At 38.3% G+C, this 144,179-nt stretch overlaps 1 protein-coding gene across 1 annotated transcript; it reads right to left on the bottom strand.

Moving 5' to 3' along the window:
• Positions 1–32,244: 32,244 nt before the first annotated feature.
• CALCRL (calcitonin receptor like receptor) lies at positions 32,245–121,660 on the bottom strand. The gene is made up of 13 exons (XM_070956861.1): positions 121,581–121,660; positions 66,522–66,604; positions 62,156–62,324; positions 59,084–59,194; positions 56,930–57,042; positions 51,911–52,002; positions 50,392–50,518; positions 47,658–47,811; positions 40,697–40,757; positions 40,507–40,573; positions 35,921–36,139; positions 35,017–35,058; positions 32,245–32,987 (listed from the first exon to the last, which is right to left on the bottom strand). Exons 2-13 carry the CDS (start codon positions 66,570–66,572, stop codon positions 32,763–32,765), a joined length of 1,431 nt encoding a protein of 476 aa, XP_070812962.1. The 5' UTR covers positions 66,573–66,604; positions 121,581–121,660; the 3' UTR covers positions 32,245–32,762.
• Between the last annotated feature and the right edge of the window lie 22,519 nt (positions 121,661–144,179).

Genomic DNA, 144,179 nt, shown 5'->3' with positions numbered 1-144,179 from the left:
ATAAGTGAGCAAGAGTTCCACCCTTCAGCTTGTTTCCTCCTTTATCACAAACCCAGCTGATTAGAGAGGAAAGCCTGTTGCTTGGCGCCTTCCCATCCGGTGTGTTTTCAATACCTTAATGCTATTCGGCCTAAAGTTCAGACTCGTATTATACGATCTACTTTTTATAGCAATTCCCTTTTACAGTAAGTAAAGGCAGGCCAACACCGTGCCTCTTGGCAGCCTCGGGTGTTTTATAGTCTTTTAATACTGAAATCCATCATTCAGTTTCCCCAACGTTCTCTTTCCCTGTCAGTAAAGCTTTTATTGTTTTTTCCCACCTCATCCTCAGAGTGTCTTTGAATTTCTTTCAGATATATCAAATTTGTTTTTGAGTGTCTTCCTCGGATGCATGTGGTAAAGGGCATTGTTGTTGACTATAACTTTATGAGTTTGTGTTAAGACATGCACATTGTATTGTAGTTTCACTGGTTACCCACAACTCCTGAAGAATCTGCCACACAGGGGGAATACCCCACTGCTGCAGCACAACCCCTCCCCTTTCCCATCATATCTTAAAACTTTTTTACTGCTTCTTTGGCACTCCTTATGGACTCCTTATTTGTGCTATAAGTGAAGATCTGTCCTTTCCATCTGCTTTCTGATTTAAGAGACTGTCTGACACACCTCCATCTCTTAGCCCAGGGATGTCAAACTCAAGGTCCAGGGGCTGGATCTGGCCCGTGGGGGGGTTAGACCTGGCCTGCGGAGCCTCCCTGGAAACAGCAAAGGAGTGGCCCATGGTGCTTCTGCCAGTGAAAATGGAGTTCGGGAGGGCTGCATGCATCCCTCCCCAGTTCCGTTTTTGCTCTCAGAGGGTTACAGGAGGCTGTCACAGCCGAAAATGGAGCTCATGAGAACCATGTGTGGCTCTCCCGAACTCCGTTTTCACTGGCAGAGGAGGCCATTGCAGCTGAAAACAGAGCTCAGGAACTCATTTTTGCTGGCAGAATGCTTGTGAGCCCCCGGCAGTAGTGATGTCGAGCTGGCCACGCCCACTCCACCCCCCCAAGGTCAAACACAACCCTGCTGTGGCCCTTAATGAAATCTAGTTTGACACTCCATCTTAGCCCTAAGATAAGCTCTTAGATGGCATTATATTAGCTTGAAAGCCACCATGACAACATTTGTAGGAAAACACAATGATGTTTGACCTGTCACATATCATCCCAGGGTATATTTACAAACGAACCAAAATATGCAAACGAGGGAGGGTGTGGAGAATTCACACACACCATATTGTTGGGATGTGGTGCTGTGAAACTCCGGAAGTGGCAAATATGGACAGGGAGAATAAGCACTCATTGGCTGATGTTCCCAAATAGGTTGGGCTACAGTGTTTGCACTTGGCTGTTGGTTGACTTAAACTGAGTTATGATTGGCTAAAGTGTTCTCGGTGTACTTTGGTAATAAAAGAAATGAAGGCACTTGGAAGGAACATAGAGAATAATGAAAGGAAAAGATGTGATAGCAATAAAGTATGTTGGGAAAGACTTGTAGTAAGATCTTATTTAGCAGATTGATCAAACGGCAGATTATTTTTGATATTGCCTTTTCTTTTCAGATTTTATTTAGGAAGTTATACTATATACCAAATGTTTCACCCACCATTTGCTTGTAATCATGCATTAAAAAATCCACAAAATTGCGATTGTTTGAAATATTGCATAAAAAGAAAATAAGATTTTATTCCTGGAAACTTGGTCTTCTTTTTGCTTGTTTTTGTCCTACAATTATGCTGTAATTTTGTTTTAAAGTGATTTTTTTTCTATTGTCAACATTTCTGAGAACCTCAGTGTTGCAGAAGAAGATCAGCTGTATGGGATATAATATGTTTTCTGATTCAACTAAAATAAAATTCTCTTATTGGGGGAGTGGAATTTCTTTTCTTTTCTTGTTTCTTTTTTTCTTTTCACAAAGATATTTATACAGTCACAGAACTGAAGTTCAAGAAGATGGTATTATCAAGCTGAGAACTGCCTAATACTAGCCAAAGGAGAAAAACTATCTTAATCAACAAAATCTCTTCCACTTGACTAGTGTGGATCCCACACCTCACTGCAATTCTTTTGACATAGCTACTTGCTCCCAAAATGTAAATGGATTTACATTAGCTTAGATATGATTGCTTCAGTCCTGTGGTATCTGTTATGCTTAACACTACTTACGATATCAATAATGTAAATATATTAATTTATATACAATGACAATAAGTCAAGAGTAAATGAATTTGAATGGGAGTAAATGCTGGGGGGACAAGTAAGAAAGAGAAGTGTAGAAATCAGGGTAGCCAAATTTTATTACATATCTGCTTAGAAAAGGGCAGTTCCTTTTGAACACACATTTAAGGCATAAACCTATACAACTGTTTATCCATGGGGAAGGAATTAATTTAAATCTAAAAATCAGATTAACTATGGTATACAGTTTATGATAAAAGGCTGTGAGAATTAGTGAAAGAAGATGAGAAGTAATGAATTTAAGAAACATCATACTGGTTTTAATTAAGGGAGTGAGCCATCATGAGGAGACTGGGGAAGGGAAGGGAAGGGCTGCCTCCTGTGCTGGCCATGCCCACCCCCTTCACCAGGGCTTATTTTGGGGGTAGGCCTTATATTAGGCCCACCCCAAAAATCAGGCTAAGGCTTACTTTCAAGGTAGGTCATATTTTCGGGGAAACACAGTAGTGTCAAGAATAGATCTTGGGCAAGGACAAAATCGACATAGAAGAAATGGAAGGAAATGAAAGAAAAAGAATGTAAGTAGAATGACGAGGAAAAGAAAGTATAGGTATGAAAATATGAAAGAGTATTATAAGATAGTTCAATTTCCCAGCAGAGTGAATTAAAAAGTACATGTAGGGAAAGATTATATATAGAAGCTGCTTGGGATAGGGCAAAAAAGGACTACATTGCAAAATACCACAGAATTGCATTAGATATAAACTAATGGGAAGCGTGAAAAAGAATGCTTGGTGGAATGAGAAGTAAAAGAGGCCTTGGGAGGGAAATGGTACAATTTAAAACAATGATTGCTGCAAAAAAAAAAAATGAATTGAATGGTTTTGAAGGAAATAAAAAATGTTTTGGAAATTCAATTTGGTTGGGAGATTCAATGTGCAAATCATGGAAATGTTGATACTGAGCCCTAAAAAATATGAACTTAGACTCCAAACACTAATACTCTGCCTGAGCAAAGTTTTCCTAGGAACTCACATAAATAAAATTTAAGAGGCAATATGTTGAGAGTCAGGAAGATGACCTCAATGGAAATACACAGGAATCTTTACCTAAGAAAAAGGGATTAAAACATTTTTAAAGTCCAGAACAAAGAGATAACGGAAGTGGCTCAGGCAGACTCCACCCTGAGTCACTAGAATGTAAGTAAGAAGAGATCTGCAGGATTGATGTTAGCCTCACTAGATAGGCCAGACCAGGAAATCAATTCACAAGAAGGCTTTTATGGAGATTCGCTGTAATGATAGAATCTTGCAAATCAGGGGTGGTATTCACTTTGCTATCAGTTCGCAAATGTGAGCGCGCACGCACCTCCTCCATGCATGTGCAGACCCTTTTGTACATGTTCAGAGGATAAAAAAATGGGACATGATAATGTCCGGGCGAGTGGGCAGAGCCTCCTGCCGACAGCGCTACCGGATCGCGCGATCCGGATAGAACTGGCTGAATTTCACCTCTGTTGTAAACCCTACAAACAAATCATGAATTTATAAATTTATTTTAAAACTGCTAAAATTTCTTCCCCTCTCTCACCAAAGCACATTACCAAATCTACCCCTTGTGGTCCTTGAGAAACAAAATAACCATAGTTTTAAAATGCAGCCAATCCAGACCAAACAAAGATTCTTGTCCTCCCTACACCTATTAGCCAAGATCCTGCAAATCTAGCCTACCATTACCTCACACCCAACTAAGTCACTCTTTTCATTTATACCTACATATACTGGGATCCCAGTGATAACAATGACTGTATTGAACATTATGACCTTTACATTAGACATACAATTGTAATTCTTTGAATCTATGTAATGATGTAAGTTTTAGCAGTTTTTTCTAACTTGGCTCCTTATTTGTTGAACATCTATAGCAGCTTTATGACCATTAATCATTCTGGCTAGGAAGATAGGAACTGTAGCTGAATAACTTCCGAGGACCTCATAAGGCTGAACTACAATCTGCATATTTAGCTCTTTGCATTTGTCCCAATATCGCTGAAATTAGAGCAAAGAGCAACTTCCGTGCCTAGGATTTTCGTCAGAATTGTAGCACAGGCAAAACGTGTCAACCCTGAAGCTGATCTGGCTGAAGCCATTTTGAGGCTACAGTGCTGCCACACTGGAGCAAGGGAGAGGGAGAGGGAATTAGAGATAGCTGGTGTGGTATAGTCATAATAAAATACTTTCTCCTTGGACATTATCATACCTGGCCGGATGGAGGAGTGATGTCACCAGACCAGAGGACACTGCTATGATTGGGTCATGTGACTGATTGTTTGGGGTTGAGAGGGAAATTTTTAACTTTTAATTAGGTGAAAACCTCGGGATCTTTCAGAGTTGGTTTTCACCAGATATGTGCCAATCTGATATTTCCAATAAAGCTATTCTTTCAGGAATCTACCTGCCTCGGAGTTTTTGCTTGCAATGGATCTATTACTTGGAACCGTAAATGAAGAACTTTTTTTTTTGCCAGCTTCATTCTTGATCTTAATGGATGTCTAATCCATTCTTCAATTAAAAGATTTTACTGAAATGATAAGTTCAGTGTCACACATTGAACTCCACAAAGCACATCCAAGATATTGCAAAACCAGCCATGTTTGTTCTAACTCCTTATCCTGATGCCAGAATTATATTATAAAACAGAACCTCCTGATTTCTAAGAAAAAGGTTAGCCTTGTTGGAGGACCTGGGATGTGTGTGTGTGTGTGGGGGGGGCACATTTCTGGAGAAGCATCTATTTTATTTCAAGTGGAACTTGATTTCTAAAGGATAACAAACAAGTGAAGGAGGCTTTTGGAGGCTATTGCTGCTCTACAGCCTGTATTATGTGCAGGTCAGAAATTTAGTCCAGCTGCACTTGCAGAATATAATCTTTTTCTCTTGTAAACATTGTTATTTTCCCCCAGAGTAAGAAAGGTAATGCAGATTTGGACTGAGGACAAAATAATATTCCAACATTCCAGGCTTTTTAAAACACTGTAATCACACAAGTCAGCTAAATGGAAGAGGAAGGAAAAGCGGAATGAGGCTGAATTCATTTGTTCTTTTTCCGTGTGCCAATAGCTGATATATTGAATTACAAGTGTTTTATAAAGGGCCACATGTCTTTCCTGGCTGGTACATGGGTTTGGGAAATCAGTACACACTTATTTCTATGCAGTACTGAGTATGAATGTGTTCAGCCCACATTTACCCAAACTAGATAGATAATTTGTGTGCAACTCAATATTTATTGATTTTTTAAACTGAAAAGCATAAGACAAGGGACTTAGTATGTGAAGTTTATATTGGCTATATACTCTCTGCATGTTTGTGTGTATGTGTATGGTGATGTCTTCTGCAATATGTCTTAATGTGAACTGAAGCTCCTTACACAACTAGTAAAGCTGCAAGGTACAGTATGCATGAATAGAATAGAATAGAATAGAATAGAATAGAATAGAATAGAATAGAATAGAATAGAATAGAATAGAATAGAATAGAAGGGACCTTGGAGGTCTTCTAGTCCAACCCCCTGCTTAGGCAGGAAACCCTACACCACTTCAGACAAATGGTTATCCAACATCTTCTTAAAAACTTCCAGCGTTGGAGCATTCACAACTTCTGGAGGCAAGTTATATTATGATTATGATTATGATTTACTTTATTCATTAAAACATGAAACTCAGTCAACTGAACATTCAAAAATGCATCAAAAATACCATTGACTGGTGCTAATGGTTGATGATGATGATGATGATGATGATGATGATGATGATTGAGGGTTTTTTTTTTAAAAAAAAGTTATATTGACAATAGTAAAATAAAAATTACAATTACTGCCCCCAGCTAAGGACCAACAGGAAATTTCAGACTATATCATCTTAATCGAATGTGGTTTTGGAGTGCAAAAGATACATTGCAGAATGCTTTATCCAAATTGACTTAGGATGAAGGAGTCCAGCAGTTGCTGGCAGAATTCTTTTATTCCTGTCTCACATCCAGCAGCTTGCATCTTAATCAAGATTTCTTGGGAGACCCAGTAATGTTAACACTCAAGAGAGTGCTTTGTTACACCTGTTGTGACACTTATAGTTAGCTATGCCAGGTAAACATGTACACTTTCCCTTGTAAACATTAATTTCACACTGAAATTGTAAAATTTTTATACTCCATTGCATTTTCATGGAACATGATGTTGATGTTAATAGATATTCACATTTGACAGTATATAAGTTGAGCTACCAGAGCCATTCAAAATATGTAACTTCATCTGATAATTTGCCTGCTTAGCCCACCTCAAAAATAATGCTATAGAATATATAAGGCTGCTTGCCAGTAGCACAAGAGGTAACCATGGTAACCATAGTAATTTTTAGACAAATACATCTCTATCTTAACCCCTTTGCTATGCCTAGAACTGGGACTAGTTTCTTTAGAGACATAGACCTTTCTTTGCCAATTAAAATTCTGATTAAATTTGTTTTTTTGTTTTTTTGCTAATGGCTCACTTCCCAAGATTCTTCAGGGTAATTTCCATTCATTCTGAAGAAAGGACTCAATTTGGACTTCCGCTTTTATAATGCCTGAGCATAATTTCTAGTCATACCTAATTCTCAGAGAGTTACAATGAAACCGAAATGGTAGGCTTTTTACACTGCTCTCCAGAAAGATTGAAATACGGCACTTACCAAAAAGGTTCTGGTTTTCGTGGAAGCAATTTTATTTCCAATAAGTTCTTTGCTCATGTTCTGTTCCAGACACACAGGATAACTTTTTCTTTGGCCAGGTTTAATGCTGCCTCTTTTATATAATCAGGGGAATATGCAGATGTTACTAGTTAGCTAATTTTACTCAGCATGGAATATAGATGTAATAAAGTAATCTTTAGTAGGCTAGAGTAGAAGAAAAGTATTATTTTGTTAAGATAAATCTCTATTTACTCTTCTAGGGTTGCTAAATTGGTTTGACAGTTTGGGGGGCACTTTGCTTAAAATTTTATTCAAATATGTGTGGAGACAAATATGTATAACCATGTTAAGTTCATGTATGTTTACTTTTGTTTAAGTTTTCATAAATTTTCATTTCTATTATGTCTACATCAGTGGTGAGATTCAAAATTTTTTACTACCGGTTCTGTGGGCATGGCTTGTTGGGCGTGGCAGGTGAAGGATACTGTAAAATCTCCATTCCCACCCCAATTCAGGGGAAGGTTACTGCAAAATCCCCATTTCCTCCTGATCAGCTGGGACTCAGGAGGCAGAGAACAGATGGGGGCAGGGCCAGTCAGAGGTGGTATTTACCGGTTCTCTGAACTACTCAAAATTTTTGCTACCGGTTCTCCAGAACTGGTCAGAACCTGCTGAATACCTCTGGTCTACATCTGATGTACGGTTTATACGTTTTGATCTTTGATCATAAGTAAGAAACAAATAAGAAAATCAAGCCAAGCAGCCATGGACTAGGGCTGGGTGAGCTTTGAAAATGATTCAAAAATAATGCTCAGATTAACATGATTGCAGTAATTCTCTACTGCTCAGCTGCATGGGTGCTTTAAGGAGGCAAATAATAATAATAAAAAAAAACAACTGTTTTGAGTTGACTCTGGGGAAAAAAAGGAGAGGTGGTTCCTTTAAGAAGTAGTAGAGGGATGTGCCATTTGTCCATGTGACGAAGCATTGCTTCCAAATGATTTTCAAAGTATGCAGAACCTACGCTGTGGGTTTATATCTGAGGTGGCACATTCAAGATCATTCTCACTAAAGTTAAGCAATTTTAAATCTAATTTAATTCTAGAGGACTCAGAATCAGAATAGAACTGGAAGGGATCTTGGAGGTCTTCTAGTCCAGCCCCCTGCTCAAACAGGAGATCCTGTACCATTTCAGACAAGTGACTGTTCAGTCTTTTCTTTAAAAACCCCCAGTGATGAAGCACCCACAACTTCTGAAGGCAAGCTGTTCCACTTGTTTATTGTCCTCACTGTTAGGAAGTTTCTCCTTAATTCCAGGTTGCTTCTCTTCTTGATTAGTTTACATCAGGGGTGAAATGCTCCCGGTTCGGACCGGAGAGATGATCCTTCAAGGTAGAACCCCACATTTAAGCTCCAGACCTGAAGATCACTGGCTTCTTTTCATGTGCCAGCAAAGGCAGGGAGAAGCAATATACTGCATACATGGGATGGATAGTTATCTAGTGAAGTTAAGAAATAATGGAAGAACTAGAATCTGTTTAGGTGCCTCTTATACACCGAATGTAGCCCTGCCCACCCACTGGCCCCCACCCTTTGGCCTGTGCCTCGCAGCAGTTACCTCCTTGCAAGCAAACAGCAAGAAAAAACAGCTCCTTTCAGCTTCAGCACACCCTAATTAGCACAAGTTGATTGGATGGGCCTCCCGACTCTCAGCTGATTTGCTCTCAGGGCTCTACTGCTTGCTGCAAAGAGGTAAATTGCTAGAGCAGATTTTTTTTCCCCCTTGTGCTAATCAAGCTATGCTGAAAACAAAAATGAAAGTAAAGCAGGCTGTTCACTGTTTATTGCAACGAGGCAAAATTGCTCAGAAGTTGAGGCAGATTTCTTTTTCTTCTTTTCCTCACCAAAAAAAGGTAGGTGCAAACAATGGGAAATTTAGGGCAAAAGAGGAGAGATCAAGATTTTAAAACACAAAAGAAAAAAAGGAGAAAGAAAAAGGCAAAAATAAAAATGGGAAGGGAGAAAAAGAAAAAGAAATGAAAGAGAAAGATGTTATACATATTTAGAATAGTAGTAAGAAATAGATGGGAAATCATGATTGTAAAAATGAAATGAATAATAATTGGAATATTTGTCTTTGTATTTTTGAAATCTAGACAATGATACATTTTTCTTTTTTTCTTTTTTTTAGAAATATGAATAAGTATAAACTGTAACAATTGAAATACCTTTAATGGTATATGGTGGTGAAAGTAAAAAGGATTAAGTTGTAGCTTGGATAATAGCTAGAACATTTTTAAATTTAATTAGGTAAATTGTAATGATTGAAATATTTTTAATTATATATTGTGATGAAAGTAGAAATGATTAAGTTGTGATTTGGAGGATTATATGGGCTATTTGGGTTATTGGGAGAGTTTAAGATGTGAAAATGAGTACCATAAGGGGAAAGCTCTATTTAACTAGGGAATTGTAATAATTGAGATTCTATTAATTGTATATTGTGTTGAAAGCAGAAATGGTTAAGTTGTGGTTGGAGGAATATATGGGGAAAATTATTTGGTTTATTATTATTGGTAAATATAATTAATTGATTTGTAAGAAATTGTGTTGCATGGAAATAATTGGAATATTCATGTTCATATTGATTAATATACAAAAAAGATAGTTTTATAACTAATTGATTTATATTAAAATGTTGAAATTTATTAAACAACTGTAATATTACATAATTAACCAATGTGAGGATGGATATAAAAATAGATGACAATGGGAAGGGGTATAATATAGAATAGAAGAGAAAAATTGAATTTGATTAAGATTAGAGATGAGGATGAAGGGTAATATTGGTTTTTTAAAAAAATAGATGAGGAATAAATATGGCAAAAAGGAAATATAGAAATTGTAAATTTAATTGAACTGACTAAACACTGTTTAAATTTGTGAACCTGCCAAATACTCTGTTCAAAGAAAATAAGTTGTATGTTTGTATGTGTGTTCGTCTAAAAAAAATTTTTTTTTTTATAAAACAAAACAAAACAAAACAAAAAAGGTAAGTGTGTCTTATACTCCAGTGAGTCTTGTACTCCGAAAAATATGGTATATTTTTCCACCATGAAAACAAATGCAAATGAGCCTCTCCTTTCCTGATTGTATAATGTTACGATAAAAACCTGAAAAGGTCCCAAATATTTAAAAAATGGACTAGAGGGCAGGAATAGAAGTGTCCTTATCCCCTCCCCTACACACAGCAGTCTTTCCAACTTGTGGAAGCAGATACAATTATAGCAGAACTTGCATTAATTGATAGCTCCTGGGTGCTATAAATACCATGCCTTCCATTTAAGGAACAAACCTGTCAAATCCTCAGACAAGGGAAGCCTAACATCTGAGGGACGAAGAGTATGCATGTAGTGAGATAGTCTATTGATGGAATGTATAGCCCGCTAGATCTCAACCATTTTCAGTATATTTGTTGATGATGACCAAACTTAGAATGAGCTAATTTTTTTTCCAATTTTTGCAACAAAATTGTAGCTTAGCAAATTAGTTTCATGGTAAAAATGTTAAAAAATTTCAGGCTTAAGACATTTCTTGACATTGAGAACAGTTAACCTGTGAAATGGCTCTTTTTCAGAAGTTGTCGGTGCTCCAACACTGGAGGCTTTCAAGAAGAAACTGGACAGCCACTTGTCTGAAGTGGTATAGGGTCTCCTGCTTGAGCAAGTGGTTGGACTAGAAGACCTCCAAGGTCCCTTCCAACTCTATTATCCTGTTATTCTACCTTCTATAAAGAACATGAGTATGATGCAATTTCACTGCACATTTTTCATGACATTATCTGTTGGCTTTCTTTCTAATTCACAGCAGATGGTCCTCAAAAGCAGACTGATTTGTTCCTGCTGAAATTCCCATATTATAGGAGGGACCCAGAAACTTGAGCACTAGAATCACATAGAGCTCTGAGTCCAACCCGCCCCCCCCCCAAAAAAAAAACCTGAATGGGCACGTAATTTGATGCCCACACTGCTTCTGTTTCTTGATGCCCACACTGCTTCCTTCTTCTGTTCCCAGTCTATAGTCAACAGATTTTATGGAATTCAAGCCTAAAAGTTTTAACATGCTGTTGGAATTATGGGGGAAACTTATCAAACAACAATATAGCTAAGAACTCCTTAAGCCAAAAATATACAAGAAAGAAGCTTCTACTTTGGTATTTGGGCCAAAGTTAGTAAGAAACTGGTACTGTACAGTACAGTAGGAGAAAATCTCCTAAGCCACTCTAATGGACTCCTAGTTGAATATACTTATTATGTTATATCAACTAATGTGGCTTATGTCCTTTTGACATACATACACACACAGAACAGAACAAAATAGCAGAAATGGAAGGGATCTTGGAGGTCTTCTAGTCCAACCCTCTGCTCAGGAAGGAGACTCTATACCAGTGATGGTGAACCTATGGCACGGGTGCCACAGGTGGCACACGGAGCCATATCTGTGGGAACGCGAGCGTTGCCCTACCTCAGTCCAGCACGTATGTGCACGCTGGCCAGCTGATTTTCGGGCCTTCTGGGCCCACTGGAAGTCAGGAAATGGGCTGTTTCAGGATTCTGGAGGGCCTCCGGGGGAGTGGGGAAGGCTGTTTTCACCCTCCCCAGGCTCCTAGAAAGGCTCTGGAGCCTGGGGAGGGCAAACCTTGCCATCACGTGCCAAAAGCGGGGGGAGAGCGGGAGGTGCCACGTGCTCATGTGGGGGGGATGGGGCGCATTGAATTATGGGTGTGGACACGGGCGTGCACAATCCCCCCCACTACCCCTGCTTTTGGCACATGACGGCAAAAAGGTTAGCCATCACTGCTCTATACCATTTCAGAAAATGGTTGTCCAATCTTTTCTTTAAAACCTCCAGTTTTGGAGCATTCAAAACTGCAGTCTGTATGCAGTTATGTGTGTGGCAGAAGACAGTTCAGCTCTATCTTTCAGAGTTCTTATTAGCTTTTGTCTCTTGAAAGAATATCTTCTATGTCTGCTGAGATTAATTTAAAAAAAAAAAGCCTGAGTAAGTCAATTCCCTTTGGTGCTAAAGAATTAAACCTTTCTTACATCTCAACAATACTTTTTTTTAAAAAGAAAAGAAGCAGCTTATTTTCAGGAGATAATAACAAAGACAACAATATGGGCACATGGTGCAAGATTGCACAATGGAAATCAAATATAGTGGTATTTCAGAGTGTTAAATCTCCCCTTCATTCAGAAAATTTTTTTCCTAAATGTACCAATTAAATAAAAAAGAATTTACAGTTCATAAAATAAAAATATACAAGAAAAAAAGTATAATTGAATATTTTTATATTATTAATCTCATTTTTTCCCTTCAGATCTGAGGGAAAAGCAGATTCTAGTTTTAATAAGGAAAGTTGAAGTAGACTGATTTCTTGGAACCGGTAACTACAGCAGAATGAAATATTGGCTAATAGACCTGCTCTTCAATAATTCCTCTCCAGACAAGGAGGGGACAAGTGTTTCAGGCAGCTGCTCCTCAGGAGAAGACTACAAGACAGTGGTCTTCAGAAGGTTTAGAGATCTGGGAGAAGTCTCTAGCATTGTGCAAAGTGGAAGAGGATGAGAACCAGAAGCAAAGTGGATGGGTTCAGTTACTGCAGAAATAGGGGCACAGTGGGAAGCCGAGAAGAACAAGGTTGGGGAATATCTGCCTGCGTGGTTTCTAAGGATCACGACCAACTAGATGGTAGATAATCAATCAACATATACATAACTTTAAAAATAAACAAACATGCCTATGTTAGGGATGCATGCTCAAAAGCATTTTGTTGAAAAAGGCACATGATCCAAAAGGTTGTAGACCAGTGGCCTACAGGATTTGAACATCTCCTCAGGGGCTTCTTCGGGGTGAGCAAAAGGCCAAGATGGCAGGCAGGACTATATAATCAAAACCTGCTTCTTCACACATGTGTCCAATTGTTGGGGGTGTCTGAGATTTTTTTGAATCTGATTTTCTGAGGCAGGAGTCAGGTAACGTTGCTGCACCTGCTAGTAGCTTTAATAATTCTGTCCAGTTCAGCCACTCTCCTCAATGACTGACCTGAATCTTTGGCAACTGGATAAGAAAAGGGCGTGTATCATATTCAAAATGGTTTCTATAAAAATGCCAACCCTTCCCTGTTATAAATACCTGATATCCTGTTCCATTATGAAAAAGGGTGTAGGGCTGTAATTATTCAACAAAAGAAATCTGATTGTTTATTTGATCTTTTGCCCTAGCTTGGACCGCATTGTTTCAGATCAGTCTGTTTGGTTGCTCATGGAAACTGTGTTGTCATTCAAAAATACCATTCCAGTGGTGACCTTAGTATTCTTTGATGCTGCTACATATGTCTAATAGATGGGGCTTATATAATGTGGTAAAAGTTGTGCTCAGGGCACAAAGCCAAGTCCAGCTGTGTGCAGCACAGCAAGAGATCTGCATCATCTTTAAAATTGCAGAAATCATCAATTTCGGAGACAGTTTCAAAAGGCAGGACTGTTGAACAGCTGTTAGAGCATTGGGCCCTCAAGCTGGACCAAAGCCAACCTTAATATGCCCCAGACAGACACACTTACCTGTTTTCCATGTGTCCAGGAATCAGACAAATATACCAGAATTAAGTATTAAGTATCTGGAGGTGCAGCTAACTAACAATCTGAATTGGTCTCTCCACACGTCATCCTTAGGGAAGTGTGCAAACCAGTGCATTTCCTGCATCGGATGAGGAGAGCACACCTTTCTCCTTCTGTCCTGGCCACTTTTTACAGAGGCACGATTGAAAATGTTTTAACATACTGCATCACTGTTTGGTTTCGTGGCTGAAGCGCGTCATAGAGAAAGTCCATTCAGAGAGTGGTAAGGACAGCCGAGAAGATTATAGGAAGCTCAATTCCCATTATTCAGGATACTGCTTATAAGCACTATCTATGTGCTTAGAGCTCAAAGCATTGTTAGAGATCCCACTTTATGGTCTGTTTCTGTTGTTCCCCTTTGGGAGGAGGTTTTAAGTATTTCTATCAGGACTACCAGACTCTGTAACAGCTTCATTCCCTATGCCATCTGTCTGGTAAATTCGCAAGGTTCATTTTTCTTGCCATGTGCATGTGTATCCGAATTAGGTTGTGTTGTTTCTCTGTCATATAATATATGTGGGTATATGCATCATTTTTTATTTATTTGTTTGTTTTTTGATTTGTCATGTTTATGTAGTGTATATTGGAGGTGATGACTTTTGAGAGCTATATGCAACAAAATTTCATTTTAATGTATGACGATTAGTGTACATTTAAAGTAAATAAAGTTATTCTAAATCTAAGACTTGAGAACCCAACTGGTGGGAATAGAGGAAAGAAAGGAAGAAAGGTTCAGTTAGACAAATTCACACACACACACACACACACACACACACACACACATAAAAACACATATGAAATAGGGGAGAGAGTCATGTCTTCTGGAATTATGTAATCAGTGTGATTAAAAAAAGTAATATTTGGGACTCACCCAACTTTGAAATAAAAAAAAAATCATCATCATATACAGTACTTATAATATAATGTGAATAATATTCTGGGAAAGAATTCTTTAAATTCTTTTATTTTTCTCCAGCATGGAGCCAGAAGGAAGATATACCTAACATTTTCCCTAACAGTTCTCTTTTAATTTAATGAAGGATAATTTGCTTTCAAATTTATTTCAAGAGAAAAAGAGACTTTTGACCATTTTTTTTTTTGAGTAGAAAGACCCTCAGTTTTAGTTTTACCTCAGGCACAAAAGAAGCTGGATGATCTTGGGTCAGTCACTTTCATTTAAGTGATAAATTTGCATAGGGAATGAAATAGACTGGAGGGTGCAATGCGTACATCTACAAAACACTTTAATGTGACAGTCTTCCCTTTGGGATGGTGAATATTTCTTTGGAATGGGGGAAGAACACACCAAACAGCAAAAATCTGACAAGAGTCAGAGACAGAGTACATTCTTAAAATCAAACCTTTGAAATTCACTTCTCCTTGGAGGTCCTAAATTCACTTAGGCCAGGAGCTATCCATGAATCATTCTAAATTTGATGTGGTTTTTTCTCAGTTTGTTTGCCTTGCTAAATCAGAGAATGTGAACTCCACCAGTAGTCTTTTTTTTTCCCTGTAAGCATTTCAGTACAATATTGCATGGCTTAGAAGAAAGATCTCATCAATGACACTCTTCTAAAAATGTATCTTTCTCTAAACTTTACCCCTGCAAATTCTAAAGACCCATTATAGAGTTTGCAGATCTTTTTTTTTTTTTTTTTTGCTAATTAGAAGGCATGACCTCATAAAATAGTATTTAGTGAGTTCTCGGAAATTAAATGGACACATTGAGAACAGCATGCAGCTGGTGTGATAAACTTATCTAAAAGAGTTATCGTAAGTGCAGATCCTCAAGTAGAGTTCCTCATGCCTTAACTTGGTCAGTGTCTGACCATTTCTTTGTTTTCACTGCCTCCTGGTTTTCCTGCTGTGTTTTGTTGATTGTTCCTCTCATTCTCTACTCTGCAAAGCTTTCTTCAGTTGTAATTGAGAAACCTGGATTTGTTCTCTCTTCAGAGTGTTTCCATATCCATCTATCCATTCTTCCAGCTCTTTGATACTTGTGTATTCATAAGAATAACAAAGGACAATGAATTGGGTGAAGATCAGCATCATTCAAAGGGTCCGCCATATCTCATTTCCACCTCCTTTCAGGGGCATCTTTTGTTAACTCATCACACTCACTAAGCATTTTCCTGTTTCTGTTTCCTTATGTAAGGATTCTTCTGAAACCTAGTCTAAGCATGAATCTCCATTGTCTAAGTATGCAGTAATATCAGTTTCGAATATCTGTTTTTGTAGATGGTAATTTATTTCAACCAAGAATTTTTTTTTTAAAAAAAATACTCATAGGGTTGTTTAAACCTTGAAACCTCACTACACTGCATGTAGAGCTGCTACCTTCTCATTCTCCTACTGATCTCCTCCCAGAGCCAATGGGACAACTTTTAGTAATACAAAACATGTATTGTATTGTTTTGTATTATATTCCATTATATTCCAAGCTTCTGAAACAGCAAACAAAGAAGTGGAGGATGGGCCAAGGAAACATACTGTGAAATTTTTATTTATTAACATTTCTAGGGGTGATTTCATAAACCATTCTTCCAAGGCAGTGTAGATATGAAATAATAAATTAACAGAGTTGGAAGGGACCTTGTAGGTCTTCTAGTCTAACCCCTTGCCCAAGCAGGGGACCCTACACCATTTGTGGAGCTGCTGGAATTGGGGTATTGGAAGAAGTTTCAATGGGCAACCACTGTATGAGGTTGCAAATAGAAACTTCTTCCAATTTGTATGAGGACTAGCTGTGATAGCATCAAGCAACTTTTCCTCTTTGAAGACTGTGCACATGCTCCATAGGCTTGTGAGATAGGAAGGAGGGGCTAGGCTTGCAAATACATTTCAGCTAATCCAGAAATAAATTAGCCCAGTTTGAGTCCATGTTTGGATGCCTGGCAATGCTTTCAGATTACTGCAGAATCCTCATATGGCATTGCCTTAAGATGACATGTGAGAAGGATTGGCCTATTAGCTGCTGAGAAGTACAGAAACCTGGAACTCTGGTAACCACAATATAATCAACATCAACCTGAAATTTCATTGGGTATGAAGATTGGATCTGTAAAGAGGACTTCCCTTTGGTGAAAATTCAAGGACTTGCACAAACCCAGTTCAACTGCATTGTACTTCCTTCCGATGATTCAGAAAATCAGTGTGGGCAGCAGAGAACTTAATGTACTCATATAATAATAAAGAAAATCAGAGACTTTTCTTCACAGCAATTTAAAGCCCCTCATGGTAGTGATGTGTCACTAGTATGGACCAATTTTACATCACCATAAATATGATGTTTTAAATTGTTAGGGCAGAGAAGCTGGTGGAGAGAGCTCTATGACTAAAGCCTATCAATGTTTAATCAGATGTGGGCCCTCTTGTACTCCAGTTGCTCTTATTCTTAGTCATTATATTGAGGAATGCAGCAGGAATAATTGTGGAATGTAGCTGGCAATTCTGGAAGCTGTAGCCCTAACATCTCTGGAAGAGACCAGCTGGGGAAGACTTTTGTAGAGAAGATCTGGCTGGATTAAGCTCCCAGCCACATCTCCACTTTGTGCATTCTGCATTTCTTTGTTTCAACTAGATGGGTATTAGGTTTACCACTATTTGCCAGTCTCTTGGCTTCATCTAGCACCTTGCAGACTGTGGTACTGTTTATAAGACTTTCCTCTGGGGCTTACTGCATTAACAACATTGCAGTGTTTTATTCACACTTTTTAAACCCTGCTAATCTCTCTTGTTGCGATGTCGTGATGTGCTAGAGTTAGAGGGATTCAATTATCTGCAAAACTGTACTACTACTTTTCCAAAGGAATTTATTTTGCTGCTAGAAATATGTAAACTAAAAGGAATTGTATCATGCTGCTGTTTGTGAACTGTGATTGTTAAAAAATAAATAAAATAATTGGAAGGCATTAGTTCATGAAGGTTTTTTTTTTAAGTATTGTTTTGTAGATGAATATGTAGATAAATATTTAAGGAATATTAATTTGGGCTGGCCATAGCTAAGAAATGAAAATACACATTTATACATGACAATTTGGGAGTGTGGGGAAAGAAGCAAGGAACACGTATGTGCTTTGCCAGTGATATAAGACTGGAAGAGAAACTAGTTAAGGAGTTGTAAGAAACTGTAACACATTTTTATGGAGTGTCCCAGGCTGCAAAAGTTTGAATGTAAAGAATGTAACTACTTAGCGCTGAGAAAAAATTCTAGAACATAGAACAGAACACACACTGGAGACAAAAGATAGATGACTTGCATCAACCTGGCTGTGACAAATCACTGCAGATTTGAATAGTCCTGTTTCTGGGGCAAAAATATTGTAATATTAGGGTTAGGTTTAGATATTAGGGATAAATATTGTTGTACTGCAAAGAAACAACTTGAATTGAGAATTGAAATTGGACCAATATGTTTTGCTGATTGAGACGGAGAAGCCAGATGTGCCTTCCCTCAACCCAATTCAAATCCATTAAAGTAAATCCAGACAAAGACTGTTCTACTTTGAAACACTCAACAGATCATTTCCCGTACCCTGTACAGAATATTTAAGACAACTGTTTATTTGCTTTTTGTACAAGCTACTGAAAAACTACTTTTTGAAGCAGCTGCTCCATCCTACTTAATGACTGAGCTGGCCTGCAATCAGGCTTCAATGTATCTCAGTCAACTTGACACACAGTCTTGGAGGAAGCCAAAACACTCCACCCATGCAGTACAGGGAGTAGCCATAATTTCTAAATGATTCTGGAAGTCAGAAAATGTTATCAGGGATTATCTTTTTCAAAAGATAATATGCTATAAGGATATGGTAATTCATTTTTTTAAAAATGGAAAAAGAGCCTACAATGCAATAAAAGGCCATTTTCACTGCTTTTTAAAAATCACCAAAATATCATAAACAATTTTGAGGACCCGGAAAGCTATGTCTGTGGTTCAGCAACATCTTCTAATTATTAAACAACAAAAACTACCCATCATGGAAACATTGTCATTAAGCTCCACTGATGTCATTGAGATGCATCCTTCTCCTTAGGATAGCCACATTTGTGTTGCAGATGTTAACACGAAGAAAGAATGTATACATATCATGTTAAACTTACATGATAGACACCCCAAAGAGTCAGGTGACATGGGAATGATGTAGATAGTTGGCAGGGCTTAGGGTTTATACAAGTAAGGCATACTCCTTTTTGAGTAAGACTATAGAAGTGCAATAGCCACTTATGTCATTTGTGGCAATGGAAATATAAGCTTTTCCAAATTGAAACAAATATTAAGGAAGCCTTTTCAGATTTGGGATTAGCCATTCCACACATATGGGACTAAATTAATAAGCAGAGAATTTTCAGCTTTAAATTTAGCTTATGGCACAATCCAACTGGTTAGCCTCAGATAAATCTCACTTCTCAGCCTTGCTGAGAATTGAAATAAGGATTTTAATTTTAATTGATCTGTAATTGCTTTGGTACATGCCATGCTATTACTTATTTGCCTGTAGTTGTATTTCATATGATATAATAATGTTTTTAATCTTATGTCTCTTATGCTTATGTATGACATTTTATAAATGTGCTAATATGCTGTCAACAATTTAAATGCTTAGAATATATATGCCTTTAGCAGAGGATGCCGATTTAAAGATGTGTAATTTTTTTCCTCTTCTGCTGCAGTTTATTAGAATAATAGTTATAGCCTTGACATATGCCCTACATTGGAGCTGCTATATTACATTTCAAGCAGTGGTGAAATCTACTTACCTTCGCTACCAGTTCGGGTGTGCTCCCATGCGGGAGCGCATGCTATGCGTGCATGCGCCTCTTCTGCGCATACACAGATGGTTAAAAAATGGGACGTAATGACGTCTCAGTGGGTGGGTGGAGCCTCTGGAGGGATTTCACCGCTGATTTCAAGGAATGTGTCTGCAGGGTCTTCCTAATTCGAATAATACCAGATCTTTTAACCTTATCAGTTGTAAAGCAATTATTTCTGTATTTAAGATCTTCTGCTAGTGTATAACCATCCTTAACCAATGGTCTACTGTATATAAGAGCTAAGTGAGTTAGAGTCTCTTGTCTTGGCTTATCTAGGTGCAAGAAAACAAGCACTGTCTGTAGCTGCAAGCTTTAGAAAATAAGACTGTTGATCTCTCCAGCTATTGATGCTTAACTCAGTGAGTTTTAATAAAGGAGATATTTTAGCTCAGGGTTGAAATGATGGGCCCTTGGCATTCTCTGAGCTTCTTTGTTTTCTTGCAGATGTTTCATTACCCAAACTAGGTAACATCACTAGTGCTGTTGATCTTACCCACTTTGGGTAATGAAAGCAACCAAGCTCAGACACCGCCAAGTACCCCTCATGGGTGAGTTTTCCATGACAGTCTCTGTTTCAGATCTATAACATGAACACTGGTAGGAATATAAACAGTTGCTTTATTGTCAGGCCAGTAATCTAGTTTATACCTCTTTTCTGTCTAATTCAATATTAACTGTACTGACTAGTAACATCACTACAAGGTTTCAGATAAAAGATTTTCCCAGTCTTCCTTGGAAATGCCAAGACTGAATCTGAGATCTTTGGCAAACGAGTACCTGTTCTATTCTGTACAATCATAACAACAGTACAACTCACAAGATTGTTGTGAAGTTTTCTGAGAAATAGTGTGCACATGGGCCCTGTAGAAGTTCTTAAAAAAAATAATTATTTTACCAATTTGCAGTGTTTGCTTTCTCCTATAAAATAGGCCACTGAGATTATATACCAATTTGATTTCATAAAAAAGAAATTGATTTATTAGTATGAAATACATTCCAAATTATCTTGTTCCATTTATTTATTTATTTATTTATTTTTTAAAAAAATACAGGAATGCTTCCAAATAGGAATCGTACAACATATATCTTAATGTCTTAATATCTCATACAATTTTTCAGAATACTGTGACTCAGAATGAGCAAAGACACATTAGTCAGGCTATGTGCAAATGCCAAAACTAGTAACAGCTTCTTGTTCGCTTTTGCTCTGTTTTGTTTTTTGTTTTTTCTTTTTAAGTAGAGAGGGAAAACTAGAACCTCAGTTGAAGTTCACAATTTTATTTTTTCTGGCATTGTCAAATACTGTCCTGGGGATATGACAAGTCAAAGAGTGGAGTTTCTTTGAAAATACACGTCAATAACAAAAGGTTAAAGTAGCTCTCTAGCAAGAAAACAAATGTCACAACCATTTAAAAATAAACTATTTTTAAAAATGACTTTGTATGTAACTCAGCTAATTATGCACTTAAAATGTATATTCATCCTCATCTGATAAACAGCTTGTTTAAATAGTTTTCATGATTTTTTTTCCTTTCAGCATTAGGTCCAATACTACAAATTATAAAGCTTTTGGGGGCGGGGGGCGGGGAGAGTTTGGCTGTTGTTAAATATGATGGAAGCCATGAATTTCTCAAAGGACTGGAGGCTTATGCAGCTGCCTTACTTACTTCTCTCTCTGTGTGTCCACTCTTTCATTTTAGAATAAGCTCTCTGCTGCAGGTCTGAGGGTTCCCATATCTCAATTATCTGTCAAAAGGAAGGTGCCCTGGAGTAACTCTTCCATGCAGCATTAAAAAAAAAAAATTGGAAAACTGAGGGAGGGTATATAGACAAACTACAGCAGCAACCTTGGGCAGCTCGTGATGCCAAAGTAAGTTCACAATATATCATCTGAAGAACATGAAAAGAAATTCAAAATCAACTGAACAATAACCTGTAAAAACAAGTACTTTTTGTAGGAGAAGAAAACTCAAACAAACATAAATCACACATACACACATACCAGAGGTAGTATTCAGCAGGTTCTGATCAGTTCTGGAGAACTGGTAGTGGAAATTTTGAGTAGTTTGGAGAACCGGTAAATACCACTCTGACTGGCCCCACTCCCATCTATTCTCTGCCTCCTATGTCCCAGCTGATTGGGAGGAAATGTGAATTTTGCAGTAACCTTCCCCTGGAGTGGGGTGGGAATTGAGATTTTACAGTATCCTTCCCCTGTCATGCCCACCAAGCTATGTCACGCCCACAGAACCGGTAGTAAACATTTTTTGAATCCCCCTACTGACACATACACAAACCTGCAGATTTTGGCACATATGTAACACAAGAGAAAACCTCGGAGGGAAAGAATTTCTTATGGAAACTGAATAAGATTACCATGTGATTTAGCCCATTTGATGATATCTGAAAGTTTCATTTCTGCTGGACCTCCTAGGTTTTCTGTGAAGTTGATGATGGCTGCAGCTGGTGTTCTTTCAGATTTCAGCTAAAGCAGTAATTATAACATGATTTATTTCAATGGGGTTTCTTCTTCCACTGTAGAAATATGATTGTCATCCACCATGAATGTATTAGCTATTTCAGACAATGATTCAAGAATCATATTATTCCCACAGTCTCTAGTTATGGTAGTGGCCAAAATTGTGGAAACCTTTTGGGAAAAGTACCTTTTTGAGGTTTGATGGCTAATAATACCACTTTTTTTTGCAGTAGTACCATAAAATTATATATCAATTATATATTAATTTAATCAAGAATGTAATGTAACCTTTGTTTTAGAGATAAAAGTGATTTTTTTGTGGAATTCTAGTTTTTAGGCCAAATTCCTGCAGTCTGCACTGAATAGTCCTTGCACTCAACTTCACATTGCATTGCGCCATTTCATCTTGTATATACCCAGATGATTTTCTTCTGTCCTGTAGGCACAGTCTCTTAATTCTTCTATCATCACTTGTTCTGCACTTTTTCCTGTCTTTACCAGTGTGGTTTTATAGTGATTGAGTCTCCTTATACCCAGTGGTGGGATTCAGCCAGTTCGCACCACTTTGGGAGAACCGGTTGTTAACTTTCTGAGCAGTTTGGTGAACTGGTTGTTGGAAGAAATCATTAGGGCAGAGAACCAGTTGTTAAATTATTTGAATCCCACCACTGCTTATACCTCTTCAAAAACTTAGAAATGCCACCTTTGGTTAAGTTTCCACAAATTTTTCTTCTAATTTCTTTATAACTGTAGCCTTGTTCATTTAATATTATTATTTTACATTGCTTTCTAGGCAACCAGTCACCTCTTTGCATCATTACTTTAATTTTATTACGTTTTACAAGCTCACTAAATGAAAGAACACAAAAAAACCCAACCAACTTGATAGCGATCACGTAACACACTGACAAATGTCCTCCTCTCAGCTTCAATACATGACATCGATAACTGAATCCTACTGTGATCTGACTGGCTCATGCCAGAACAAGATGACACCTGATTGGCTCTCTAAACACTCATGCTCATTGGCTCAATCAGATGAAGGAAAGCTACCTGATATCAACCTAAGCAAGTTGTGCTTCCTTTTTTTGGTTATTTGGCTATAACTTTTCATAGAATAGAGATAATTGAACAAACTTTATTGCATTACATTCTTGATTAAATTATCTTTCCATTGATAATTTTATGGTACTACTCCAAAAAAAGTGGTGCTATTAGCCATCAAACCTCAAAAATATACTTTTCCCAAAAGGTTTCCACAATTTTGGCCACTACTGTAATGTGATGTTTCTTTCCAGTTTTCTGAGGATGATCTTGCCCTCCAACACATTTGGAAACAGTTCTTTTTGTTTTTGGTTGTAAATACAAGAATAAGCAGATTTTTTATTATCAGTGAATAACATCATCCAGTGAATAGCAAATAAATCAAGTCTAAAGACTTTGGCATATAAAGATGCTATCAGATTAATTATGAAGGAGTAGACATTTGACATTTTAACATTTCATTGGCATCAAAACATGAACACAAACTTTTATTGACCTTGTCATAAAGAAGTATCAAAATTATAATTTTATGGAGTGACCAGGGCAGTTTTGTCTAGTTAATAGTTCTTAAGTGCTACAGAGAATAGAAGTTATTTCTGCTCTGTCAAATTTTTCCCACATTTCCCACCAGAACTTTTGCCAGTACTTGGAACAAAAACCATACAATTGTTTCCAACATAGTCAAAGAACAATAGTTGCAATAAGGAAAGATGCTACAGATTTGTCTTCCTGTGAGGCTTAGAATAAAGTAGCCTGACTACCAGAAAGAACAATGCCTGGGAAATGTAAAGGGTGTACCTAAAATTTTGAGTGAAACTAGCTTAGCAATTTCCTCTCTGCAGGGAAGCCTAGGAGATGTAATTTTACGGGGAAAACAGAACAGAATTTCCAACAGAGAAGTTAGTTTGTCTGCCTGCCTGCCAGGGGTGGGTTCTACTTACTTTTACTACCGATTCGTAACGGGGCCACACGTTCTTCTGCGCAAGCGCAGAAGCGTTTTGATGACGTCGGGGTCGGTGGGCAGAGCCTCCCACCAGTTTTACTACTGGTTCCATAGAACTGGTGTGAACCAGGGGCAACCCACCACTGCTACCTACTTACCAACTGTCAAGTATTTGCAAGCCATTGGCACATGTGTCATATAGACACCAGTGGAGGCAGAGAGTGTCTCCACCCCTATGTGGAAAGGAGGGGCTTACCCTGAGTATAAAACCCCCTCCAACCTTTTCCACCTTGCGCTCTCTCTCTCTCTCTCCATCTCTCTCTTTTCATGTTTGTTCCTCATGAGACTTGATCTCTGTTGTACATAATTAATACGATTTATCATATGAATAAATACATTTAAGACATTTATTTATGCATCTGCCTCTGAACTCTTCTATGCTCCTGGGTGTTTCTACAATCCCAACTCCACACCTACCTACCTATCTATCTAAAAAACAAAAAAAGGGGTTAAACTGGGAGTCTTTGTGGAGCAACGAAGCCTCAGAGAGCATCAAGGACTCCACTGTTCAAAGGATCTAGAACATTTATTTTGGTGATGTTCTTCAGTTCCATCACCTTTAAAATTTCTAGAAAGCATGCCATTTGTTCTTCAAATTAACTCTGTGTTATCCCTCTTCTGTGTTTTTAAAGCCCTGTTGTGACTATCTAGAAATGGCCGAATTGCAGTGGATAACAATTCTAACCACAGCAGTCAATGGTGAGGAGTGCTGGAAATAGCAGTGAAGCTGAAGAGCCACAATGTTACTTTAAGTTAGCAAGTATCATGTTAGCTTAGGAAGGCTTCTTGGCAGAATAGAAGGGAGGAAAGAATGATGGCTTCTTTTTTGCATTTTTGGCATAATTGTGTACATATACACAGTGTGGCTTAATGGAGAGTTGAGAAGTTTGCTTCTCATTACTCAGAGGAAAATGCAATTATTTCCATCATGGCTTCCAAAATACCATCAATATATAATAAACATTTTTGTAATATTGATACAGCTATCCTATGTCTTAGGAAGAAGCACTACCTGGCTGATCTTGACTAACTGTGGATAATTAGTAATTGAACAGACCACCAGAGAACCCTAAGGCTGTAGGATACAATGGGAAATGGAATAAAGTCTGGAAGAAGGCACTTTTGCCACAAATCTATATGATTGTATCCATATCCAACTAGTCACCAGATATTGAATTAGAATCAAATCAAATTTGACTGTATATTTTTAGTTGGTGCATAACAAATGGGGGTCACAAACCAATACAATGTTAAAAAGTAGTCTTACATGATCAATTACTACAACCAAACACAGGTTAAAACTAAGATACTTGCTGCTGCCCCCCTACAGTTTAAGATGCCTTGATGAACAAAGCAACCATCAAGATACTACAAGGGATTCAAGGGGAATATCTTAAAGAATGTTCTATAACTGTGATGCCACCACCAAAAAGACAGCCTTAGGATCACATTCTTTCCCACATCTAAAGCAGCGGTGAAATTGAGCCGGTTCTATCTGACTCAGGCGAACTGGTAGCGCTGGCGGCAGGAGGCTCTGCCCACCTTCCCGGACTTCATCACGTCCGTTTTTGCCCCTCTGCGCGTGTGCAGAAGGCTCTGCGCTTGCATGGAGGCGCGTGCAAGCATAGCAAGCGAGCGCACATGCTCACATTTGTGAATCGGTAGCGAAGGTAGGTAAATTTCACCCCTGATCTAAAGGGAGGTCTTAGAGCAGAACTTTGGTAAAAGATCTTAAGAATTAGCTTGGTGGGTATTAGAGGTGGTGATTTTCCGGAACCTTATGCTATCCTTTTATTTGGAATTTAAATATTAGAACACTTTTCACTGGTTCAAAAAATCTGGGCATTGTAGATGTAGGTATAGCTATGTAACTGTAACTTAGTTTTAATTCAAAGGGCTAGACAGCACTCCAATTCTAAAAAGGTACTCTGGAGACCACAAGCATGTCTGCAATTCTTTTTTCCCAAATAACGTACCATCAATTTAGCTTCTGTAACTATTCTTTTTAAAAAAACAACTTGGTAGTACCAGGAACTTCTATACCAGAAGAATTGCATTCTTGGGGAGAGCTGATGACTAATAAAATAACTCTTCCATGCAACACCATACATGTAGCTGTTTTATATCACAGAAGAGCATTGCACTAAAATATATACAATGCCCTGTCATCTTCAACACACACATTTATACACACATTTGCATGTTATTTAAGCAGCTCTACTTGGAAGTAACACTATTTAAGAAAAAGCAAAGTATTAGTTTAACGTTTCCAGAACATTTCTTTCATGTTTTGACAGTAGATGATTCACAATCCAATTGATACAGCATTCTAGTATAAACCTTATAAAAATATATCATCTGCTTTTGCTTGGCTACAGACTCTTGTTTCTAAGCCTGAAATTAAACATTCAAGTATAAAAATTAAAGGCAAAGCATGTAGGTGGGTTAAGAACAAGGCTTTCTTCACTTCAAACTTCCACAAGTGTAAATTTGCTTCCAGAAGAGATGCTATTAATGTTACTGCTTGCCTTGAATCAGCCATGTTTTGTCTCTCTTTGGAAATTGGGACTTTCTGGATTTCTGGATGGTATTGAGGGTTAAATCCGTGGTGGGATTCAGCCAGTTCGCACCACTTTGGGAGAACCGGTTGTTAACTTTCTGAGCAGTTTGGCAAACTGGTTGTTGGAAGAAATCATTAGGACAGAGAACTGGTTGTTAAATTACTTGAATCCCACCACTGGATTAAATTCTTTACAACCAAAATCATAATTCCAATCCCAAACCTAGTTTTTAGTACAGAAAAAAAATATGCATGTGAATATTAATCATAAGCTATCTATTACTGTTTCTTCTTTGGCTGCTTTGTATTTTACTTGCATCTTGGTCTTCTCTAATGTAATTCAGAGAAATTGGTCTCTTGGTCAGTAGTAATATCAGGCTGGTTTCTCAGTATAAATTCTGATTCGAAAAACAATGGGCAAAAGCATAGGAAATCTTAATTTTTTTTTCATTGTTACATCCATTTAGAACACTGGACTATTCAACTTGATGTATTTTCAGATAGCAATAGAGCTTAGACTATACTGCTGTGAAGCAGTATAGACATACCACTTCACAGTGCTTTTACAGTCCTCTCTAAACGGTTTTACAGAGTCAGCATATTGCCCCCAACAATATGGCTCCTCATTTTACCCACCTCGGAAGGGTGGAAGGCTGAGTCAACCTTGAGCCTAGTGAGATTCGATCTGCCAAACTGCTGGCAGCCAGTGATCAGCAGAAGTAGCCTGCAGTACTGCACTCTAAACTACTGTGCCACTGTGGCTCTTAGGTCTCGTTTGTATGCATGTTTCATGTCCCTAACAGCTAATATCTGAAGGATGACCAAGCCAATTTCAATTATATCAAGATTTCTTTATCGAGGAAACGTTAAATCTGTTTTTGCTGTTCAATATATTTGTATTAGTTTGTTTTCTTTATATTCTACCTTCATTACTTTTTATAAACAACTCAAAGTGGCAAACATAATGCTCCTTCTTCTTCCTGTTTTCCCCAACAACCACCCTGTGAAGTGAGTTGGGCTGAGAGAGAGCAATTGGCCTACGATCAGACAGCTGGCTTTCAAGACTAAGGCCAGACTTGCACTCAGTTTCCCAGTTTCTAGCCTGTTGCCTTAACCACTAGACCTTCTCTCTCATATTGTCTCATTGAAGGCTAGAAAGTAATACTGTACTTTTTTCAATGCTACTAGCTCACAGAAACAGAGAAAAGTTCTCCTTCCTGGATCAAAACTATGTCCAAATGTCAGTTTTCTTATTCATATTGATGTGCTGGTAAGATTATATGATGCCATGTTTACTCTTTAAAAGTTTACTCTTGTAAACTTTTGTATTGTTTTTCATTTTCTAGTTTGTTTCTCTTTCTAAATATTAAATTCATTGGCTTCACTCTATTTCTTCTGTTTGTGGAAGAAATTAGGATTCAGGGAAAAAACACAATGGAAGATGCTGAATTTACTTCTTGCAAATCTGAATTATTAAGGGTAGATGTGGAGAGCAGAGTTCTTCCTCTTCTTAATCTATGGTACCATCTCTTTTAAAAAGTTCTGCACAAATCTGGATGTGGCTTATATTGTTTTTAAAAAAATCATTAAAAAACAAACAAACTTAGATATTTGATATCATCAGTTCTCAGAAAGAAAATTAAAGAAGAAAATCCACTACAAATATCAAGCTCTTGTGAAAATCCACTTACTAGTTACTTTAATGTCTGCTTTGCAACAGCCAATTGAATAGCCAAGGGATACTTTCTATTCATTAGCATTTTCTCCTTTCCATAATTTAGAACAACAGAATTGTACTTTACTCCTGGCATTATCATACTGTGGCAAAAGAAACAACAAATTACATCCTCATGCCAAAAACAGCACACCACTGTGAACTGCCAAAAAGGCTGACTTATCCAAGCACTTGGTTGTATTTTACATTTAAAAAAGATCATTGATCAAAAATTGATTTTCACAAAGAAACTGAATCATTTTTATCAGATTTTCCCTATTTTTACTTCAAGAAGCTGGAAACACATTAAACAGAGACTCAAAACTTTTCAGGCTCAGTCACCTAATTCAATTAGCTAGAGTAGATGGATTTTCACTATAAAATTTAAGTAACCACTGATAGAAAAAAGGACATGGCTGTTTGAAACTAAAAAAAAAAACAAAAATGTTCATTCATTTGAAGTAAAATCATGCAATATTAAGAAGTATTTTTATTAGATACTAAAAGTAAAATAAGTTCTGCCTCATTCTCTTGCATGTTTTCAATGTCAAATTTTTAAAAGAACTTTCAACTGTAGTCTGAAATGCCATTGTTTCAAGAGCTGTCTTTTATAGTAATAGATATAAAATAATAAACCATTCATTGTATTTATTATTTGCATCAAGTGCACAACAGCTACTTATGCTAGGTTCAAATAATTTAAGGTTTGGTTTATTCAAATTCTTCTTTGTCCAGCATCCTCTGGTGGCACATATGCTTGAATAAGCTATCTTAGAGGGAACATTTTCACCATCTTTTTATCCATTCAAATGTAATGCTTTCAAACTTATGACAGTACAGCAGTAAAGTATTAAGGTTTGGGGCAAGAAACATTTGATGGATCAGTTTCCATTGTCTTCTATGAAATAAATATTTCAGCTGCATGCATTGGTGTTCCAAATTATCTTCTCAAAGCAGTGCCTTACTCATTAATTAAAAAAATAAAATAAAGTCTTAGTAAGTGGATTTAGCTGTGGTAAGTCTGTTATGAATTGTCTTCAGATTTATGCCAACCAAAATGAAACTACACATTGTAATCTGTATGAAAGATGATATCCTAAAACAGGGGTGTCAAATTGGCGGTCCATGGGCCGGATGTGTCATGGGCAGGCGATGCCCAACCCAGCTCCAAAGGGAAAAAAACATCATGAAACGTCACAAGACACCGTGATGCCGTGGGTTTGACACCTGTGTCCTAGAAGATTACAACTTCTCAGAAGTCATCTTCTTCTACTCCATAGAGATGAAGTTACCATACCCATGACCAAAAAAAAAAAAAACGAAAAAAAGAAAAAAAGAAAAAAAAAACTGGAACATGAGCACTTGGCTTTCCATGATGGAACACTTAAAACAGACAGAAGAAGCATGTATTAGAATCAAAACATTACGTTTAGTTGTGTAGTTTGGATCCAGATGTGATTCCAGATGTCAGCACATTGGACTTACTTTACGCAAATAACATTAGAAGTCCAAATCCATTTTTTGAAAATATGATTTCTCTGATCTGCATTCTGTTATGGAGTTTTGCTTCATTTGTCTCGTTTACATTACCTGTTACATTCTTCTTAGCCTTGGGCTGAAGATGTGGAACAAACTTTCAGGGGAAGCTGTTTGCTGTTGTTGTTGGATTCCATTCCGTTTTGTTTCTGAGATGCAGCACATAATTATCCACTTAGTTTTGGTTAACTTAACAATATTTTTTCCCCAAAAAGATCTTTTCTTAAGAAAATAATTTTTGTAGCTTTTTTTTTTTTTTTTTGTTAAATAATCATAGTCTGGACACAATCTTGATTGCAGTTGTGTTTTTCCAAACAAAGAGATGTGCCTGAAAATTTAAGGACCTTAAATGTATGCCCTCATCAGCAATTATAATACCCAAATAAATACAGTCCACTGCCCATGCAATGAAAAAGTAAAATATAAGCATTTACCAACTGTCACCTAAATTTGCCCCTAGGATTATTGATAATAAAGTCATTGTTCTTTTTCAGTTGGCTTTATATATGTTTTAGAACATGCCCCAAGAGCCTGATTCACCCATATGGTTAAACAAGGACTGTTTAATGGCTAGGTCAACAGAGGAAGCTAATTTGAAATGGAATCAGCTACATTATAGTCTTAGTTGGAAGTAAACCCAGATAGTTCTGAAGGCATCTCAAATTATAACTGAACAGCGGCTGCCTGGTTGCGAAATGACAACTAGTGTGTATCTCTGAGAAAAGAGGAGATCCACACGCTTCACAATATTTGGAGGGAGATTCTGCTGAAGATGAAGCTGCATTGGACATTTTGTTCATTTATTTCAGGCATCGGAAGAACTTCAGTATGTGCACGCATGATCAACAGCAGCAACTTGTCAATTCTTGTGCTTTCAAATTAAATTACAGTCAAGATATTTTTATGAGTTTTGAAAGGTTTATTTCACCTAACATCGTGTGCTTCTGCATCTTTATTTTGTTATTCAATATACAAGATTTATCTTCCTTTAAAAAAAAAAAAAGAATGTTTCACAAAGGCACAGCATAAAGTTCTTACCAAACTTCCTTGAAAGACATTTATCTTATTCATATTTTGCACAGTTCTGGATCAGTTAAAAATACAGTAACAGTGGTAAATCACTTCTGAGCGTATGTAAAGGCAGAAGAATAAAACCCAGTAACCCTGGGCAACACAAAGTTAAACCAGTTCTCGTGTGCAAACCAGAAGAGGATTCACTTCAGAAGGCTACAGCTACAACCTTGCAAACAACTAAGATAGCCTCAAATCCCACTGACTTCCTTGTGGCTTCCATGTTTGCGGGTAAGAGAAGAGGACACTTTGTTAATGTAAAGTGCTAACTGTAGCCTCTTAAGGATTCTCTACAAGATCCAATAGGATGGCCTCATTGGCCATTTCATCTGTTTTCTACAAATGAACAAAGTGAGGCAAGCCCACACACAAATGAACAGTGAGGCAAGCACACACACACACACACACACACACACACACACACACACACACACACGGACTCCCACTGGAAATCTGCCAGTACAACAACCATCTTTTGCTAATTTCACTTTGTCAGCTCCTCCTGAACTGGCTTTGGAGAGTTCCCCAATGATCCAGAGTAGATTTGGAGACTATACACAGGGCTGTAAAAGGGAAAAATAATTTGCCCTTCTTTCCCTTCCCTCCAGTCATCAATGGATGGAAAGAACTGCACTTTTCTCATTAGCTCTTAAAAAAAAAAATTGAGGTCTAAACAACCCTACTTGTGCTTGGCCAACATCTGTATGTTTGAAGTCAAAAGATTATCTGTTTTAGGTGTCTGAATTGGGGTATCTAGTATGATTAGATCATCATCATTTGGTCTTTGCTCACCCCAGTAGGAACAACCCATTTCTAGCTAGGATGTTGAGTGAGAATGTCTCTGCATCTGTGAAGGTTATAGAGGGATACGATCAATGTTGTTTATAAGTGTTCCACATTCTGGCTGTGGGGATTATGGAGCCCCTGTGGGTATGCTACATCTCTTACTAGACACCATCTTCTAATAACAATTTCTCTCATCCAAGATTCCCACTCAGGAAAAATAAATAAATTAGGGTATGAGCCTCATCATTCCTCTCTGCTCTCTAAAAGGCTAAGCTATTGCACTGTTCTTATTAAAGCATCTGCCCAATCAGAGAAGCCTATTTGCAAATTACTGTACTTTTTTTAGAAAAAAAACCTTGGCACCTAATTTCTTTACTGAATACAAATCAACCACCAACACTACCATAATTGTTTACAGGAACTGAAGGGAAGAGGCATATTTGAAAATGTTGGCCCGCATATGTCTAGTAAATTTGAATCCACTTTATTTAGAATATTGCAGATTGGTTTGTATCCATCTTTGTCAGACATAGAAGTTGCAGTGTCAATCCAAAAAATGCTTTGCATTTAGTGATTTTTTTTTCCTTCAAGATTTAGACTGTGTGTGTTGGTTGCACTTAAGACAACAGAATATGATAAATACCGTATATACAAGTTTTGAAGCAACAAAATGGCTGCAAAATGACAACCCAGTCAAGATACAAACTGCTGAAAAAAAAAATACAGAACTTTCTTTGATTCCCTTCATACAAAATAAATTGCCCAATTTGTCTACACAGTAGAAGTTGAAGAGGCAAAGTTTATCTATCTCCAGATATATTCATATGCAGAAAACATATATACAAGTACAGATCTAACTAGGGCATGATTGATCCCATTAAAATCTCAACCAGCATCTTTCTGAATGTTTTAAATCCAGAGGTTGAAGCTTAACATTCCAATGATTGGGTGTCACCAGCTCCCGTATACCAGCATTCACATGCGAAGATATGCTAATGCATGTGGACACAATAAACAAATTGAAATTCATTGCATTCTTCAAGAACAGCCATTTCCCCCCAAAATCATTGTTGCTCAGGGAACCATCGATTTGAAATAACATATTGGTGAGAACTGTCAGTCTTCTTTAATCATCCATATAGCTTTTCAGGTTTATAAGCAACATTTTCCATCTCATTAAAGCTTTTTCCATTTAAATGTTCACTGGGGCAGTCATGGTTAAAACTGAAGCTTTGGCCATCAGTGAAGGAGGAAGAAGCTGTATAAGAAGCTGACCGGAGACCATCTGAGTGGGCAAAACTATGTTCAAACTGGATCCTGTACTGATTCCAGTGCCTCCGTAGGACAGACTGGACCTATTTTAGAAAAAAAATAAAAAAATAATAACTGATAGAAGTTAAAGGGGAAAAAAACTGGAACTTGTTTTCTTTCTCTTCTACTCTGGATCAACAATTCCATATTGTTGGTCAAGATTCAAGTCTATTGAGCTTTTTTCCCCTTTCCAGTGACACAAAAGGAAGAACACAGTACTGAGCAACTAAGATATAAAAGACAAGAAAAGATATATCAAAAAGTCAAGGTATAAGGGGAAAAACATATACAATAGCCTTGCATTTTTAGATGGTTCATTTGGTCACTTGAATAATTTAATGCTGTACAAATTGTGGAGTAAGCTTTCTTTAATAGCATTAATAACTATTAAATGCTGAGTTATATTTATATTTCCACTTTCCATTTCCACCGCACTGAAACCTGAATTTTGGAATGGGGGTTACTCTCCTTAAGAACTTTATGGCCCCAAATGTATCCCAAATACCATTAATTGAATTTCAATTCATCCCAGTTCTGTAATAACCAAAAGAGCCTTTGATTTAGGTGCTTAAAGACACAGAAATGTGCATGCAATGACTATCATTTCGAATAAAAGGAAAATGTTATAAAATATTTTCCAAAATAGTGGCTGTGTTAACCTGTTACAAGAACAGCAAAGAATCTTCAGGCAGCACAAAAAGATTAAAAAGATGGAACTTGATCACTTCTAACACTTATAATTGCTATAATTAGCCTTGAAATTGTTGGCCTTCAAGGAAGAATCTCTGGTTGAAAGACTGTTTGAGAATCCACATGTATCTCTCTGAATAACTATAAAGATGGAGAGATTACATATGAATGTAATAAATTTTCTGTAACACTACTGATCAATTTTAGATGCTCGGCAGCATTTGAGACAATGTATTTTTGTTGGCTTAATCCTGCAGGATTTTTGAGTTGACAAATCTGATTTATATTTCCATCAAGCTGGTGGAAAAACTGTTTCCTGAATAGAGTTCACCTTGGTTAAAAATATGTTGGCTAATACAAATGAAGCCACATAAGGCCTAAATTTGTTTACCCATTTCTTTGGAAGGATGTTCTGTTTTACAATAGTTTCCGTTCATACAATGTGGTAAGCCACCTGTGCAACAGGAAGTTTGATTTACTAGAGGCCTTGATGAAATGTGAATGGAATTCATCACCTCTAAGAACAGCTGATAGCAGAAGAGAGAAACTGCAAATCTGCTCTGTTAAAGATTTAAGAGATGTTAAAGGGAATCTTGTGGCTCAAAATCATCAGGTCCTGAGCAGGTTTTCCCATTCATGATAATTATTTGGGGAACAACAATTTTCTGTCACGAATCGTAAAGATTTATACTTTGAAAACTAATCAACACGTTAGAAGGGTCTTGTAGTTTGAGACCATCAAAATATGACTGAAAAATCAGCCATGTGTACCAGTAGGTTTCACAGATAATTTTGGCTTAAATTTATTGATTTATTTTGTTTTTACTTGCAGGAAATTTATTTATTATATTTGGTGCTTATATTGCAAGGAAGATGTTGGTGCAAGGAAGACATTGTTTTCCTTTTCAGCTACAGACAAGAAATTATTCCTGACAGAAAGTTCAGTGTGACTCATTGAAAGGTATAGTGCAGGGATGTCAAACTGGCGTCCCATGGGCCAGATGTGTCACACACAGGCCATGCCTATCCCAGCTCTGCAAATGGGAAAAAAGTCACGAAACATCATGTGACGGCAACGTGATGTGGCGAGTTTGACATCGGTGGTATAGTGCATTCTCTTTGAGCATTTTATGTGTGAAAATGACTAAAGCAGCAGTGGGGGCGGGGGAGAGAAAGATGGTTAATAGCCAATGGAAGACAATCTTCTTAAAATTCCATGAAAGATGCAGGATGATTTAAGCTTGATCTGGAACCATCCTAAAAGCTTTTTCTTTACTACTATTAGCTCTAGTTACTTTTAGAACCTCGAGCACAGCTAGGTTTCAAACCAGCAATCCAACTCATTCATAATATATATATATATATAAAAATGAATTACTGTACCTCTCCATTAAAAAAGCAGAAAATTGTTGCCACCAGCAAACCCTGCAGAGTAAAACAAGAAATGATTACTTGCCTTACATATGTTTGTATTTGAAAAATGAATGATATTATAACCCAAACCAGGCATACTCTCTGAAGTCATTCCATGGCTATGCTTTTATCAGATCCCTGAACTGCATCTCATGCCATTCCAGAGGAACCTTAATTATCAAAAATACTTTGCAGAAAGAGTGACAGGCAGCTGGAAGCCAGCGGGGTTTACAGGTCACAAATAACATTTGATTTAATCTTCATTGATCCATCCTACAATAGTTAGACCAATTTAAATAGGACTGAAACAAAGGGATTCTAAAATATCTCCCCAAAAATGATACCTTTCATACACTATAGTTCTCTGCTGGCTGCAGCTTTGATGTCATTTGCTCTAATCTGAAAATTGTTCTTCTCTTCCTAATCATGATTTCACTTGGCTTTACATTGGATTTTATGGTTATTCCGTAGCCAAATGTTACTGACTTTACATTGGATCATGTGGCTATCCCATAGCCAAATGTTACTGGCTAAGAAAACAGATCTTAGAAGTAGGTCTGCCAGAGCAGTTAACTACAAAGTTGAGAAGGAACTCATGCATGATTGTAAAAGGCCAGGCTACAAAAAACACTTTTACTCCCTTTCATATCTTTAGAAAGGCAATCGTGAAGGCAAAAAATGCAAAGGACTCGTTCCCTTTCTCTCATTCTTGCATTGTCATTCAGTTCTCAATATGAGAAATCTGAGAAAAATACTGTACTAAAATATGTATTCAGGACTGCCAACTGCTGCTTGAATAAGAAATCAGTTAATTTACTCATTATGTACAGGTTCCAAGCACTATAAATTCCCAACACTTCTGAACCCTTGATACCTGATAGTGCATCAAGATATGCGTCACATAGTTGAAAATCTCTATAGCAACACGACCTTGGGGCTGCCATGGGACTAGCACAAATTCAATGCCGAGTAGGGGCACCAGTATGAGGGTGGCTCTAACTGCCTTCATGTAGAGATTGGATTCCGCCTGATGGGTGACTTTTAACTTTGTGATTAGAACACGGACAATGTTCAACAGGAAAAAGAGATTCACCTGCAAGGGAAAGAAGAGCGTTCTGTGAATGTTTATGATTTCCTTTTACAGATCATATGTTGCACCTTCAAATTGAATCTCCGAAAGTATCTGAGTTGTGGTGGGAAGATTTGTGGTTGAAATGATAGGGATAGGAGGTCCAAATTCGTTGTGATAAAAAAAAATCTTTAAAAATGCAAGTGTTTAAAATAGCATGTTACAATGTATTTGGCATTAACCGTACTATATGATTTAAAGACCCTTTCATTTCAAAAGAGGATAAATGATTGTTTGCATTGTTTTATTATATTGTTCCAAGATAGCGATAATTAGTAAATGGTTTGGTCACTTTGTATCAGTAAATAATTACCGCATTACTATTAATCTTCTCATCGTTCCTATCACCCATCTCCTCCCACTTATGATTGTATGACTGTAACCTTGTTGCTGGTATTCTTAAGATTTATATTGACTGTTTCCCTATGATTATCATTAAGTGTTGTACCTTATGATTCTTGACGAATGTATATTTTCTTTTATGTACACTGAGAGCGTATGCACCAAGACAAATTCCTTGTGTGTCCCAATCATACTTGGCCAATAAAGAATTCTATTCTATTCTATTCTATTCTATTCTATTCTATTCTATTCTATTCTATTCTATTCTATTCTATTCTATTCTAATGAAAATTCATGAAGCAGCTCTGAAATATCTCTGGGTAGACCAAGCCAATCCTGTCAAAAACTATTTTTTCTGATATTAACAGGCGACTTTATTAGATTATTCTTAGTACTATTAATACATTTTATATTCTTAGTACTATTAATACATTTTAATCATGAAATAACGTTAGCTTGAAGAAAGACATAAATTAAAAGTTTTCTACATCATACATAGAATAATTACAGCACAGATGTAAATCTTCAATATTTTCAAGGAAACTGGTCAAACATTTTGGAATTGTTTTGGATCTTCTCATATGTTGTGCTGTTTCCTCTATTTTTCCTGTTCCTCCTGCTTTTAAATGCTGTATTAATATGATGTTAGTAATTGTCCTGATTATTTAAAGCACAGGGGTTTAGTATTATGTAAATGTATCAAACTTGACATTTGGATTTTTTGTTTTTGTTATTATGTTGCTGGAGTTATTGTTCTTTCCTTTTTTTTTGTATTTAAAGAAGAAAATCAGAGGAAAATATCCACACACACATACAAGTAGCCCTCAACTTACAACAGTTCGTTTAGTGATCATTCAAATTCATAACAGCACTGAAAAAAAGTGACTTATGACTGTTTTTTCTCGGTTACGACCGTTGCTGCATCCCCATGGTCACGTGATCAAAATTTGGACACTTGGCAACTGTCTCATAGTTATGATAGTTCCCCATTGATTTTGTCTGTCAAGATGGTTGCAAAGGAGGATCACATGAAGTATCGGTCATCAGAAATTTATATAAGGGCAGCTATTGAGCACAGTGATACCTTTGCTCCCCCCAGTGATGATGGACAGTTCTTCAGCTCCTTTTGGTCCTACATCAAAATCTGTACAAAATCTGTATCTTCCATATAAGTGATGTAAGGATCTATTTTGAGAAACATGCTCCTTCTTGACATTTTATAATTAGAATTCCCCTCTGTCCCCTCCAAATATGGAATAGTCTCAAGAGACATGAATTTCATCAGAATTTGAGCCTTTTGACTCACTGCTGTAGCATGAAACTATTTTAAGAATAAGCTCCAGGAAAATAGAATAAGAAACCTATGCCTCCCAAAGAAAAGCATTTCCAGTTCTCTAAGTTAGGCTGAAGGCGGCTCCTACTGTGTAGTGGTACCTGAATTCTTTTCTCTTAGGAGACAATACGGCAATAGAATCGTCTCCTATTGTTTCTTAGGAGACAATAGGACACAATTCTGGTGTTTGCATAAATGTATGAAAAGCTTAATCTCACTTGAGAATATGACTATGCACACAGTCCCGTCTTTTCTTCTCTCCAGCCTCCACACATTCGGTGGAGGAGGACAGTTTTATTTGTGTTGACATTAATGTGACTACAGCTTTCTGTGCAAGAATAAAATAAGGAGGCTGGTTTGTTCTGATAACTAACTGCATCAAGCCAATGCAAATACAGTCACCCCCACTTCCAGATTCAGTGGAGGCTGCAGAGAAGCTGGGGTAGGATTAAGTGCATGGTCCTGGTCTCTCCTGGGCTCTCTCCTGATTTGAGCCAGGAAGTAGACTGTTAAAAGACCATAACAGCAACAGCGAATGTCAATGTGATCACCATTCATTTCTGTAAGTAATGGTCACCAAGCTATGACCAATCATTTAATCACTCAAACTCCAATTCCTTTGATATTTGCCAGGTTCTCTACCAATCATCAGTTAAGAGGGACATTATTGTAATCCATTGCTTTCTTTGGAAATAAAGTTGTCTTGTCAGGAAAAAAAAAATAGAGGGAAACTGCGATTGTAGAAAGCATCCTGTGGAGGAAATGGCAAGGTACAAGTTGTCTAATTTGGTTCCTGATGAATGAGGACTTTGAGACTAGCTACTACTGGAATAGATATAATTCCCCCTCTAAACTAGCCATTTCATAAGAACCCTCATTACAGAAAAACCCCAATGATGAAAGCGAAACAGAAACATTGGTCTACTAGTATAAACTTTTACACTGATTCTTAGCCTGCAATCTTGGAACAAATTCCATTAAATATAATGGAATTTACATTGCATGTGTTACCACTCTTTTGAAAGCAGATCTGTCAATGCTTGATGTCCTTTCATGATATTCATTGCCCTTTTGCATACCTTTTCCAATCATCATTATCTTCTTTTAACGAACCCATAATCCCTTCCGGGGTAGAATCTGAGCAACTGAATGGAGCTAGCATAGTGTTTACTGGCCAGATGCCCTTCCTGTCATCAATGCAGAGTTTTCTTCAGCAGATATATTCTCATTGTGCCCAGAGAGAAAAATATCTGCCTCTACCTAAGATCAAACTCACAGCCACCTGATTGTGAGGCAAAATTTCCACCTCTAGGCACCACATCTTTTCCAGTACTGTAATATAACTGTTCAGTGGGTGACCAGAATCAGAGGAAGTATTCAAGAATATAGCTGTATCAATTTATATATGCAACTTACCGCTACTCATTTATGATAATTTCTTGGATGCTTTTATACTGCAGGAAGCCAAAATGACATCTAATATTCAGTATTAAAAACCAGTGATTATGCAATAAGTGGTTTTAGTTTCAGCCTCTTTCCTAATGCACACAAGCAACAGCTGAGGCCAGGATCTGATTAGGAAAGTGCTTGTTTCCCAAACATGTGAAGGGTATAAGTCTCAAAAGGCACTTGGATGACTATCCTGACTTCAGGCAAACTTTTTCAGAAGACAAACAGTTGCTGGAAAGGAGAACTCCTTGTTCAAGCTTATGAGAAAATTGTTGATGGGACTTTGGCACACTTCTTGTGAATGCCACTCCTCAACAAGTTCCAGCCAAGACCTTTGCTGCTAGTATCTGCAGTGTCTAGTGCATGAGCCAAGATCACTTTTTTCCATTTCTCCAAAGTTTTCTTTTTCATCAGAGATCTTTTTTTTAAAAAAACATTTCATCTTCTATGGCTTCGGCAGCTATTTAGAAGGTTATGGTGTTACAATGGCTAAGGTTGGTAGTGCTGCTCCTACTGTTTTACATTACTGTGTTCCCTATCATTCTGCAAACTGTTTCCTGCTTTGAAAAGACATGAAGCTATTCTCTCAGGCTCCCTTCACTGGGGATGAAAAGTGGAAAAGCTAGGGAGGCTGCAGATTACCAGAGAGATATTTTTCTACAATGGAAGTTGTAGCTGAAGTTGAAGGCACCCCCAAAACAAGAGCTTCCCCCCACGCCCCAATCACTTTGTTTTTATAAGCAAGGCTGGGGAGAAAAAAACTGAACATCTGTTGAGCATGAATATAAATGGTAATCATAGAACTCCTAAGCATGACAGTGCTGCTATTGCATAACTAAATCAGCCTGCCAGGAGGCGAGGGAGACTGGTGGAAACCGCCCTGCTCAGCAGGTACATTGTTAGGCTTGCTGGAGCAAGTTATCTTGTTCCATGCTAATGTCAATCTGTCCCAGGGGCCCAATAGTACAGACACGCAATTCTTTGGATTCCAACCAGTGAAACAGACTATCACAGCACTGACATCAAACACTGACACATTTCACAACTTCACCTCAAATGTAGGTGACCACGTTCGATGTACTTCTTGTTTAGCTTACGCCCATTTAAATAAAAGATTAACAGTCCTTACAGACTGAGAAAACATAAAACCAAGGATGTTCTTTAAAAAGAAAAGAAAAGAAAAGAGATTGTCTTTAAAAGTTCATACCAAAAGAGCAACGCAAATAGGACCATGGACGATGTACAGCAGATGAGTCTCTGAACTGATCCAGCAGCTGCAGAATATTAAAACAAAAACAAAAAAAAAGTTAAAGAATAATAATTTTGTCCTCTTTCTTGTAAGAGATTTTTTTTTTTTAAAAAAAATAGAAACTCTTTCAAAGACAGAAGTGACTTACTTGTCATCGAAATATAAGCTTCTGGCTACAGCATGTATGCAGGAAGGTATCAATGGGAAGCCTGTGAAATCAAATGATGGTTTATTACTGAGACATCTCAACTTCGGGAGTGCAGAAGCAAGAGGTGATATGGCCTTTGCCAGGATTCTCACAAGGACCAGTAGGAAATATCACCCTTCCCTCCCAGCAGATGGAAGAGAAGGCACTTGGAGATAGAGGTTTCAACTGACTGGCAGTAGAAGGCAGCGTGATGGAAGAATAACCCATCTGCAAGGGAAGAACTCTCAGATAGCAATAGCAATAGCCCTTAGATTTATATACCACTTCATAGTGCTTTTACAGCCCTCTCTAAGCAGTTTACAGAGTCAGCATATTGCCCCCATCAATCTGGGTCCTCTTTTTACCGACCTCGGAAGGATGGAAGGCTGAGTCAACCTTGAGCCGGTGAGATTTGAACTGCCGAACTGCAGCCAGCAGTCAGCTAAAGTAACCTGCAGTGCTGAACTCTAACCACTGTGCCACTTCGGCTCTTAGATCCTCAGAACAGTCTTTTTAATGCCTTAGTCTTGTACTTCTTCCTCTATCTCAGGGGTGTCAAACTTGTGACATCATGGTGGCGTCATGTGACATATTGCAACTTTGCCCCCCTTTGCTAAAACAGGTGTGGTGTGGCCAGTGCGTGATGCATCCAGCCTGTGGGTCATGAGTTTCACAACCCAGCTCTATCTCCTATTGCCTAGGCCCTAGTTCTCCTTCTCTTATGGGATTAATTGCTTTTGACTAAAAAATACTCATGTAAAATATAATAAAATAAACATACAATCTAGTATTGCATCTGTAGTCACTCAACCACCCTTTTCAAATATATTAACCATTATGTATCTTCAGTACAGTAGCATTGACTGGCTTCCTTCATACTGGATACCTAGCTATTGGCATATCCATGGAGAGCAACAGTCCGTGTAACCAAATTTGAGCAACAACTGAAGGAACAGTTTTCAGTAGGAAAATTTTAAAAAGTGTGTAGATTTTCACACTTTCAATACATCAAAAACAAATCAAGAAAAAAAAAGTAGGGAGTGAGGGAGGTTCTCTTAATCTTTAAGGACAGCAAGGTCCCCTGGATGACATTAGCATATTGCTGTTGTGTCTCGTCCTCCACTAGTCCCAAGGATCACAGCACAGCACCATAATCACATACATTGCATTCATTCTGAGATTCAGATGCAAACCTTAGTGGGATAGTATATACTTTGGAAGCAGAAGATCTCAAGCTCAGTCCTTCATATCTGAGGTTAGAAGGTTTAGGGATTGGGAAATTTTCAACCAAAACTCATACATGGCTGCAGATTCTTATGTTCCTATTCCATTGTTACCAGTGGGACAAAGGTGGAAAACTGCCATTCTTGGAAATGCTTCCTTTGAACCATATTGTCAGATATGGTACCAAAACAGGGTCATTACTGTGAGACTGGTGCCCATTTCAACAGGTACTGAAAGTGATCTAGAAAAAGAACCAACTAACAATACAGGCTATATGTCTATGGAGATTTTCAGTCATCCAGGTCATAGTTGTCGCAAAAGTGCTTTGTCAAGAGGCAACTGGACTTTCTGGTTTTTCTTTGAAGACATTTTGCTTCTCATCCAGAGCTAAAGAAGCTTCTTGAATGACAAGCGAAACATCTTCAAAGAAAAACCAGAAAGTCCAGTTGCCTCTTGAAAAAGCACCTTTGGGGCAATACAGGCTGTAGTGTATCAAAACATACGTTACAATAAATCTGCTAATCTTTAAGGGGTTATATAGTTTTTTGTGGGTTTTGTTTTTCACTGGCTCTTCTGAATTTTGGGCATTTCCTTATCAGTTATTTCTACAGTAGCATCTTCTGGCTACTGTACAGTATGGATATAATAGAAATAAAGGGAAGATAAGACTACTTTTCTACACTTTCAATATAAGATCAATGTTGTTTAGTATACAATTTGATTTTTAAACAGTGAATTGGCCATGGAGCATTCAGAAGCTTATTGCCTAATCATACTTTTCCATTTATGCCAGGCCATCCTGAAGGCTGAAAACTGATATATATAATCAGACCAAACTTTATTTATTCCATCAATTTATATAGCTGTCCATCTCTGTGAGTCTGGATGGTGGACAATGATAAAAGCAAAACAAATACATATGCAAAAATACATAGCAGTCAGGAGACAGGTCCTGTCACATACTTAGGGTCACAGGCCTGAGCACAGAGCCAGGTTTTTAGGGACTTATGAAAGTACAGCAAGATCGGGGCCAACCTAATCTCCAGGGGAAAAATGTGTCAAAAGCTGAGTGCAATGGCAGAAAATGCTCATTTTCTGAATCCTGTGAGCCTGCGTTTCTTAGCTGACAGGACCCATGGCATGCCATCCAGATGGAGAGATGGGACATATAGAAACAACTGGAAAAGATGGTCCTCTAAGTAACCTGGCAGCACACAGGAAACCAATGCAGCTCACAGAGTAATGGTGTTAAATGCATGAAACAATCTGGGCCATCAACCGTATTATGCACCAAGTGAAACTTTTGAATGTTCTTCAAAGGCAGCCCCATGTAAAGCTCATTGCAGTATCCCTGATGGGAAGCCATGATGACATGACAAACCCATGCGTAGGCCTCATCTTCAAGCAGGAACTGTGAGTTCAGGAGGATCTCCAGATTGTGCACCAGGTCTGAGGTGATGCCACCTCATTCAAAACCAAATATGAAAGATTTCCAGTACCAGGAGGTCCAAACACCCAAAGCTTCTCAGTCTTGCTTGAGTTGAACCAAAATTTATTCCACCCCATCCAGGCCTCTACAGCCTCTGGAGGATATCTATGACATCACTCAAAAGGCCTGGGAGACATATATGCTGAGTATCATCAGCATACTGGTGATATAATCCCCAATCTTTGCATGACCTCACTGAAAGTTTAACATGTAGATGCTAAATAGGAAAGAAGAGAGAACTGAGTCTTGCAATACTCCACATTGTAGAGGGTGTGCACTAGATCTTGCCCCCCCCCAACAACAACTATTGAAACCAGCTCTGGAGGAAGGAGATGTTGCACAACACAAAGCCACCTCAGTACCTCCCCCTTCTTTCCCTACTGAAAGAAGTCCAGGCAATCCATTTTTTTGAGAGTCCTCTGAAGCTGCAGTGTGATTGTCTTTTCTAGAACCTTCTTTTAAAAAAAGGGAAGATTGGAGAATGGATGAAAATGATACAGTTGGGTCAGGTGATGGACACTTGAGGAGGCAGTCACCATGACCTTTTTAAAGCTGGTGGGTCTATCCCCTCCCTCAAGAAGGAATTAACCACCCCACAACTCCTATCACAAGTCCTACCCCAGGTGTCTTAACCAACTGTATCATGGGTATGCACAGATCTATCACAATATCATCTTTTTTTTGCTATTGTCCAAGCATGGTTATCCAGAGCTCTTCATACATGGACAATTTCCATTTTTGTTTTTTAAAAAAATACAATTTAACATCACATCAGCATTGTAACCATTTGACTTTGTTCCATGAGCCTGATTAGAAATTGTTTGCTTGGAAAGGGCCTTTGTCGAGAAAGCTAAAAAGCTATTTCTGTTTAGGAAATGAAAGGCTGTTGTTTGTTAAGCTTCCAATGCTCCTGCAACTAATTCTAACATTTAACAAACCTCAGTTGGCTAAATAAGCTTGTTTTAGTCCCGTTGCCATTAAGATATAATTTTAGCCAGATGTTAAAGCCCATTGCACCTTTAATCCATTCATAAGCACACGAACTTTCCAGGTTTTCAGAGGGAGGCCACTAAATTCATGCAGCCAGGCAAACATTCTAAGTGCTTCATTGGAACCCAGCCCATGAAAGTTGACCACAAGCATCTTTTCCCTTACCATCACACTTGTTTTCATCAGAAGAGAAAGCAAGAAAGCACAAGTGGCTTGACACCAAGTTTTGCTACTCAACTGATGTGGCAAGGGAATTTTGAGCATTGCATCAGTAAAACATCTCAACTTTTGATGCAATACTGGCAGTAGAGAAATTCCCATAGAAGAAGTAGACATATATACATACTTCAGGCTGAATGTCAGCCAGTTTACTCTGACTCAGGTCAGCCGAAATTACAGTCAGGCGGATTCAAAACCATTCTTTGTGCCTGCTCCTCTTTGTTTGATCATCTTTTATATTCCTATTGTAATTATGTATATTTTAACCATGCATATTTTAATTACGCTCCATATCTGTTAGTTGCCCTTTTGGATGAAAAAGTGGGTAGGAATCAACTCAGCCAGTAAATAATTAAAATATCCACAAGAATATTTTGGAGTACAGTTTTAAATTCAGATTTTTGATTATTTTCCAACTCTGACTGGCTTCATCAATCTAATCTCATGGTGAAAGTAGATTCCTGTGTATACAGGAGCTTATTACCTGACTCTTCAAGTCTCTTGGCTAACCTTGTGATACAACAGCATCATGAGACTAGAAGTGCAAAGTGGTGAAAACAGCAGGTATGGTTTCTTGGCGGCAGCCACAGTTGCTCTCAAAATGCTGTCAAAATCTCGTTGAATTAAAGCAGCAACTGACAGAAATATGTTGTGTGGAATTCTCCACTGCAAATAGTTACTGAAGAATATTCTGGGAGATGATGTCCACACATTTGGAGGAGACCTAATTTGGGCGAAGGCTAATTTTCTGCTTAAGTATATTTGTTTTGTTTTATCATAAAAGGTAAAATACAAAACAGCAAAACAAACAAGAGAAGGCTAATTTTCTAAAGAAATTTCTCTCCTGATTGCTGTTCCTACAGATATGTCTTCTATATATACATTAACATGAAATGAAAATAATCAAGAAATTTTAAGAACTGGTTTGGAATTATATAAATCTGCATTTGGATACTTTTGCAATAGCAGAAATATCTGTAAATTTAACACACACACACACACACACACACACACACACACGGTTGATTTGTTTATAATTTATTGTAGCACAGTTACCACTAATTAATAAAATGAGTCGACACCCATAGAGAATTAGAATCAACCTTAGCAATAAATATGCTTTAATATAGAACAATTTATTTTTATAATACTGGCATTTGAAGCTATAAATCCAACTCGATTAAAGTCTTGATTCATCTAATTAAAGTGACATTAAAATGTCTCTGTACATGGATCTCCATAAATTAAAGCTCTCAGTTAGATCCACATTTAATGGATTGTTAATAGTTCTTAAAATAAGTATGTGTTATGAAAGAATAAAAATTGATCCCAGAGGCTACATAGCATCCAACACCCTTGATTTAAACAATAGGCTCAAATCTAAATTACTCTTTTTAAAAGAATAAGTTTGATTTACTAGAGGCCTTGATGAAATGTGAATGGAATTCATCACCTCTAAGAACAGCTGATAGCAGAAGAGAAAGACTGCAAATCTGCTCTGTTAAAGATTTAAGAGATGTTGAAGGGAATCTTGTGGCTCAAAATCATCAGGTCCTGAGCAGGGTTTCCCATTCATGATAATTATTTGGGGAACAACAATTTTCTGTCACGAATCGTAAAGATTTATACTTTGAAAACTAATCAACACGTTGTAAGGGTCTTGTAGTTTGAGACCATCAAAATATGACTGAAAAATCAGCCATGTGTACCAGTAGGTTTCACTGATAATTCTGGCTTATTGATTTATTTTGTTTTTACTTGCAAGAAATTTATTTAATAAAAGCTTATGGTCATAATAACCCTGCACAAGGTAGGCCTGTATTTATTAGCATAATTTTGCCCAAAACAAAGACGATTCTTAGTAGGTTCCAATATCAGGAAAAAAACCAGAGTCCTCTCCAAACCCCAAAAATTATTTCTAGTCTTTCTCTCCCTCACAGGAGACCAGGAGAGGATAGGACTATGAAGTATTGAAGCTTATTCTGTTCCCTCACGATGCCACAAGTGCAGAGATCACTTCTTACGTGAACCTAAATAATTCCTTTCCTATTATTTGCATATCATTTTGGCTAAAGCTAGAAATCATTCCTAAATGCCTATAATATTTGATGATTAATCACCATATCTACTTTTCTAAAGAAGTGTTTTCAGTTGGAAAGAGGTTTTACGTGATTGTGAGAGGAGCAAGACACAGCATAGACTAGAATATATAACATGTTCAGAGTCTAAGATGCAAAACTGAACTTGAAATAAGCATCTTTAGTCAGCCAAAGAAGTGATGGACCCCAGATGCACTAGCAACAAATAAACAATTGCAAACAACAATTGTGGGCTTTGGGGCAGGAGGTGCGCTTAGATCACGGCGTGATGCAAGACATCCAGGGCGAGAAAGGGTTCCTCCCTTTTGGAATTCAATGAGAGAATAAAGCAAATGAACGCCTATTGACCCATTAAAGGGGGGGAAAAAAGCTTAGGTTTTTCAAGAGGTATGGCTTTTTACTCTGCAAACAAAAGAGGTCAAAAGAACTCCTGGAAAAATAAATGGTGGGCTTATCCCCCACTGTAGAAATGGGTAATATATTTTTTTTCAACAATTAATGTTGCCTGTATAAACACTCCTAAGATGGGAAACAATGAATAATCATGCCCTCATGCCCTTTCCTAATAGAAGACTACTTTTTCTAAATCAAAGAAGTCATTTCCTGCCCAACACTTTCCCCATTTAGCTAAGATAAGATTTGTAAGTCAGTAATATACACTTAAAAGCCACGAATGATATATTTCCAGTGTGGGGAGTGGTATCTAATGTAAAATGATATTTAGCATCTGTTGAGGTCACTCAGGTCACTGTGAATAAAGTAACGGAGGTTACAAATTGCTGCTGGCTTTCCTTTGGATGATATTAAAATTCCCCTTGAATTAAAATTACAGTATGAGTGGGCCCAGAAAGTGATATTAATATACTTAGGAAGGGGGAGGGGAAGAAGAAAAATAGCTTACCCCATCCAAGGAGATAATACCAAAGTAAATGCTGCTTTTCTGCAAATACAGCCACCACAATCAGAGTGTGCAAGTAAATGCCTTCGCAGAGCATCCAGAAGTAATTGCAAACCATTAAGTAAAAGTGAATGAATTGTGCCACTTTGCATCCAACCTATGGGAGAAAAGACCAATATGATTATAAATATTCTTGTAATATGCAAGGGATAAAACCAATTCAATTTGTATTGGGCTAACAACAATGGAAACACAAAGAGACAACAAAGATAACCCTCTCTGATTCAAAATGCTATGTTGAGATCACACACCTTTTGGAGAAGAATTTGGAAGATCTTAGAATCTCAAAAAAAAAAAAAAAAACACCTCAATTTCTCGTCTGCCCATAGGAATAAGAATGTGGAGGACATTAATTTCCAAGATCTTGGATTCTAGATAATTAGAACTTGATTTGCATCAGCGAGTAACAATACCTGGCTGATCTTATCTGGGCTTGGGAGCAGGGTCTCCTTGTATCTGGATAGGAGAGTTACCAGGGATATCAAGATACCAAAACATATCCTGGAAAAAGACAGTGAATAATCATCGTATCTTTTGCCTATATCCCCTGCATGCTCAGGTCCCTAGGAATCAAGCTTAATTTGAAGGAGGCCTGTTTCTTCATGGCTCTACTGTTTTTCTGGCATTGCTTTGTACCGCTTTTATTACTAAATTTTGTTATATCACTAATCTTATCCTTGGGACTATAGGAAGCTTCTACCATGAAAGACCTCTGGTTTATCTAGCTCAGTATTATCTACCTAGGAGAGGCTGAGCAACAATTCTCCACAATTAAGAATTCAATAAAAAGTGGATCCCAAGGATTCTCAGAGCCTTACTTTTTTCTTTACTTTTCTTTACTTTATCTAAAGAGATAGGCAATTACATAAATTGAATGAAAAGATCAATCTCGAATTGTGTTCAAACAGTCTCTCTGATGAAGTAGCTAGTCAAAAGTTTTTTTAAAAAAAACAATAATCAAAAATTCAGTGTAACAGAACTGTAAAACTCTCCATAATTTTCTATTTCTATATCTGCATAAATAAACTAGTTAAAAGTACCTGAAAAAAGTGGATCTGGAATTTGTTAAAAAGCAAAGAGCCACAGCAAATTATTCATTTAGTTTATTGTCAATGTTAAAGTGGATGATGAAAATAAGGCCATCCATGAGACCTGTCTGCAAACAGGTTTATTACTTGTTTACCAGGTACAAAAATAAGATATTCTTGAAAAGAGTTTATTCCATGAATGCATTCTCTGCAGTCCTCAAACCTTAGACCCTTATTGTACAAATTATTATAATTATAATTATACTTAACATTATTTCTTCAATTCAATTCAGTTTGGGAGCAGTAAAAACTGTATAGTTCAAGTCCTAACCAAGAACCTAAGAGCTGTTAAGGTAACGTCTGAATACATAGGCAGTTCCATGTAAGGTGGTTTTTTGCAAAATCAGAATATTCAGGTCTGATAACTTCAAAATTTCCATGTATTTCATTATTTTTCCTAGTTGTTTCTCTTCAATTCGTGCATCACCTGGTATCATCATCATCATCATCATCATCATCATCATCATCATCTCTTATAATTTAAAAGTTTAATTTAATTTATTATTAAATATAATTTATTAATTTAATTAAAACATTTAATTTATTAAACTTTTGTGCAAGAATAAACAATAGACCTATTTCTGTCAATCACTTTTAGAAACAGAAAGCCACTTGAATCCTTCAAGCTACCTGTGAAAAAACACAGAAATAACTCTGGCATTGTGAATAGAAATGTTCCAATCTCCACTTCTGGAATGGAGACTGCTTCATTCAAACTACTATAATAAGATGCTTATTTCCTTATGTTGAGTAGGTGCCACTAGGCAACTACTTCCATCCAGAAATTAATAAGGCAGGGATGTTCATGGATACAGTTAACAAAAATTTCTACCACTCTAATCAATGGGATTAAGAATAGTTCAGTGGTTAAAGACACCTGGCTACAAAACAGAAGAGTGTGAGTTCTAGTCCTGCCTTAAGACATGGAGCCAACTGGTGACTTTAGCCAGTCTTGGTCTTTCTCTCTCTCAGCACGAGGAAGAAAACATGAACAAACCATTTCTGAAAAATATTGCCGAAAAATATAGCATGGACATATCTAGTTGAAAGGACCCAAAAGAAAAAGAAAGAGAGATAGAAGGCTATTGTATCAAGAGGGTTTTTTTCCATAAATATATAACACACAATAATCAGGATTATTCCTATAAACACAGCTCCTTTCATATTATTTCACTGATTATTATAATTGCTTAATTAGATGAAGCTATGCATATTTACATAGAATGTTAGTAGATCATGTTGCCAGGTATTTTATGAAGCAGCAAAAATACTAATGTGGTAGACCAGTGTTGGTGAACATTTTTGGCACCAAGTGCCGAAACAGGAGCGTGCACGCACATGCGTGCCGGAAACCGGAAGAGCAGCTGCCTGGTGCACATGTGCATGCCAGGAAAATGATCTTCCAGTTCCTGGCACGTGCATACGTACCAGCCACCTGGTCTTCCAGTTTCTGGCACGCATTCGTGCGCGAAGACCAGCTGGCTGTGTGCCGGAACCTGGAAGAGCAATGGGCGACGTCTCATGTGCCCGGAGAGATGGCTCTGCGTGCCACTTGCCATAGGTTCACCATCATGGTGGTAGACACTTACTGGGTTATCTGCAGCCACTGCTTGATTGTTGGCAGCTCCTGATAGAATAATAATTGTTACAATAGAGTTGCAAACAAAAGAGAAAAAGAGATTCTTATGCAACGTGATCCTTTGGCAACTGAGGCTCCTGAAAGAAAATGAGCAAGAGAAAGTTAAGTTAGAGAGACAGAAATTTCTTTCCTTTGCACAGAACAGTTTCTTGTTAGCAGTTTAATTGCTAACTGGAAAGTTGCTTTGTAGTTCAAGAGCATTTGATCCTCTGAAAGAGCCCACGATAACCCAACTGACCCTCTGAATGGAACACATTTACTTGCAGTCAGTGCTCCAAGTCTTGTGTGATAAAATATTCTACAAATGTTCATTCTACACTGTGAGTGAAAGATTGGCCATAGTCAGAGGTGGGCTGCTGCCAGTTCGGACCGGTTCAGGTGAACAGGTAGTTGTGACCATCCGCCTGGGCGCTATCCCATCCTATATTGCCGTGATTTTGAAGCCACACGCATGCATTTTCGGTGCTGGGTAAACTGGTTGTTACATTATGTGACGCCCATCTCTGGCCATAGTACCTTAATTACTCCAGGAAGCCATTAATTTGGGAGAGTTGTCCTCATTAGAAAATTAGGGTGATCAGTATCAAGACAAAAGAAAATATCAAGCTATATTCTGAAGTTGCTTTAGTATCCTGATTTATTTTGGACCTGATCACCATTGATTTCTGGTTTGACTAGAACAAAAACAGAGGTTCTTTACCCAAAAAGAAGGAATGATTTAGTGGTATTCATGTTAAAAAATAAGTACATATTTGTCTAAACATGATTGATGTGCATTAAAGAAACAATTGCAAGTATATAAACAGCATTCATTTAAAAAAAAAATAATTAAGGCAGAAGATGAATTCTAGATGTAAGCCAAAGTTCCTAAAACAATTTACTTGGATGAGATAGAAGAGCATTACACTGAAGTATTTCAACATTTGGAATTTGGAATAGTAATACATTGTTTATATAATATAAAGAACAAAACAGAGGTCAGAGTGACTTGTGACACAGTGATATTTCTTATTGGTTAATTAGTCCTTCTCCTGATTTCTGGCATCTTGAAGGTCGTTTACTACAGCAGTTTAAATCAACTGCCACTAACAGTCAGTCATGCATATGGGCTAAACATAAATTCATATTTGGACTTACAACTTGCCAGAAAAATTGACATATAAACTATATTGTACTTGCAGATTTGGTCTCTATATACCCATCCCAGTTAACAGTGGCTTCATATGTCTCTCCAATATCAAAAATTCCATAAATTCAGGCATAGACTTTGGAGTCATACGATCCCAACAGTTTTCTATCAGGTAACTTCAATAATTTAATATTAGGATAATATGAATACAACTTAACAAATCCAGCTGTGAATCAGTACTCAGAATGCTAGAAGTAATATATTATTAATTACATACAGATAATGACTACTGTATAAGCTATATGGGTGAATGCAATCTATAAATGAAAATTATACTTACTTAAAATAGAAGAATATGCCAAGGGAAATAAGAAGTGAAACAATTGAAAGGCTATGGCCAATTATAGAGATATAGTACAGATTCAGAGCTGTCTGTAATAAAATGTAGAAAGAAGAATGACCATTTAAATACAGCTTATTAAGCATTAGCCCAAACATTATTTCAAAATAATTGCTGGAGAACAAGAGTATCAAATCTAATATCTGAGAAACATTTCAACATATCTTGGTGTGGGCTAGAGCTGGTGACAACAATTTCTGAAATTGTGCTGCTATTCTAGATAGAGGCTAGTCTGATTATCTTCCAAAATCCATCTCCCTTCTTTTTCTTTAAGGATGATCGAGTTGGCAGGACATTTTCACCGGTGGCCTCTCATTCTTAAGTTCCTCTGCTAAGAATTTCTGTGGAGTTTTAAACAGGAACTCTAGTTTCTTCTGATTTTCTGATCGCTGGGGCTTTTAAAAAAAACTATTTTAAAAACTACTTCCTTTTGCTACTCTTTTTAAGAAAATATGATTCTGTTTTTTATTTTATGTATTTCATTGTGGGAATATGGACAAAATGAGAATCTGAAAACAATATCTGAGCTTGGAGCCATCCTGCTCAAAATGTTCTACCAAGTTGGCTGTGAACTGACAGAAAAAAATTCGAGTACCCGAAGCATTTTGTTCTACCCTAAAAACGAAGCACATTTTCTTTTACTTCAATCTTGAAACTTCTCTTTATTATACTGTATAATATTTTGGGAGATTTTGTCCTGATAGGTAGCATGAATTATCAGAAAGAACATTATCAAATGATAAACTATATCAGATCTTAATTTAATTCTTTAAAATATTAATGAGCTGATTTTTTAAAACAATTATCCTACCTTGCTTATTTGTAGTGCAGTCTCTCTGAAAACAATGAGCATTGTCTATGCTCAATAAACTTCAAGCATTGTTTTGTTAAACACGACAGCAATACTAACATGATCTCCCATGCTGCAGCTTAATAATATTTTACTTATTTTTTCTTCTACATTTTATTGACTGTACTAATTCATTCCATGTCATCCCTATTTCTTTTTACAAGTAAGCATATGTTCTGAGTATATACTGTACTAAGTATATACATACATATTGAGCTCATTTTCTAAATACTTCCAAAATGTTTTTATGAAAGCCATGTGTATTGTGGTATGGTTGTAAACAGCATAAGAAGGAAAATTTATACACTAAAGATGACATGGCAAATACGAATTTTCCACCGTGTTTTCAGGAGGAGGGGAAATAAATAAATGCTAGCACAAATGTAAATAAGGAAATCCGATACACATGGAAAACAACAGAAAATATTTCTGAAATAAATAGATGAACAGCAAGCTTGGCTTGATTTCTCTTATCTCTATCAAATATTAACACACCATTATGGTTATTGCTCCACATATTTTACTCTCACAACAACTCCTCTCTGGGGTAAACTATGCTGAGAAGGACTGACCCAAAGACTCCCAATGAATCTCTGTGGTTGATTTTGATGAAAGCAAGGATTTTCCCACTCCTGGTCCATCACTTTCACAACTATACCACACAAGCTAGTGTGAAAATAACAATAGAAGGTGTGTATATGTGTGTGTGTGTGAGTGAGTGAGTGAGAGAGAGAGAGAGAGAGAGAGAGAGAGAGAGAGAGAGAGAGAGAGAGAGAGAAGGGGGGAGAAAGAGAGAGAGAGAAGAGAGGGGCGGAAGAGAGAGAGAAAGGGAATGGGGAGGAAGAGAGGATTTAAAGACAGACCAGTATCTGTAGGAGTTAAAACCCTGTTGTAGAGTAATAAAAGTATAGAAGCAATAGTAATAGTATACTTGTAGTATACTTGTAATAGAAATAGTAAAATATAGCATAGAAGTACAGGTGAGTATAGAATATAGCAGTGATGGCGAACCTTTTCGGCATCAAGTGTCGAAAAGGGAGTGCAGGTGTCTGGGCCACAACCCAAAGAAGAGCTGCCCAGGGTGCATGTGCGCACCTGAAAATGAACTTCTGGTTTCAGCTATTGAACTTCCGGTTTCAGCCAGCTACTCTTCTGGGTTTCTGGCGCGCATGCACATGTGACAATCAGCTGGCCGGTGCCATGCTCATGCAGGAAAACTGAAGACCAGCTCTTTTAGTTTCCAGCACTGCTGCATGCAAAAAGGCCAGCTGATCATCACACGCGCATGTGTGCCAGAAATCCGGAAGAGGAATGGGCGACGCCATACGTTCCAGGTGACATGGCTCTGTGTGCCACTTCGGGTGCACATGCCATAGGTTCGCCATCACGGGAATATAGTATAATAATAGTAGTAGACTATCGTATGTAGAACAGTGTGTAATATAGATTTTAATGGAAATAGAGACAATAGACATAAAAAGAAATCACTAATACATGTTTGCAGGTTTCACTTTTGTATCTTGGATATTTCTTTCAAAATAAAATTTTTCCCCAGCTCTTATAGGGAGATACAAAAATCCAACTGTATAGGGTCCAGTGCTTTGCAGATCTTTTGACCTTGAGTCAATCAAATTGAGTATAATTTTAAAAACACCCATGACAGATTCAAAGGCCATGGAGGTAGCAGCCAAAAGAGCCTTGATAGTACAGGGGTTTAGTGCACCCTGTTATTAACACAGCTGCCTGCAATTACTGCTGGTTCGAATCTCTCCAAGGCTCAAGGTTGACTCAGCCTTCCATCCTTTCTAAGGTAGGTGAAATGAGGACCCAGTTTGTGGGGGCAATAAGCTGACTTTGTATAAAATATACAAAAGAATGAAGGCTATTGCTTAACGCATTGTAAGCCGCCCTGAGTCTCCGGAGAAGGGTGGCATATAAATCAAATTAAAAAAAAAAAATCTGGTCATTACAGCCCTGAATAATCCACACATAGAGAGAAGTGACAGATAATGTAGCCTTGTTTGCTCTTAAAATGATTCCAGGTTGGGTGACACTTCTGGAGGTCAGTAGAATTGGCTGCCCAGCAGAGCAGAATTTGAATAGAGGATCAGATTTCAAACCAGGCTGCATGACTGCTGAACCTCTGCATAGATCTGCTGTCTGCCTTTGATTCTGCTGCTTAGTAGAACTTGAAAACACTACAGGATTAATTGGCCAGAATCAAAATATAGCCATGGGATGGGTAGCAAAGTGCCTGGGGGAGGGGGTCACACAAGATGTGTATTGCTTGTCCTAAATGGAAACAGTATTATTTCCGCTGTTGCTCCTGGTATTGTTGCTCCATTTTTTGCTTTTATAGAACAGGTTCTCAGATTTCTTGAACATTATTAGCCCTTCACAAACGAAGCTATTCCCCCCTCCTTCTCTGGAATGAAGTCTCTAGGGTCAGTCAAGGTCTGTATTAACCGGCCTTATAAAATTTGTAAACCAACTGCACTGTAATTCAATAGCAACTTCCTGGGATTTAAGCTGTTAGGAATCTGAACATGCTTCTCAAGCTTCAAACAAATTTTGACCAGCCATGCTGTACTAAGGGCAGCTTGGCAAGTAGGCTGTCAATGGGGATTCAGAACAGCTTATTGTTAGGATTTTATATTTGATCATTGCCCGCTGTATTTATTTTCTTACCTTCTATCCTTTTTTACATAAATTTTCACAAATTGCAGCAAATCCATGACACTAGCTCTATTCTCACAGTTCATCCAGAATGAATGGATATCCGGACAAGAGAGATGGAAACACATTCAACTGAGTGTCTAGCAAACTATACATATTAACAAGTATTCACACCTCCCTGTGATTGGATAAACTTGTTTTGTTTGTTTTTACCATTTCCTACAATTGTTGTGTGTGGTCAGTCCTGATCCTAACATAAAATCTCAGTACATTGAGTTTTTTTAAATCATGGAGAAAGTAACGGTATGGCCCTCATTAGAGAAAAGACATTGGTCTTTTAGCAAGAAACAGAAAAAAAAAGTCAGAAGTTACTTTTTTTTTTTATTTTACGCTTTTCTTTCTAGAATTTTTATTGTTTGCACCTTTATCTCTTTTCTCTTTCCCAGCTGTTTCTCTCTTTGAACAGTTATTTTTCTTAGTTTTTATCTTTATGTTTTATAGAAAAATTAATAAACTTATATTAAAAAAGAAAAATAATTCTTCATGTTTGTTCTTTCATTAAAAAAACTGCTAAAATATCTATCTGTAATGGTCTTTCCTTCCAGCTATTTATGATCTTGATAAAGGACAATATTTCTAGCTCAGAATTGAAATGAGGGGGGGGTCCTTGGTGCTCTCTGAGCTTGCTTGTTTTTTTGCAGACATTTCATTACCCAAACTAGGTAACACCGTCAGTGCAGTGACTAGCACTGGGTAATGAAAAGTTTGCAAGAAAACAAGCAAGCTCAGAGAGCACCAAGGACACCTCCCCCCATTTATGATCTCCCTGCTTATTTGTGAAACCAATTCTATAGCACATGACATTCTGCCTGATTGGAAGTGGTAAAAAAATACATAGATATAAACACTTAAAATGCTAACACATCCTACACATGTCTATTGAGAAATAGGTCCTGCTTGTGAAGAAAACTATATATGAAACTTTGACTTTGGTTTTGTTGATCAAAAAGATTTGGTGTTATAGGGATGGATAGTTATATAGTAATTTGTAAAAGCAAAAAGTGGAGATTGGAGTATGTTTATCTTGTACTGTGCTAAGAAGAGTTGGAAGTCAATACCCCTCTTCTTTTTCTCTTTCCCCTTGTATCTCACCCTCCTCTTTCCCTGCTCCCCTTCCTTCCCTTAATTTCCTATTTTTTCTTCTCTTCTTTATATTTTATATAATAAAATAAAGCCTTAATAAACATTAAGAGAAATAGGCCCTGCTTAATTCAATGCACCGTCTTCCAAGGCAACTTATTCTAGGATGGCAATCTAAATTAATTAACCTTACTGAAATATAATACAGTGGCAAGCGAGAAGAAGTTAACATAGTGGACATTTCACAGTTGTTAGGTTTTTAAAATCCTTTATTCTTCTGAGAATGCAATTACCTGCAATTTATAATATATTTGATGAGTGCAAAGGCTATAGTTTGTCCAAATTCTGTTACTCTCAGGGTGCACAAACCAGTGTCCATTTTCTTCACAGATCTTATAAACTTTTTCTTTCAGAGAAAAATTAAGGAGAAAAAAGTGAATTATAATTTATGCATTCCAAAAGAGTTAACATTTCAAAAAATGTAACAGCAAAAAGCATTGAAATACATATATACAGTACATATGCTCCCATCAACTTTATTCCCTTTTGGTGTAAGCAACTTTATGCAGAGCATATAAAAGGAGCAATAAATAGTAAGGCAATTACATCTGAAGAACAAAATATGGAAAAGACAAGACTGCTTAAACTAATTTAAGCCACTATAATTTACTCCTATGTCCTATGTCACAATTTTTTCCCTATATATTAATTACCAAATCCATATTCTTCCTTCAATGTACAGTATTAATGTTCACTGAAAATCATCTACCTAAAAATGTACAAATTCTTAACCAATGCTTCCCTAATATCTTCCCAAACATTTTTCATATGTGTGTGTACATAAATAACCAAGAGGATATTATACTGTATATTTTTGTATCACTCTCTGCTCAACTATTAACCATTTGCAAAGATTTCATTTATTTTTATACATTCTTTACTTCCATCATATAGTGGTCTTACTATATTCAGGAAGTCCATATTCTTACAAAACATTCCATAACTCACTTTATCATAAACTTTCTCTAAGTCAATAAACATTTTCTCAGTTTTCATCAGTTTCAGTGATCTGTTAAACAGCAAAAATCTAATCTAGCCAACCAATTGGCAGAAAGCCTTACTAAATTCTTCAGTTTTTCTTGTTATCTCTTTCTGAATCCTTTCAATCAAAATTCTATGAAAGAGATTCTCAGAAATGCTTAACAAATTAACCCTTCTTTAGTATTTTATCTTACACTTGCTGTCTAATCCACAACTTGATGATTAGGATTTTCTAGGTAGTGATGTCAAATTGATTAGGGTCTTGTATTTCCTGGGTCTTCTTCCTCCCCCACCTCTTATTAAAACACTGGAAGAATGATAGCTGTTCTCTAGTTTTCAGACATTTGCTCTACACTCCACTTGAGTCAGCAGTTCAGAGATCACATCAACCCTGGGGTGAGCCCCAGCACTTGAATTCATTCAATGCAACCAGGTGTTTTCTCAACATATCCTTGCCTATTTTAATCTGCACTCCTCTTCCATCCTCTAAATCAGGGGTGGACAAATGTGGCCCTTTTACGACCTGTGGACTTCAACTCCCAGAATTCCTGAGACAGCCAAGCTGGCTCAGGAATTCTGGTAGTTGAAGTCCACAGGTCGTAAAAGGGCCATATTTGCCCACCTCTGCCCTAAATCCATAAATCACCAAGAACTGTTCTTTAACTTTGTAGCAATAAAATATGCATTTAAACAGGTTTAAATGTACATAATTAAATGATGGATTATAATCAATGCAACTTCTTAAATGAAATAGAAGCTCTCCTTAATAGCAAAATAAGTTTCATTAATTGCTTGAAATACCCTGCTTAAATGTCTGACTTCGTAATTTAGCTCTGAGCTTAGATGAAGTGAGACCACAAGCAGCAAGTTGCAAATCTATCTATGGATACTTGTTCTGTACATGCAAATGCCAAAATATTTCAAGAGATTTGGAACAGTTTGATTTTCCTAATTATTTGAGACATCTTTGATCAAATGTCTGTCTGGAACATAAATCTGGTGGTACTTCAAAATACAAAGAAGACAAAATCTCAAATCCATAATGTTGTTCTTGCATACATAACGTATGACCTATCAGGCTGGGCAGTCTAGTAGCCAAGTGTGAAAACAATCCTGGAGTCTGATTAAATTCCTATCTTTGCTTCCTGCCTGGAACTATTCTTTCCAGAACTTCACAAACATTTAATGGGCCACAGTATAATTTCTGTAGGCCTTGTTTGTGACACATGATACCAAGTGCATTTGAAATAATAAGAATCCTGTACTAGAAAGAGCTTGCTTTCAAATTATTTAAAGATTTGTCATAAAGTTGAATTTGCATAATTCTACCCAAATTCATAGCACTCAGAAAATATTTTTACTGGGTCTCTCAAGTAGACATACAGTACTGAAGTCTTAATCCTTACCTGAAGGGTCAAAGTCCTGAAAGTAGTCTGGACAGTTTTGATCCACAGTTTGTCCTGCCGGAGTACTATCCCAGCATAACCAACCATCCCATGTTCTGTTGCAATGTGGACCTACAAAGTGAAGAGGCATCGTTTGAAGCATTTTGTTCTAATTTACCAGGGCTGGGTACATTTTTTTTCTGTACACACACACACAAAATCCTTTCTTTGCAAGGAAGCAAACCTTTGGATCCAATCCAAATTCCTTATGATTGACATATGTAGTATTTGCTTCCAAAGAGGCTTCCATACCAGCCTTGGTTATATAACTCCTTCCTACCAAGAGAAAAAACACCATCCATTATTCTTGCGTTGGGTTCTTTCTTACAACTTGTTGGATGTTTACATCTTTCTAAACTTTGCCATTTTGAGTTCTAAAACTGTCACCTAAATCTTGGCTAATAAAAATACTGCGCTTGAGCAGAAAACAACAGAAAGGTTTAACAATGTTGTTCACCATCATGCTCTTTTATCCTGTAACTGTTATGCTACAATTTTGCAAGCACCTTGCCTGGAAACACAACTGTTTTCCTGTAAATTTCCCCAAACAAAATAAACCAACTGAAACAGGGGAAGGGAAGCAAATCCGTCTCACCCTGACAACCTCTGAATACTTCCTTTGCATGCTGAAATCAGTGTTTCACCTTCTGAACTTGTGCAGGTTTCTTAGCTGCAGATATCACTAGGACATCTATCACTTTAATCTTGAGAGGGGAGAGGGAAGCTTTTAAATATTTTTGTCTGAAACCTGGCAGATTCCACCTGGTTTGTATTTGTATTTGTATTTATTAGATTTATATACCGCCCTTCTCCCGAAGAACTCAGGGCGGGGAACAGCCAAATAAAACACATAACAATATATAAAATTTAAAAAAACAATTTAAAACATACTAAATGAATTTGGCCCTTATGTATTAAAACACCCCCTTTTTTAAAAACGAATTAAAATTAGCAATTAAAAGAGTTAGGCCAGCCCAGCTTGTTGGAATAAAAAAGTCTTGAGGACATGGAGGAAAGTGCGTACATCCGGAATCCTCCGTATCTCTGGGGGGAGTTTGTTCCAAAGGGCAGGTGCCCCCACAGAGAAGTCTCTCCCCCTGGGGGCCGCCAGATGACACTGTTTGACCGACGGCACCCTGAGGAGCCCCTCTCTTTGGGAGCGTACTGGCTAGTGGGAGGCTATCGGTGGCAGAAGGTGGTCTTGTAAATACCCAGGTCCTAAGCCATGGAGCGCTCTAAAGGTGGTAACCAATACCTTGAAGCGCACCCAGAAGACCACTGGAAGCCAGTGCAGCTCACGCAGGAGAGGTGTTACATGGGAGCATCACATTGCTCCCATAACCACCCGCGCAGCTGCATTCTGGACCAGTTGAAGCCTCCGGGTGCTCTTCAAGGGGAGCCCCATGTAGAGAGCATTACAGTAGTCCAGGCGAGAAGTGATGAGGGCATGAGTGACCGTGCATAAGGAGTCCCGATCCAGAAAGGGACACAACTGGCGAATCAGACGGACCTGATAAAAAGTCCCCCTGGCCACAGCCGTCAGATGTGCTTCCAGAGACAGCCGTGTATCCAGGACAGCCTGGTTACCAGAAATAGCATGAAAAACCAGCTGGGTGATATGGGGCCAGTCCCAGTTTCTCAGCCCAACTTATTTCATAGGATTGTTGTTAAGGGGACAATAGGAGGAGGAAGGAGTATTAGATGTGTTGGCTGCCTTGAGTTATTTATAAACATAGAATAAACAAACACACAAACAAACAAACCCCATACATTTCCGCCAATTCTGTAAAAAAAAAGAAAAAGGTAACAGGTATTTGTGGATCTCTAGTAATGATCCATTGCATGGAAATCCCATTTCTAAATGAATCCCATTTCTGAGACTGGAAGGCTTCTGAACTGGTCCAAGCAAATCACCCTGCTTTCAAAACCACCAAATTAGGGTCAGAATGTTTCCTCTTTTTTTTTTTTTTAATTCTTTGCAGAAAAAATTCTGTGCAGTATATTTCTTTTGCTTCTCTAGTGCCCTAGGATTTATACTGATGGTATTTTTGAACTTTATTCTGGGGAGGTGATAGAAAGAGCTGCGGCTGCCCATTGTTGCTATGATTGCTTGCATACCTCTCCGTCTGCTTAAGGCCTCCCTTGCTGCCTGCCTTAAATGTTGTGAAATGAGTTTGTTTAGGATGTTTCTCTTGGAATTTAGGAAGTATGAGAAGGGAAGCTACTGCTATTAGTTTATTCTGACACACTCGCCTTCATCTCTTACCCGTTTTGTAAAAAAAAGAAAGAAAGAAAGAAACCTTAATGCAAATCTCCTGATTTTTACTAAAGAGTCCTCCTCCCCATTTTTAAAAGCCTTTCTTTTGCTAAAACAATGAGAACGGTTTAAAACTATTCAAGGTTTGTTGTACATTAATAATTTGACTTCTGCAGTGTAAATAAAGCTGCTCTTTATTACTATGCTGAATAAGATTTTCATTCAACTTACCTGTTTTCATAACAGATAAGTTACAATTATTTATCACTGCCTATCAAATCAATGTGTGCCTTTAACTACAGTATCTCAGCAGCAAAATATTTTTCAACAAACATCTCTATTCATTAATTTATCTGTAATGTATTGATTCCTTTTCACAATCCAAAGCCAGAGTTACATGCAAAAGATAAACCAACAAACCAAATAGTTGTTGCAGTTATTATCACATTCAAAATAAACTCAAGATTCAATTAAATTAAACAGTGTTAAATAAGAATACCCTGGAGTGCCTTACTGAAAATTTTTATTGGAACATTTGAGTTCCCAGTGCTTTCTGTAAACAACTTTAAATGATCAAATCTGTTTCTTTAGACAGGAAAAAACCAGAATCGAAAGCTGTTATACTTTCAAGTATTAAATTATTTCCAAGGGGGATGCAATAAGCACAGTATTAGGTAAAAAACATTTTTAAATTATATTTGCCTGAATTAACAGATGGAATGCTTTAGTTAGGGAAAATAACGTAAGATCAAAATATATTGATATACATTGTTTACCCTCATATTCTTCAGTAGTTTGCATAATTTTCTGATAACATTCAAATTGTGCTGTCATGATTTTATTATTCGTTACACCTAGTATTGTTTGATGGTCTGTATGGTTCTTAGTTCCCATTTCACTGGACCAATTTCCTTCTTTTTCATCTGGAACAGCTATGACAAAAGCCTGGACAGATAATGAGAAAAACTAGATTGTCACAGTTGCCAAAATAACTGCAAACATTGTACAGAGTGTTAATTGAATTGGATGAATTAATGCAATCCATTTTGAAGAATGTAATACGGTGCACACCAAGTAATTGGGCAGAAGAGCATTAAAGAGATTCACAATTTTTAATACACATTATTTTGTGAATCTATTACCTTGATGCTCCCTAAAAAACAAATTCCTCTGAATATCTCTTTAAAGCAGGGGTGAAATGTAAAATTTGTTACTACCAGTTCTGTGGCCATGGCTTGGTGGTGGTGGTAATGTGACTGGGTGGGCATGGGCAACTTTTTTTTTTTTTTTAAAAAAACTTTTCAAAGCATTTTTTCTGCAAATGCAAAAAAATGCTTTGAAAAGCCTCTGCCAATCAGGCAACACAGCTGGGATCGTCAGAGGCTTTTCAAAACATTTTTTTACCACCTCTTCCGCTGAAGAGGTTGCAGAAAAAAATGCTTTAAAAGCCTCTCTGATGATCCCAGCTGAGTTGCCTGATTGTCAGATAGGTTTTTTAAAAAATATCTGACGATCAGGCAACTCAGCTGGGATCGTCAGAGAGGCTTTTAAAAAAATGCTTTGAAAAGCCTCTGACGATCCCAGCTGTGTTGCCTGATCAGCAGAGGCTTTTCAAAGCATTTCTTTTACCACCTCTTCCCCTGAAGAGGTTGCAGAAAAAAATGCTTTAAAAGCCTCTCTGATGATCCCAGCTGAGCCGCGCGATCATCAGAGGCTTTTTTTTACTTTTAAAAACATTTTTTTGGCGGAAGAAATTGTAGAAAAAATGCTTTTAAAAGTAAAAAAAAAAAGCCTCTGATGATCGTGCGGCTCAGCTGGGCATGGTGGGGGGCAGGGATTTTTGCTACCGGTTCTCCGAACCACCCGCCGCCATCATGATCCGGTCCGAACCGGGAGCATTTCACCCCTGCTTTAAAGGTATAGTCTCAATCTCTCCCTCACCCTCTCTCTTTCTCTCTCAACAAAAATATCTCCATGTATAACTGTCCAAAATGTGTTGAGTTTCAGGCACCTCAGCCTAATTTTGTAAATGACTTAAATTAGTTATGTGAGAATGGAGCCTGCTTTCATGTTGCTTCAAAAGCCTCTTTCTCCAAACTGTGCAATTTTGAGAAGGCAGCTCTTGAAAGATCATGAGAAAGGAGGCTGCTTGGCATGAAGTGGTGTCAGTAAGAAGGTCACACTTCACATACTCTGGATCCTTACCACCATGGCATTTTACACTACTTACCCGGAACTCTGTCCACTTATTGACCCACGAGACTGCTTAATGACTGCATCCAGGACTGCTGAAATCATTGATTATTGAAATGGTCATGTGACATCTTGCTTAATGACTGCTTCACTCAGCAACCAATATTCCACTTCACTCAACAACCAATATTCCAGTCCCAATTGTTAAGTCGAGGATTACAGTACCTCTATGATTGATATGTACACTCTTTTGTAGCATATTTAATAATTACAACCTTTTGTAATAAATTTGTTCTTTTCACTTCTGTGTTCCACTTGACCTGTAAATCATCCTGCTGACACCACTGCTGCTTTAAGATCCCCTGTGCACAAATATTCTGATATTGTTATTTTGCCATTTAGAGTGGTTTTCTGTTACCTCTACAAAAGCCTGACAAGTTTCAGAAAGGTGATTATGATACCTTTTCACAAACTATAAAACTCCAGTACTTGTCTTGGCTAACATTCTGACTGGAGAAGTGTCCCAATGAACAATGGATATCTTGACTTTGACTGTCTGTAGCAGGGGAATGTAGGCATTATTTTGGATTTTGCAAATTTAACATAAATCTTATTATTTATCAATATAGCTTTAGTAAAAGTATTGAGATTTATATTATTTGTACGTGTCTGCTTATCGTAGCTCTGACACCTGGAGTTGTAGTCTCCAAGTAAGAATCCTAAATTCCTTTCAGTTGAGACAGCTGAAAGGAAAAACTGCTGTTATTTCCTGCAAAGGTTTTTCTATTGCATTTGTTTCCATCTTTTCTTCTGCCAGCCAAACAAACTGCTACTGGTTGTAAAAAAAAAAAAAAAAAACCTGGGGAGTTGAAAAGCCACAGATTGTCCAGCATATGTGGTCATATGATTGTGATTTTTACAAGCTTCCCTGCTGGCTTCTGAAAAGCAAAGTCAACGAGGAAACTGGCAGAAAGTCAGAAGTTATGATTATGTCAGGTCCTCACTTAATTATCCACAGGATTCTTGCTTAACAATGGTAACTGGGGATTGCTGGAAATGCTATTGCTAAATGGTGTGGTCACATGATGTCATGCTTTATAACCACATTGCTTAATGATAGAAATTCCAGTCTCAATTGCCATTATTAAGTGAGGACTACCTGTACTGGCAGAATTCAGAAATCATAAGCCATAGTATGATTTATTTGTTTTTAGTTTAGCATGAAATATCAAAGCAGCCACTGTGGTTTGTAACCCATAATTAATGGCACAGTATGTTATGGAAACCCAGTCAACTGGATATTATTTAATAAAACATGGTTAAAACATGGAATAGCATGATGCCTATATAATGAGGCATTTGGAATGCAAGACAAGCAAGTGGAAGCATGCATGTCATCAACATCATCATAACATAATGTTGTGTCTCAAATGTCATGTAATGTAATTGGGACCTTGGAATGATAACATTATTGCATATGTGCTCTCAGGAACAACTCCAAGAACAATGCTTGTTAATGTTACAGACATTGTTGATTTATACTATGTCTCATTAAATTAGAATTCTACAGATATGCTAAGCTACAACCCTCAAAATTCTCATCCAGAAGTCTTTGAGTGCTATCCCATCTGGAAGGCACCAGGTTGAGAAAGGCTGATGACAAGTAGATCTTCAAAATTGATTTCTTTCAAACAGAAGTCTTCCTCAAGAAGCCAAAACTGAGACTATCCACACAAAGGACATGTGCTACACAACATAATTTGTGCTGTGCTTGATATTCTGATCATAACCACTGGGTGCAATGGTGGCACAGTGGTTAGAATGCAGTATTGCAGGCTAACTCACTGCTCACTGCCAGGAGTTTGATCCTCTTGGGCTCAAGATTGACTCAGGCTTCCATCCTTCTGAGGTTAATAAAATGAGGACGCAGATTTTTTAAATTGCTTTTATTATGCATTTTCCTTTGTTATACACAATGTTTCCATTTTTGCAATGGCAGTGTACTGTCTGTATCAAATGTCTTTTAAATACACATAATTTTATACAAACCATAATTATAACCATTTTTCTCGTAATACATACAATGTAATCTTCCCTACTAATCACCCAATACAATTTAATCTATAATCAAGTATAATCCAGTGCTTATGATATTATTGCTTATATGCATAATTACTTTTATTTTATTGATCGTCCTTAATTATTAATTCTGCTTCTATTTTCTAACCAAATAGGTCCCAAGTTAAATAGTACTCTGTTTTTTTTTTTTTAAAAAAAAAGGAGGACTCAGATTTTTGGGGATAATATGCTGACTCTGTAAACCATTTAGAGAGGGCTGTAAAAAACTGTGAAGCGGTATGTAAATCTAAGTGCTATCGCTATTGCAAACTTGGGTCTCTCCAATTACCTCCTGCTAGATTTGTAGTTAAGGCGGTTGACCAAAGGATCCATTATATTGAACAAACAAATTACCCTGCAAAGATAATGTATATACCTGAATGTTGATACTTTGTACTTTACAGATATGTATTTTATTACTGTATTTTTCTTGCATCTATTTTACCCTGGAATTATCCCATATTTTATTTTTGTTTTACATTTGATATCATCATATTTGCAATAGCACTTAGACTTATATACTGCTTCACAGTGCTTTACAGCCCTCTCTAAGTGGTTTACAGAGTCAGCATATTGGCCCCAACAATCTGAATCCTCAGATTTTACCGACCTCAGAAGGTGGGAAGGCTGAGTCAACCTGGAGCCTGGTGAGGATCAAAGAGAATCAAATCACTAATTCTAATCACTGCACCACCACTAATCAATCAATCAATAAACACTCTATCCAGCTACCTAGCTAACAGCAAACAAAATTTAAGAGCAACTTCCATTCATGTATACACACTATTATATAAACATCTGCAGATGTGCATGTAGAGGGAACAGACTCACCAATGTCAGAGCTAAGAGAGGCAACAGATGTACAGTCCAACCAGCTTCCATCACTAAATGTAGCTTTACAATTCAGCAAAAAACTGTAGACGAAAAAAACAAAACAAGCTATAAACATCTTAAAGTGTTACGGTTATGATCCTAAACTCATTCATTGGGGAAATATCCCATTGAACATAATCTGGTTTACCCCTCAGTAGTCATCTATAAGATTACTGTATGACTCAGCTCTCAGTGGGAGGGCTGAAGTTTGCACTTAACTTTCCCAGTTCAGCCAGTAAAACATAAAAGCATCCAATGTTGGCCGAGTTCCCAAGTGTTTATTAAACAGAATTAAAATAACAGTAGCAAACTGCAGAAGACACGTCATTTTGTCTTAACCCTCAGGGAAAACAAATCAACTGAAAAAGACTGGCCAATTTGTCTGTGTTGTTTCCTTTTGTTTGGGAAGCTTGGGAAAAAATGGAAATAAGAAAGATGGGTCAATAAAGGGGAGGTCTCAATGCTCCTGTAATATGGCCTCTAAAATCATAATGTCAGAATATTCCAATATGGCAACTCAGCTCTAGTTTTGGTCATCATTTCTCACACTCCCACCAATGTTAGCTATGGGAATTTGCAGGCGTTTGTAGCCACATTAAATTTACTTCAATTACTGTAACGGGTAAAAGGCACATATAGAAAGGGTAGGGGGAAAAAAGTCAGAAGAGAACAATTTTTGAAACTGCTACATAATGTATCCGCTGGGAGTGTTTCTTATTTTTTTCTTTTATTCATAATAAACAGCATGAAATAAGAAAGCAGTTCAGGGAAATTCTATCAATAGATGCCTAATTTCCTTTACATTTCTTTTAAAGCCTAGGAAACAAGGATAATCCAACCCAATATAACATCTTGATCAGTGGTGGGTTGCTCCCGGTTCGCAAGAACTGGTAGTAAAAAATTTTTAGTAGTTTGGAGAACCGGAGAACCGGTAATAACATTGGCTGGCCACACCCCCGAACCGGTCCCCAGCCCGGTCGCCGCTCGCTTACCCCACCTACCTCATCAGAGCCTTTTTTTTACTTTTAAAAGCATTTTTTCTACAAATTTTCTCTTTGGCTGAAAAAATGCTTTTAAAAGTTTTTAAAAAAGCCTCTGATGATCGCGCGGCTCAGCTGGGATCTCAGAGGCTTTTAAAAGCATTTTTTCTACAACCTCTTCAGCTAAAGAGGTTGTAGGGAAAAAAATGCCTTTAAAAGCTTCTGGCGATCCCAGCTGACTTGCCTGATTGTCAGAGGCTTCCAAATACATTTTTTTTCTGCAACCTCTTAAGGTTGTAGAAAAAAATGCTTTTAAAAGTAAAAAAAAAAAAGTTGGCCACGCCCACCCAGTCACATTACACCCACAAGCCACGCTCACAAAATAAGCCACGCCCACAGAACCAGTAGTAAAACAATTTAGAATCCATCCCTGATCTGGATTCATATTTTGTTAGTATTTTGTTCTACTTCCAACTATCTACTGTAGAGGCAACTATTGTAAACACAGCTCTTTTATAGATGAAGAAATTTGCACTTAGGAATTGTTCTTTAGAGAATTAAATTCATTGTTCACATTCATTAATCTTATAGGTCAAAAACAATTAACACAATAATTAAATATAATTAACAATAAAAAAAGGAAAAACAGTGACACAGTCTCTATCAATTAAGTGATAGTGACAATAGCCTCCATTTAATTGGATAACAAGTTGTTATTCTCCATCACAAAAAATATTGATGTCCTCATTCATTCTTCTACCTTTAATATATTATCTACAGCAGGAGTCTCCAGCATATGCTGGCTGAGGAATTCTGGGAGTTAAAGTCCACAAGTCATAAAGTTGCCAAGATTGGAGACCCCTGGTCTACAGTATTTCTTCTCATTCAAGTCTCCCATGTTTGTCTTTACAGTCTATATAATGCATCTTCATAAAAATCACTTTTACCCCCTCTTCCTTTCCTCTTTATTCTTCCCCAGTATGCTACAATATTACCATGTCCCATACTCAACCATTCATAACGAATATGATCTCCAGCAATGTTGATTTTCCCCATTCATTTGAACAGAATTTTCTCCTCTGCTACCTGTCACTTTGATATTTTCTCTTTTAACATCAGACTTAAAATGGCTTGATCTGACTCAGCACATTATACATTCTATCTTTTATGGTTAAAATTTTAAATGAATATGAAATTGCATGAACAAACCTTTGCTTTGTTTATCTCAGGTACTGGAAAAACTAATTTATTTATTTTTGTATTAAACAGATTTACATAGATGCCTCTGTACCAAAGGAACTTGGGGTGGCAAAGATAAAAGATACAAATACAAACAAATTATAACAAAAACAGTGATGATAGAGCTATTCTCCTGTGTTCTTTTTTTTTTGTATCTCAGAACTATTTGACTGATCCTTGAAAGGATACCAGTCAGAATAGAACACTTAGTAAGATTCATCAAGGCACTTCCTTCCTTCCTTTGATCACTCAAAATAGGAAGAAATATTACCAACAACGATATGGTGCTTGTATTAGCACAATACTCATAATTTTATATGCCACATTGGTAACTGGTAATATAAAAATATCCCTGCACTGTGGAAACCTAAATACCTACATATATTTAACTCATGTAGCATTTTCTCATGTATTCGATTAATCTTCAGATTTTTTTTGCCAACAGTCATCACCTGCATGAGATTTATGTCAATAAACAAACAGTTGGATACTCTTTCTTTCTTTCTTTCTTTCTTTTCTCAAACAGACAAGATAATTCATAACAGAATAGAGATGATGTAATTTTGGTATGATTTGGTAAACGTCCTATGCATGATTACTTAATCTTAATAGCAATAACACTTAGACTTATATACCACTTCACAGTGCCTTTACAGCCCTCTCTAAGCAGTTTACAGAGTCAGCATATTGCCCCCAACAATCTGGGTCCTCATTTTTACCGACCTCGGAAGGATGGAAGGCTGAGTCAACCTTGAACCTGGTGAGATTCAAACTGCCATATTGTAGGCAGCCAGCAGTCAGCAGAAGTAGCCTGCAGTACTGCACTCTAACCACTGCGCCACCACAGCTCTATAAATAGAATTTATAGAGTAAATTCTAGTAGTAAGTAGTAAATAAAATTTACTACCCAATAAATGTGCAACAATATCAATTTTATTGTCTGTCTAATGTCCTTAACTAACTATTACAAAACTCTGACCTTTTAATAAATGAATTTATATTACTCTAAAACCAATTACACACCTATTATATAATCATGACAAGAAGCTTGACTGATGCTTAGGGGCAAATGTTAATTGTAAAATACTTGGGTATTTCTTTGATGCAAATTGGTTTTTTTTTTTCAAAGTTAGCGAATTGCTATGCTACTCAAAACATCAGAAAACACTTCATAATCTCCATTTCATTCCATTTAAATGTACTTTGAAATCTTATAAATGTTCAATAGGGTTTTCTTTAACTTTGCTGATCTTTGTTGAGTTCTCAGAAATCTTAGCAACTCACAACAATAAAACCAATAAATAAAACAATCATAGCAAAAACAGAGAAACAATAAAACAAAAAACCCTGCACTTCAATTATCCTCTTTGAGATGCCCACCACAGTCTTAGCTGCTCTCCTTTCATAACATCTGCCTATACAATCCTATTCCAGCATTATTCACAATCCTGTTGAGAATTTTCCACTTCACTGAAGAACCTGCTGTGCTTTGTTAGCTGACTATCTGAAAATACAATCTTAGATGTGCTCACAGTGGTTAAAATGCAAATAGCAGAACTCTGGAGTAAAAGAGTAAATAATCCCACTTCCTCTTCAGTTCAGACTCTGAAAGGTGGATATGAACAACATGGGATATAATAGTACGATGCCCTGCTACCAACTGGTGATAATGTAACTTATCACCTATCCCAGTGCTGGCGAACCTTTTTGGTACAGAGTGCCGAAATGGGAGCATGCATGTGTGTGCCGGAAACTGAAAGAGCAGCCGCCCTGAGCACATGCGCGTGCTGGGAAGATGATCTTCTGGTTTCCGGCCTGCGTGCATGCGCACCTGCCACCTGGTCTTCCAGTTTCTGGCATACATGCACATGTGAAGACCAGCTGGCTGGTACACAGGCATGCACCAGAAACCAGAATGGACGTTGGTCTTACCTGATACGTCCGTTCTCGAGTAGTAAGAAACGCCAGTCAGGCTGGGTAATCGGCTCCTTTATCCAGCGATGACCGGGTCTGCACTAATTTGAATAGCTCCGCCCTCTTCTCCAGTGTTTCGGCGAGGGCCATGGCGCAGACCGTCGTGTCTTCCTGAAATGATAGAGAATTAATATCCAAACCCCCCTCCCATCCATTCCGGAGGGCCGGACCAGGGGCGGGGCTGACTGGCGTTTCTTACTACTCGAGAACGGACGTATCAGGTAAGACCAACGTCCATTCTCCGAGGTGAAGAAACGCCAGTCAGGCTGGGGACATACCAAAGCTAGGTGTCACCAGGGAGGGAACTCCGGCCCGCCGGCTTCTATGAACGAAGCACCTCCTGCAGGACCCGGCGACCAAAGGCAGCGTCCGCAGAGGCGAAGGAGTCCACCCGGTAATGTCGAATGAATGGAGAGATCGACGTCCACGTTGCCGCCCGGCAAACCTCCTCCAGAGGAGCTTGGGTGGCCCAAGCCGCCGACGTGGCGGCGCTCCTAGTTGAGTGGGCCGTGATGCGAGGCGGAACTGGGAGATGTTGCTGTTGATATGCTGTGGCGATAGTGGCCCTGATCCAACGCCCTATGGAGACACTGGAGACTCTGGCACCGATGGAAGCAGGTTGAAAAGATACGAAGAGGGCCTCCGTTCTACGGAGAGGGGCCGTTCGAGAGATGTAAATCTTTAATGCTCTACGAACGTCGAGGAGATGCCAAGATCTTTCCAATCGATGCCCCGGCCGAGGGCAAAAATCCGGTAGTACGAGCTCTTGAGCTCGGTGGAATCTAGAGTTGATTTTGGGTAGGAATGCCGGATCAAGGCGGAGGACCACCCTGTCAGTATGAAAAATGCAGAGGTCGCTGCGGATTGATAGGGATGCCAGCTCGGAGATTCGGCGTGCTGAGGTGATGGCAACGAGGAAGGCCACCTTGAATGACAAAAAGCGGAGGGACACTTGTCGGAGGGGCTCGAACGGAGACAGAGTTAAGGCATTCAGAACCTTGTTGAGGTTCCATGTAGGGTAGCGATGAATAGGGGGAGGACGGAGGTTGACCGCCCCCCGAAGGAAGATGCGAATGTGAGGGTGACGAGCGATGGAATCCGGAGAATTGCAGGATAGAATAGAAGCGATGGCTGCCACTTGACGTCACAGTGTATTTGGAGTCAAGCCGGAATCAAACCCGTCTTGAAGAAAGCAAAGGACTTGCAGAACAGAAGCTGAAAGTGGATCAATGGAGGAGCGTCTGCACCACTTAGAAAATGATTGCCACGTAGCTTCATAAATACGTGAAGTAGACGGTCGTCGAGCCGCCTGCATCGTGGAAATCACTCTGGTAGGGATCCTGGCTTCCCCTAAGAGGAACCGCTCAGCCTCCAGGCGGTTAGATGGAGCCAAGCGGGGTCTGGATGATGTAGAGCCCCTTGAGTGAGAAATATCCTGGAGTCCGGAATGCACCAGTGAGGTGCTATGGACAGCGACAGAAGATCCGCATACCAAGGTCTGCGGGGCCAGTGTGGTGCAATTAGGATGAGTTCCGCTCTTTCGTCCAACATTTTCCGGAGAACCCGGGGGATGAGAGGTAGAGGAGGGAAGGCATATAGGAGTCCTGTTGGCCACGGGGTGCGGAGAGCATCCGTGGCCTCGGCCTGGGGATCCGGAAAGCGAGAGAAGAACCTTGGGAGCTTGTTGTTCTGGCTCGAGGCAAAGAGGTCTACTATTGGGAGGCCGAAGCGGTCCGTGATGTCGTGGAAGAGAGGGAGAGGAAGGCTCCACTCCCCGTGATCCAATCGAGAGCGGCTGAGGGCATCCGCTTGGAGGTTGGTTGTCCCTGATATGTGATCCGCCTTCAGTGAGGTGAGATGCGTCTCGGCCCACCGACCAAGGAGGACCGTTTCTGCTAGCAGGGCCCTGGAATGAGTGCCCCCCATTTTGTTTATATGAGCCTTCGTGGCCATGTTGTCGGTTAGAACAAGGACGTCCTTGCCCTCCACAAGAGATTGGAACCGAAGGAGAGCTAGTCGAACCGCACGCAGTTCTAGATAATTGATGTTGTTGCGGCGTTCTAGCCGGGACCACTGACCCTGGGCCATATGCTGAAGGAGATGGGCCCCCCAACCTGTCAAGCTGGCGTCCGTTGTGAGGATCAGGCGAGGAGGTTCTCTGAAAAATGAGCCTTTGGAGATAGCGTCCGAAGTCCACCATCTGAGGGAAGAGATGACTAATCGAGGCAGGCGAATACAGGACCGTGAAGAGGCTTGACCCGCTCGTTGATGGGGAAGGAGAAGCCACTGGAGCTCCCTACTATGTAACCGGGCCCATGGGACAATCCCAAAGGTGGAGACCATCTTACCAAGCAGGCCGGATAACTTTAGGAGGGACGCTGATTTCTGTGAAATGCACAGATCGGCCGAGGCTTTAAGACTGGCCTGACGGTCGGGAGAAAGGAATACCTGGGAGGAAAGGGTGTCAATAGAAGCCCCAAGATGGTCAATACGAGTAGAAGGGGAGAGATGGCTCTTAGCCCAATTCACAGAAAAACCATGACTTTGCAAGAGGTTTAGGACAGTAGAAAGGTCAGCGTGTGCAGAGGAGATAGAGGAGGACATAACTAAAATGTCATCCAAATAAAATTGTAAACGAATGGGGAGAGAACGAATATGGCCAACTAGGGAGGCCATAATCTTAGTAAAGACCCTAGGGGCTGAAGACAGACCAAAGGGTAGGGCCCGGTACTGGTAATGGAAACCCATGTAGTGGAAACGGAGAAATTGGCGGTGAGAAGGGTGAATAAGAATATGGAGGTAGGCCTCTGTGAGGTCTATGGAGGAAAGAAAGTCACCAGGTCTAAGGCATTCTAGAATGGAAAACAACGTGTGCATCTTGAACCGGCGGTAAGTTATGTACCGGTTCAAGGCTTTGAGATCTAAAATGGCTCGCCAGCCTCCCGATGCCTTCTTTACAATGAAGAGGCGGGAGTAAAAACCCCGTCCCCGCTGGTTAGGGGGAACGGGTTGGATTGCCCTGATAGATAAGAGATGGGATATAGCAGAGGAAACCAAGGCCTGTTTAACTGGATCCTTGGAGAGGGGACAGGAAAGAAAGAGTGAGGGAGGAGGAGAAGAAAATTCTAACAGAAGGCCTGAATTTATAGAAGACAAAACCCAAGCGTCAGAAATGGAAGACCGCCATTGGTCATAAAAAAGGGAAAGGCGGCCCCCAATTGGAGGATCTCCCTTGAATCTATCTGCCTCTCCGGGAGGACCGACCCCGACCCCCCCGAAAGGATCGTCTAGGTGGGAACCGACCCCCCGTTCTGACCTGACTGTCGGGCTGGGATGATCTTGGCAGGAACGGACGCTGGAAGCGGGACTGGAATGAGGAATCCGATGCCCGAAAGGACTGGAGGCGAGGATAAGGTGAGTAGCGGGAGTCGGAACGTCGATGTTGGGAAGGGAGGAACTTGCGTCGATCCCGAGTCTCGACCAGGAGAGGTTCCAAAGACGGTCCAAAGAGATTTCCGGGTGAGTAAGGGGAAGATGCTAGCTGCCACTTACAGCGCATGTCCGCCTGCCAGTTCCTAAGCCATAAAAGGCGGCGGGAAGTGACCGAGGAACTCAGGGCCTTTGCTGCAAAACGGGTAGCGTTGAGGGTTGCGTCAGCCGAGTATTCTAGGGCAGCTGTGATTTTGTTGATGTCTTGTTGAACCCTGGAATCGGAGTGAGGTAAGTGGTCCCGGAGTTGTTTGATCCAGAGGAGTGCGGCCCTGTTGAAGAATGAGGCCGCAGAGGATGATTTAATAGACCAGGCAGCTGCGAGATGGCCCTTGATCAGCGTCTTTTCTGCACGCTTGTCCTCAGGGCGAAGAACATCCTCTGGTGTTCCTGTAGGATGTGATGGGTTGGCCAAAGCCACGATTGGAGCGTCGACAGTGGGAGGCTGAAGGAGGTCAGACATTGCAGGAGCAGCGTTGTAGAGGCGCTTGTCCAGATTGTTAGGGCTTGGACCGGCCCCAGGCAAGGACCATTGACGACGAAGAACATCCAGAAACAGCTTTGGTGCTGGAATGGTTTCAGGGGCCACAGTCGGCTCAGCAAACAAGGCTGAGGCAGGATCAGCAGAGGAAGAAGAGGACTCTGGAAGGGGAACCTCGCCAAGTCGGGTGGTAGCAATGGCCTTAAATAGGAGAGAGCGGAACATCTGAGGGCGGAAAAGGCCTATGAAGGGGGACTTATCTGGGCTCAGACCCTCATCCTCAGATAGAGCGGAGTCAGGGGCGTCCTCGGGCTCGGAGACAGCTGCTTCTTCCGCGGCCAGCTCTAAATCATCCTGATCCATGTCCGAAGAAGGATCAGCTTCAGGAAGATGGCGAAGGTCTCCTGTGGATTGGAGGACTGGAGCTGAGTTAGGAGACTGAAGGCCTGCCTGTTGGAGGCATTGGGTAAAGCCCTGGCGCATAGCCCTGATGAGGAGGGCTTCAAATGCCTCTGGGAGAGGAGGGATTGGATCCTGATGAATTGAAGGAGCTGCAGGAGCAGGCAATTGGGAGGATTGCAGAGGGGAGGGTGAAGGAACAGAGCCAGCCTCTGTCTGGAAAAGAGGCTCCTTGCCCGGTGGAAGGGCAGGTTCCAAGGGGGCTGGGCGATCAGGGGAAAGGCTTCTGACACTACGGGCTTCGTCTTGGACTGCCAGCCCTGCCAGCCCTGCAGATGAGGCCTGCCCTGCCAGCCCTGAGGATGAGGCCTGTGGAGGGAGGCGATCAGGTGAAGTGGGCCTTGTTCTGGAGGAAGCCCTATTAAAGGCCTTCTCCATGGCCTTGTGGCGCCGCTGCTCCTCTCTGGAAGACGCTGGCGTGGCCTGGGATGAAGAGGTCTTACTGGCCTTATGAGACCTTGATGGCATGGCCAGGCTTGAAGGCCCTTCTAGGGGATCGGAGGAGGGCTTACGAGAGCGATTGCGGCCTCTTTGCTTGTCAGCCATAGCCAGAATTAAGTTATGCCCCTTTAAAATGGCCGCCGTTCCAAGCGCGCCAAAAATAAACGGCCCAGAAACTTACAGACGGAAGGCTCTGCTCCGAAGTTTATTCTCTGCAGCGTTCAGGCAAGCAATTAAGCAGAATCGCTAGCTCGAGGCTATTACTGCGATGTTTTTCAGGGAGCTTGCCGATCGTAAACAAAAGGCGGCTGCTGGGCTAATCGCCTTTGAAATGCAGCGCCGAGTAAAGGAGGCAGGAATTTACCGCTAATGAGGGAATCTGTCAGCCGACAGATTCCAAGCCGGAGCCCCGGCTAGCGGCAATTCAGGAAGCCTCCGACCAGGAAGAAGTTGATTAAATTTAGCCAGATACCAATTAGATGAAGTTAAGTTGAAATTAGGTGGAATTCAGTAGAAATAGCAAGCGAGAGCTGAAGACACGACTATCCAGTCAAGGACCGAGTCGAAACACTGGAGAAGAGGGCGGAGCTATTCAAATTAGTGCAGACCCGGTCATCGCTGGATAAAGGAGCCGATTACCCAGCCTGACTGGCGTTTCTTCACCTCGGAGAAGCATCATCTTCTCAGCGTGTGCATGCGCACCAAGTGGCTGCTCTTCCGGTTTCCAGCGCTACCGCACATGTGAAGACCAGTTGGCCAGTGCACTGTAACCTGGAAGAGCAACAGGTGATGGCTTGTGTGCCCAGAGAGATGGCTCTGTGTGCCACTTCCGACACGCGTGCCATAGGTTCACCATCATGGACCTATCTTATGGAAATATCTTACATCTGTAATATAATTTAGATGGAGGTGTGCAAAGCAGGGGCGGGTTTCAAAACCTGTCGCTACTGGCTCGCTTGTGGACACACGCACATGCATAATGCTTCTGCACATGTGCAGAAGCATCCAGGTGAATGAGCGGAGTCTTCCACCACCGCTGCTACTGGTTCGCCTGATCTGGGGTGAGCTGATAGCAACCCACCACTGGTGCAAAGGCCCTCTTGTCAACAGCTCTACAAGTTACACATCACTCCTGACTGGGGAGGAGAAAGTATTAAGGAGAGGTAAGAGGGATGGGAAGAACATCCAGGCATAATAGTTTTAGTTGTAGTTCAGTAAGCACACAATAAAATCATTATTTTGCAAGGTGCACAAAGTCTCAGTAGGTTTCTGGATGCAATTCAAGCTTCTGGTTACTACCTTCATGGCACAAACTTGAATTGCTTGCACGACGGCCTATTTCTGATTGTTTCAGCTGTCTCAGATCCAATGGGATGGGCATATTTGGAGTCCCTTCTGCTAAATATGTTATCTGGCAGGATTCAGTTGTGTGCCTCCTTTGTCATGGCGTCTGCCCTTTTGAATAGCATACTGCTTGAGATGGTGATGGCCCTGTCTTTTGTTTTGGTTTTAACCCTATGTTAGCCACTCAGAATTGCAATTTGTGAGCTGGTAGCCACACAAGTCCACTAAATAAATATCTCAAATGCTTCAACTACAAGGAAAAGAGAGTTCTTCTGAAAAAAGGGGCTCTTCAGTGTTCAGCCAACAACTGTCTAGACTTTGTAGCCAGTAAATAAAACTGCTACTTATTTGCATATTATAAAGTTCTGAGTGTAAAGTGTTTGTGTAGGTATATATATACACACACACACACGCATTTTACACATGCAACCAATAAATCTTTCACAAAGTAATACTATACTGACGTCATTTATTAGCATGCTAAATGGATTCTATGACACCAATTCCTACAGTGAGACTTTGTTCGAGGTGATAATGCATCAAAGTTAAAAGCTGCCTCCAGCTGATGAGAATACTTCCAAAATACTAGGGGATGAGGAAATGCAGTAAAAGTAGGGAAGCACTGTAGAAATAGTATTACAAGTAGGACAATGGTGAAACAGCTGGCATAGGCAGAGATGATGGACAGCACAGTAGAACAATTCTCTACTCTCTGGTTGGCCATCAAAGGATCCAAACCATATGCTTTTGGGTCTGAGTATAGTTTGTTATGTCCAAAGTAGGAATTCTTTCTAACTAAGATTTATCTGACTAAAGCATAACAGCCAAATGCGGTTAGCTGGAAATTAATAACAGCAGTCTCCTATTAGAACTTATAATGTGAGTGAATCATACAATTTGAATTTGCAATTTGACAATTCAATAGAATTCAAACTTGTGATTCAAAGCCTTGCAAATTGCAGTTTGTATAATAAAACCAAAGATTCAACTCACTAAGAGAATATCCATGCATATTCAAAAGAACAACTGTCTTTGCATCTATTTGAAGTTATTATTTGAAGTTATTTAATGACTCCTTGTGATGCAGAATCACCTTTGGATTAGGTCAATATCCAGTCTCCATAACGAGTATCTATATTCCAAGTTTCATTCTGTAGTAATCAACCAAGAATTTCCAGCTTTTGGAGAGCAGACAGCAATACTTGGTCTTTGGATAGTATGGCAAGAATCAAATTCCAAAAAGTAGGAAGGGCCAGACCAAAATTGTGTGTGTGTGTGTGTGTGTGTGTGTGTGTGCGTGCGTGCGTGCGTGAGAGAGAGAGAGAGAGAGAGAGAGAAGGAGAGAGAGAGAGAGAGAAGGAGAGGGAGGGAGGGAGGGAGGGGGAGAGAGGGAGAAGGGGGGGGGAGAGAGGGAGGGAGGGAGGGGGGAGAGGGAGAAAGGGGGGGAGAGAGGGAGGGAGGGAGGGGGAGAGAAAGAGGGAGGGGGGGGGAGAGAGAGAGGGAGGGAGAGAGAGGAGGGAGGGAGGGAGAGAGAGAGAGAGAGGGAGTCCTATCTTTGAGTCATTTTTTACTTCTGGTGATTGCCTGGACCAGTGTTTACAGTTTTGTGGCAAGATTTTGGAACTGGTTTGCCATTATCTTCTTCCTAGATCTGAGAGGGAGTGACTAGCCATCTGGCTTCATGCCTAAGGCAGAACTAGAATTCAGAGTTTAATATGTTTTTTAATTGTTTTTAAATTTTATATTATATTTGTTTTATTTATGGCTACTCACCGCCTGAGTTCTTTGGGAGTAGGGCGGTATATAAATCTAATAAAAGATCAAAGATAAAGAGAGTCTCCCAGTTTCTAGCCATGTTTCTCAAACATTACATCAAACTGGCTCCCTCATTATATTTGCTTAACTATATTTAAATAATTATTTTTAAACATTTTCAGTTTAATATAATTAAAGTTTACTTAAAAACATTTTTGCTTATTTTTGTTTTTCTGCCGCATAAAAAATTTGGTTGCAATTTTGAAGGATTCAATTTAATTCTGGGCCCTCAAGATTGTGCAACTTTGTGCTGAAATGTGAGACACCCAATAAAGACACTTGGTGTCTGAAATACTGTATGACCTGCTCTCAAGTAAAAAAGGTTTATGCATGTGTCATAATATTTGATTAAAAAATGTTCTGGTGTACATATTCAAGCATATAATGGTATATAGTAAAAATCACTGGACATTGTCTTCTTTTCTAAAGAGTTCTGGGTTTTTTCTAGTTCTCCTCACTGAGTAATTTTTATTTTTTTATAAATAAACAGGGTCATCTTAGCTTAAACATGGGCTTTCTTTTTTTTCTTTGTCTTAGTTCACACATAAGAAATGAGTTAATGTGTACTTCAAATTAGAACCAGAACTTCACAGAAAGAAAACTATCCTGTTACACATTACAGCTCTTAAACTGTGAATTCATGTAGGATGTTGTGTTCCATTTAAAAAAGAAGGCAAAACCATTTTAGTTGTGCTAACCTTTTCAGTGAACTATTATCAACTCATGGCTGTGTTTTTTCCTGTTTTAAAAACATGTCCTCAATAGACAGTTAAAATAACTTTCTTTCCTGCATAACCTGGTGCCAAATACTTTTTTTCCCAACCTATTTAAAACAAAGACTGGTTAAAAAAGAAATGCAATGTCATGTCTGAGTGATTTCAAACAGTACAAAAGCACATTTCCCAAATATTCACTTTTCCTAATAGCAACACATATGCATTACTAGGCAGAATTACTCTGTGAATGAAAAAGAAAAGTCAATTTGCAAAGAAAGTTACTGTCATCAGATCATCTCATTAAAAGAGTTCAGAGGTTTAAAGGATAGTAGTTAAAACTGTCTGCCGGTATAACTAACACATTAATTCCACTGAATAAAACACTCTCCGGTTTTGTTGATAAAGAAAGTAGATGGTTTAAACATAGCTTCTTTTTCAGAAACACAATTAAAATTTATATGTAAACATCATGGGGAGTTTTATACTTTGGCGTGTTTTATGGCAGTGGTCTTAACAGTTCTGCTTCTTCTCTTAAACATATAGTTATAAGTTTTGAGCCATGCAATCAATCTTGCTCTAAAATTGCAAATGATAGAGAACATGTAACTTGCTCTACTTGGATTTTGTTTCCATGAATCTATTAAACTGTCTGGATCCAGAAAATCTAGCACAAAATAAAAGTGCTGTTTAGTTACTTACAGTAACTTTCTTTTGAAGGGAATTAACTGTAATAGTCACTGGCTTCAAAATGGTGGGTGCATAGACTGAATATACCCCAATTAAGAATCAATGATGCATTGTTGCAATGATGCATTGCAACAATGCATCAATGCATCATTGTTGCAATGTGCTCACCAATTTGAAGACAGTGGCTTTCATTGTGGATGCCATTGACTTGAGTGCAATAAACTCAGATCACACATCTTGTCACACATCAGCTCAGTCCCTACCTGTACTCATTGTACACATATGATTGTGTGTCTTCTGACCCATCTAATGTGATTATCAAATATGTGGATGATACCATAGTACTGGGTCTTATTACAGAGATGACAAATTAGCCTACAGGAAAGAGGTCCAGAAGTCAACCACATGGTGCTCAGGAAACAACTTGCACCTAAACATCAGCAAGACCAAGGAGATGGTGCTAGACTTCCGGAAGAAGAGAGAAGAACTTGCCCCAGTTTACATCAAGGGGAGCTGTGTGGAGAGGGTTTCCTCTTTCAAATTCCTGGGAGTCCATCTTAGTGAATATCTCACCTGGAAAAATAATACGATCGAGGTGGTCCAGAAGGCTCAACAGAGACTCCTAAGGATTTTGTGGAAAGACAAGGTGGAACAATGACCTCCTTCTACCGGCCTAGGATAGCTTCCTCACATATTGCATTATGGTATGGTATGCTGGCTTGACAGCCATGGATAGAATGACATTACAAAGGGTGATGAGAATAGCACAAAATATCATGGGCTGTCCCCTGACCTCACTAGATGAAATCATTAGGACCCAATGTCTTAGCAGGGTGAGGAAAATCCTCAGGGATGATTCACACCCTGGTCAGCACTTTTTTACTCTCCTACCATCATGCAGGAGATATAGAAGCATAGCCAGTCGAGCGAACAGGGTGAAAAATAGCTTCTATCCGTGGGCTGTCAGACTTCTGAATGCAATATAACACCATAACTACTTAGCATGATAGACTTGCAGGGCTAGCACAATGTGCAATATGTCTATACTGGTATGGTATGGTATGGTATGGTATGGTATGGTATGGTATGGTATGGTATAATATGGTATAATATAATATAATATAATATAATGTAATGTAATGTAATGTAATGTAATGTAATGTAATGTAATGTAATGTAATGTAATATAATATAATATAATATAATATAATATAATATAATATAATATAATATAATATAATATAATATAATAATATAATATAATATAATATAATATAATATAATATAATATAATATAATAATATTGTTAGGGTGTGTGTAAAAAGTATTTGTTGCTTGTGCAACGAGCAGAGCAGAAACACACAGGGAAGGAGATAAACGTGCAGCTCGTGTGAGAAAAATACTTCATATACAAGATAATAAGCAGTCTCGGTGTAGGTAAAACAGTCCAAGGTCATAAACAGTAATATCAGTCCAGTAAGTATCTTCCCTTACCAAAGCAAACAGACTTTAGTAACTCTCGGTATACAGTACCATATAACAATCCAGTCTAACACCAATCAGCAGAAAGACGCAGGAAGCAACAGGAACAGGAACAATCAGGAACAAAGAACGCTTCTCTGCGCTGCTTATTTATTCACTGTAGCCTAATTACAGGGTTCAGCAAACCCTGATTACGTGGCTCAGTTGTTTCTTAAAGAAACAGATATATTGCCTGACCAACAAGTTAGGAGTAAGCTACAAGCTGAACCTAACATTCTCCCCATTGGGCAGGACAATATACACAATAGATACAGAAACAAAAATACACATCCAAATCATACATTGTACAGTGGTATCAGTTACATTTCAGATTCTTAATCCAAATCTTTCACAACAATTGGTGTGTTTAATGGCACCTTGCGCTTTGGTAAAATTATCGGCAATATTGTCCTCTGATGCGCAATATTCCAATGTAATCATGTTATCCTTAACACATTGCCGAACATTCAGATAACGTATATCAGTGTATTTAGTCCTTGTCTTTACAGCAAGATTCGTTGCCATTTTAATGGCTGCCTGGTTATCTTCATAAACCGTAATAGGATAGTCCATTTTGAATCCAATATCTTCCATCAACTGTTTATAATAAATCAGTTCAGTACATGTAAGTGATAGACAAGAAAACTCCGCTTCCATGGTAGACAAACTGATGTGTTTCTGGCGAATTGATCTCCATCCAATCAGGCAGTTATCCAACATGATTGCTATTCCAGACGTAGATTTTCTGGCAAAACTGGCATCAGCATATGCCTTTAACACCATATTGGCATTTGGTTCTAAATACATAGCAAAATGTAACGTTCTTTTAAGATATCTAAGAATACGTTTTGCAGCTTGCCAATGCCTCTCAGTAGGCTCTGAACTATATTGTGCTAGTTGATTAACCCTAAAAGCTATATCAGGCCGTGTCCAGTTACTCAAATACGACAAACTGCCTATTAATGATTGATACAGTTCTTTACTGAACTGTGGACTCTGCAAACTATCCTGCTGGAATTCTTGTGTCATAGGAGTCTTGGCAGGTTTACATAATTCCATCCCATATTTTTTCAACAATTTGCAGATTTTATTAGATTGTGAAATTTTAAATCCTCTAGATGTTTTCAGGATATCCAGCCCTAGATAATGCCGTATATGTCCTAGATTTCTAAGTTTAAATTTTGTTTGCAACTGACCGATAATCTCTCTGGCCTCAGCGTCAGTTCTGGTAATTATGGCAATGTCATCTGTAAAGAGTAACAAGAATGAAACACATCCATCCTGTTCTTTTTTAAACAAACATTTATCTGCTACGCCCTCATAGAACCCAATGTTATGTAATTCCTGCACTATACATTGGTTCCACTCGTAACCTGATTGCCTTAAACCATATAGGCTTTTTTGTAGCCTCCAACACTCAGTGCTATCCTGTGTATCATAACCAGGAGGTTTCTTCATATATATTGTATGCCTCAACGGAGCGTTCAAGTAAGCTGTCTCGACATCTATATGAGTAATAGAGCATTTATTTCTAGCTGCCCAAACCAGCATCGTTCTCAAAGTGCTCGCTTGTAAACTTGGAGCAAAAACCTCATCATAGTCTCGCAACAAGCCGAGCTTTATGGATTACTAACCCATCTACACTTTTCTTTACCTTGTAGACCCACCTACAGCCTATAAATTTCTCATTTGGTGGTATTCTTACAACTTCATAGACACCAAGCCTCTTCAATGAATCGATTTCTCTATCCATTGCCTCTTGCCAGGCTTTTTGCTCCTTTTCTGGATATAATTTTATATCATGATAACTGGATGGTTCGATATCTACTTGGCAAACCACTGTGGCTTTATAGCGATCTGGTGGATGCCGGTCCCTGGAAGATCGTCTAGGCATAACAGGACTAACATCAGGTATATTGGGTTCATCCTCCCCTAACCCTGATTCCTGTTCCTGTTCTTCAACCTTAATAGATGGTTTATCATCCATCTCAGATGAACTATCATCAGGAATATGGTCTACCTTAACATCCACATCTGTAAAATCATAGTCTGCTTTTTCTAACCTGTCCCAGCCTTCATGTTCTAGGAATTTAGCACTAGCGCTACACAAAACTTTTGTTGTTCCTTTTTCCCAGAACCTATAGGACCTATGGTTAGCCTCATAGCCAACAAAAATCATTTTCTTTGCTCTCTGTTGGTCCTTCCTTCTCTGACTAACCGGTATATGCACCCAGGCTGGTGCACCAAAAGTATGTATATAACTTAAATCAGGCTTCCTCCCCTGCCATAAAGTAAAAGGAATTTTTCCTGTAGAGGAGTGCACCACATTATTTAAAATATGATTGGCACATAGTATTGCTTCTCCCCACAATTTATCAGGTAAACAAGCATCAGCCAGCATAGTCCTAGTCATAGCTTGTAGGGTCTGACCTCTTCGTTCTATATATGCATTATGTTCCGGCCGAAAAGGGGCAGAACGTTTATGCTGTATCCCAGCATCCTTCAAAAACTTAGCCAACTGATGTGTGTATGTGTGATGTTCGCTATCTTTTTGGCATCTTCTTCGTCAGCAGTATTCAATGCAGTTATGTCCGGTGGATTATTAACCATGTCCCACAGTCCTTCTTTTCGCAAAAGTAGACAGCATTTTGTGGACCAGGTAACATAGTTTGTACCATCCAACCGGGTTATGGTAGAATAACTTGTACCTTGCTCAAAAGCCATCATCTTGACTACTACACCCACTGCCTGCACTTCTCACTTCCGCAAAAACAAATTAAAGAGCCCTGGAACGTTCTGGGCCCATAACCAATGTTAGGGTGTGTGTAAAAAGTATTTGTTGCTTGTGCAACGAGCAGAGCAGAAACACACAGGGAAGGAGATAAACGTGCAGCTCGTGTGAGAAAAATACTTTATATACAAGATAATAAGCAGTCTCGGTGTAGGTAAAACAGTCCAAGGTCATAAACAGTAATATCAGTCCAGTAAGTATCTTCCCTTACCAAAGCAAACAGACTTTAGTAACTCTCGGTATACAGTACCATATAACAATCCAGTCTAACACCAATCAGCAGAAAGACGCAGGAAGCAACAGGAACAGGAACAATCAGGAACAAAGAACGCTTCTCTGCGCTGCTTATTTATTCACTGTAGCCTAATTACAGGGTTCAGCAAACCCTGATTACGTGGCTCAGTTGTTTCTTAAAGAAACAGATATATTGCCTGACCAACAAGTTAGGAGTAAGCTACAAGCTGAACCTAACTAATATAATATAATATAATATAATATAATATAATATAATATAATATAATATAATATAATATAATATAATATAATATAATATAATATAATATAATATAATATAATAATATAATATAATATAATATAATATAATATAATATAATATAATATAATATAATAATATAATATAATATAATATAATATAATATAATATAATATAATATAATATAATAATATAATATAATATAATATACTATAATATACTATAATATACTATAATATACTATAATATAATATAATGTTATGCACATATATGTATAAAGGATTATGTATCTGTTAGTATGATCTATTGGGTTAGGGGTATTTTTTTCTTCTTTCACTTATGAGTCATTGAGATGTATTTTGTGTTTTGGGGGGGCTGCACTAAGGGAGGCTCATCCTATCTCATTATACACATGTTGTGTATTGACAATAAAGGTTTGAATTGAATTCTTAATAATATGATAGATTAATTTACCTGAAAATAAAATCATTACACAGACAATCATAATGAAGAATACAACTCAGGAGGACACAAAAAATGCAAAAGTAGAAAAAGTGATCTATGTTCTTATAGGAACTTGTAACTAAATGTACCAATTTTAAATGTGATTCAATTCAATTTCTGGAGAAGTCAACAAACATTTTTGCAAACGACAAGACAGACCTGACACTTTATCAAATTATAAGAGGTTAATGTGCCTATCCAGCAGAAGCTGAGTCACTGTAATACAGATTTCAAAGCAAGAGGATGCATTCAAGATGGAAATCAATCACTGACCTCAAAGTTTTTACAAAGCTTTAAAATGCCTTTCCCATTCAGAGAAATTAGGTTTTTATTTTAATGGCAATAATTTTAATGTGAAAAACTGTAAAATCTCAAGCAATTCTAAATCAACTGAAATATACATATACACACAGATGGGCATGCTTGCACGAACACAAATACATGCCAAGATCTGCAAAAGCAAAGAATCTGGCACAACCAAAAGAATATTGTAAGGCAACGGTAAAAATCAAGTGTGAGAGCAAAGTTATAAATGTGATTAGGAATCCAGAAGAAACTGAGCTAAAACTTTGATGCTTTTATCTTTGGTTAGCAAGATTTAACAACTTGATTGTCATATAAGCTTAAGTGGGGAGAAATGATTAAATATTATCATGTAGTATTTATCTTAATTGTACTCAAAACACAATCACTGGCTTGTAAGTAATGAAATTAATGCTGTGTCCTCATAAATTACTCACATGGATTGGAGTCACTAATAAAAAATAGCAACCCTGATCTAACTCAGACTCTCTCTCTCCATCTCTGGGAGAGGGGGCATGGGATAACACAACCTTTAATCAGCTTTCTCCAAAAGGTCATTGTGGGCAAGAATATCTTCATCTTTTGTTCACAAATGGCAGAGTAGCTTCAAGGGCTTGTCTATACTGTATATCTGGGATGAGTTGATCTCCGATGGCTGTTTGCCTATCATTTGAAGTCTACTGGCAATGTCTTCTTGAGAATGTTGCATTTATCAATGATTTATTATCTGACAAGCCCAAGGCTGGATCTGCAGAACAATTTTCCTCATCTGATATGATTGATGCTGAATTGCATAAATCTTTGTTGCTAGTTTGAAAATGACCAGGGTACCTAGGCTTTTGATGGACTGGCACTCTTCCACTTGCTGTTGCTGTTTGGTGATAGGATCTAGTATTGTGCAGTTTTTAAGTTGTTTATGATTTAAAATGCATGTTGTCAGAGACGTTAGCTTAATTAATCTATTCTAATCCATATTGACTGGAAATCTGTGCACACAGCTGAAAAGAATGGTTTTTCTTGACTCTTTTGTTATTGCAGTTACAACTGTTTAAACATACAGAGTCTTTCTTTAGCTACTGCCTAGTTTAGCAAACATTTTCAGTTACAACAGTGATGCAAAAGTAACTTTGAAGACATTTGCAACCTCTGCAGGTCTGTAAGCAGAGGAAAGTTGAACTTAACAGTATCAACATAGTTGTGGTTTCACTTTGTGATTGCTTTGCTTGATGACTAAGTTGCTGGTCCAAATTGTGACAATTAAACAATGCCTAACTGCAGGCGTCTTATCTTTCTACCAGAGTCAGAAGTCGGAGGTGAAAAATGAATTCCAGCAAAAAATAAATAATTACCACAAAGAGCTTAGGTAGACTTATAAATTTTCCTATTTCCATTACCCTTCAAAATGGCACCATCAATAGCCTTAATTTTAATATCCTAGTATTGCAAAAAAAAAAAAAAAGTATATAATTTTAAAAAGGGCTAATGAATCAAGGTGGCAAACTTACAACTAATTGTAACTTTTAACATTGAGAAGTGTTTTTACATTAAAAATAAGTTTCTTTACAGATACATTAGCATAATTGAAGCTAATGACAAGACTCTGTTGTATTGTTAGGTCCCATAACTTACCAGACTGCTATAAAGTTATTGAAAACACAGATCTCTATTTTAATTATTTGTATTTATTTATGAACTAAAATTACCCTCCCCCTCAACTTCTTTAATCTTCAAGGTTAACCTTTAACCTTAAGCTGCCTATTTAATAGCAGGATAAATAGAGAAGACTAGAGTCAAAAAGTATCAATATATAATCGCTTCACACAAACCTCCTTCATTTGGGAGAAAATTTGAATATATCTCCTTTAGCCAGCAAGGAAAAGAACAATGGGGCAATGAACAGATGTAGGAACTTGTAGCAAAAACTTGCGTGCGTGCACAGATGAGTTTTCTTCACACGTAAGACTGCCAGTTTCATTTGTTCTTTGAAAAGCGGACAAAAGACTGTAATGAATTTGGGTCAAGCTCATATACTTAAGGTGTGGTTGTGGGAAAGTCTGAAGCATCTAAGACTTGGCACCTAAAGTCCAATTAGCATTCCCCTAATGTATAAACAGACTACCTCCTCCCATATCCTTTCAAAGTTACTCCACCCTGTCATTCTACCTGACTTGTGCAAAGCAATAATATTGAAGTAAGCTAAAAATGAACAATTGTACATATTCCATTAGAACAGAATGGGAAATCTTTGAAATTTAGCAAAGGCGTTTGTGAGAGGAAATTAAACTAAAAATAAAAAGCATTGTGCACTAAAAAAATATATGGTTAGGAGCAAGCAGTTCAAAACAGTGTGTAGCTATGCTATAATCCAAGAATTACTGAAGGGGTCCATTTGTCACCTGCTTCCTCCCACCCACCCCTACTACACACACAAGAAATTTTATTTTTGGCACAAAGAAGACGGACTTAGACTAAACAATACAATAAGATGAAAAGAACTGTGGATATAGCACTTAGAATCTTTTATCTTAGAGAAGATGTATTGTAGTTTCACAGCAATAAACTTTATGTCCATGCACCAGCCAATAATATTTATAAATATTATATTATTTATTACTACAAGATGCAATAATTCTACCAAGTTAGAATCAATTCATCCTTAAATGTCGTAATTCTAAGAGCCACTGGTTGGTTGAATTTCAGAATTCACGAGGGTATCCCAGAATGGATGATCTGACTGGACAAGATCATTTGCTGAAAGTGAACAAAATGAATGAAATGAAGATCACATTGGAAAATAATATCAAGTGCCTCCTATACAAAATCCAAATGTAACAGAGTTCAGGGTACATCTTTGAGGTTTTCTTTAACATAAATCTCTTGAGTTATAGAGAAAACAAAATACAAAACAGATGATCAATTAAGATCTTAGTCTCATTGAACAGCAGTGAATTTGTTTCACTATTTTTAAATTTTAAATATTTAATATAGTTCTAAGCTGCGTTAACAGGAATGCAATGTCAATACTGATCACTTGTTCAGCAGGTGTTCAAAGTTATCATGGCACGGAACAAACTCTACAACCAGTTCACTGCAGCCATTGCAGTATCCCAAGAGTCACATGATCACTATTTGATCATGCAGCATACATATGCATTTACAAACATTGCAGCATCCCATGATCATCGTAGGCCACCTTCACAGTCAGCTTCTAACAAACAAAGTCATGGAGAAGCTGGCAGGAGGTTGTAAATGGGGGTCGTGTGATGTTGCCCTTAACAACTGTAACCAGAACTGATGAACTGACATTGTAATTTGGGCATGATCATGTGATATTTCACTTTACAACCCTGTTGCTTAGTGATGGAGTTGCCAATCCCAACTGCAGTCAGTAAGTAAGTGGGGACTACCTGTATTGCAAGAAATATTTGATCGATCAGTTATTAACCATCATGGTAAAAATACTGAAGGCAAAAGCAATAGGTATATATTTATGCAAAGGTGATAAAACAATCAAGCTTGCTACTGTAATGTTTTAGAAATATTGCTAAGAGCTTACAGTTATTCCATGCTTGGGCTTTATAAGTTGCTGCACATATGGAGCTAGACTAGGATATGGGTGCAATGACTAGGTACTATTTGATAATAAGGGACATAATAATAATTTAGATGACAATCAAAGTTTGAATTACAAAAAGTGAACCCCATCTTTCTAAGGCTATACATGGTAATTTAAGTTATAGCTAGCGGTTTTGACTTGTACCTGACTTATGTGGCAAACGAGTTCCTTAAAGAGAATCTTATTAAGCTGTTCCATTAACAATCGCTCAGATTCGGGAAGGGCTGGCCTCTGACTGGGTATGTCCGGATGGATGACTGAGGCAGGTCTTGAGAGTGTTATCTGGGGGGAGTTCGATCCTGTGGCTCCTGAGGACATGGACAGGGTCCTGGGACAGCTGAACGCAACCACATGTTTATTGGACCCGTGCCCCTCCTGGTTGGTACTGGCTTCCCGGGAGGTGACACGAGGCTGGCTCCAGAAGATTGTTAACGCTTCTTTGAGTGAGGGGGTCCTGCCGGCCGCTTTGAAAGAAGCGGTTGTGAGGCCCCTCCTCAAGAAGCCCTCTCTGGATCCGGCTGTTTTGGCTAACTATTGTCCAGTCTCCAACCTTCACTTTGTTGCGAAGGTTTTTGAGAGTGTGGTAGAGCAACAGCTTCCCCGGTACCTGGATGAAGCTGTCTATCTAGACCCGCTCCAGTCCGGCTTCCGGCCTGGGCACAGCACGGAAACGGCATTGGTCGCGTTGGTGGATGATCTCTGGAGGGCTCAGGATAGGGGTTGCTCCTCTATCCTGGTCCTGTTAGACCTCTCAGCAGCTTTTGATACCATCGACCATGGTATCATGTTGCACCGGTTGGCGGGGTTGGGGGTGGGGGGCACCGTTCTGCGGTGGTTCTCCTCCTACCTCTCTGACCGGTCGCAATCTGTGTTGACAGGGGGGCAGCGGTCGACCCCGAGGCACCTTGCTTGTGGGGTGCCACAGGAGTCGGTCCTCTCGCCCCTTCTGTTCAACATTTATGTAAAGCCGCTGGGTGAGATCATCCGTGGCTTCGGGGTGGAGTTCCATCAGTATGCTGATGACACCCAGCTGTACATCTCCACCCCAGGCCACCCCAACGATGCCCTTGAAGTGATGTCCCAGTGCCTGGAGGCTGTGCAGGCCTGGATGGGGAGAAACAGGCTCCGACTCAACCCCTCCAAGACCGAGTGGCTGTGGCTCCCGGCGTCCCGATATAGCCAGCTGACGCCATCGCTGGCTATTGGGGGCGAATCACTCGCCCCCACGGAGAGGGCTCATAACTTGGGCGTCCTCCTGGACGCATGGCTGTCTTTAGAAGATCATTTGACGGCCGTGGCCAGGAGGGCTTTTTATCAGGTTCACCTGATACGCCAGTTGCGCCCCTTTCTAGATCGGGACTCCCTACGCACAGTCACTCAGGCACTCGTCACTTCCCACCTGGACTACTGCAATGCTCTCTACATAGGGCTCCCCCTGGGGTGCACCCGGAGGCTCCAGCTGGTCCAGAACGCGGCTGCGCGGGGGATTATGGGGGCGACGAGGCGCTCCCATGTGACACCTCTCCTGCGCGAGCTGCACTGGCTCCCGGTGGTCTTCCGGGTGCGCTTCAAGGTGTTGGTGACCACCTTTAAAGCGCTCCATGGCTTAGGGCCGGGGTACTTACGAGACCACCTTCTGCCACCAATAGCCTCCCACCGGCCAGTACGTTCGCACAGAGTAGGCCTCCTCAGGGTGCCGTCCGCCAGACAATGTCGGCTGGCAACTCCCAGGGGGAGAGCCTTCTCTGTGGTGGCGCCCACCCTCTGGAACAACCTCCCCCCAGAGATACGTACAATAACAGACCTCCGGATTTTTCGTCGGGCCCTGAAAACCCATTTATTTCAACTAGCTGGGCTGGCTTGAGTTAAATTTTAAATTGATTTTAAATTGGGTTGTTTTAATTTACGGCCAAAATATTTAATTATTTTAAACTGCTTTTAAATTTTGTATGTTCTGTTTTTTACTTTGGCTGTTCACCGCCCTGAGTCCTATTTGGAGAAGGGCGGTATAGAAATAGGAACAAAAAAAAAACAAGAGAGATAGTACATTAAACTGAATTCAAAATAAAGCTTTGCAATATCTAAGGAACTATGAGGTTATGAGTTAATTAGACAGTTCCTTACTAATATTTCAATTTCCAAGACCTAAGGTCTCTGGACATAAGATTTATATCTGTTTCCAAATCTACACTCATAACTCATTATTTAAGAATCTCTCTAGTTTCCTTATATTTCATTAATGGTAAAAACTCTGATGAAAGACCACATTCTGTCTGATGACACTTTCTTCCAGTCTGACTGATATTTGTCAAGGACTGTTATGGGTGTCAAGCCTACTGGGCAAAAGTTTAGCTTCACCACCACTGAAAATCAAACTTAATTTTCCATTTTAGGCAGTTCTACCTCTCTTCAGAAGTTTGCATGAAGGACCTCTCTAGAAATCAGCAGTGCTGCTTTCAAAAAATGTTGAATAACCTGACTCCAACAAAGTAGAGTTGGAATAACTCTATGTACGTGAAATTCACAGACGAACTGTGCCAAATACTTGGCTGCAAAGAATTTGATAGCAGCCAAATTACAAGAATTAGTACTTTTATTCCATTCTGTACAAGTCAGAGTATTGTATATCTACAGTATACTAATTTCAAATCTGGGCAACAACATGTAAGCAGGAACTGGACAAATTACAATGCATCCAGAAAAATGTTAAGACAGCTAAGCTTTGAGAGAAAAAGAAAGTAAGGGAAAAGACAATTTGGTGTGCTTGTATATCCGATAGCTAGCCTTCAGAACATGGGAGAGTCATTCTCTATTGATCCAGAAAGCAGAACTAAAACAAATGCTTGGAAAATGCAGGAAATAATTTTGGCTACTTGTTAGCAGGAGATCACTAAATTCAAGAATTCAAGAATGGGACCAACCAACCAACCACACTCAAAGTTTAGTCCTTAATGAAATGACTGCAAAGAAATACTATTTTCCATTCCCTTCCCCACCATCCTGTCAAGACCTATTCTTCCACACCCCATCCCACCATTCAGTCACAACTGATGATGCTTCTTGGATGAGAAGTGAAACTTCTTCATCCTTAAGGAAAAAAACCCAGCCCAGTTGTCTTTTGAAAAAGACAACTTCAGTCAAACAACCATGTTTGGGAGGAACACCAACATGGATGGAGGTAATTGGTAGTAAGCCTTTCTTACAAAAGTACTGACTTTGGTAGATACCCAAACATACTACAATGCAATACTGGAGCTGCCTGTCATGCGAATGAAATGTCTAGTTAATGAAATGTCACAATGGACAAAAAAGTGAATCAGAAACTCATTGAAACTTTATAGGAATGTAGGTTTATACAACTAAGATATCAACGAGAACAGTGAATGGGGATTCATTTGCAGGGTCTGAAATGACATTTTTTAACACTGCCGCAAAGTCATATTGTAAATATGCCCTACTACATACTGTAGATACACTCATTTATTAAGCCTATTTTCATTTGTCTCTGCCCATCTCACGAGATCCAAACAAGGGGCCCTACTCCGGGCCCCTTCTATGAAACACTGACATCTAGTAGGATCTAGGAGATGTGCCTTCTTGGTGCTTGCTGTCTGGAACAACATACTCCCAATTTTTGGATTGCCCTAACCCTGTTGGTTTTCCATAAGGCCTCCCCCCCCCCCAGGCATTGGATCAGGTTGCTGGATGTAGTGGTTGGAAACTGAATTACTGTTGGTTGGCCTTGGTTATGTCATATTTTTCCTTGGTTTTTTTTTTTTAACCTTGTTGGTTTATGTTTTTGGTTTGACATCACAATTTTAAAGATGGTTAGCATATATGGTAAATAAAACAATTGAATAAAGGCATATCCAAATCAATATCCTCACAGATAGCAAAAAAATGCTTCACTTAGCAATAAACTGACATGGCTTGAGGAATTAGATTAACCAGTGAGTGCCTATGCTGTATGTATGTGTGTGTGTTTTCTAGCTTTGGGAAGCAAGTTAGATTAATTATTTCATTTTACACCTCCCACCCCTTGTGATTTAAATTACATTGACTGAAATCCTTCCTTCCTAAAATGTAATTATAGGGCTGGGTTTAATTAGAAAAAATAGAGTTAGGTTCTTGCGCAGTCATAATGCTCTCTGATTTGGTTTACGCAAGCCATTTCTCTAGATTTAATTCACAGGACTGTTATCAGGAGGAAATAATCCCATTTAATCTTCCATCAGTTTATGACAATCAGAAACAATGCTTTGTCCTGGCTGATGCTATACGAGGGCATGGAATGGACAAGGACGATAGAAATAATTATTTTGCTAGACTTGAGAAAAAACCTATTGTCCTACAAAACAGGTCTTTAAGCCGATCCTACTTTTCCTCTTCTAACTGAGAAATAGAGAAACAGAACTTTTCTGGAAATTTTTAAATGGGAGAGGTACAGGAAATGACATTTCTGTTTCAAGTCAAATACGTTTATCACAGTCAAAGACCAGGGACCAGAACCAGTTAAGAACACTCAAGGAATAACCCAGTTAAAAACTCTAGAATAAAATAATAAATAATATTTTATCTGTTATTTATTATTTTATTCTAGAGTTTTTAACTGGGTATTCCTTGAGTGTTCTTAACTGGTTCTGGTCTCTGGTCTTTGACTGTAATAATCTTACCTGACTTGATATTTCTGTTGCCTAAGAAAGACAAGTGAGAAAAGCTAATAAGCTTCCTTGTAAAAGGTGAAGCAGTAAAAGGGAAAGACGATTGAAGAAAGACAATTGCACAGATTTTGTTGAATAGTGTTTAGTTTTGAATTAAAAATGATGATAAAAGTACTGACATCCTTGAACAATACATTTTACTGCAGAAAGCAAGGCTATGTAGTCACCCTAAAACAGAGGTCTTCAAACTTGGCAGCTTTAAGACTTATGGACTTCAACTCCCAGAATTTTCCAGCCAGCTATACTATGCTGGCTGGAGAATTCTGGGAGTTGAAGTCCACAAGTCCTAAAGCTGTCAAGTTTGAAGACCTCTGCCCTAAAAGCTATTACTGCATCCTTCCATGGCAACAATATCTAAGAATTAACTGTGATACAGTATTTAATTCTGAAGGAAGAGTCCAACTCTCCCTTCTGTTACAAACATACCAGTTTTTTTCCTGCTAATGCTACTTACTGTACACAGTAAGACTATTGTTAGATTCAGAGCCTCTCCAATGGGGACAGAAGGAAAATGTTTTGCTACTGGGTGAAAAGCATGGGTGAGTTTTTCATTCTATTTATTTGCTGAATTACAAATCTAAGTGGATAAGTTTGGGTAAAAATTATGCATTTTTGAGTGACTTCATTATTTATTTATTTATCTGACTTGGTCGTTATCCTGCCTTTATTGTTTTTTAAGTAACTCAAGGCAGTGGACATATGTAATATTTTTCTTCCAATTTTCCCTACAACAACAACCCTTTGAGGTAAGTAGTCAAAGGTGGGACTAGAACTCATGCTCTCTTCCACATCTTCTCTACTATGTATAAGGCTCTTATGATATGAACCAATTAAAATCTGAAAAGTTTGGATATTTACCGATACAGATCATTCATGAGCGGGATGGCTGAAATGAAGACGGATGAGTTAATTTCTATTTTGAAAACATTAGAAATATTTAGAACCAAATTAAGTTTTATTAAGTACCTGAGAATCACAAACCTCTTGAATTTAATTAAAGTTGAGTTTTGGCAAGAATGTTATGCAATATCCTGTAACAATGATGACAATAGAAGTTTTTTTTGCAGTTACTGTTGTTCAGAGTTGGTAGGTTGTAATAGCTGTAAATCTTGTAAATAGATTAATAAAGTAACAAACATCAATCTTCTCAAATGAAAATTGAGCAAGATCAAGATTAGATTCTGCCATTTGGGAAATGAAGTTATAACCTTAAGTCATGGATCTTTCTTCTTCCCACCCCACTTCTCTCAAGGGCAAACAACTATGTTTATTGCACATTGTCTTAACACTTGCTAAACTAGCCACTTAGGTGAAAGTCATCAGATTTCCAGTGTTGAAAAAAATGGCATTAATACCAGACCAACAATCAAGTAAATAAACAATACCCCAATCAAGGGATTACAAATTCAGAAAACAATTCAACAGTATATACAGTATATACTTGACTAGGTATAACAGCCTAGTTAAAGATCTACCAAGAAGAAAACAACCCTCCCGCTAGCACTGATAGAGCAAGTGTATATAAACAGAAAGCAAATCCTACTCTCTCTAGATTTGACGATGTTACCTAGTTGGATGATGAAACTTCTTTAAGAAAACAACCAAGCTCAGAGAACACCAAGGATCCACAATGTTGAAAAAAGTGAGTTTTACCTATTAGCCCAATTAGCTTCAACAGAAAGGGGGCATTATATTTTTTCTACCTTAGGCAGCAAACGTCTGAGACCTAGAGCAATCCTCAGGAGGATGGCAACAAGTGTGGGTGAAGTCCTGCATAGATAATCTGAATTATTAGTTCAGTTATATCTGGGGATTCCCCATCAACTGTTTAGAGGAAAGAGATGATACCAGGTACCCCTCCCCTTCCATCTTTCAAACAGAAGATACTATTGTGTAAAGAAATCTGGGATTGTTGTATTGGTGAAAATAAGTTCAAATGTTCGTCCTCATGCTGGCTGAGAATTTGGGGAATCATTAATCATTAATGATTAATCATTAATCCAACCATCTCCACATCATTACATAAGGAAAGCCTCAACTAGTTCCTATTTCAAGGACCACAAGCATTAAAATGCAGTACGAATTTCCTCATTTTTCACTCATTCATTTATATCCTATATCACTAGTTCTCAACCTGTGGTCTGTGGATCCGGGAGGCCACAATATCATCACAGGGGGTCCACGAAGGCTTGAAGAAATGTTATGATTTAAATCTGGAGTTAAGTCTTGGGTGTCTGTGACCCTGGACCATGGCCCAAAAGGTATTTAAAGGGGGTACATGGTGAAGAAAAAGTTGAGAACCACCATCTTATATTTACTCTAGGAATTTAAGGATACACACAGAATAATTAGAATTCTCATTCTCATTTTAGTTTCATAATAACTCAGTGTAGTAGGTTAGGCTGAAAGATAGCATTGGGCTCATAGCCATTTAGTGGAGTTTCTCATCCTATGTTGTAATCCAGTGGCACATTGCAATACAACTGAGTTAAATAAGCAGCTCCATATGAACTGGGAAAGAGTATTATATCTTTCCCTCTCTGTGTAGTTTATTTACAAATAGGAATGTTTGGGGAATTCCTCTCTATCATATTCTGACAAAAAAAGAGAGGAATTTAGTACTTCCCAGACTCGAATATCAGAAGGCTTTTTCCAAATTTTGCAGTAACTTTTAAAAAACACACACATAAATTCACAATTTATGGATAAAATAGTTTTGAAATTATAAAATGGAATGCGATATTTCTTATTCCATCAGAATGTGGAATTGGGACAAAATGGATTTATGAATGAATACATACAAAACAAAGTCCGGAAATGAACATTTGTTCTCTCTGTTTGGATTCCCATTAAAGAAATAATATAGATGAAGATACAGGAAATTTGCACAGATCTTTCCAGGACCAATGAATGGAAATCACCGCATAAGCAAAAGCTGTTTATGCCATTTCTGGCATGGTCTTTCCTGAATGGATGCTAACTTCTACAAAGTGAATTCTGTTCACTGCTTTGGCTTGAAGTATGGTGGTATATGCTTCAGTGGATCATACATGTTGGTATAAAATAAATTTATGCTGGATTTCTTTTCTGTTCCTAGACAAAGATAGATCTTCCAAAAGTAATATTTAGAACAAAATTTTCCTGCTAGGTTTAGCAGATTTGGTTTAGCTGAATCTTAGTTTTCCCTCCAGTTTCACTTGACTTTCTTATCCAGATCTTACTTCCAACCCTGTGCTCAGCTCTTCTAAAATAAATAATCTAGAACATGTAGTCAGTTCAGCAGTTAACAGGACAGGAAGAAACTAATATGCCTAGTAATTAAATGAATAGTTCCATATGGAATTTTTAAACTGGCATTTGATATTAAATCATTAGTAGGGTCTACATATTTCACGGGTTTCTATAATCAGAGTTGTCAGGCTGAACCATTCAGATACAGCAGTCCTCAATTTACAGCCATTTGTTTAGCAAACATTTTAAGTTATAATGAAAAAAGTGTAAAAAGTGACTTACGACTAGCACTGATTGTCATTGCAGCATCCTCATAGTCACGTGATCATGATTTGGGTGCTTGCCAACTGTTATGCATTTATGATGGTTGCAACATCCTGCGCTCATGTGATTTGTGTCCTACCCAGCTTACTTTTGGCAAACAAAGTCAAGGAAGCTGGCAGGGAAAGTTGCAAGTCAACTTTGTGATGTCTCGCTTATTGATTACACTGCTTAAGGATGAATTTTCCAGTCCCTATTGTAGTTGTAAGATTATTTGTATAACCTTCCTATTTTCTGATACTCTCCCTCGGATCAGGCTTGTATAATTTTCAAACAAGAATTAAACAGGGTGACTAGATCCAAGTGGGAAGAGGCCTTCTGTTCAATTAATAAAAATAAACCCAGAGTTCTCACTCAAGACACAAGTGACCAGGCTCAAATTATCTTGCTTTGGACACATTATGTGAATACTTAGCTTTCTGAAGAAAGTTCTAAATTTGGGAAAGGTAGGAGAAAAGACAAGAGGGTGACTAGCATCAAGGAAGGTGGACTCATTCAGTCACTATGGTAATTCTGAGAGATCAGGTTAGGGACAGATCCTCTTGGAGGAAATATATTATATATGGTTGTTAAGATTGATATAAACTTGATGATACATAATCAACAGAATCATGGGGAAAGAGATGGAGCAGATACGGAAATTCTTTGCCTTGACCAACTGTTTTAAGCACAGTATTCTGGTCTCTTTTGAATGTCGATTTCACATTAAACAAGACAAATTGCTTGTGTATCCAATCACACTTGGACTTAGAATAAAGTATTCTATTCTATTCTATTCTATTCTATTCTATTCTATTCTATTCTACTCTACTCTACTCTACTCTACTCTACTCTACTCTACTCTACTCAGATCTAAATTCAAAACATCAGTCGGGCAAAAGCTCACTAGATGACTTCAGTAGTAACCAGCTGAAATACATTGTCTACAATTCCTAGAGGAAAGGCAGGGAATAAGTGCAATGTGTTTATGTTATAAATACTTTATAAATGTTTTAACCATAATATAGGTTTTAACCTATAATAACCACCTTAACCAAGTTTATTTGGTCATATCTATATCCTGCCTGCTTTTTTCTGCAGATCAACAGCAAGTCATAGCACTTTTTTCTTTTCTGTTCTAGGATCCAAACTGAGTTGGTCATCAAGACCAGAGGTTTAGTCTTCTGAGCTTTTGGATTCATGTTGGAGCCCATCCTCTGGGAACTTTTCTCTACCAGAATATGTGCTTTGCACTATTCTATGTGTAGTATTTATATGATACTACACCTGGTTGCATATGACTTTTTATTTTGTTGATTGGGGTGTTGATGGGGAGCTATTTTCTGTTCTAGTTTGAATTACTGTGAAGTGGGATAATTGGGAAACAAACTGAAGGCATTGATTCTGACATAATTATTTGTAATAAAATTTATTCCCTATATTTTGTTGTTGTAAGGAATAATGTAAAGAGACAGCAGTGTCCGGAATATAGGAAAGGCGAAAGGACAGTGGATATTAAAAAGAGCTAATCACCTCTAGGGAGCTAAATTAAAAACCTTAAGACCATCTAAAAAGAAATATCAATAGCAGGTAATCCTCGACTTACAACGGTTTGTTTAGTGACTGTTCAAAGTTACAACAGTGCTGAAAAAAGTGACTTGACTGTTTTTCACACTTATGATTATGACCAGTAGTATTACCTTCGTTACCAGTTTGGAATCGGGAGCGTGCGCGCACTTGCTTCGCTCGTGAACCGGGGCGAACCAGTAGAAACCCATCACTGATTATGACCATTGCACATCCCCATGGTCACATTATCAAAATTCAGACACTTGGCAACTGGTTCATATTTATGACGGTTGCAATGTCCCAGGGTCACATGATTCTTCTGACAAAAAAAGTCAATAGGGAGGTCAGATTCACTTAACAACCGTGTTACTAATTTAACAACTGCAGTGATTCATTTAACAAATGTGGCGAGAAAGGTCATAAAATGGGGTAAAACTCACTTAACAAATGTCCCACTTAGCAACAGGAATGTTGAGCTCAATTGTGGTTGTAAGTTGAGGACTATCTGTAACGGAAGAGCAAGGTTTCAAAGTAACTCACTTAAAAATGTATCAATTTATATCTTCCATCTGCTTTAAACTTTTGAAAAAGTAGAAACATAGAAATTGTATTTGGTAATGTAAAGTTCATATTTATCTTTGAGAAAGCTATGCTAGTTCAATTTCTCAGAACAAATATGCCAAGACTGAATTAATAATAAATAATTCAATTCAAATAATGAAAAACCTGCCTCAGGCTTTTTATCTCTACTTCCAACTTCTTTTTCACACACAGCATTTGTAACTTTAATTTTAGTTTATGTGTATTTATGCATATTATATACAAACTGTATTTTACCTTTCCCTTCTGAGATTATTTAATGGAGCTTCTGATAAAAAATAATGAAATATCTATTTTTAAAAAATAATCATAAACAGCTAGTTCTTCCTTGATTTCCAGATGGGTTTGAACACAGCTCGCTATGTTGCTCAAATTGGGTTGTTCTGAATCCAAAACTACGATATAGGAATTTGTTTTTCTTGGGAATTAATGCTAACTATGGTCAGCCCAGCAACCTGGTTAAGACAATTAGAAGCCGTAAGGAAAAAGCTTATGAGACCAAGGAAGAAATATGAACGGTAAATAAGGAAGCCTATCACTCATGCCTAATCTTTTAGAACAGAGGTGGGTAATTTATGACCTTTCTAAGCTTTAGCATAATTTTAAAAGTCCTGGGCAATGTATTTATTCTGAACTTTTGTGACAAGTTATCTATCCCAAGGAAAAAAGAGAAGAGCATGTTTGAAAGAGAAAATGAGAATGTCAGAGAAGGAGAATACTGATACCAATAGAAGACAATAGAGCCAAGGACCCCACAAAGGAATACTGATTCTCCAGTTTAGTTTTTGCTCTGGCTTAAACACCACTATCTTTATTATATCTTTATCACTATCTTTATCTTTATAGATTAACCTGGAAGGAATCTAATATGAAAGTGGTTGCTGTTTTAATACAATGATACAGTGGTGGGATTCAAAGTTTTTACTACCGGTTCTGTGGGCGTGGCTTGGTGGGCATGGCCTGGGAAGGATACTGTAAAATCTCCATTCCCTCCCCACTCCAGGGCGGGAAAGTTACTGCAAAATCCCCATTTCCTCCCAATCAGCTGGGAGTCGGGAGGCAGAGAATAGATGGGGGCGGGGCCAGTCAGAGGTGGTATTTACCGGTTCTCCGAACTACTCAAAATTTCCTCTACCGGTTCTCCAGAACTGGTCAGAACCTGCTGATACAGTATTGGGTTCATCTCTACAACTTGCCATGTAAGGAGATATTGGACTGCAGTAAACAGGTAGTCCTCAACGTACAACAGTTCATTTAGTGACCATTCAAAGTTACAATGCCACTGAAAAAAGTGACTTATGACCACTTTTCACACTTATGACCATTGTAGTATCCCCATGGTCACGTGATTTACATTTGGATGTTTGACAACTAACTCACACTATGACAGCTGCAGTGTCCTGGGGTCACGTGATTCCCTTTTGCAACCTTCTGACAAGCAAAATCAATGGAGAAACCAGATTCGTTTAAGAACCGTATTACTAATTTAATAAGTGCAGTGATTCACTTAACAAATGTGGCAAGAAAAGTTGTAAAATGGGGCAAAACTCATTTAACAAATTTTTCACTTAACAACATAAATTTTGGGCTCTATTGTGGTCATAAGTTGAGGACTATCTATACTAGGAAAAGTAGAATAATCATACATTTTGGTGGGGGAGGAGGAAGTAACCAAAAGGAAAGAGATGTTTTTTGGAAAAATCTTAATTAAAAATCATGGAACAAATTCAAAACAGTCCAAGTGACATAGGAACAAATGGGATATTGTTGCAAGCCTCCTTTATCTTTCATCCTAGGGCTACAAAAATAAATGGGATGGCAATCCAAGTTGAGTACATCATCAATGGATTGGGTGGGGTGGAGTGGGAACCAAGGGTAGTTTTCTTTTGAAATCAAATTTCCCAGAGCAAATAATGAAAGCAAACAGTTAAGCATACTTTTGAAGGCTGAGGTATCGGCCGATCAACCACTCATAGAAGCAAGCAGAGACCATAACAGCAATGCATTCACTTCATTGCTTGAGGTAACAGCAAAAACAGACTTCTCTACCTGAAAAGACTAACCAGTAAACAAAGCAACGTAATTTCTGCATCACCACCAACCCAAAAGCTCAACAGCATAGCTATCTGTAGATATGCATACTGAACATGTCCTCCATATTGTACTCATTTGCATTTGATCACTTGCCAGAAAAAGAAATATAGAAAAAATAGAAAAGAATATTTAGTTAGTTGCAGATTATTTCAGAGAATGTTATTCCAAACTTGGTAAACTAGCTGAGTAACTTATCCAGCAGCTTCTAGAAGGCAGAAACATGTATACGACGAATTGTACCATAAGGGGCTTAAACAAATTAATACACTCTAAATGTATTATAGTGTAAATGTAACTAATCATAGATTTCAAACATCTGCCCAACTATCTTTTAACTAGTTAAGCCTTTCCCTTAGCTCATGCACTCTTTTTTCCTCCAGAATTATGCATTTTAACAATCACTACTTTAAACAGAGCAGCTATGGAATATACCCTTTAAAGTAAATATGCTTAAAATAATCATAGTCTGGATTAATAGCAGCATGCTGAATTTGGAAAATCTGTGGTTAAATCAAATGCAATTTTTGGTGTGCCAAAGAGAAGAGTGAAACGGTATCTTCCTGATTGTCCAGCCTGATTATTTTACCAGGTTGCTGAAGGTACAACAATTGTAAAATACTCACACTATTGTCAGTTCTCTAGCAAAATTATGTCTCGAAGATGTACATTTTGGAGATCAGAAAACTCTTAACAGGTTTATTTGTGCAGTCTTTATTGTAAAATATTGGTTCTTCCTAAACAAATTTATCCTAAAACATTGATTTTCTCTAAACAAATGACAACTATACACTTAATTGTCCTTCGTTGTGTTTGTTGATGTGCACTTCACTGTATGGAAAAGATTAGTCATCTTATCAAATGGGTCTGAGAAAGGAAAAGGAAACTGGCTGTTCTGTTGATGGGGGGAAAGCCCAGGAGTGAAGAAAATGCAAAGATGTTTCCTTCCAAATGTGCAGATTGTGTGGAAAATGAAACTGGAGGTCAGGGTGAGACAGGCTGGAGAGAGGCAAAGGACAGGCATTCAAAATGATTCAGTAAGCCTGTTCCGTTCAGGTAAATTAGCTGCTGCGTTAAGAAGCTGTTCCAACTTCCTACTGGTGATTGGGATGGGAATCTCATTAGAATGGCCTTTCTGTTAAGAATTTTTTTTTTTTTTTTGCACAATAAAAATCAGCAAGCTATAAATAATCCAAGACAAAGAGTAAGAGTACAGCTTCTGCCTTTTTCCAGGACATTTTTGTAGCTGTTTCCATTTCTGGCCTAAAGAAAGGAAATATGGAAAAATATAATAAAATTAAGTAAGAGTAACGCACAACCTATTTCCACTTCTCTGCTTAGGGACACAGAAGGTAAGAAGCAGCTAGGTTTTTGTAAGAGCTGAGCCTGTTTTCCAATTACAGAAAGTATTTTAGGTTTTGGTAGTTCTCAAGGCTTTCAAGGGAGATGCCCAGTATCCATTAATTCAGAAAGGCTGAAGGAATTAACCTGGAATATACTTTCTATATTTTTTATTTAATTATTAAATGTATAGATGCATACACATGCCTCATTTCTTTGCATTGCAGTGGGAACTCAATGTGGGTGTGATGCGAAGCATTGCAAGTGCATCTTTGTTGCAGTGAATTATGGCTTCTAATCTAGCCATATTATGCTGCCAAAACTAGTTGAGGGAGTTAAATGTCTAGAGTTCCATTAATTTACTGCTAAATCCTGGTACAAAGCCCAAAAGTATTCGCCATATAAAAGACATTTTATTAATCCAATACCGAACATATAAGAAACTAGCAAATTCTAAAAGTTTTCTACAAATGGTTAACAACCGATTTGACTCATCAAAGAAATCTGTGAGACTATTACATGAGCTATTGATTGCTTGGGAAAATGTTCAGTTATGATGGACATGCGGAATACACTGCGCACTGTAAGAACAACAAGCAGTAGTATCTAAGATAAATACATAGGTTTCAGCTAGTCGTGTTTCCTCCTAAATATAGCCCAGATTGCTGCTTACTTAATATGTGCTAATCATAATTCAATGGAGTCCTAACACCAATTTTTTCAGTAGTCTAGGAATGATGGGAGCCGCTGTCCAACATTTGGAATGCAAAATCTTGCCCACTTCTAACAAAAGCATGAGCACATGTTATGATAGGCATTCCCTGGATTATTTCTTGCCTTTTCGAGCAACAAAAATAGACAAGATTGATTATGTTAAGATCTTTTTTAGACTATGTCCACTCTTGTACTTTCTCCCATTTCTCTCTCTCTCTCTCTCTCTCTCTCTCTCTCTCTCTCTCACACACACACACACACACACACACACACACACACACACACACACACACACAGAGAGAGAGAGAGAGAGAGAGAGAGAGAGAGAGAGAGAGAGAGAGAGAGAAAGTGGGAGAGGGAGAGGGAGAGGGAGAGAGCACTACACAGTTTTGCAGCTGACAACATGGTTTGCCAAAACACCATAGATTACAGAAACAAGCAGCAATTATACAATACTGCAGCCTGAGATTTCCCCTCCCATAGGTTCTCAGCCAGGATAATTTATTGCTGAGAATTCTGGGAACAGGAGTTTACACATCTGGATGGCACCAAGATTGGGAAAAGTTGTAATATTGTATGTCCTCGGATTACTCAATGACTAAATGGTAGCTTTTCAAAGAAATATGCTGAAATTATCATTCCAATGAGCCATTTACAATTCCCAGACTATAATTTATGACCTCACATATCTAGCCACTTGTGAGGGCTTATGAATAATAACCAGAACGTGAAATTTCTGAAGTATTGAAGAATATTTTCTATTTCTGAAGTACTGAAGCTTATTTTTTCAGTAAGATAATAAAGTATGATCTGGGTTAGGAATACATTGTACTGTGTGATGTTTTGAAACAGATCAGTGATCAAGCTAGTTGAGTAAACTAGATAAGCTATTAAAGTAGCTCTTCAAGGTTTCAAATAGTGAATTTTTCTGCTCCAAACTGGATATGTTGGGAATAAAATATAACTACTCTGTTCCTTCCTGATTACATCAATTTGCATCATTTGGAAAGCAGAAGTGGATCAAAATCAATGTCTCATTTCAGTTGCCTGTAAACAGACATTAGAATGTTGGATCTATTCTAGTCGTGCCAAAGGTGCTTTTTCAAGAGGCAAGTGGACTTTCTAGGGTTTTTTTTTTCTTTGAAGATGTTTCGCTTCTCATCTAAGAAGCTTCTGGAAGCTTCTTCGGAAGAAGCTTCTTGGATGAGAAGCGAAATGTTTTCAAAGAAAAAAAAAACACAGAAAGTCCACTTGCCTCTTGAAAAAGCACCTTTGGGATAACCATGACCTGGATGACTGAGAATCTTCATAAATCTATTGTAGTGTTTTCCCCAACTTGTTAGTTGTCTATGGTTAGACTACGTATCATATGGGGAAGTTCAACTCAGGGGTGAAATGTAAAATTTGTTACTACTGGTTCTATGGGCGTGGCTTGGTGGGGGGGTAATGTGACTGGGTGGGCGTGGCCAACTTTTTTTTTTTTTAACTTTTCAAAGCATTATTTCTAATGCTTTGAAAAGCCTCTGCCTATCAGGCAACTCAGCTGGGATCGTCAGAGAGGTTTTTAAAAAAACGCTTTGAAAAGCCTCTCTGACGATCAGGCAACTCGACTGGGATTGTCAGAGACTTTTCAAAGCATTTTTTTAACCACCTCTTTGGCCAAGAGGTTGCAGAAAAAAATGCTTTGAAAAGCCTCTGACGATCCCCAGCTGAGCTGCACGATCATCAGAAGCTTTTTTTTTTTACTGTTAAAAGCATTTTTTCTTCAGAAGAGGCTGTAGAAAAAATGCTTTTAAAAGTAAAAAAAAAAAGCCTCTGATGATCGTGCGGCTCAGCTGGGCATTGTGGAGGGCGCGGGGGGCGCAGGGATTTTTGCTACCGGTTCTCCGAACCACCCACTGCCATCGCTACCAGATCGGGCGATCCGGTCTAAACCGGGAGCATTTCACCCGTTTCAACTGTGTTGAAACCCACTCCCAGTACCATGATTTTTCTTTTAAAAATTAAAAGAATAAGAAATTAGAATAAAAAGGTTTTGACACCTCTTGTAACAACCATCAAGCAATTAAAACAAAGCATGATGCAGCCAAAATGATTTGAAAAAGAACCCCATCTACTGACTCAATGACTTCCAGAAAAAAAACCTTTAAATAAAATATTCTGTGTTTAAAACCTTGATGTGGCACACAGGGGGCACGCAGTGCCCTCTCTGATGGCACATGAGCCGTTACCCCAGTTCAGCTCCACCACACATGCGTGTGCGCCTCCCGCTGGCCAGTTGGTCTTTGGGTCTCTGCTGTGCATGCGCGGGGGGCGAATCCAGGGGGCACGTGTGCATGTGGGGGGTGCATGCAGGGGGCACTCACACATGCATGTGGGCTTGGCGCATGCACGGGAACCGTGTGTGCATTGCATTTTGGGGGTTTGGCACTCAGTCCGGAAAAGGCTAGCCATCACTGATTTAAAACATTGAGTGCCATATTCAAACACCAGTTTGATTTTAAGATAACAAGATTTCATTTGGCCAAAAATCTCTGAATACAGGTAGTCTTTGACTTACGACTAGAATTGAGCTTTTGTTAAGTGAATCACTTGTTAAGTGAATCACTGCAGTTGTTAAATTAGTAACATGGCTGTTAAGTGAATTTGGTTTTTGTCAGAAGGTCGCAAAAGGGGATAACATGACCCTGGGACGCTACAACTGTTATAAATGTGAGTCAGTTGTCAAGCATCTGAATGTAAATACATGGGGATGCTGCAGTGGTCATACATAAGGCCAGTGGTGGGATTCAGCCAGTTCGCACCACTTCGGGAGAACCAGTTATTAACTTTCTGAGCAGTTTGGTGAACTGGTTGTTGGAAGAAATCATTAGGGCAGAAAACCAGTCTGTCTCTATAGACAGACTGTTTAAAAGATGTCATGGACCAATTTTTTTCCAGACAAGACTGAGACTGATTTGAAAGTGGATTTTAAAATGGCAGGTTATATGAATGATAGAGAAAATGTACTACTCAGGACATATAAAAGAAAGCAGCTAATGTCTTGATAATTTAAAGACATATACAAATAAGAAACCAATAGAGTGACCTGGATAATTTTCCTATATTGGATTTACAAAAAAAAGGCTTGTTAAAAGCTTGGCAGAATTTTGTGAGATGGGACATAGAAAAAAATGGCAAGAAATTAAGTTGTAGGACATTATTTGAAGGGACTAAAGTTTAAGACCGTTAAAACTTTTTAAAAAAGGAATATAAAGTTGGTTTATTTCTTCAAGGTTAACATAAATATGTTGTCATCTAAATTGACATTTGCTAATATCAGAACCGAAATGTTGAGGTGTTAAGGATCTGTTTATAGATAAGAGATGGGATATGGAAAGAAAAGATCATTTGTTGTATTTCAGGAGGTGATAAATTACTAAAGTTGCTTAAACTTATGAAGGAAAAAAATCATTTCTTTATATATTTATTTCCTTTTTACTATCTTTACTATATTCTTATTTTTTCTTTCTTTTCTATTTTATTCTATTTTATTTTCATGCACCTTCATGTATAATGATTACTTGAAACAGCAGACCAGCAGTGGTCTGAAGGCCACCGTTGTGTATCACTGCCAGACAAGGTACGCATCATGAGAGAAACATTTCAGGTGACATTAAATATTCAGTGTAATAATATAAATGTTTTAAAATATATATTTATCCCCCAGTTCCTCACATGAAAAAAAATACATGATTCAATATGTATTTCAGAGGTGTACCGGAGAATGTCAGCTACATCAAAAGGGCAGATGCTCCTTGGCAATTGAAAACATAACCCTTTTTAACATGCATCGCTCACATTGCCTACATGTCAAAAGGGACAGGATTCAATTTCTCAGCCACTGCCAGCATTTTGGTTTTGTTGACATACAGACACACACACATCCCACATATCCATGGCTACCTTAATTGATCCTGATTTTAATCTGAGCATAATGGCACATAGAGTCATGTGATAGTGAGATTGGTGGCATAAAAATGTAATTAATGAATAAATAAGTATAAAAGAAAATAAATAAATACATAAAAATGGAATGGAATGGAATATTGGGAAATAAGTGCACCCAACAATACTTTGTTGAGTAGGTGTCTTAATCTAAGATTCTTAGAGCTACAGCTTTCTCCTCTTTTTCATCCCAACTGTGATATTATTTAGGTTATTGAGGAAGCTCTATCAGGAGCAATAACTCATACCAGTATTTTGAATTACAGGATTGTGATACCTTCCTAACCGGGAGGCCTGTAATCCTTTCCCAGATCCAAAAGAATCAGCGTGTGCTATACAATCACTGACCAGCGCTGTACCCAGTTAAAATTTAGAGGCACAGTGTGTAACTTTAAATATTACAGAGTGAATAGCAAACGTATTCGGCTACAACTTTGTGAAGCAGCCTCAGATAGGAACCTAGCAACAACTAGCTTTTTCTAAGAAACATAGACTAAAATAATATATGCATTAAAAAAGTTAAAATAGCTTACTTAACTATATATTGATCCTTTAACATTTTCTTTACCCTTTTTCTTTCTCTGCTTGACATTGTGAAGATAATCACTTTCCTTGCTTGCTCTGTTCCTTATGAGATTCCTGAAGCTCAAACAGAATTCCAGATCAGGGATTTGTTTGACTAGAGGGGGTTTCATACATTTCCAGCATCCTATGAGCTGCCCCCTCCACACTGTTCTTCTATATCTCATAGTTGTCTTCTTCAACATTCTTTCTTTCAGTCTACTCCACATAGGCTTTCACAGCCCTGAAAGGCAGCACCAATACTAGCCTTCTCAACTTCTAACTTCTCAACTTCGGCAAAGACCCAATGTTGCATGTGGTTCTGAAGCCTGTGTAAAATAATGCTCCTGCTTTTTAAGCATTAAAAATAAGGATATTCAGTTTGAAAATCGGATTGTTTCTCTCCGTGTTGTCTGTCTTTTGTTGACACAGCTTAATCAGCTGCTCTTATCTTCAACACATTATCTGAGAAACTTCACTAGTTCTTTGGGTTGTTTTCCCATGCACAGAGAAGAACCCATTTTGTGGTTGGTTAAAATAAGTTTTTGAGTTGGGAGAAGTTTCACGTCAAGGACTTTAACTGAAAAATGAGGCTCAAATGGAGAGCTTCAAACTGATGAAGTATCAAAATCAGTTTAGAACATCAGCTATGCTTTCACAAGAGTCAGGTATCCCCCCCCCTTCTGACCTCCCCATCCACCCATAGCAGAAGCTTGCCAAACATGCACCAAAGACAAATTCCTAGTGCGTCCAATCACACTTGGCCAATAAAGAATTCTATCTATTGAGAATGCAGTTATGCTACTACCCATATAGCTGTTTTGAGATGTAGTTTTCCATGTGTTGTAATAGGACTCCAGGAGAAACTTTGGGTGCCAGCAAATTCATGTCCATAGCTGTGTCATTAAGCAAAACTGTTCTACAGGTATGGATCAAGTTCTATCTTTCCAGAAAACATGAAAACAGATCACGTATATTTGTTTTGTATTGTGTACAGATATTTATTTGCATATGACCAAAGGAAAATATTGCAATAAAAGCAAAGTGGTATGTCTCCTTATGGTATATTTTATTTCACTTTATCTTGTGTTTCTGAATCTGTACACAGATTTATAATAATATTCATTGGAGAATGAAAAGACACTGCAAAATGAGTGGCATATGCAATATATTTAATAAGTAAATAAAAGGAAAATGAATTTTCTAATGCACTTAACAGAATAACAGAGTTGGAGGAGCTTTGTTTCATATAAAGCTCACCATTAGAAGAAATAAAAAATGAGACTTTTCATCTGTACCCCACCTCATTCCCTCTTCCACAATTATTTTGGAAGGCTCTCCAACCCCGCCTCCCAGAACACCTATTTAGAAGACACAGAAAGCTGTAGTAGGAAAGGAAAATCAACAAAAATGCCAACCTGGTCCCTTAATTCTGTGACTATCAGATTGCAAAACTTGATTCAACCTACTGTAGCAAAACAATCAAACTGTCCTAAGAAATGGCCATTCATTTACTTGCTTCAAGTTCATGGACCACATGATCAGTTAAAGATATAATAAATATATGAAGCTGACAGGGGTAATTTAATTCTTTTTTTAAGGCTGAGAATCAAGCTGAATAATTAAAGTAATTAATTGTATGATATAGTACTCAGCAAGGGTCAGGGAATTCTAGATTTTAGTTTTGTGAAGCTTAGATTCCATAAGTCAACCTCGCAACTTCTTATAAGGATAATTATGTTGCTCAGGGAGATTATCCCACAGAAGAGTAGGATATCAAATTGAGAAAATCACAGAGTTCAGAAAGAAAGAAAGAAACCTTAAGAATTTTAATAAATTATTTTTTTTTTTTATTTTTTTAATTTGATTTATATGCCGCCCTTCTCCGGAGACTCAGGGCGGCTTACAGTGCGTTAAGCAATAGCCTTCATACTTTTGTATATTTATACAAAGTCAGCTTATTGCCCCCACAAACTGGGTCCTCATTTAACCTACCTTAGAAAGGATGGAAGGCTGAGTCAACCTTGAGCCTTGGAGAGATTCGAACCAGCAGTAAATTGCAGGCAGCTGTGTTAATAACAGGGTGCTTTAAACCACTGTAGTACCAAGGCTCTTTTTCCCACTTTCTACTTTACCAAGCTTGTTCTAAAATTGATAGCTGCCAATGGTACATCAAAAGACAAAGACCTATCATTTTTCCCTTTGACTTTGGGCAGAGGAAAGTAAGCCTGACTTTTAAAAGGCATATGACTCATATAAACTTGCAAATTTCTGTAAGAAGTACAGTTAAGTCAATTTGTCAGTATTATACCAAATTACATCAAAGGATTTGTGAGGACTGTAAAATTTTGCATCATTGGAGAAGTTAGAACAAATGGTATAATCTTTTCAGAAGCATTTGTATAATGTGGAAATGAACTTGGGAGACAGAACAATGAGACCCAATCAAAGAAATAGCTTAGTCTGCAATAGGAATATGGAGTCTTCAAAAAAAAAATTGGAGTATGATTCATATTTTATTACAGAAAATTTTGAAAATGAAGATAAAAGATGAGACCAGAATTTTTCCTTTGGGGCTTAATGGGAAAAGACCTGGAGAAAAAAAATGGAACTTTGCTACTATATATGTTGAGAGCAGCAAGACTATTCTATGCACAAAAAATGGAAGGACACTTCGATTTCCACCATGGACAAATGGTTGCAGAAGTTGATGGAGTTGGCTGAAATGGCAAAACTGACTTATTTTGATTAAAGAAAAAAATATAAGTACTTTTGTTTTCACATGGAGACTGCTTCTGAACTTTGTGCTTGAAGTGGAAAAGAATGAAACTTTGATTTTGGGTTTTACCGATTAGATTGATAGTTCCTTATAGAAATGGCTTGTTTATATGATTATGAAAAAACAAAAAGTTTTGATTTATGTTAATGCCTTATTTTACTGCACAGAGAGAGTTGGAAATCAATGCTTCTTTTTCTTTTTTCTTCCTTCCTCAGTTCTCTTCCCCCTCTTCCTCCCTACTGCATTTCTATTTACTTTTGTATTTTATATCTTATTTTATCTTATAACTCAATAAAAATGTTAAACTTAAGGAATGTGGAGTCTTCCTAGTTTTGGGGCTATGAAGGGGACTTGATTTAATAAACCATGCCTCTCTCAGATTTTCTGCCTTTCTTTTTTATGTAGCAATAGCAATAGTACCTAGACTTATGTACTGCTTCATTGTGCTTTTACAGCCCTCTCTAAGCAGTTTACAGAGTCAGCATATTGCCCCCAACAATCTGGGTCCTCATTTTACCCACCTCGGAAGGATGGAAGGCTGAGTCAACCTTAAGCAGGTCAGGATCGAACTCCTGGAGTAAGCAGTGAGTTAGCAGGCAGTACTGCATTCTAACCACTGCACCCCCACGGTATCACAGTATCTGGTATGAAAGAAAAAGAATATTTAAAGTAACAGTAAATTGTGGTTGAAGTCTTACTTTACTATCATGGCATGTTCCAAATGCAATGACAACTGTAAATCTTTCATAAAATTGGATTCACACACTTTGTAAATCATAATTATGTTAATCGAAGTGTGCCTAGGAAGCCCTTTCATACATCCTACTAATCATGTTTATTAATCACAATAGCTGAAGCCTAAACCAATTCTACCATGGTATAATTAAGGACAATGTTTGGATCTAATAATATATGGCATCCTGAGCTGAGAAGAGAGATGCTCAGCTTTTGCACATTTCTTGCCTTACCAAACAGAGATGTGTATGTGGCTGTGTTTGGATTGCATAATTACTTAACATTTTTCCTTTAGCAGCATTTAAGCAAGAGTATATCAGCCATATTAATAACCATTCAGTTGTTAGTGATTTTGAAATATACCCGAAAATTAACAGAAAATAGTTTTAAAAGTTTGCCTGGCCACATTTTTAAATGCCTGCCAGAATGACTAATTCTCTACCTTTGGTGCAGAGGAAATGGAACAAAATAAAAGAGGAACAGGATGGACGTACAGAGGAAAGAAAGGAAACAGGAATGTTTTATGTAGCCTGAGGTTACAACTTCTGGATGTGTCCATTGATTAATTATATTCACTGCGTCCTTCCAGTACAGGAACCGGCTGGTTAGAAATTCTAATAATAATATAATATCAGCGTACCATAAATTGCCAAGCCATTTCACAACTTATAGGCTAGATTTCAGCAGCACTTGGTTGTGTTCAAAATTTAGTCACACACTGTATGTATTCTTTTTTTTTAAAAAAAATGTACTGAAAGTTTTACAAAGAACATAAAAACTAATGCAAATGAATAAAAAGCAGAAAAGAGAGAAAAGAAAAACAAAGAAAAAAGACAAACTTGCAGAGAAAAAAAAAGAAATAACAAGCAGAAGCATCCAATTTTCTTTGCAGCAAATATAAGTAGAATTCAGTTATCTCTTATTCTAGGATTACAGTTTAGTCTTTCTAAACCACAAATCAAAGATACTGTATTTTTCAGTGTATAAGACACACCTTTTTTCCCCCAAAAAAGAGGGTGAAAATCTGGGTGTGTCTTATACTCCGAATGTAGCCCCACCCAGCCTTGCAAAAGGAGATTTCAGAGGCTGAAAGAAGCCTCTGAAAGAAGCTTCAGAAAAAAAGCCTCTGAAAGGCTTTTATCTAAAATAATATGGCAAGCAACAGAAGAAGAATCAGTAAAGGTTCTAACCAAACTATGCTAACAAATCTGGAGAATGACACAATAACGAACAGATCGGAAGAGGTTAATCTGTATACCAATACCAAAGAAAGGAGACTGAACAGAGTACAGATAGTCCTTCAGAAAAAAAGCCTCCAAACAGAGCTTCAAAAAAAAAAAAAAGCCTTTTTTTCTGAAGCTCTGTTTCGGAGGCTTTCAGAGGCAGGGAAAAAAGTTTTTTCTGAAACAGAGTTTCAGAAGTTTCAGAGGCAGAAAAAAAAGCAAGGCACAAAGCTCACAACCAACGAACCTGTTGCTAAAATTCACCTCTGGGAACAGCTGATTGGGGGTATTCCGGGAGGCCGATCCATCCCCAATCAGCTTTCTTCTTATTTTCCTCCCAAAAAACTAAGGTGCGTCTTATACTCTGGTGGGTCTTACACTCCGGAAAATATAGTATATTGCATAGGTTCTATCTGACTGGCAGTTTTTATTCCTAGGAAATGGAGAAATGTTAATTATATTTATGGACAGAATTCATGCATAGTGAGGGATATAGCCTATGCCTGAATTTGTTTTCTATAAATTAAAGAAAGATTTTCCCAAATAAATGTGTATCCAGTCATTTGCTTAATGGACCAAACTCTTCAATTTGTAATCATTACATTCATACAAGCTGTTATGTAGATTTTGTTTATAAGAATATGCTTACCTTCCTCTCCCAATAAGCAGTAGGATTTATCATCTCTTCCACTTTAGGCACAATTGAGCTGTTATGTCTATACAGGTGAATTTCCTTCATCACTTCACATAACAATTAAAATTCAAGGTAGAAAACCTACTTCTACTGCTTAACTTTATAGATTAGTTCATCACTGAGCCCCTAAGATAGTTTCGACACACGTGCATGAGGAAACATACACCCACACCCATTTATTGAAAGCAAATAGATTTGCCCTTTAAAAAAAATGATTACTTCAGATATACATTTTACCATGTGTAATGGTCCTGTACAGTAAGTGTGCTAAATCATATTGGATAAATATAATCATAACAATGTAGAAAATATTTAAAATGCAAATACTAATGGAACCTGAAGTCTTTCTTCTAAGTATTGTCGAAAAATTGACAGAAAACCAGTTTGGGATGTTATTTCTTTACATGGTGACTGCCGCAAGGGCTGTTTATGCTAAGTAATTAACCACATTGATTACAGGCAATGGATTAGATACGTTTATAAGAGATTAGATGCTCATAGTGGACTTTCTGCATGTTAAATACAGTAACAGATGGTTAACAGAGGTTTTTGAAGATTAGTTTAGTTACCTGTTTCAGTCTTATTTTTGGGGTTACCTGTTGACTGCTTTTTTTATACAGTGAACAGATGGTGGGTCGATTTGACTGATAAATAGATTTCCACATCAATGACACCTTTTCTACACATCACAGTATTTTTATTAAATATGGATGGAAAATTTTATAATTACTTGTAGATCTCTTATGTAAGGAAAAGAAAACATACCAGATATTTCCGATATATTTTTCAACCAGGGTGGACATTTCATATTTAATATCAGTGTTAACGATTAGATTTGTCATTTGTTAGTATTTTGTACACATTGTTTTTTGTTTTTCTTGGTAGTGTTGTTTTTTCTTTGTTTTTTCCCTACTCTTTTATTTTAACTTTGGAAATAAAAAGTATTTTTTTTAAAAAAAACTTACATTATACATCATAAGTCTTCCTGCAAACCTTTTTATAATACCCATAATGCACAATTATTTATTTACTGGCAAGGCCTTTGCTTCCTACTGCCAATTGATATTCTCATGACCCATCTGAACTGATGCATGTCAGCAATATCATTTTTATAAAGGAGCATTCTATTGCAGCATTGTTTTATAAGGCAAACAAACATTTAAATGAGCCTTACTCCATTGCTCGGTCCATCCCCAATCCAGTCCGCATGCATTGAAGGTAACTGTAAGTCCATGTACCCGATTGGATGCCAACCAATTTGAGTAGATGAATACAAACTGCAATTGTGCCTAATTTATTTTAATTTAAGTTGTAGCCAATATAACTGCTGTCTATGAGAAACTACCCCAGAAACCACAAAGTTGATAAAGCCAAAAGGGAACAGAGAAAGAGGGAAAACCTGGCAATAAAAATGTTTCTAAAAGAAAGAGTTATATAGTAGATGTATTTTTTTTCAATAAATTTTATCTTCAAAACCTTTTAAGTTGCTAAAATGCAGTCCCCAGAGTGACACCTACTGGAGTCTATGGATAAAAAGAATAGGAGATGTGAATTTTCATTCATAGGATCTCAAACTAAGCAAAAAGCTGTTCGCTCAGCAATATTCTCTACTCATTAGAGAAGTTTTCTGTGGAATTTTAAAAGTTATCTTTATTTAACTGACTATAGATTCCAATAGTTGAATTATAATAATAACTTTTATTTGCCATCTCAGACCAAAATACAGATATAATTGCAAAAGAATGTGGGGAAAGTAACATCATACACAGTTGGCTACCAGAAGCCTTGGCTGAGAGGAATTACACCGTTCTCCTCTAATAGTTACAGCTCTTAAAATTTTTTTTTAGAAACCTGAAAAGTAATGTGTTGAATTGAAATCAAACAGATGGAAATCCCAAACATTTTCTCGTATTAACTTCAATGAATTTTCAGCGGATACAATCTGGATCCACTCCATTATCATTCTATGAAAAATAAATGGAAATAAAAGCTTAAATATGAAGGGAAGTTTAGTTTGCTGTTGAGAACTAGTGGATGTGTGTGCGTGTGCATGCCTGTAACTTTGTTACATAAAACAAAGGAATTTAGTAGGCATAATCTATATACTTCATCTTAACCAGATAATGAGGACATTATCTGACTCTGTCCTTCTCTATGGTCTAGCTCCTTATTATACAACAGATTAAACATAGCGTTAACTATTTGCTTAACTTCTTCCTCTCTCAAAGCTTCAATAAACAAATGATTTAATCCAGGATACTTCTATTAATAATAATCTGATGACTCCAAAGAAAACTATTCCGGGATGACATTTCCAGTAACTAATTTGCAGGTCAAAAAATGTTTTATTTTCAAAACTTTGTTTCGCAACTCTAGTAGTAGCAGTAGCATAAGCAGTATTATTCCTATTAGATGTATTCTCATCCTTTCATTCAGAGTGTTTGCAGTTATTTAATGTATACGTTTGTTTAAAATGAAATTTGTTGTGTTCTGAATTTTACAAAATCATGATAATTTCATGTTTATTCTTAAATTTTAATAGTTTGAGCTAGATCTGTGAGTTTTATATTACAGAGAAAAATATTTATCTTTAGATGTATGTGTGTATATATCGTAGTATATTTAAGTGAAAGCAAAAGATAATGTAGTAAATGCAGTATCCTATATGCCCACATAAAATTACTTGTGTATTATATAATAAAACTGCCCCTTTTCTTTAGAGAAACATACAGAAACAACATCCCAAGCTTTTCTGATTTCCATTTCAGCACATCCAATCAAGAAAAAAGATTTACTGAATGCATAAAAGATAGGCGTGTATATCTAAATACTTATACAAAACATCTCAACGAAAGACAGACTTAGACAGGAAGATTTAGTCCACAGGTGAAAATATTTTCACTTACATACATCTCTTTCTTTTTTTATAATCATTCCAATAAGGTTGCTTATCTTATATTATATTAAACTCAATACACAATTTGGCAACTTGTATTAGAATAATCAAGAGCATTAATTCTTATGAAGGAAGAGTGCTGGTGGTTATCATCCTCGTGATAAATTATTTTTTAATTTTTGTCAATCATTCCCAAAACTTATTCCACAATTACATCTCTCTCATTTACAGAGACAAAATAGCATAAAATGTATATTTCATTCTACATAGTCAAAAAAGAATCGTACATAGTCAAAATATATTATAAAGCAGCAACATCAATCTATGGGTAGAGATCATTTCCAATTGTAAATCATTTTATTTAAAAAACAAATCATTGCTGTATGATTCATGAGAATGCATGTCTCATATCAGGAAGAAAAAAAATATTATTTGTAAAATCAATTATATGAAGGAAGAATCTTCTACAGTTCAGAAGGAATAGAAGGAAGAAAAAAAACACCCACATACACTGCTATGCCATAAAGGAGGTTTTTTTCCCCCTTCTAAACTAGGATAAGATATGGAGGAATCCAGATTTTTTTTCCTCCAATGTATGTAATGTATGCAACTGCATATTATTCCACATCTAAAATGAATGTCAATAAATGGTTGAGAACCAAGTGAGAACATCAAATATGAGGCAATATAAGTGGCACGGTACCATGCCTGAGACCAAGTCAACTTCTATCAGAATTTCACTACTAACTCTGAGTCTTATCCATCCACGGTGCAATATTGATTAAATTACCAGCTAGCTGCAAAGACTGCAATTAGACAATATACTGTATGTCAAAAGTCTAGAGTCTTGCAATATGGTATAAATGTCAAGCATTATTTAATTTAGAAGTCAAGTGCTATCAGCTCCAAGCTGTTGTTTGTTTTAAGTCTATAAACGTTACCTTCTAACAACCCTATTTTTTCCAGGTTAACAATTTAACTAACTAAATGTCCCCATTTATCTGTATTTACTTCTTTTGTTCATGTTTATGTTCATACCTATACTTCTTATCTTGTATATGTTTGACAAACAAATTAATTAAATTAAGCCCATACATTTATAAAGTACACACTATAAATTTATGTTGTTAAATGCAAAGAGCTTGTAAGTTTTCATAGAGTGATATTTTTGAGGTGATCAGACAGTTCAGATATTTGGATGGTTTACCCTTGTTTTTAACAGACAAGGTAATTCCCCCACTTACCTCTCTCCCCCATTTCATGCCCATATTTATGGCTATGTCTAGATGAATAGGGATGATTTGCATTTAAGATGTCAGTAAATTATACTGTGCGTACTGCATACAAAACTGATGGTACATTTTACTGACAATTGCTGAAATCCACATGGAACCGTGAATAACAATAACTATGCATCAACTGTAAATTATGACATAAATTTAAGAGCTACAGAACAACCACCCAAAAAAAAAACCCCAACAAAACAAAAACCCTCCAATCCTTCTCTATACAAAGAAAGGGAACAGTAATTTTCCCAAAATGGCTGAGGAACTCAACGAAACAACTGCAAATTGAATATTGTATTTCCTTCCAAAGAATGGTTTTAACATTCTAACCACCTTAGATTTAACAAGTCCCTTCCAATTCAGGCCAAAAATCCATTCACATGTTCTAGTTCTATAAAATATGATCAGCAATAGATCTACTAATTTATTTTTATTGACTTAATCAAAGAAGCTTATTTTTTAGTCTATGTTCTAAAGTGCTCTTACTGAAAATACTTCCAAATAAAACAAACTGACTAAACTGAGAAATTTCAAATAATATTGTTGAGTTTCCTTATTCTGGTAGATGGACCTTTTTGTTTTTTAATCATCTGCTGAAGATGCCCTCCACTCATCTCAAGTGCTTTTGCACAAGTGACTATAACTCTCATTTGAACTCTTTTTTACTTTCTGTTCTTTGGCTTTCCTATTTGCTGTCTTTTCCATGAGTTGCTAAGAAGCATCTTTGAGACCTTCCTGTGGCATGCAAGAATTGCTCTCATGAAAGGTTGTTCATTGTGGGAAACAGGATGTTGTGTAAGATGGGCTTTTGATGTGATCCAACATCAAAAAACTTGTCTTCTTCTGTTAAGGAAGAATGGAATGGAATGGAACGGAATGGAATAAAAAACAGAATAGGGCTCCTAGCCCTTTAAATGCCTGGGCAGAATTTCAGTGGAAGACAGCTATTTTTTCCTGCAATACCTTTTTACAAACTATTGCAATTGTTCTATTGTTACTAGAACTATATATTTACATCATCAAGAAATTTAAGTAAAAGGTGACTTATGATTTAAGTCTAATTAATTACCTCATCTTTTCAGCCTTTCTCATTTAATCCTCATTTGTGAGGTAAAATAATATTAATTTCCCTCTCAAGAGTACTGTCATTATGCGAGAATATACCCCAAATTCTCAAAGTACCTAAAAAATGCTTGCTTGAAAATTAACTTGTACCAAACAATTCTTTTTTCCCCAGATAAACATACATTTACTGAAAAGGTACAAATCTTAAACCATTTTTTAACCTGACGCCCTCCAGAGAGAATTGGGAATACAAGTACCACAATATTCAGAATTCTACACCTGACATATCTGGAATGGACCAGGAATTACAAAGGCAATCTTAAATCATATTTAATTTCACTGCTGTCTTAAGAGACTGTATATCCTATAGGCAAAAAAGCCAGTCTCTTTAAAGCACAAAATTCTGTTTTTCAGACACCACTTATTTGTATAGGGTTCCTTGATATACCTTCCATTGGTTTCCAGATTTGGAAGCTGTGCTCCAAGCATTTAAGAAAGCTTTCAAAAGGACAAAATAAAAGGGAATTGTTTTCTTGAGTCACATCCCACAACCACACTAATCAGGAACTACATTCAGATTTATTGTAATGTTGGCATTTTCTTTCAGCAACCTGTATTCATATTTTGGCATGTTCACTGTGGACAGTTTTGCACTTACTTTTTTATATACTGAAAATCAAACACCCAAAAGCTGAATGTCGTGGTGCTAGAATTCAGTGTGGGGAGTGGGGAAGGAATATTGGATGGATAGATGGATGGATGGATGGATGGACAGACAGACAGACAGACAAGATTGTTCTGGGACAACCTATTATGTCATACTCATTCATATTTTCATAACTGCCAAGTTTTAAAACAAAAGATACAAGAAAAAAGCAACACCATATATCAACCTCCAACTCAGAAGGCTTAATGATGAACTATCACCACCTTCCAACTTCACCATATTAATCATATTTAATCAAAAACAGATTCAGTGTGAAATTTGTAGCACATTTAAATAATTTAGGATTAAACTATGTAGCTTAAAAACTTAATCGTTTATACACATCTAAACCGCCAAATCGCCATAGACATAAATCTAAAATTAACTCTTCATCATATTCCTCTGAAATCAATGGACAGTTTTACTTCAAAGCATTAAAAACCAAATCAATCCTCAGGTTCCTGTTTAAAACATAAGACTATTGCCTGATTCTGTGCAAGAATAAAATACAACAGCCATTGGATGGTATTACCTTCACTGCGAATAGCCAAAAGCGCACCCAAAAGTTGGCAAGCTTTTACATTTCCCATAATTCATCTTCAGGGAAGTTATTAAGAACAGTCAGGGATAAGTAACATGCCTCCAGGCTAAAATTTAGGTCTGAAACTTTAATTCGTTAATTGAGAAGCCACAGAATTAATTAAGCCCTGCTCTTTGAGGAATAGCTTAAAAAAAATGGGCACACTTTTTGTGTCACTCTGACGGGTCCAAATAAAGTCAATGTTAGATTTTGTTATTCATGAGTTCCTATTTGACTCTCACTGTACATCCTATGCTGGTTTATTTACTCCCAGAAATAAATCTCCCTGCGACAACTACAGCTAAAAAGGTGTTTCTCACACGAGTGTACAATCGCGCCGTTTTGAGGAAGGAGCGTCCCCCAAACACCAAGTCTGATTTGTCCGACTTCAGATGAAGCTGTTAACTTTAATGCACTGTTTTACATTTTGTTCTCTCTGTGTCACACACACACTCACACACAAACAAAACTTCCCATCTCCCTTTGGGACCGGAGGGACGAGCCGCGCTGCTGAAACTCTCACGCCGAAATGAATCCACTGAAAGGCCGGAGGGGTAGGAGGTCACGATAAAGACCGCACAGCTTGCTCCTTCTCGTTCCCTTCTCCCGTCCGCTTGTCGTGTGTGTGTGTGTGTGGGGGGGTGTTTTAGAAAGAGATGCTTACAGAACTTGGTCCAGGATCCGATTCAGAAGATCCTTTCTCTCACACATGCTTCCAAATTTGTTAGGTTTCCAGATTCGGGCAGCCGAAGCACGAGCACGCGTGGCTCAAAGAAACGCAATCCACGATTTATCTTAGTTTTGGATCGGGCTTCTAAGCCGCACCGGACAGCGCCCGTTTATATTCGCCTGGCAATTCATTTATTGAGCAGCGCTGGGGAAAAAGGGGCGCTCCCCCCGCCTCCCTCCCCCGCCCCTTCCACAAAGCGAATTAGATGGTCCGAGAAATGTCCTCCCCTGCCTTTTATGAATCTTATTCCCCGAAAGCAACTGTAGAAGGGTTACGTTTCTCTCTTTCCGCCTCCCCTATAATGTTTCACACCATCTCTTCCCACCCACCCAGCCACCCCTTTTTTTTTACTCACCAAAAGCTGTGCTTTCCTTCCCGGGCTTAATATCAGGAATCAAAATGAGTTTGGGTTTTCCCGGTTTGGGTAGAAAGAATTCCCACCACAATCACCACCACCCCAAAAAATGAGGTATATATACATATATATATATATAAAGATGTTTAAAAAAGAAAAAAAAACCCGAGAAAGGAGTTGAAACGGTTAAAAAAAAAGAAGAGCCGCGATCCTGCTAGTTGCTCCTTACAGGTCGAGGTTACAATCCAATCAGCGGAGATCTTCGAAAGGAGCCCGAAGCGGACGACGGCCGGCTTCTGCCGCCAGGAGCGCTCAGAAGCCTTGTGAGGTTGTAACTTATCGGCAGCCGAAGGGGAAACATCCCCGCTTCCTGTTACATCAGGAGGAGACCCCGCCCGTGTCGAGTATTACATTTCTTGCTTTCTCAAATAACGCGCGCGCTCGGGCCGGGCGAGCTTTCGCTCTCCTTTCCAAAGGCAAAAAGCCACGCGGTTCTTTGCCTGGGCTGGGAGCCTGCCTGCCCTTCTGTTTTTTCACCTTGGAACAACTAGGCATCGATTCCCATTAACCCTTGCTGTGTGACCCTGTCAGTAGAGGTTGATAGGAGTCGAAGTGGCAAGAAGCTGGTTGCAGGGCGTTTGGGACGACCCTCCTCCCCTCCCCAAAAAAAGCAGAAACGTGAGGCTTTCCCCTTGGCAAGGGGAGGTGGGTTGAAGCGGCCTAGGGAAGGTACATGTTTCCACTTAGGTGTAGAAAGCCTGGTGTTGGATCTCAAACCTACCTGTCCCCTTGATGGCTTGAATTGTTAAGGTAAAGGGTTACAGCAGTGCTTGGTTGGTTTGGACTATCTAAACTTCCAACAGCTCGTTCAAAGTTTATATAGTCCAAACTAACCAAGCTCGAAAAAGCTCCCAATGACCGACCCAAATTTGAGTCCAAACTATCCCCATCTCTATTCTACAGTAGTAGCCAGTAGTAGTTCAAAAGTATTTTTGAGGTTTGATGGCTAATAATACCATTTTTTTTTCGAGTTTCAAGATAATCATATTCCACTGCTGGAATGGCCTGGGAATAGACTAGACACGTGATGGCAAACCTATGGCACACATGCCACAGGTAGCACGCGGAACCATATCAGTGGGCATGTGCGCACCAGCCAGCTGATTTTTGGGCCTTCTGGGCCCACGGAAGTTGGGAAATAGGCTGATTCCAGCCTCTGGAGAGCCGGGGGGGGCCGTTTTCACCCGACCCAGACTCCTAGAAAGTCTCTGGAGCCTGGGGAGAGCGAAAAATGGGCCTACCAGGCCTACCGTGCCATCACGTGCCAAAAGCGGGGGAAGCGGAGGGGTCACACACACATGCGCGGGGGGGTTGGGTGCATAGAATTATGGGTGTGGGCACACATGTGCGACCCCCCTGCACCTCCCCCCACTTTTGGCACACGATGGCAAAAAGGTTAGCCATCACTGGCCTAGACCTTAACCCAAATGAAAATCTATGGAGCCGAATAAAGAAACTTGTTAGTCAGAAGCGACCCAGTTAATAGAATTAATAAAACCCAGTTAATAGAAGCAATCATTCAATCTTGGTTTTACATTATAACAGCTGCAGAACTATATATTTGTATATCTCGTTTTCCCTACATGTTTCACTTTTCTTCTTTATACTGTAACTGCTATTCTAATAGCAAATCCTTCATAAAAGTTATTGCATTACATTCGTGATTAAATTATCTTTCCATTGATATATACTTTTATAATACTACACCAAAAAAAAAGTGGTATTATTAGCTAGGTTTAGAAAATACACTTTTCCCAAAAGGTTTCCACAATTTTGGCCACTACTGTAGAGTGTTGGAGATTCCAATCATAGAAGTTTTGAAAACTATGACTTATCACTTTGTTGCTTGTGTGTATACAGAGAGCTTATGAACCAGAGACAAATTTCTTGTGCGTCCAATCATACTTGGCCAATGAAGAATATTCTATACTCTACCCCAAACTTTCCTGCAGAGGAAGAAAGAGAAGCTACAGGAACCCTGAAACTCAACGGCCTAAGTCCTGTGTTGTATGTTGACTTCATTCCTGTTAGATGAAACCTGCAATTCATAAATCCCATCAATAAATACAAAAGTAAAAACACACTTGGTTGACCTTAAGTAAAGGTCCTTTTGCTTCTTCAGCCTTAACCTACTTCACATGATTGTTGTGAGCAAATATAAGATGGTAGAAATGGTGGACACAAAAGAAATAATTTGTAGCTCCTCAGAGGAAGGTTGGGAAAACTTCCCTGCATATTCCTCCAAATGTAACGATGATAAATGAGGAAGAATAGATAGAAGCAGGTTTCCTGTAACTCAGCTGCAGTATATGTAGTTCTCAATTTAAGCAACAATTTGTTTAATGACCAAAGTTAGAACGGCATTGAAAAAAAGTGACTTATGACCGTTTTTCACTTATGACTGTTGCCGCATCCCCATGATCATGTGATCAAAATTTGGATGCTTGGCAACTGACTCATATTTATGATGGTTGCAGTGTCCCAGGAGTTTTTGCAACCTCCTGACAAGCAAAGTCAACGGGGAAGCCAGATTCACTTAACAATGTTACTAATTTAATAACTGCAGTGATTCTCCTAACACCTGTGGCAAGAAAGGCCATAAAATGGGGGCAAAATTCACTTGTCTCACTTAACATAAATTTTGGGATCAACTGTAGTCATACGTTGAGGACTATCTGTATTCCCCTGGCCCAACATTCAGTTTAAACACACTTGCCTATGATCATGTGAGACTGCCTTCCCTTCTCATTACAGCCAGGTAATCCACTGATACCTCCGGTTCTTCAGTTCAGGCTTGACCTTCAACAGTTCTCCACTGTTATATTACCTGCTGAAGAACTGGGAGGAAGAGTAAATGAAATGACAAGGATTCACCCCACCACCCCCATAGCAGCTGGAAAATATAATTTGGGTGTCATCTTGTCATCTTGACAAGGGGATATGAAAGGCATCAGTTCTGCCTATTCATCTGAACAGCTTCCTTAGTTACAGCTAAAAGCGTAAGTCAGTTGAATTCGTGCAATAAAACAGGATTGTTTTATAACATTGTCATATAATTGGTGATAGGAAGGAAAGGAAGAAAGGAAGGGAATATTTAAACCTTTGACCCCAGAACTGAGTTTACGTACAATGTAATGAATATAATAAAGTAGATTATTTCTTCTGTGGAGAAGAGTTTTATAATTATGTCCTTTTATCTTTCAAATCTCACGTTTTATCATAACTTCAACTAAAATCAGAATCCGGGTTTTGGATCATTCTTTCATCCTTCAAAGTGATCGTGTAGTGGGAATATAAATTGCCAAATTTAAATGGAAATGAATTTCAGATATTTTATTGTCCAGCACCAAATATGAATGTGCATGACATAGGTGGAGCTAATGTACACATATACAAATTATATATACATTAACATGCCTACTAAACATTACACGTTTCATTGCCTGCCAGAATAAATATTTACAATTAAATTAGCAAACTACGGATTTTGGGTTTCTCAGAGGCTTTAATATATGTTTTAAATGATTGCCCTATCAAGCATTTACTTGGAAGTAACCCCATATGAATAAAACTGATGTGAGTAATTTTCCAAGTAAATCTGATTAAACATGCTATTTCCCAGATAAAGAGGCATTGAATTAGGCCATCACTCTGTCAAATATACATCTCCCAAGAGTCATTATGGTGTAACAGTCAAGGTGTTGGACTTTAAAAGCAGGCAGATCCAGGTCTTAATCTGTCCTCAATTGTGTAAGCACCCCAAGATACACTCCCCCCCCCCCGCAAATCAGTTGTTGGTATCAGAAATATGAGAGGAGAGACAGCTCTATTATTCATTGTCTTGAGTTCTTGGAATAAAAGTAGACTGTAAATTAATATTTTCTGTTAGATAGCACATGAGAACCAATTTTGTGCACAGGCTCCAGAGACTGTGACTTCTAATCCAACCTTAAGTACAAAGCCAGCTGAGTGACCTTGGGCCAGTCTTTCTGTCTCAGCCCTAGGAAGGAGGCAAGGACTAATCACTTCCAAAATCCTGCTGAGAAAACTTCAGACTAGTCCAGGCTGTCTCCAGGAGTCAATACTGACTGAAGGCACCTCCCCAATCCCCAAAATGACACATATTTTTACAAAGTGGAGTGTGTGGAGAGAGAAAAACAATATAGTTAGGACTATACTTTTTCTTTTAAAGAAAGTATTCTTAAAACTGGTACTTCCATGAAAGAAAAGAGAAGTAAGTTTAATTAGGCAGCAATAAGGTGGTCCTGTCCTTAAGATCACAAATGGGGCCAGAATCTCAGTTGTTGACCAAAGCAGTAATTAAGTGAGATATCATACGATTGCTTCACTCAATGACTACAATCTTGGCACTTCCAGTTGTGGTTGTTAAGCAATCTCGAAGGAAGGAAGGAAGCTTATTGACCTGCATATTGCTGAGTTATAATATGCGTTTATCTGCTGGCTAACTCTTATCTTTCATCGACATACCAACAACATCAGGTTACTTACTACTTCAGAGTTATATGTTTTTGATTATCTTTTTAATGAAATAAACTGCTTAAATATAAGCTATACAGGGTAGAATTTCTTGAAGATATAATTCCAGAACATCTGAAAGACAGAAATTGGTGACTCACTTGAACTTTGCAGGTGTTTTTTATTATACAATCTGTGGTTTTGTGTTTTACAAAATTAAGGAGTCAGATGGAAAGAAGAAGAAATGTGTATATGTATCAATATTTGTACACTGCCCAAAGTCCCTTTGTGATGGAAATGGGAGGTTTTATAATATGATAAATAAATAAAATAAATGAAAAAACCTGTTCTCCAACTCTCTTTCACCTAATTTTCTCTCCTAAGAAAGTCCACACCTAAAGTTGATCTGAAATTTGATTTTGATCTTTGGCAATCCAGATGCTCAGTCTCCAAGCTAAGTAGTTATTTGACTTCAAGATATTTGAAACCCTACCTATATCACAAGATGAAATAAGAAGAGGAAAAAACACTGGCAGTTTAGCTTTTTTCCTTATCAAAATATAGCAAAGATTACTTAATCTTCAATTTCTTTTTTTGTATGGAATACGCTATATTATATTTCCAGATGGTTATCTATAGACCACAATTTATATATGCCTACATAAACTCTACTGTAGTGTAGAGAACCAAGAGCTGTGAGTGCATAGTTACACAGAGAGAAATTTCATAATCAGCTATACACATGCACTCAGCCCCCCAAAATGGAAATATAGTAGCTTGAATTATGGTAAAATGATCACTGTAGCTTAAAGTTCACAAGACTTTATATGCTATGTAATGCTGCCATCTAACGTCTAAACATTGGCCTGTCTGCAATATTAATTTATCAATGGTGTTTCTATTGCCATGGTAGGGTGTTTATTCTGAGCAATATTGGTTGGATATAAATATATAGAAGTAGGACTTAATAGAAAGACATAACACAAACCTTTCCCTGCAGAATGTGAGGGCTAAAATAGGAAAGGAATATGAGCTAGCTGTTAGAAATCTTTCCATACTGAGGATATTCAAAATGGAGTTGAGAATGTGTTTGTATGAATGTAGAGCTGCGCAAAGCTTTGAGGAAGTGTATGGAGATTCTCAGTCATCTGGATCATGGTTATCCCAAAGGTGCTTTTTCAAAAGGCAACTGGTCTTCGTTTTTCCTTGAAGATGTTTTGCTTCTCATCCAAAAAACTTCTTCAATTCTGAAGTTCTGAAGCTTCTTGGATGAGAAGTGAAACGTCTTAAAAAAAAACACCAAAGTCCAATTGCCTTTTGAAAAAGCAGATTTGAGGATGTGTTTCACTTCATTAAAGATTGAAGTAAAGGATCTCAACAGTACAACAGCCCCCCCCCCATTTTTAAAGATAAATGGGGAATGCTTTTAGTTGACTTTGTGAGCCTATGTAGCTCCTGGGCAATAATGGGTTATGAACGTGTATTCAGCATATTTAACAACTTGTTAAAGGACCAGTCCACTCTACCTAAGAACGTTATCCTGATTTTTTTTTATAAGCAACTGAGAGACACCACATAACTCTTTCCAAATTCTGAAGAGCATTAACTCTAGCATGCTTCAATGTTATCCCCACAGCAATTTAGAAGGGCCAATACAATAAAGTTCCCCATGAGTTGACTGTGCCCCTGTGAACAAGGAGCTGTTGAAACCACAGTTCATGCCCTGTTATACTGTACCCTCTATAAGGACTCAAGAGCCTATTCCTATAACTCCTTACATGGTAAAATACTTGGAAAATGTTGATCTTTTAAATGTACAGTTGTGTTTCTCAGTATAATTCAGTCTCCTTGAATCATGGGTGGGTTCTACTTACCTTTACTATTGGGAGCATGTGCGTGCATGCTTCTGCGCACGCTTCTGTGCATGTGCAGATCACCTATGATGACATTTGGGTTGGTGGGCAGAGCCTCCTGCCAGTTTTACTACCAGTTCTTCCAAACTGGTCCGAACCGGGGACAACCCACCACTGCCTTGAATGTGGTAAAATGTTATATTACCTGAAAAATTAGGCAGATGATTGATTGTTCACCAATGAGCCCACCAAGTGTAATAATTTACCTTGTTTTTTTAATTGATTTTATTTTTAATGTGTTTCTGTTTGCAACTATAGTCGGTGATCATAATAAAAACATCATTCCTGGGCATGTGCGTTTATAGTATTTATAGTTTTTTGCTGGTAGATTTTGGTGATTTCCTGTTCCTGCTCTTTTGAAATCATATTTAGTGGATAGTTCTCTATCTATTTTCGAAGACTTTTAGACTGCCCTCCATTTGTTTCTCATTGGAATGTAATGTACTTCAATAATTTCTAATCTTCTGCACTACTGAAGAGTTTTATCCTGCCTAGTGCTTTTCTAAGAATCTTGGAATTGACTCTGAATTATGTGTCATCTAGTCATTTCCTAGCAATCACATAGATTTTCTGCACAATGACACACATCCCTAACTTGTTCTTTCAAGTCTCCCAACAGTGTACTCATTGCCACTGTAACTGAGTCCATCCACCCTGCTGCTGGATTTCCTCTTCTTCTCTTTCTTTCCTCCTTTCTCAGCATTAAAGCCTTTTCCAGAGAGCTAGATCTTCACCTAATGTGCCCAAAATAGGACACATTTCTACTTTGGACACATTACAAGTAGTCCTTGACTTACAACAATTCACTTAGTGACCATTCAAAGCTACAATGGAATTGAAAAAAGTGACTTATGACCATTTTTCACACTTATAACCGTCTCAGCATCCCCATGGTCATGTGATCAAAATTCAGACTTTGGCAACTGACTCATATTTATGACCATTGCACTGTCCCTGGGTTATGGGATCACCTTTTGCGAATTTCTGACAAGCAAGGTCCATGGAGAAGCCCGATTCATTTTAACAACTGTGTTACTAATTTAACAACTGCAGTGATTCATTTAACAACTGTTGCAAGAAAGATCGTAAAACAGGGCAAAATTCACTTAACACCTGTCTCACTTAGCAACAGAAATTTTGGGCTCAATTGTGATGGTAAATTGACTACCTGTATGTGTCCAAAGAACATGGGAACTGGAGCATGGGAATTTGTGCCTAGAGTTAGAAGTCCGGGTTGATTTGTTTGATGATCCATTCAGTAGTGGATTTCAAAACCCGTCAGTACCAGTTTGCTTGTGGGTGCGCGTGTGCTCGCACACGATGCTTCTGCACATGACAGAAGTGTCTGGGCAGGTGGGCGGAGCCTGCCACCGCCACTGCTACTGGTTCACCCAATCTGGAGCGAACCGGTAGCAACCCACCATTGGATCCATTGGTTTGTTTTCATAGCAGTCCACCTTATCCTCCGGAGTCTTCTCCAACACCAAAGTTCAAAGGCTTCAATACTCTTCTTCTGCTGTGACTCTTAGAAGTAAGCAAATAATCAAGTGCATTGACATATACAGACACAAAGAGAGTGACTATGATTAATAGAAACTATAGCACTTGATATATAATTAGTAGTGCTATTGCTTTATGCTCCAATATAAAGAGGATTTATTATAGGCTTTCAACTTCTGTAATGAATTGGCTGCTTAAGGAGACTGATTTTGAGTGTCATAAAAAAGCAACGAATTGTTAGCTATTTAATTTATTATTATTGTGGCATTTCTCATACCAGGCGGGAGATAAGACATCTCTAAAATCTACTGCCTTTAGTATCAGAATAACCGGATCAGCCATAATTTGCTATAGTAATGGTAAATTGATTTTTTTTAAAATCACAAATGTGTTTTATAATGAAAAGGACAAATCAAGATTGTCCCATCTCTTCTTTAACTCTATTAGGTTTAGAATCATTGTCAAGATACAATAAAACATTTCAGAATTGAATTGGCAAATCAAACACATGTATTAAAATTATATTCTGATAACGTATTTATTTAATTTATTCATATATATATATATATATATATATATATATATATATTCAATTTTTTTTACTACAAGTTCTGTGGGCGTGGCTTGGTGGGCATGGTAGGGGAAGGATACTGTAAAATCTCCATTCCCACCCCACTCCAGGGGAAGGATACTGTAAAATCCCCATTTCCTCCCAATCAGCTGGGACTCGGGAGGCAGAGAATAGATGGGGACAGGCCCAGTCAGAGGTGGTATTTACCGGTTCTCTGGACTACTCAAAATTTCCACTAATGGTTCTCCAGAAATGGTCAGAACCTGCTGGATACCACCTCTGGATCAAACAAGCCTCTTGATGGGTTCCATATCATTCTGGGGTCCCCAGGCCCATTGACAGAACCATGTCTTCAGGCCTTGCAAAAGAGTGTCAGTGCTGAGGCCAATATTATCTCTGCAGGGATAATGTTCCATAAGTAGGGAGCTACCACAGAGAAGACCCTTCTTGATCTTGCCAGATGGACCAAGGAGAGGGGAATTCCCTGCCTCTCTACTCAGGTAGTTGGGTAGATCTGATTGGGAAAAGATGGCCCTTCAAATAACCTGGTCCCAAGCCATATAAAGCGTTTAAAGTGAAAATCAACGCCTTGAATTGGACTCAAAAGCAAATTGGCAATTGATGCAGCTTCCACAGGTGAAATATCACATGTACAAATCTAGACTTCCACAAAACCATGGGGGCTGCTACATTTTAAACCAATGTTATCCATCAAAAAGATTTTTTAGATTCAGTAATGGAACATGTACATCTCCACCCCGGACCACCCCAATGATGCCCTGGAAGTGATGTCCCGGTGCCTGGAGGCTGTGCGAATCTGGATGGGGAGAAACAGACTCAGGCTCAACCCATCCAAGACCGAGTGGCTGTGGTTTCTGGCATCCCGATATAGTCAGTTGGTACTATCACTGACTATTGGGGGCGAGTCATTGGCCCTCACGGAGAGGGCGCGCAACTTGGGTGTCCTCCTGGATTCACGGCTGTCTTTAGAAGAGCATTTGACGGCTGTGGCCAGGAGGACTTTCTATCAGGTCCGCCTGATTTGCCAGTTACGTCCCTTTCTGGATCGGGACTCCTTATGCATGGTCACTCATGCCCTCGTCACCTCCCGCCTGGACTACTGTAATGCTCTCTACATGGGGCTCCCCTTGAGGAGTACCCGGAGGCTCCAACTGGTCCAGTATGCGGCCGTGCAGGTGGTTATGGGAGCGACGTGGCGTTCCCATGTAACACCTCTCCTGCACGAGCTGCACTGGCTCCCGGTGGTCTTCCGGGTGTGCTTCAAGGTCTTGGTTACCACCTTTAGAGTGCTCTATGGCTTAGGACCTGGGTACTTACAAGACCGCCTTCTGCCACTAGTAGCCTCTCACCAGCCAGTACATTCCCATAGAGAGGGGCTCCTCAGGGTGCCATTGGCCAAACAGTGTTGACTGGCGGCCCCCAGGGGGAGAGCCTTCTCTGTGGGGGCACCTGCCATCTGGAATGAGCTCCCCCCAGAGATACGGAGGATCCCTGACTTATGCACCTTCCGCCGTGCCCTCAAGACCTTTTTATTTCAACAGGCTGGCCTGGCCTAACCTCCTTTTTAATTTGTTAATTTTAAATTTGTTTTAAAACAATAGGGGTGTTTTAAATTGTTTGGACCAAATTATTTAATGTGCTTTTACATTGTTTTTAAATTTTGTATTATGTGTGTTTTATCTTCTGGCTTTTCACCGCCCTGAGTCCTTCGGGAGTAGGGCGATATATAAATTCAAAATAAAGTAAAGTAAAGTAAAATATACTTTAGTATTTGATCCTTTTATGGCAACAGTTACAGAGGCTGGAGTATGTTTTCACCCATGCCTGCATTGAAGCCTTTTCTAATCATTAGTACTGCGGGCAAGGCAACACAGAACATCTTATGTCGATAGACCTGTTTTCCCCAGGCCTAATGATCATTTTACATTTTAGAAATGGGTGGGTGGGTGGATTTTGCAATTCCTTTCTTTGAAAATGTTGTGAATAATAAACTCAACACAGGAGCATAATGTTCGGTGCTGCTTCTTTTTAATGGGATAACATCTAATCCAATGAAAGGGGAACGAGGATATAATCCTGTACGAAGGATTACACATGCAGCCATTGTCTGCATGAGCCATTCTCAGTTACCCCATGGAGATCCAATCATCAGATCTATAGTCCTATAAAAGTAGTAAAAAAATGCTCAGTGTGAACAGTTACATGAAACAACTCACTCAGCTGAGCTGAGTCAGTGCTGTTGTCATTGTGTATACCAAGGAACACAAAGTTAGGTCCCGGTGATAAAACTGCCAAAGAGATGCAACATCTGTGGGAAATTAACTTGAGAGCTTCCCATCAGATACTGATTCAGGGAGTTGGTGAAAAGTTGAGCAGATTTCTCTTTGAGTCATGACTGGTATTTGCAAATGTCCATTTAAAGCATAGATAAAGACTATTTTAGTGGTGAAATATAGATGATATAGATTCCTTTAATATAAGAACATGTCTGCTGCTCAACTCTAGATCCTGAGGCCAAATGACACAAGAAGGTACATTGGTGTCATTGACAACATCCAGAATCAGAACAACCGATTGTAGGGAAATTGTCTTTCCCTACAAAAGTAAGGAAGACTTGGGATTCTTCAAATAGGGGATAACTTTCCTTTGTAGGAGAGTTATGAAAAGAGTCTAGAGTCCGTGACTATGAAAAGATTCATGGAGCCACAGATAAGAAACAAAGATTCTTACGTGACATTTTAATTTCTTGTACCTGAAATTTCCTTCTCCACATTCATTCACTCTATTCCCAAAAGAAAGAAAGAAAAATGAGCATGCTGGAATACTAAAAGCTTGCCTACAAGCTTTTGTGAAAGTTCTACCATTGTGGTACATCTAAGTAAAGTTTTAAACTATGGTAACCTCACAATCACATATATGCCCCCCCACATCTCTGTCTTCTTTCATTTCATGCATTATTAGAGAAAGACCCTGTGGCTAGAAGTGTCCATGGTAAACTGTAATGATAGCAATAGCTTTTAGACTTATATACTGCTTCACAGTGCTTTACAGCCCTCTTTAAGCAGTTTACAGGGTCAGTATATTGCCCCCAACAATCTGGGTCCTCATTTTACCAACCTTGGAAGGAAGGAAGGCTGAGTCAACCTTGAGCTGGTTAGGATCGAACTCCTGGAGCGAGCAGTGAGTTAGCCTGCAGTATTGCATTCTAATCACTGCGCCACCATGGCTCTTAATGACACCAAAATGGAAATGTGCCCCCAGTGATATAGCCACAGGATTGCCATGATTATGACCTTGCATCAGGGCCATGCTTTTTGACCCCCCACATGCCAAGAACATTCCAGGTATTGTTAAATTACAATTTCCAGCAGTCCTAGCTTACATGGCAAGCTAGGGATGCAGTGAGGGTGAAGGTGAATTTCTGTGGATTGATTATGCCGTCATGCATACCCTCACAGCTCTCTGTAAAGTTTGATGTATGAGAAGTACAATTTCAAGACATTCTAAAACTCTCTTGCGCGAGCTGCACTGGCTCCCGGTGGTCTTCCAGGTGCGCTTCAAGGTATTGGTTACCACCTTTAGAGTGCTCCATGGCTTAGGACCTGGGTATTTACGAGACCACCTTCTGCCACCAATAGCCTCCCACCGACCAGTACGCTCCCACAGAGGGGCTCCTCAGGGTGCCGTCAGTCAAAAAATGTTGACTGGCGGCCCACAGGGGGAGAGCCTTCTCTGTGGGAGCACCTACCCTCTGGAATGAGTTGCCCCCAGAGATAGGGTGGATCCCGGATCTTCGCACCTTTCATCGCTCCCTAAAGACGTTTTTATTCCAGCAAGCCGGGCTGGCCTAACTCTTTTAAATTGTTTTAATTCTTAAATTGTTAATTATCAGTTTTAATATAGGGGTGTTTTAATTGTGGGCCAAATTAATTTAATTGGATTTTAATACTGTTTTTAAATTTTGTATTTCTTGTGTTTTATCTGTTGGCTGTTCACCGCCCCGAGTCCTTCGGGAGAAGGGTGGTATATAAATATAAACAAATAAAATAAAATAAATAAATAAAATTTCCTCCATTCTGAAATTTAAAAGGTAAGAATAAGGTTGGCAAAGTCTTGTTTTTTTAATGCAATTTCTGACTACTACTTGAATTGTTCTCTGTTTCTGGACCCACCACTCAGTGGTTTTTATGATTTTTATGACTTTCCATATCCCTGCTGATCAGATGATGTTGGTAGAAAACAAGCGTAATATATCACGAAACCTCAGCTCTTCCTTTTACTGTAAAAATTAGTTTTTGTCATTTTTTTCCTGCTTCATCTATGGATTAAACTTGGTCATTGGAATTATATTTATAATGCAGCTCCCTGATTATGTCATACAACCAGAGATTACTGCTCTTTCTCCTTTCCTTGGGGGTTAGATCGATTTCATCAGAGATAAATAAAACTAAAGGGTAGTTTGAAAGAAGAAACCATAAAAATATGAGCACCCTTACATTCAAATATAAAAATTTAAATAAGCAATACTGGTCATGATAAAGCTGTGCTGTTCAGGGAAGAAAGAACACAAAAGCCCCCCATAAAAGTATTATAAGTAGAACACAAGATTATGTTGTTGGTTTGAGCTCTAAGCTTGACATTTGGTTGCAAACGTTTCATCCCCATTCAAGGTGACATCTTCAGTGCACTTTGGATTGTGTTTGTCTGGGGGAGCACTGGCCTTTAAATATCATGTTTCCCAAAAAATAAGACCGGGTCTTATATTAATGTTTGCTCCAAAAGACACATTAGGGCTTATTTTCTGGTTAGGTCTTATTTTGGGGGAAATAGGGTACCAAATGCATCCATCTGGCTGACAATCTTAACTGGGGCTTATTTTGTGGGTTGGGCTTATGTTACGAGCATCCTGAAAAATCATGCTAGGACTTATTTTCTGGTTGGGTCTTATTTTCGGGAAAAGAGTACCTTTCTGAATCCTTTAAAGGGCAGTGCTCTTTAATTTAGGGTTTATAGAATAGAAAGTGGATAATATTTAACTAAAGATATAAATGAGGACAAGGGATATGGTTATAAGCCTGAGCTACTAATATTTAAAGACATTTCAGACCACAAGATGGTGCTGGTCTATTGCAAAAAATGAGCCTCGGCAGCCTCCAGGAAGATAAATTGCTTCCAAGTTGTATTTCAATCCATAAGAAGTTAATAAAGAGAAAGTAGCCTTTTTCTTAGATACAAACTTAAATGGAGAGGGTGGGAAAGGATAGGAAAAAATTGAGTTTACAAAGAATTCCCTTAGATTGTTCAGAAAAATAGTAATTGCTACCACATGCTGAACAGAAATAAAACACAATACAGGCCTCATCTTATTTTTCCCCCTATTCACATGGAGAACAGACAACCCTTGAAAGAAATGTTACTTTTGTTCCCATTCTTACCTGGAAATTTCTTCCTGGAAGCCCACTTCAATCAGAGGCTAAAGGAAAATGCATTTAGCTCTCTAATTCTCCCCACTGTGGCATATAACTATTGCTCTGTTCCTCTTTTTTTTTTCTTTTAAAAAGACTCAAAAGCTTGAAACTCCAGCAACGAGGGAGGAGGTGAGGTATATTGCTTTGTATTTAAGTTACAGAGCACACTTCTCTCTTCTGAATATTGATTGAAACTCAGATGCCAACAGGCTGTCAGGGAACGTGGGTTGGGGGTTGTCTCAGTCTACACAATTGGTGACAGAATGAGTTGCAAATGTATGTGTGAGTGGCAGACCTGATTTATCTACCAAGGCAGGAAATAATTCCTTTTGAGAGGATGACTGTGAGTAAAGAATGCATAGGGGAACTGTGGGGAAGAAGAAAATATAATACAGTAAAAGGCATATGAAGCCATTTCCCAAAAAGGAGGAAGAAAAAGACGTAGGCCAAGGCATCAGTGGGCTAAAAGCAATTTTGTAATGATGAAAAAAGAGGCGGTGAAAAGAGAAAGTTAATTTGAGGTAACAAGAAAGTACAGTACTTTACTTGCACAAGAAAGACTGGTACTTTATGCTTTTTAATGGTTAGCTTGGGAACATTCCAAAGCTAGAGTTTGTGGAGTTTTCTAATATATCAAGGCCATAAATATAGATGGGATTATGCTAACTGTTATGGGCCAGCAAGTTACATAAAAATGGCCAAAGCTAGAAAGGGAACCACAGAATCACTGCAACGTGACTGGGAGGCAGGTAACATATACATTTAACAAATTATGTTTAGCAATAATTTATTCAGCTATTTAAATAAACCCCGAGGTATTCATCCAACATACTAATAGGACAAAATTGCTAATCACATCAAAACTCTGCCTTTAGTTAGAAACACTTCACAGCCTGGAGATAAATAAAATAAAATCACTGCCAGGAAGACACAAATTAAATTCTCTAGGCATGGTTTTATAATTTCTTAAAAATTGAATTCATTTTGGAGCAATTTTCTTGGCTGCTTATAATTTTTGCATTGATACATAAATCAGCCAACAAACACACAACATTGTTACCGTCAGAGACTTTACAACCAGCAAAGCATTAATAATGCATGCCAAGCATTATGAAGGCAAAAGAGCAACTGTGCATCAAGCTTAGCAACAATCCCACCAAACCAGCCCAGATTCTTAGCATTTTGAAATAAATTCTGGTCGCTCAATATCAACAGAGCACAAGAATATGCTCAAATGTACCCCAAAATTTTGCAAGTCCATCCATGCCAGAAATGTTCAAATGCAACATCAACAAGGGCTAAAAGCAAATACAAATATGCTGCTTGAAGCTCAACAAACACACAGATTCAACATAGCAGACTTGTACATCTCTGGTGGTGTATGCATATACCCATCAAAGCTTAACAATTTAATCAAAGCAACATCCCACTTCCTTGTATTATCTGACTGAAAAAGAAAGCAGAGCATATTTTGCATTCATGCAACTCATTGACATGAATTCTAACTTCCCCAAATATAGGTTAATCTTTTTAAAATAGTGGTAATTTTCCAGGCAGTCTGGCTAGTATGCAGCTGTTTGCAGTTTCCTTCTTTTATTTAGCCATCTGTTTTACTGCTGCTTTTCCCTCACCATTTCCATCCAACAGCATCCCAACTATTCTAATCTAGTGATTGGTCCTTTCATGAGTCAAATTTGGAGAAGCAAATTTGGAGAAGCAGAAAAGCAACTCAGTACACCAGCCACAGAACAACAAGCCATCTGCAACTTTTGGAACAGTAGAAATACTTGAGATAGACAAAGTGATGTGTTTTGTTCTGAACTTAGAAAATCCGAACAATTGTTATATGGTTGAAATGTTTTCTGATTGAAGTATTTTGCATCTCCTTTGAAAGTGATGCAGGTGTTTTTTTCCTATGTCTGCTGAGAATGCCAATAAGAACAGAAAATCCATGTTTTGTTAACAGTTTAACTCTTGCCAATTAATCATTTCACACAAAATGGAAGCTGCTTCAAGTTTGTTTTATATAAAGAGGTATACAAATATTTTGACAAAACATAAACTTGATGACAGGAACAAAATAAAATTTAATTCAGGATATATCCACTTCATATATTAAAGAGAATCTCCACATCCAATAATGGCAATTAGCATGCAGGCTGACATAAGAATGCTTTAACATGTGGCCAAACATGGGATCCAGTTTAAAGGTGTCACTTGTTTTAAGGTCATTTGAAAAAAAATCTGATCCCCAGTGGATTAAGTTCAAACTCCCCTAATCCTTCAGAAAAGCATCTGATTTTATGAAAGCATCCTTTTCCAAATTAATTCTGATTATCTTATGTGTGCAGTGATCATTCTGAAGGCAAAACACTTTCGTCCTATGCCAAGAGTTCTTGTATTAGCAGGGCACTTAGAACTTTTTGTGAGAAGAGTAATGAGTGAGCAACAATAACATGATTATTTTGGCTGTAAAACTGGAATCCATAGACCAGCTGATGTATTGAACAGTAATCAGCACACTGATTAATTAAGAAATTGATTTCCTGCAGGCATTTTCTGCATACTTTTTTTTTTTTTTAGCATTCATGATCACTTAAAGGACATTAAAAACACATTTTTATAACAAAAGTAACTTTTAAGTCCTTACTCTAATATGTTGCTGCACAAAGCACAGATTTATCTCATCTTCTCAACAGCCACCAATTTGTGGAAAGTCAATTGCGATTTTAAATGGCTTTTTGATCAGACAAGGAATAAGCAAAAGGGTTGGGAGAGTCCATTTGGTGAGGAAAATGATGTTGAAATTAAAGAAAAGGAGTATGTGTTTTTTACTCTGATATAAAAACAGTGTTTACTTTGGCCACAGCCATTTCTCTTTATCATATGTAAATGCAGCCCCAACACATTTCACAAGATCTTTGTGAGATTCTTGCCTCCCAGGAAGTTTATATAACTTTTTTTCCCTCCTGCTTGGAGATTTTCATTTGGTGTTGATATTCCTGCTTGCTAGGTTTGCTGAAAGGAAAAGCAATTACTAGAATGAAAAATTTTGACAGCATATTCATTCTAGAGAAGCTGGAAATCAATTGAACATGTCCTGAAAATAATGCACAATGATAATGGGTAGGCTAGCTCAGTGGTGAAAATGTAAAATTTATTACTAGCAGTTCTGTGGGCATGGCTTGGTGGGGGGGGGGGTAATGTGGCTGTGGCTTCCGGCATCCCGATATAGTCAGCTGGTGCCATCGCTGACTATTGGGGGTGAATCTCTAACCCCCACAGAGAGGGCTCGCAATCTGGGTGTCCTGGACGCACGGCTGTCTTTAGAAGAGCATATGACGGCCATGGCCAGGGGGGCTTTTTATCAGGTTTGCCTGATCCGCCGGTTGCAGCCCTTTCTGGACCAGGACACCTTGCGCACGGTCACTCACGCCCTTGTCACCTCCCGGCTGAACTATTGTAATGCTCTCTACATGGGGCTCCCCTTGAAGAGCACTCGGAGGCTCCAACTGGTCCAGAATGCGGCCGTGTGGGTAGTTATGGCGCAACTCATTGTGCCCACATGACACCCCTCCTGCACGAGCTGCACTGGCTCCCAGTGGACTTCCGGGTGCGATTCAAGGTACTGGTTACCACCTTTAAAGCACTCCATAGCATAGGACCTGGGTACCTTCGAGACCGACTTCTGCCACCAATAGCCTCCCACCAGCCAGTTTGCTCCCACAGAGAGGGTCTCCTCAGGGTGCCATCGGCCAGGTTATGTCGGCTGGCGACACCCAGGGTGAGGGCCTTCTCTGTGGGAGCCCCTGCCCTGTGGAATGAACTGCCCCCGGAAATGTGTAAGATCTCTGACCTCCGCGTATTTCACTGTGCCCTCAAGACCCTGCTGTTCCGTCAGGCCGGGCTATCGATGTAATGATTTTAAATTGGGTGTTTTAAATTTGGGGTTTAAAATCTGAGCCGAAATTATTTAATAATTTTAATTATTTTTAAATTGATGTCTGTCTTTGTGCTTTTAATAGGCTGTACATTGCCCTGAGTCCTTCTGGAGAAGGGCGGTAATTATTATTATTATTATTATTATTATTATTATTATTATTATTATTATTATTATTATTATTATTATTATTATTGTGACTGGGTGGGCATGGCCAACTTTTTTTTTTTACTTTTAAAAGCATTTTTAGCCGAAGAGGTTGGAGAAAAAAAATGCTTTTAAAAGTTAAAAAAAAAAGCCTCTGATGATTGCGCAGCTCAGCTGGGCATGGGGGGAGCAGGGATTTTTGCTACCGGTTCTCCGAACCACCTGCCGCCATCGCTACCGGATTGGGCGATCCAGTCCGTACCAGGAGCATTTCACCCCTTGGCTAGCCCTACTCATCAGGACAGGAACTCTCTAGAACAGGACACTTTATACGTACCTAATGGTTACTTTGGTGGACTTGATAGAAGACAGTGGGTAAGTTGTTTCTGCAAAAGGGATTTTTCTGAATCTACCCTTGAGGACTGCTGATGGTAAGGTGTCAAACCACATTAGTGTGAAAGCCTGCGGTATTTATGAACTGTGGATTGCTCAAAATACCTAGCTAGCAGTGGTGAAATTCAGTCGGATCTATCCAGCTCGTGCAATCCAGTAGGGCCAGTGGTGGGAGGCTCCGCCCACCCACCCTGGGCATCATCACGTCCCGTTTTTGACTCTCTGCGCATGTGTGGAAGAGACACGCGCGAACGTAGCAAGCGTGCACGCTCACATTTGTGATCCAGTAGCAAAGGTAAGTGCATTTTACCCCGCTAGCTAGTCAAAAACAGCTCTTATGGTTTCTCATCTGAACTGAAATTCAGCTCAGTTTCCATGATCAGAGCTTTTTGCTTAAGGCCAGATAAAAACCATATTTGCTTAGGTTTCCCCATGGTCTGTTGTAGCCCAAAACCCCAAGAGAATATCCACTGTAAGGTGATTTATCAATAACACCTCATTTATAGGAAGATCAAGAGCTACCCGCCAAGTTAGACAGATGAACTTTATGAGAGAAAACTGAATAGTTTAGCCAATAATTGAAAGAACCTGTCTAGAAGCACATAATATTTAACTTCCTTCTTGGTGGGAAATGTGTCACTTTTATATGTGCATTACAGTTACAAAAAGGGCAGAGCTTGTGTTATGACAGTCTGAGGGTGCTTTTGTCCTGATGAAAACAATGCTGTATGTTTATTATACTGTCGCTTGACCTACCTCTCCCAGAATTTCCTGCCACCTCAAGCAAAATTGAATAAGGGCCATTCAGCATTATTAGGTTTGTTGTAAGAGCACAGGATTGAAATGTAGATATAAATGTTATAAAGCATGCTTCTCTGGATTGAGGCCTCCTCTAACCAATAGCCTACCACTTCTCAAGTGCCAGTTTTGAAAGATGCATTGGAGTTAGCTCAGAAATTTATTACTGATCTAGAGGTAGTTGATGTACATAACTCATCAATGAGAAGCTTCTGACACAGGATCCTGGATACAAGATCAAGTTTTCTATCCTAGGATCTGACTTTACCTGAAATTATTCCACTATACTATACCAACAGAACCATGTTCTGAGTTTAAGATTTGTATAAGTCTGGAAAAGATATGTTCCCCAATGGATCCTCAAGTTCAACTTTTATAGCAATAAAAGGAACATCATTTTGCAAAGCTCTTTATTGAAACCTCCTAGTCAGTTCCATATCCAAAATGGAATTATTAAACCCCTTTATATTATCTGATATACTTTTCATGTTATTATTTTATTATTCACAAGTCTTGCAGTAAGCGACTGAAGATTTGCTTTGCTGTTTCCTGTTGACTTTTCTTTTTCAGATCTAAATTTCTATCTTGTTCCCATCCTTTAACACCTTCTTGGCTTGATCGTATTATGACTATTTTTGTCCCAGACCATCTAGCTTTTGTCTCCTTCCAATTACTTTTCTGCAATTGTTTAATGGTGCAGTCCAAAATTACATACTTCTGGCAAGACTTGGTTATAAAATACACTTAAACATGGCCTTAATAATGTAAACGGCAAAACTCAGTGAAACCTGCTCTCCTAGCTTTTCATAATTTAATAGTTTGCATTATCTCAGAGAGAGAAAGAGGTGCTCATCTGATATTTTTGAAATCAATTGCCATCAGTTATATCCAGTATGGCCAGAGGCAAAAGATATGGGAATGTGGTCTAAAAATCTTATCTTGGTTTTTACAGTTTTTCTTTTCACATAACATTATAAAATAGCTATATGAAAGATATGGCAACACTTAGCTGATCTTTGTTGATTATCCCTATCACTGCAGTGCAATTTATGTCAAGTTTGGTATGAAATATTGATCAATATCCCTAATAATCTAAGTTAAAAAGTATCAGGGAAATTAAGAACCAAAGAAGAAAAGATAAAATAGATACATGAAATGCATAAAAAGATTTTAAGTGCAGTCCTTAAAATAATGAGAAAAATAATAAACAATAGAGACAAGCAAGTTGTTAGTAGAATATTAACAAAAATCATTACTTGGGTATTAAGAGCTAAACAAAGAAGCCAAAAGTATTAATATGCTTTGAAAAACTTTATAAACCATAACCTCCCAGAAAATTGGAATTACAGCAACTCATAAAATTAGTACATTTTTGAGGTTACCAGTTTATGGATAGTAATGATTGCATGTAGTTGCCAAGTCAGCTGGAGCAGGGCTAAGATACTTGTTACTACAGAAACTGTTTACATCCTCTTGATTATGTTGGTTCTAGGAGCATCCCAAGTTTACATATCTGTTATTTTAGAAGGAATATATTCTCACTCGGAATATCTTCCAGAAATTGGAAGATTAGCATTGTGTAGAAAGTATATTGACCCAGTCAATACATTGTCCACAAAATATGTATGGCTGTTAAAGGAAAACTACAAATGAAACACACACACACACACACACACACACACACACACACACACACACACACACACAATCTCCTTGATTTCCAGACAAGGGCCCCAGCTTTCCTCATGTCTGTGCCTACGTGGGTTTCAGCGCAGCTTCTTGGTCCTTCTCTAGTACACCACTACATCAGCCTAAATGTCTCTACTAATTCAGATGATACAGAGAAGTAGAACAGAAGATCACCAGAAGTTCTCCACGTTTCTAATGGACAGATTGTATATTTGATTGTATATCTCTCAGATGGACAGAAACCCTAGTGTAGTAAATATTTTGCTTCCTTAGATGATTCAGTTCTCTGTTATTGAAACATAATAGTTCCTAGGTCTATTAATTGCTGCATTTATACTAGCTTCTCCAATTGTCCACAGAGACAGATTTTCCTCCCCAAGGACAATTGTACTGAATGCATGATTTCTCATGTGAAGCCAGTATTGTTTGTGTGAGCACTCTGGATCATATAACACTTGAATGAGATAATTGTTGGCAGTTACCCATTCAGACAAATTTTAGAGTAGCTTGACAATGCAGAAATGTTCATCTGAAAGATGATAAAAGAATATAAGTTATTCATATTGGCAGTTGATATTTCATGACTTTTGAAGTTCTAGCTGATGCATGGATCCTATTATGCCTATCAGAATTCTTAACAACATAACTCAGATTTATTTCCAAGTAAGTATGCTTATGATAAAGGTGAATCACTTAATATTGCTTTTTCTCACATTGTGAGTTTATAAACTTAGATGTGAAGATTGGGATATTTTTATTTAACAATATTTAAAGGAGACTTGGTAGTACAGTGGTCTAAAGCACCCTGTTATTAAGACCAGCTGCCTGCAATTACTGCAGGTTCGAATCTCGCCAGGCTCAAGGTTGACTCAGCCTTCCATCCTTTCTAAGGTAGGTAAATTGAGGACCCAGTTGTGGGGGCAATAAGCTGACTTTGTATAAATATACAAAAGGATGAAGGCTATTGCTTAGCACATTGTAAGCCGCCCTGAGTCTCCGGAGAAGGGCGGCATATAAATTAAAGCAAAAAAAAAAAAAATCTAAGTGAATTAAATTTTATGAATAAGAAAGGTAGTAAGCTTTGCTTTGTTAGGAAAAATCTAAAATATCCTTCTGTCTAGGATGCTTTAATTCAAATTTCTGCAGTGAACGGGTTATTCTACTCTATTCTAACTCCTATCTGAAAATTAGATGTACCCTACGGGGTCATCTATTTAAAGCTGTTCCAACATACAGAGGTGTAAGACAAGGTTGTATATTAACACCATTATGTTAGAAGTTATATCTAAATCCAATAATTCAAGTCCTTGCTGTTCCAGTCCACCATCTGCCCACTGTGATCATGCAATTTCAGCATGACTGTACATTGATGATATTGTCACTATGTCTACCTCACAAGTGGGAATTAGAAAACCACTAGATTTAGCTTTATTTTGCAGAGAACATAAACTAGAATAAATTATCAGAAAACCAAGGTCTTAATTTTTGCCTGACATCAACAAATTTAGAAATGCCAAATAGTTGGGACTTCAGTCAAACAGATGTGCACTTATAAATATCTTGGAGTGCAATATCACACCTCCTTATCATAACATGCTCATTTTTATTGGGCAAGTTTTGCAC

The sequence above is a fragment of the Pituophis catenifer genome, unplaced genomic scaffold, assembly GCF_029215685.1.
Source record: "Pituophis catenifer annectens isolate HBS135680 unplaced genomic scaffold, rPitCat1.0.hap2 SCAF_1, whole genome shotgun sequence".
Classification (NCBI taxonomy): Eukaryota; Metazoa; Chordata; class Lepidosauria; order Squamata; family Colubridae; genus Pituophis; species Pituophis catenifer.
Note: the sequence above shows the minus strand (reverse complement) of the source record. Positions and strands in the feature narration are given on the sequence as shown.

Excerpts from the sequence above, each read along its gene's own strand:
- CALCRL (XM_070956861.1), bottom strand. The coding sequence starts at position 66,572 with ATGGAAGCTGGTTGGACTGTACATCTGTTGCCTCTCTTAGCTCTGACA. Across the intron at positions 62,325-66,521 it reads CTCTCTTAGCTCTGACATTG|GCTTTTGTCATAGCTGTTCC; the intron begins GTGAGTCTGTTC and ends TTATCTGTCCAG. Across the intron at positions 32,988-35,016 it reads TCTGCTTTTTTAATGGAGAG|GTCCAGTCTGTCCTACGGAG; the intron begins GTACAGTAATTC and ends TTTCTAAAATAG.